General features: G+C 50.2%; 1 protein-coding gene across 2 annotated transcripts; it reads right to left on the reverse strand.

Annotated features, from left to right (window-relative positions):
- Positions 1–9,003: 9,003 nt before the first annotated feature.
- Gfra2 (GDNF family receptor alpha 2) lies at positions 9,004–106,212 on the reverse strand. Of its 2 annotated transcripts, XM_004669684.2 has the most exons (9): positions 105,407–106,212; positions 100,055–100,369; positions 96,164–96,247; positions 68,034–68,388; positions 19,441–19,550; positions 18,582–18,722; positions 16,483–16,655; positions 11,912–11,965; positions 9,004–10,316 (listed from the first exon to the last, which is right to left on the reverse strand). In XM_004669684.2, the coding sequence occupies exons 1-9, from the start codon at positions 105,444–105,446 to the stop codon at positions 10,194–10,196; spliced, it is 1,395 nt and encodes a 464-aa protein (XP_004669741.2). In that variant the 5' UTR covers positions 105,447–106,212; the 3' UTR covers positions 9,004–10,193. The 2 variants fall into 2 exon arrangements, with proteins under 2 accessions (XP_004669741.2, XP_004669743.2); XM_004669686.3 differs by lacking the exons at positions 96,164–96,247; positions 100,055–100,369 and having other exon boundaries at positions 105,407–106,209.
- Between the last annotated feature and the right edge of the window lie 37,558 nt (positions 106,213–143,770).

A 143,770-nucleotide genomic window follows, 5' to 3' on the forward strand; every position in this document is an offset into this window, starting at 1 on the left:
TTAGAGCGCAGGCCTCATGTAAGCAAGCTGCCTATAGCCCTTGTGATTGTGTTATGCCAGCAGCAGCCTCGTAGAGCTCAGATTTCTCACATCTCTTCATGGTATCAAGAGGCCTGGATGAGTAATTTGGAGCATGTAGGGTTGGTGTATGCACTTTGTGAATCCATGTGTGTGTATATATATATATATATACATACACACACACACACACACACACACACACACACACACAAAATATATCACCTCAGGCTGGAGAGACGGCTTGGAGGTTAAGGCACTTGCCTGCAAAACCAAAGAACCCAGGTTCGATTCCCTAGTACCCTTATAAGCCAGATGCCCAAGGTGGCACATACCTCTGGAGTTTGTTTGCAGCAGCTGAAGGCCCTGGTGCACACAATCTCTCTCTCTCTCTCTCTCTCTCTCTCTCTCTCTCTCTCTCTCTCTTTCTCTCTCTCTCTCTCTTTCTCCCTCCCTCTTTATTTCTCTCCCTCTCTCTTTCTCTGTCTCTCAAATAAATACAAAAAGAAATTTTTTAATCACCTCGCGATACCTGTCCCAGAACACCCCTGTCATTTAAGTAGCACGGGACTGCCCACGTGCTTGCGTGGTCTGTCAGAAAGTGGTTAATGCTTTGGAAAGTGTTGGGACGAGTACGTCCTAGAACACGAAGCAAGAGGAGTGTCCTAGACAGGGCAGGTCTCCTACGTTACCAGGCACTGGAGTAGGAGCCTTCAAGAAGTGAGGGGGACTCGCTGTAATGAAGAAAAGAGCAGCTGAGATAGATGGCGCAGCCACTGCCAAGGCCAGGAGGTGAGCGTCCCGGGGGCGGGGGTGCAAGAACGGGCAAGAAGGCAGCTGATGTTGGAGCAGAGTGAACAGGGGAGGCAGTTGAAGAAGAGGTCAGGAAGATCATCAGGGCCAGACCTCAGAGGGCCTCACGGGCCATTGTGAGGCTGGGTCTCACTTAGAGATTATGCTCCTTGTCTTTGTTCAGGAGAAATTGCACAATTCAGATATTTTTATTCATTTAAACATGCCTTCCTTACAACTTCCCAATTAATTCAAGTTAAAATCTGGGGAGTTTTGCCCCAGATTGATGCACAGGTGCAAGAAAGAATGCTTAGTGAGATTTGAAGTGGCTAAAAACACTGGGGGGGGGGGGCGGGAATGCAGCAATCCTTGGGCAAATCACATGTATGGAGTGAGCTGCCTCCCCTGCCGATGTGTGCCTGGTGCAATTTGGCTCGACTTCATTCGTCATGAGGGGCTGAGCAGAAAAATAGGCAGAAGGCAAGACTGGGATACTGGGCTGGAGCCAGAGGGAGGCTCACCTGGGTGAACGATCCCACCGCTGTACCCCCAAGCAGCCAAGAGGCAGAGCAATTCTGTCCTGAAGCAGAACCTTGGAGAACAAGAGCCCTCTCCAGGGCCTAAGAATGCTGAGCACACCTTCGGCAGAAGGTGGAAGGCAGAAAGCCAGCCAGGCAGAGAAGGTTTTGAAGAAGAAAAATGGGAAGAGGGAATTTCGGGAAGAGGAGGACTGATTTCCAAGTCTGTGCTTAGCTGAATTTCTAACAAGACCCAGCCAAAGAGGTAACCCCCCACCCCGCCCCCGAGCGCACAGCACACCCGCAGTCCACGTCCATGGTCTAAGCCTCACACGAGCCGGGCCTCCTGGGCAACAGTGCATAAAGACAGGAGCAAGGAGAGTGGTACCTGGAACCGCAGCTTCCAAGGATGGAAGTCAGGCATCTTGCAAAAGACAAAAAATGACCCTGAGGGCCCTCTGAGAAATAGTCCTGTTCGGTGGGTACCCTGGGACCACCCACCTTGCTGCCAAAAAATGAATCAATTGTGCCAGTTGCGAAAGAAATTGAATCCCCTTAAGTCCTGCCACTGTCAGATTCTGAAGTCACGAAAGCCTGAGAACACGCACAGCCCAGGACCTGAGCCTAAGGTGATCTGTCTCCGGGAGGCTTCGGGAAGAGACGTGGCCTGCTACCTGGGTGGAGCCAGAGACGGAGGCTTCTCCATCTCGCCATCTGAAGCCAAAAGAGACAGGGAGCTCGGGGTTAGCTCATTTCCTACCTCCCACCTGAAGCACTGCCTCCCAGCCAGCCAGCAACGGTGGCTGCATGCGCAAACCCTCCTCAGAGGGCCAGGGCTCTCCGGCCCAAGTCTGCGCCGTGGTAAGATGCGGGGAGGTAAGGCTGAGGCGCTAAGCGAAGGGGCATCACTGTTAAGGAACAACAGTATCCCTAGTCCACTTCCAGTTGTCAGCAAGGTCAAATCTCCTCCAATGGGAAGAGAAGCACCTAAAATACCGTAAACACACTTCCCAGCAAGCAGCATTGTATACTGACCCTTAGTCACAGTGGGCTCACATCTTGCCAGCTTTCTAACAAAATGAGAATTAAGAGTAATTTCAGTTTGCTGGGGCTCCTCAAAAAGCCCTTTCATCTTCCGCTGAGAATAAAAGTGAAGGATGCGACGAGCCAGCAGGTGTCATCCCACAAGATTTGTTTGGCCAAGCATGCTGGGTGCGGGTTTTCAGACGGAACGGGGTGAAAGCGGACACTTCATCTCCAATTGTCAACCTCCTGTGTGTCACAGGGAGGGAGGGAGAGGAAGGACTCTCACCACGCAGGCTTAGGACAAACCAAAGAAGTGGGCTTTTATGTTGTTGTTTGTTTTGTTGTTGTTTTCTGGAAGGTTCCTTGTGCCTGCAGGAGCTTCAGCCTCAAGTCAAGTTCACCGAGGTGGCCAGGGTGGTCGTGCGAAGCTCCTGCCTGGAGAGATATTTCCACCTAGGTGGGCCACATGCAGAAGACTCAGTGCCTGCTTAGTGCTGGACCGTTGTTTCCAGATCAAGAGAAGATTCTAAGATGCGCCCTCCTATGAGGAGAGGGACCAAGCTGGGATCAGTCACAACTCCGCATGAGCCCAGGGCTGGCTTCCCTCAGCAAGCCGTCTTGAAAGAAGAGAGACAGGCCAGAGAGTGAGGTGCATACTTGCTAGCCATGCCCAGAATGAGTGCCAGGGAAGCTGTGCAGAGCTCTATACAAGACCCACGGGGGGAGGGGGAACCGAAGCAACCAAGCAAGGTGGCAGTACTTGCTTTAAAAAAAAAAAAAAAGATGGGGCTGGTGAGATGGCTTAGCGGTTAAGCACTTGCCTGTGAAGCCTAAGGACCCCGGTTCGAGGCTCGGCTCCCCAGGACCCACGTTAGCCAGATGCACAAGGGGGCGCACGCGTCTGGAGTTCGTTTGCAGAGGCTGGAAGCCCTAGCGCACCCATTCTCTCTCTCCCCCTCTATCTGTCTTTCTCTCTGTGTCTGTCGCTCTCAAATAAATAAATTTTTTAAAAAATTATTTAAAAAAAAGATGAATGCTGTATCCTCACAAGCTGTTTTACACTAGATGGATGAGTTCAGACGCAGTCGGTGGCCCAGACTCACCAAGTCCTGTTGCATGAGAGCCTGGTGAGCACGCCGGCCTCCTGCCTTCTTCCCTTCGAAAACCAACGGGGCGGAGTGCAAGGAGCACAAGTGACTGACTGACGTCTGGGGTCCTGATGACGCACCCGGTCGGCTCTGCGCACTCAGTCCTTCTTCTCCCCTCCAGCCCCGGACCGGCGGCTGTGCTTGCTCTGGGCTTGCTACAGCCAGATCCCCTGCCAACACACGTGGGAACATCTGTGCAAGGCCAGCCTGGCAATTCAGTGAGAACCAATACGATCTCAAAGTTAAAAAAGAAAATCCAGCAATTTTTTTTTTTAATTTAAAAGATGGCTGGGAATGTATCTCAGTGGTTCTAGGCTTGTCTAGCATGCATGAGCCCCTAGGTTCAAGTCTCAGGACCAGAATATATATATAATCTGACTTACCCCTGATCTAAAGCAACCTTGTCAACAACATTTTTGGGCTGGAGAGATGGCTTAGCATATAAGGCACTTGCCTGCAAAGGCAAAGAACCCAGGTTCAATTCCTCAGGACCCACATAAGCCAGATGCACGCATCTGGAGTTCGTTTGCAGTGGCTGGAGGCCCTGGTGTGCCCATTCTCTGTGTGTGTGTGTGTCTCTCTCTCCCTACCTAGTTCCCTCTCTCTCATATAAATAAATGAAAATAAAATATTTTTTAAAATTCATTTACTTATTTGTTGCCCACGGTAGCAATGCCAGCTCTGCTCTTGCCTCGTACCCAACAAGGGACCATATGCCAGTATCCCTCCCATCGGCACTGACATTCCTCACCACTCAGCTCTGCCTAATGGCTGTTTTTGGTTCTCAGCTCGGAGCTGGTACACGTGCTAGGGCACTACATGCTCTGTCGTCACGTATGGAGAGGGGCCACCGACCAAAGGGACTGCAGAGTATGTGACATTTGAATGTTCTGTAGCCCCAGACCCCGGGGACTCGCAGATCAAATCAACTCTGATTTACAAATAACAAGGACGGTTGCTTTTCCTCTCCCCACTCTGCTCCCCAGCTCCGCTCCGCAATACTTCCAAGAGCACCGCCCAGGGGCCTCATGACAGTCATACTCTGGCTGCCCCAGGGGGTCTGGCTTCCCAGGGTGCAGACAGGAGGAGAGCGGAGAAAGTCCGGGGATGAACCCAAAAGGAGGCGCTCGGGCAGCAGAGTGGGTGCTAAGGAGCCAAGGAGACCGGAGGGTAGTGGCTCCTGGGTGAGGAAGCAAGCAGATAATCCTAACTCCCTTCCTACAAAGCAAGACTGACATCATGGTTTCGCACATGAGACCATTGAAGCTAAGACTGGACAAGATCTCCCAAGTGGTCAGTGGCAGATCTAGAATTCAGATCAGATCTTCCTGATTCTCCAAGTCACCATAGATCCCCTAAGGCAAGAACAGTCCAAGCTCAAGCAAGCAGGATCTCAGCCTGGTCATTTTCTTTCCTGGATGGGCCATCCTTCAGCCAACGCCATTTCCCAACAGCTATTCATCCATCCCAGCAAAATCAGGATGGCAGTACTGGGGTGCCTACCTCCATCCTCCCGTGCCCACCACGAGGCCTCATTGAACAGCATCCTCCTCCCTCCTTCCTCCCTCCAAGACCATCCTTGATCTCTCGAAGTCACAGAATTCCCTCTTTAGCATCCTGCAGGCTGCCAGCGCTGCACTCCGCCCTGCATCTCCTGATGGTCTGTTGCTCTCGGCTTTCAAAGTGCTGAAGGTTCTGGAGAGGGAGGACATGGTGTAGCAATAAACTCGGGGGAGGGTCTGCCTCCACCTGGGCAGCCACAGACCAGCAGACAGGGCACCCATGTGGCAGTTCAGTTCGGGGCAGCTGCCTGAGAGGACAGTTGGAGCCCAGAGCCTGCAGGCAGCCGCCGCCTCGGAATCTGACCTCTGGAACTGCCATTCTGCAATGAGTGAGATATAGGAACGAACCTCTCAGTGCGTCAGTTCGCCGGTGGGAAGAGCCGGATCATAGCACAGTGCTGTGTGAGTCCCAGAGGGAATTCAGTGAGTTAATACAATTCCAAAGCAGCCCCCTCCCCTCCAGCACATGGTAAAGGCCACATAAGCTTTTGTTAGATCTTAGATATGCAAATTTTAAAACAACTACATTGGTTTGGCTCTTGTATTCAGTAATCCTATTACGATCCTTCCAAAATGTTTGGTTGCATTTTTCTGTCAAGGCAGGTAAAACAAAACCTCAGCCTTGCACTAAACATGGGACGGGGTAAATGACATTTTGGTGAGTTGATTCTCTCATAGCCTGGATGTGGTTTCCATCTTTGAGAAGATTTACGAGCCCTGTTTACTACTCACTTGTTATAATGTAAGCAATATGTAATATGGTGGGGTTTTCAGAAAACATATGAGCATTTAAAAATTCCAAATGGAGGGCTGGAGAAATGGCTTAATGGTTAAGGTGCTTGCCTGCAAAGCCTAAGGACCCATGTTCGACTCTCCAGATCCCACACAAGCCATACGCACAAAGGTGAGGCAAGTCTGGAGTTCAATTTCAGCGGCTGAGGTCCTGGTGCACCAATTCTCTCTCTCTCTCTCTTTCTCTCTCTCTCTCTCTCTCTCTCTCTCTCTCTCTCTCTCTCTCCCTCCCTCATAAAAAAAAATCCAAATTAAGGGGCTGGAGAGGTGGCTCAGTGGGTAACAGCACTTACCACACAACGAATGAGGAACCGAGTTCAAGTCCTAGCACCCATGTAAAAAGCCAGGTATGGCCGTGCATGGCTGTACACCCAGCACTGAGAGGGGCTGCAGTGCAGAGCTGGAGGATTGCTGGAGCTCACTGGTCAGCTCTGGGATCACTGAAAGTCCATCTTAAGGAAACAAAGCTGGAGAACTATAGGGGAGGACGCCCATTGTTCAACTCTGCCCTCAACCGAGATTGAGCAGTTTCCCATAAATGCTCAGAAGCCGGCCTTCCTACCACTTAGACCCACCACAAAAAATTTCACCCACCTTGTTTATCCAAATAACTTTGACATTTTCTTAAAAGTGTAAGCCATTTTTAGATGTCTATCAACCCCTACCGAGACTTTTAAGGATAAGCAACAGGCTACGAAGGCATCACTTACGTGGCCATGGAGTGTGCGCCTGGCTTCATCCCTCTGGCATCCTAGCCCACTGGGCGGGGGTTGCCTGACTTGAGCTCACGTCACAGATTAGAAAATACTGGCTGAGGACTTCTGCAACCTATAGGCAACTCCGCAGCTCTGCTCTTCTCGGAGTCCAGGAAAATCTGTACCTCCCGCAGGCACTTGGCAGTCTGTGGAGAGACTGCGATACGTCTGTGCGCACACACCCAGTGGACCCTTTGGCTCGATGTCAAGCTGGCCCCTGGAGGCCAGGGATCAGCAGGCCTTGCGCTTAGCAGCTGAAGCAGGGATCCCATGGCTCGCTGGCATCAGGAGAGTCGGCGGGAGACAGCAGGGCCCGAGGATCACAGGAATGGCTCTTTGACGCGAAGGGCCAAGCACAGCCTCAAATTCAGTCCTGGGAAGCCTTTGCACGGGCACCAGGATCTAAGATGGATGACGCCTCGGTGGCCAGTTTCAAGCAAAGACAGGGCCCTGGCTGCGAGGACCACTGCTAGGTGTAGCGGGAAACGAGCAGCCTCTCTCCTGTGAGGTCCAGAATCCTGAGCTCATGAGCGGGTCTCCTCAAACCTCCACCGCAGGCCTAGCTAGACCTGTGTCCCAGTACAGACGTCCCCACTGCCCCTCAGAGCCAGGGCCAGCAGACAGGCCTGGGGTCTTGCGTGAGCCTCACAGCCCAGGCCTATTATGTCCTCAGCAAGGCAGTGCAGTGAGCTTTCAGACTTGCCAATGTCTGGGGCTGCGGCAGCCTCGCAGACAGATGCATGCAAGGGATCACGAGCGCCCGAGAGCCGGTGGCAAGGAAGCCAACGTCACGGGCTTTGCTGGCTGAGGTAAGCACACAGGGACCTGCACTGTGTGCAGCTGCGCGTTCCCCAAATAACTCCACAGCCACTTAAAATTCTCTCCCTCCCTCCCCCCCACCCCCACCCTGCCAGCCTGCCCCTGATCTCTCTCTTCTCTCTGCCCATCTGTCTCCCAGCCTCCATCTCAATGTCTAGGCCCCAGTGTCCTTCACATGCCCCGTACTTCCTGCTCTGGCCCCTCCAGACCCCCTACTGATTCTGTAAGTCACTTCTTTCCAGAGCCTTCCAGGAAATCCCTTTGCGATCTACTCAGTCTTGGCTATTTGCATGAAACGCAGACTTCCAAGTGGACACCGTGCAGTACGTGAGAGGTAGCTGGGAAGAGCTGGCCAGCTCGCTGCCCTCTGTCCAAGCTGAAGCCACACGGCACACCACAGTTAGCACAGTGAACAGATGTCGCTAACATGTGCGCAGTCAAAAACAAGAGCCGGGCTGGAGAGGTGGAGAGATGGCTTAGTGGATAAGTGCTTGTCTGTGAAGCCTAAGGACCCCAGTTCGAGGCTCGATTCCCCAGGACCCACGTTAGCCAGATGCACATGGGGGCGCACGCATCTGGAGTTCGTTTCCAGTGGCTGGAGGCCCTGGCACACCCATTCTCTCTCTCCATCTGCCTCTTTCTGTGTCTGTCACTTTCAAATAACTAAATATAAATAAATAAATAAAAAGAAAAGAAAAAAACAAGAGCTGTCTGAGCAGACCCAGGACCGACAGGTTGAAAGATGGGTGATAAGACGGGAAGACTGGCAGGTCTGAAGGCCTGGGTCAGTCTCCCCATCTCCGCCCCATCCCTGCACACTCGTGCATGCATGAGCAAACCTGTATACACATACGCACATGTTCACATGCATGATGCATCGACATGTACACACACATGCACGCACACACACATGCCTGCACACACACTACCGGCAGGCATTCTGTAGTCTTCTCAGGGAGAGCGGTTCTTAGACAATGTGGCCAGCCCGGTAACCAGTAAGGCTTGTAAGACAAATGAAGAAAGACGCAAAAAAAGTGGGGGATGGGGAAAGAAAAAGATGCTTTCTTCTTTGGGCCCTAACCTCCAAATGCTCAGTCACTTTCCCTCTACAGTGAAACCCTTCAAAGGGTACACCTTCAAACAAACCACGACCCCATGGATACATCACAGCATCATACGTTAGGTGGTCAGGACCACCCAGGCTTCCTGAAAACACAAGCACATCCCAGGCCTGGTGTTGATCCCCGTCCAACCCCACCTCCACCTCCACGGTCTCCAGTTCAACAGCATCAGGCATCAGTGCTGACTGCGGAGGTGAGGCCAGCCAGGACAAGGGGACCCCACAGATTCAGCACAGCCATGGCGGTACCTGCAGGAGCTCCATCCATCACCCACGCTGGGGCATGTGGATCAAACATACCAGTGCACGCACACACACGTCCCTGTGCACACACATGCACGTGAACTTCCTCAGGCCTAGCGGGGGTGGGGGGGTTCCCAGCCAAGCACCCAGCACACGGCACTAGGCAAAGAACAGAGTGTGAGCAAAGGCACACGCGAAGGAGGCAGAAGATGACTCGCTTCCTAGTACGTTTATTGGAGCTTGGTTAAGCGTGAATGGGATCGGGAGTCCCTGGCCACAGCCCCATCAGCTCAAATGGACCAGAGCTCAGGGGGCCCTAGGCCTTTCTTCCCATTATAGACAACATTATTAAAAAAAATAAACTTTACAATAATACATTTTTCGCTCATCTGTAGGGTATTATTTCCATAGTTTCGTTTCTTAAAAAAAGGAAAGAAAGAGGAAACCACAGGATATATGTATATGGAGGTGTATATACACATACGTTGAGAAAGGAGGCGCCTTATGTACAGACAGTGGACATATGTCTCAGAAATGAGGAAAAGAGGAAGTAGAAATGAGAGGGAAAAGAGAGAAGGGGCAAACCAGGAGACCACCAGCATGTTGTGGACACACGTCCAGCTGAGGTCTCCTCTGCCCCACTCAGTGGCCCCTCTTCCCAAGGGAGACCCGCCAAATGGACCCACAAGGAAAAAAAAGCACATCATTTCTCTTTGACTTCAAAATTCCTGGCAGCAGGGAGGAAAGCCCGTCTTGGAGCTGGTGACTAACCTAGGCCTCCTCCTGCCTCTCTAGGAGCTTCCCACTAGGAACCGCAAGCCCTTCGGTGCTTCAGTCACAGGGGCCCAGCGCAGCCACGGGGATTCCCAAGCCAGGCGCAGGCCCATCTGCCACCTACGGGCAAAGAGAAAAGCCAAACTACCTCCATCTTTGAGGTTAGGAGGAGGAGCTAACGGGGTCCTGCTGGACCACCAGGGCAACCCTGCTTTCTCCCTTAACTGATGCCCTCTGCTAGCCCCCAGGCAGGCTCCCAAAGAGGGCAGCTCCGGAGGCTGCTGCAATCGTCCTGGCCCCAGTCCGTGTCTCTTCTTGGTCTCTTGCTTCAAAAGGGCGCAGAGCGGGAAACACGTGGAGAAAGTGAAGAGCGTTTCTGGAGCATTACGTCCTTCTTAGCACTAGGTGTCCCTTACGAGGGGACCTCTGGGGCTTCAGGCTGCCCATCTGCTTGTCTGTTTGGTTTAGAAAAACTTCTCCAGAGAAGAAACCTGGGAGGAGACAGGTTCAGAGACAAGGTGGGAACAACATTTTTTTTTGGAAGGGGTGTTGGGGGGGATGTGGGCGTTTCCATTTTGTCAGGCGGAGTTCTCATCTGTAGATTTCTGGTGTTGGGTTCCCAGGGCCTACAAGGCCAAAGCCAGCATCAGGAGGAGGAGCGCGGTCAAGGCAGCCGATGGTCTGGCTCTGCTGGGGCCTGAGTTAGGTTTGAATACCTTTTTGCTCCCTGGGCTGATGTTTGTCGTGAGCTGAGTCCATAGCAGAAGGAGAGAAGACACAAAGAGAACAAGAACAAACCATCAACAGGGCTGAGGTCAGGCCAAGAAAAAGATGCAGAAGTGCCCTGCTCCAACCCTGCCTCTCTCGGCCAGCCACCGGCAGACCCCACCTTGCCCTCCAGGCAGAGTTGGACCTCCAGGGCTCTGGACAGGGCAGGAGTGGAGAAGGTACACTGTCCCTTCTAAGACCCAAGCCCAGGAGCAGCGGCCCCCAGCAAGGCCCCTACATCAGGACCAAGAGCATGCATCCAAGTGGAGCATGCAAAAACAAGCACAAGTCTGCAATACCAGCATTTGGAAGGTGGAGGACGGAGGATTCTAAGTTCAAGCACAGCCTCTCCTATAAAGTGTGTTCAAAGCCAGTACAGACTACTTAGTAACACAGTGTCTCAAAAATAAGTAAATGAATAAATTATATAGAATTTTGTACCCCAAAGAGGAGTTTCCAGGGTTCCCAACAGCCTGATTCTATTTTTAACATATTTTTTTAAATATTTTATTTATTTTTTTTTTTTAGAGAGAGAGAAAATGGGCATGCCAGGACCTCCAGCCAATGGAAATGAACTCCAGACGCATGTCCCACCTTGTACATCTGGCTTACGTGGGTACTGAGGAATCGAACCTGGGACCTTAGGCTTCACAGATGCCTTAACTGCTAAACCATGTCTCCAGCCCCAAAGACTTTTGGTGTTGCTGTTCTTTGTAGTTGTTTTTTTTTTTTATTTGTTTGTTTGTTTTGGTTTTCCGAGGTAGAGTCTCACTCTAGCCCAAGCTGACCTGGAATTTACTATGTAGTCTCAGGGTAGCCTCTCATAGTGATCTTCCTACCTCTACCTCCCGAGCGCTGGGATTAAAGGCATGTGCCACCATTCCCGGCTTGTTGGTTTTTTGTTTGTTTGTTTGTTTTCTGTTTTGTTGAAGTAGGGTCTCACTCTAGCCCAGGCTGACCTGGAAGTCACTCTGCAGCCTCAGGGTAGCCTTGAACTCACAGTGATCCTCCTACCTTGGCTTCCCAAGTGCTGGGAATAAAGGCGTGCACTACCACACCTGACCCAACAGCCTGATTCTTGACAGGGAAGAAGAGGAGGCCACAGTCTCCCCACTCCTAATTTTCCCCCTCCCCCTCCTCCCCCTCCTCCTCCTCCATACAGCCCTCCTTTTGCAGACACCTGCACCACCTTTGCTTCTCACATAGATCATCATCTTCGGTCTCTGTGTCTCTCATATACCCCCAGACAGGGGACTCCTTCAAGGGACTCTGTCTTTTTCCACCTCAGTACCTTGGCAACTTCACAGACCTAGAGCCTAGATAGTGCCCAATAGATGTGTCTTAGAACAAAGTCTGGGAGGGCTTCTGGTCCGATCAGTTACCCATGAGGCCTCAGCTTTGCACTTAGCCCTGCCCGCCCCACCACTACAAGGGCCCACTCAGGTCCAGGTGAAGTCGGAAGTTCAGCTAACCAAGCCATGCAAATACATTCAGGGGCTCAGAGTCCAAGGCTCACCTAGAAAACAGCCCTGTCTGGACAAGCTCCAGACCCACTTCCCACTCAGCCCCTACTCACCTCTGTGAAGCACAAGCTTAACTCTTTAGAGTTGTTGACCTTCAACCCTTGCTCCTACAGAAGGAAGGCACAAGGAAAACCAGATTAGAGAGCTATTTTGGTGCAGACTTGAGCTGACGATGCCATCTACCATTGGCACCATTAAGCACTGGCTGCGAGTCACATAGCGCAGAATCCCAGTGCTTCCCAGCCTGGCCACCCAGGACTCCTAGAATACACAGTTCTCGAGCCTGATCTCCAGAGGGCAGCATTCTGTAGTCACCAGCCATCTAGGTGTCTGTCTACTCCTCAAATTCCCCCAAGGGCAAAGAGCATGCCTCCTTTTTCCTGTACCGAACAGTGTTGGGCTCACAACAGTAGCCCAGCTCAAGTTCACCTGGACACACGCAATCGCAAATGAATTAACAAACGAATGCCTCAGATCAGAAATGACCGCTGGGCGCCAGCTGGCTTGCCATCGCTGCTGGAAAGCTGAGGAGGGGAAGATGATGAGCCGTCATCTGAGTTCGGGGGGGGGGGGGGGGAGAGGAGAGCAGCGATCGATTAGTGATGTCTGCCACGGGTGCATTTAGATGGGCATCTGGCAGCCATAGTTGGTCATTTTCACCCCCGCACAGATGTGTAGCACCTAGGAACTCTGTGGACAAGTTAAGGAATGAAGAAGGGAGGCTGGCGTGGTGATGGTTCTAGAATGCTCTACCCTGGCATGACTAGTCGGTGGCAAGACCAGTGAAAACTCACAGAGCACAGTCCTCTGTTCTGCGACAGACACCCTTGGGAGCTAGCTGGAGACGCGGTGCTTCTATTCTGGCTGCAAACAGCTTAGTCCTCAAGCACTTGTGGGGATGCGCTAACCACCAGAGGCAACTTGGAAGCTCAAGGACAAGTGTTCTTGGCCATAAATATCAAAAAATGCCGTGGACACCAACAGGCAATCGACCACCCTGGGCATGTGGTTAGCTGAGCAAGGCCCCAGCTGTCACACAGAGACCCGAGCCAAGCGGTCTGTCAATGGTGGAGACAGAAGTATGACGTCAATCAAGACAATAGGAATGGAACCAGCCAGACCCAGGAAGATCCTGCCCAAGGCCATAATTAGTGTCTCCAGCTGCCAAGATCTGACCCAGCCAAGCCACCAACCGCTTCCCTACGCAGAGGGTCACACACCCTAGGTCCCTCCAGCACTAGGGATGGACTGCTCCTCCTCAAGGCATGGTGTCTCTCCAGCCATGGTTGTGGAAGACGGCTGCAGGGAATGGAACCGGCCTTCTCTACCTCAGACGCTACGCTGCCATCTCAGTCTCCCGCCTGCCCTTCCCAACCTCTGCTCTCAAGATCGGAGAGCCCCTGGCCGGTCTTTCTGCATCCTCAGCAGAGAGCTCTGCCCCTGGCCCCTCCCTGCTCTGCACACCCACAGGACACCCTCCAGGGGCAGGAGATGGGGACACAGAGCAGCCAAGGTGTGAGAAACAATGAAACATGCAGACCCCAGCTGAGAAGACAGCAAGTTCCCACAGACCAAACTGAGGGCTCTGGGTCCTGTCACCTGAGTAGAGCCCCTGCCCTGCGCTCTGCAGTGACAGGGGAGGCGCCAGCCACACCTCCAAGGGACCCTGGCCCAAGAGGGAGGAGGTGAGTGCATCACGGAGGGAGTTCAGATGAGGCTCAGTGAGAGCCCAAACGGGGGAAATGGCAGCCTGGGTGGACAGACTCACGGAAGACCACCCTGAGAGTGGACATGTGAGGCTCGAGCTTCACCAATCCAAGGGAGGTAGGGGGGAAAAAAGCAATTCATTCCTTCCATAGCCATGAACTCCTGTAATTCTCATGGCCCCCACCAGGGCCATCCCAGAACCATTCAGACACACTGCAAATTACCAGAGCTGATGGACAGAAAGGGGTATGGAGCAGGGGGAGGCAGAGACTCCACTCCAGCCCCCTGCTGAGCTAGGGGAGAGCAGGGGCCCTGGGCAGGAGTTCACTAAAATGACTCTAACAAACAAGCCAAGTCCAGCCTTCCATCTTCTGAGAATGTGCCCAGGGAGTGATGGTAAGGGGGACTTCTGAGCATCCAAAATTCTTCCTTTCCTCCTGGGATGGCTATTGCCAAGTATCCTGACCACTGACTTAGCCAGCAAGCCTGGGTGAAAGGTTCCTGAGGTGAGGCCTGCAGGAGCCACCTCCTAGTCAGCCTCCAAGTCTTCTAACAAGTCTAAAATTTGAGCGGCATTTTCTAGCTTTCAAAACACACAATAACAACATGATCCCCAGTAAAGATCGTCCATCAATGCTCCTAGAATCAAACAAAGACTAAGAGAAGCTCCCAGACCAGAACCTGTGAAAAAAAAAAAATAGGCTGTGGGGAAAAGAAACTGAGCAATGATGCTTTAGCAAACTGTTGAGGGAAGACAGCTGAAAAGAAAGAATGGGGCACAGAGACATCAGGCGCCCAAGGGGCACCTGCCGGCCGGTCTTAACTTCTCCACGCCAGCAGAGAATCACGTGCAGGTCTGGCAGCCCTTCTGCTGAGGCGGCATATGCAGGTGCGATGGCTAAATTCCATCGTGGCTGTGATGAGATTAGGATTCAAGTAAGAAACGCACATCCCAGGCAGGTCTGTGAAGGTGTTTCCGGGAAGAAGAAGAAATGGTGGACAGAGACAGACTTCCCCCAGAGCAGGCAGCCCTTCTGGTTGTAAACTACATACAAAGGAACTCCGAGAAAACACAGGGCCCTTCGCCTGGCTGCTGGTGCTCCTCGCTGGGGCGTGCGTGCACCCTGTTGCTGTTCTTTGTGACAGAAGGCTTCATCAGCCTTCCTACGTGAACTGAATGTTCTCTCCAAGGAATCCTGCAGGCCCTCAGAGCCAGACTGGGACTGCCCAGACACCCAGCCCCGTGGACCGACTCTTCACTTCAGCCTGGACACAGCACTGTTGGACTGCCAGCTTACACCCTGTAAGCTACTCCACTAAGGCCCCTCTTCAATGCATAGCCATTCTATCGGTTCTGTTACTCCAGAGAACTGCAGGTGAGCTGGTCCCAGGAGGCTCGCGAGCAAAGGTGCCCGTGTATGTCCAGCAGGGTGCAGAGGGATAGGTGCATCATGTGAGAGCCCGGTTCGCCGGAGTGGCACAGCCCTGACCGACCTGCTCAGCACTGTCGCATGAAATTGAGCTGGCAGTTTTCTGTGGGGTAGGAGCCTGAGCCTCCCACAACAGTCACTTGGCCGTGCCCAGGGTAATGAGAAGGTAAGCAAAGGTGGCATGGGCATCTCTGCCCAAATCAGGAAGAATGGCCTAATGGAAGAGACGGGCCATGGGAAGGTGCCGTGTGAGAAGGCGATCCCACCAGGAAGCAGAAGGGGCCGCGGGTCCCCCTGCCCTCAAGGAGCAGCAGCGCGCAGCTGTGACTCCACGGGAGCCCAGGAGGCGCTCAAGTCCTCAGGCTGGCACTGTGAATGTCAGGTTCCGATGATCCCAGGAGTCTCCCCGTCCCATTCAGCCTGGCCACCCTGTTGCCTTACACCAAGGAAGTTTTGTTGGCCTCAAACCCTCACGTAGGTCATGACCTGGCGGTGTTCTTCTGACGTGCTCGGCAAGCCACTGACAACGCCTGACGGAAACGTCTCCCACTCACCGCCCGCCAGCGCGGGCGTCCAGCCCCTCTGCCCACCCTGATACTCTACACTACGTTTTCTTTCCAGTTCTCGTTCTAGATACCTGTGTGCGCGTGTGTGTGAGTATGAAAGTGGCCCTCGTAGAACAGACCTCCTTAGAATAGAAACTACCACAGTGAACACTGCAATCGTATGAGGGTCACTCAGCAGAGCGAGAGGCCCAGTGTGGGTTCCGCAGTGCCACTGTCCCTGGAGAGGCACTGCTTACAGTCCACACCCGAGGCTTATTCACTGCTCAACCATCAAGAACTCAAGGACTGCAAAAGCCCAGGACAGTGCTGACCTCACTCACCAATGTATTTCTGGCACATGACCTAGTACATAATCAGGTTTGCAACCCACAACAGATGGATGGATGGATGGATGGATGGATGGATGGATGGATGGATGGATGGATGGATGATCGGTGGACATAGGATAGATGGATGGACAGACAGACATACCAATGAACATCATGTGTTTTGGAGTTAGATGTAGGTTTAAAATCACCACTAGTCAACTGCGCGATCTTAGGTATGTCAGCTAAAGCCACCATCTCAGTTTCATAAATGTTAAACAAGAACACCAGTACCTAATTATGTGAGAATTCAACAAGTTAAGAGAATTAGCACACGGTTGATACATAATGACCATTACATATCTCTTGGGGCCTGGTGTACCTGGTCCAACACTGTGAGGTAACAGGTGTCTCACAGCTGCAAGATGAACACCTAACTAGACGAACAGGTGAGCAGCGACCCTCCCCAGCTCCCTGCCTCCTTGGTTCCTAAGCTCACGGAGGCACCCTTCGCGCTCCGTGCACGGCCCCAGCTGAGTGGTTTCCCAGCACAGCTGATACAACGGCGCTTTCCCAGTCCTTCACCTCACCCAGCAGAAAGACCCACATCCCTCACCTGGACAGATGTGCAGGTGGTGATGACACTGGTCCCCAGGCTGGTGCTATCGCTGAGATCATCTGGCAAAGAAGGAGTCTTCTCCACCCGAGGGACTTGGGTGGCCTGGAATATGGGGCCTTTGGGAGACACGTTCACATCTGTTCCATTGCCAAAGGCCTGAATGGCATTCCCTGGGGACGACAGGGAAGGCGGGTGCAGAGAAATCAGGACTCACTTCCGTCTCTCCTACCCAACCCCTACCCCGACCACTACCTTCCCGGTGAGAATGCAGAGCAGGGGCCAAAAGTGCAACACATCTGAATTTGTCTTGACTAAGGCTCCTTTCCAGACCTACAAAGCACCTCGCCTAATTAGAAAGCAAGATATATGGAGAGAGGCTGGAAAAGGTAGAAAAAAATATATATATATATAAAGAGAGGTGCAGGGCGAGGATCACCGCAGAGGAAGAAAGGAAACGGAAATGGGAGCCCAGAGTCTCAAGGGAGTTGGCCGTGCCACGGTGGGTGGCAGGAAGGAACATCTTCTAGCTGGCGTCACTGCAGAGCTCCCGAGCAGAGGCCCCACCATCTCCCTGGACACAAGTTCCCCTCGCTCTTTTGCCACCTCAGCAGCTTCCAGGTCCCCACTCCAGATTCGGCCCTCCTTCCCCTCCTCTCCCAGGGTGCCCTCCGTACCCCGTGTTGTCAATTGGAACTAACCTACTGGGACTAACTAATCAAGCCTCTGAGGTGAAGCTACGCCCCTAAGGCTCAACCAGTGACAAGGACGGAAATCTCTACTCCCTGTCCCAAATGCATTTCAAAGTCATCCTGGGCTGGGATCTCTTCCCACCATGGCCAGTGCTCCTCTCCCCTTTATTTCCAGTCTTGACACACGGTCTTTTCTGTATGCCCTATCTCCTATTACCCCAGCAACCATGACCCAAACAGAATTCTGCAGTGGGGGCTGGAGGGATGGCTCAGCGGTTAAGGCGTTTGCCTGCAGAGCCAAAGGATCCTGGTTTGATTCTCCACGACCCACGTCAGCCAGATGCGCAAGGGGGCGCACGAGTCTGGAGTTGGTTTGCAGGGGCTGGAGGCCCTGGTGCACCCGTTCTCTCCTCCCCCCCCTTTTCTCTCTGCCAAATAAACAAATAAAAATATTTTTAAAAATAAAATAAATATTTAAAATGCCCCCCCATAGGCTCATAGGTTTTGAATACTTTGTCCCCAGAGGGTGGCAATTTGGGAAGCTTGTGGAACCTTCTGGAGAGGGAGCTTTGCTGGGGAGCATACGCTGCTGAGGGCGGCTGTGGAGGTTTATTAGTCGAGCCCAGTGGGAGCTCACAGCCAGCTCACTCTGATGACTCCCAGCTGCTGCTGCTGGGTGATGTTGTGAGCTCATACCACGCTCTTCCCCCCATGAAGAAACTCTCCCTTGAAACCACAAGCTGACCAAACTCTTTCCTCCTAAGAGCTGCTTCTGCTTGTTTGCTCTTAGCAACGATAAGATAACAGCAACAGCTCCGTCCTGCCACACATTCTTCAGTGACAAACACTGGAATCTGCATCCATGAATCCCCAGTGCCACACCAAAAGAATAGGGAAAAAAAATGGATGGACAGAGGGAAGGGACGGAGAGAGAGAAAAGATATGCAGGTAGCATGGTCAGCAAGCGGTGTCAAACTGCAAAGATCTAAGGCAGGCTGAACTTGACTGTGGCCTCTTCTCTCTGAAGACTTTGAACTAGGCCTTGGAGGACTTGAAAAGAAAGCCAAGGCAAAGGACTCATTACAGGAGAAGTGACAGGTGCCTGAGATCCTCATGAAAGGCACGTTCTTGAAAGGAACCTGGCTCGTGCTGTCAGAACAGCAGGCTAAACTCTTCTGTCTTGACTTGCCAGGGGCAGCAAACGGAGGCTGGTTCTGTTGTGAGTCCGTCAGGATGGAAAACTTGGGATGCCTGGCGCAGAGCCCCCACATGTATCCCTGGCCATCCCAACAGCTGGAGAAGTGAACGGCCCGGTCAGGCTTCATGCCCCCTTCCAGGCGGAAGAGGGGAGTGTTGGGTGAGGAACATAAGGGGTACCCGGGGATGGGAGAGGGTTCCAGGACTTACGGAGGCACGGGTTCTCGGTGAAGTCCCTGAGGAACTTCTCACACTCCTCCTCCATGTTCCCACTACCACGACAACTGCACCAGGGAGACACCACAATGCCGGTGGGGCTGGAGTCCACGTAGTTGGGCGTCATGTCAAACCCTGAGCAGGGAGAAAGGGGAGGAATGGAGAAAAGCCATGGAGCCTTCCCTTTAGGCCCCAGGCACAGAGACTCAGGCTAGCCCCCCCACCTACCCTCAGACACACCCACATCCCAACTGGGAATCTTAACTCTGAGCATTATTATCACCAGTGACCATGGGGTCTGCAGGGCGCAAAGGGCTAGAGCGTTAGGAGACGCCGGGCTCCTTACCACGAGTATGGCAGGAAGCGCCCAGTAGCCCTGGCCTAACCTACGGGTCCTTGTTTTATCCCTCACCAACATACAGAGCAACTTTTCTAAAAATCAAAGGGATGAAAGTTTGGGAGTTGCATTCCAAGTGCCAGGATTTACCAGCTAGGTGAGCCTGGTCAAGTTACTCGAGTGCTCTAAACTGGTTCCCTTGTCTGTGAAATGGAAATAGCAACACCTCCTGAGTGAGAGCTGCTGGGAAAATGCACATCAACTGTTTAGCACAGTGTCTTGAAAGCTAATGCTTTAATGTCCGAAAGCCTTATAAGACCCATGGGGCCACCTCAATCCCACAACAAAGAGCCGGGGCCCCTCTTCCGTAAGCAGCCGGCCTCCCCTCCTCGTTTCCCCCAGAAGCTGTGTCTGAATCTTCCACAAGGCAGGTGGTGCTCTATCTGTCTCCTGCACCACTCTTGCCTTGGCTGCAGCAGCCCCGCCCAGCGAGGCTGGAAGCCACCGAGAGCTTACCAATCATGCCTGCGTAGGAGCCCAGACACGCCTGGTAATTGTCGGCAGGGCAGCTGGTGAGTGTCCGGTAGGAGGCTCGACAGTTGGCATGGAAGTCTGCCAGCCGGGATCTGGTGTCAGGAGAAGACCCAAAAAGGAAAGAATTTAGTCTCGTGGCCTGGGTAGCTTCCCTGCCTCCCTAGGCCAGAAGGGATGTGCCCCGAAGCCCCCCAGTGTTCCTGGAAGCCGGGAAAAGGGAGGAGAAGGCAAGTCCTGGGTGGCTCAGGCTGTGGGCAGCGCGAAGAGGAATGCCTTCTTACAAAGCTAGCATGCAGTGAGTGCAACTGAGACCATCCAAACTGGGCGTGGGGGGCCATGTTTGTCACCCCAACACTTGGCAGACTAAAAGAGGAAGATCATCATGAGTTTGAGGCCGTCCTGGGCTGTGTAGTAGGTTTCAGGCTAGCCTGGCCTATAATGAGAGACCCAAAAACACAAAACAGAAGCCGGGTGGGATGGCTCACGCCTTTAATCCCAGCACTCGGGAGGTAGAGGTAGGAGGATCGCCGTGATTTCAAGGCCACCTTGAGGCTACCTAGTGAATTCCAGGTCAGCCTGAGCTAGAGTGAGACCCTACCTCGAAAAACCAAAGCAAACAAACAAAAAATACAAAACAGAATGTTCAGAGACAGACTACAAAAAGAGCTAAGTAAGACACTACCGCAACACTCTCTAAATGGCTCTTGGCATCAGAAAAGCAAAGAGGGGGTCGAGAGGAAATCATGGGCAGTGCCACTTCATGCCTGGTTTCACTCCCATATAATCCTGCCAACTTCCTCATTCCCGTCTGCATTCTTCTGCGTCACATCAGAACATCCGAACAAAGGTCACCATCCCCCCCCACCGCCACCACCACCCCAGAGCTAGTCTTTCCTAAACCCAGTAAGCGCAGGCAGTCTTTTCTCACCCTGGTGACCGTAGTGTGGGGTCGAGTATAAACCAACGTCTCCCATAGACTCACACATTTGAATACCTGACGCCCAGCTGGCGGTGCTGTTTGGAACCTTCAGGAGGGGTGTGTTACAGGGCAGCCTTTGGGATTTTACAGTCCAGCCCCACTTGGTACTTTAGGACTCCTGCTGCTCCAACGGCCTCCCTGTTCAAGTACACCTCCTATCAACCACCTTCAGAAAGGACCAGAACCCAGGTCACGTGGCCCCCTCACCTACCCTCTTGATAAATAACACAAGGCCTCGTGATTTCATCCCCACATTCATCCCAAATTCTCCCCCTTGGTACTCCAGTGGAACCATGTCCCACTGGAGAAAGGAGAAGGGAGAGGAAAACAAGAGCTGAAAGAGAGGGAGCCAGCCTGTGTGAGAAGAGAGACACAGGTTTTTCACAAAAGGAGTCTTCTTCCTACTAAAGACCTACCACACCCCAAGGCCAAAGGTAGGCACAATGGAGGCCCTTCAGGATCTGCAGAATTCTACATTATAATCAGTCTTTTGCTTCCATTTTTTTTAAGCTCAAGTCCAAGTACCACTTATCTCTTAGCTGAAACACAAGAGCCTATTCCAACATCGTGTGGTCATATGTAGGGTATGTCTCGACTCCTGCATTCCCAAAGCCACCTGCATGAGCCCCATGGAGGACTTTCTGCCTGGCCACAGCAGTCTGTCCCATTTCTATATGCTATCCACACATATACCCGGGACCAGGCAAATTAACTACACAAAGATTTACTTTGCATGGCCTTATTTGGGCTCTCCAACTGAAACGTGCATTCCGAGCATGACACATTCCATTGATTTCCATTTTGTTTCCTGTGCATGCATGTGGTATACACTTGTATCTATGTGTGCTCATATGCATGTGGGCATGTGTGTATGTGTATGGATGCAGAGATGTGGGATCATGCACGTGGAGGGCAGAGATCAATGTCAAGTGTCTTCCTCAATTGCTCTCTATTTTATTTTCGAGGCAGGTCTCTCACAGAGCCTAGAGCTCACCAATTCCACTGGACTAGATTCAGCTAACCAGCATGCCCCAGAGATCCGCCTGTGTCTGCATCAACACACCTAGCATTAATGTAGGTGTGGGGATCTCAACATAGCTCCTCATGCCTGCACTGCAAGCACTTTACTGACTGAGCCATCTCCCCAAACCTCCACTGTTTTCTTTATCAACTTTATGGCCCAACTGGCCAGGGAAGGGGAGATAGATATCCATCCCCCTTGGTCCAGCTATGTACAAAGGGCCTGCCAAATGACCACCAGACTAAAGATAGGAATGGAAAGTACGTAGACACAACCTCAGAAAGGGGACTCCGGTGACAGGGACAGGGCAGTATCTGTGCTCCCCATCAGGCTAGGGTGCAGTCACTGTTACATCATTTCCTGGGATACAACATTCTCTTCCACAGCAAGCTTAAGAGTCTCAAGTAGACCTGAAGATTTTGGGAACCCTCCTGGATGGCTCCAGTCCAGAGTGCCTTGCTGCCATCTAAAAAGGTTAATCCCAAGGTCAATTGACATTTAGGACCCTGAAGATCTTGCCTCACCATCCATTCAATTCTCAAAATATCACAACTTCACCAGCCAGAGGAATGGAAGCAAGAATGGGGGGATATGGCAACAGCCCGTTAGGGCATCCAGAGTAGTTCCCCATTGGGCCACAAAGAGGCCACGCATCGGTAGGAGAGGTGGGAGAGAGGCAGCCCTTCAAGCCAGAAAACGGAAGAGGAAAGTGTGGACCCTTGAGAGGGCAGTCAGCTACAGGGGTGGAGGCCACACCGGCTGCTGGGAGAGCTGTCTGTCTGTCCATGATGGTGCTCAGTCCTTCACTCCTGGTGCTTGCTGGTAAACTCTGGGGCTCAGTGTCCCCAGTTACCAAACAGGAAGAGTTATACCTGCCTCCCTCCCTTCCAGGGCATCAGAAAAGAGCCTATAGGGCACTGTGGGAAGAGAAATTGGGCAGAGCAACCACCAAGGCAGACAGGAATCACGGTCCTTGTTGCGTTCTCTATGTGGATGCCTGATCCCAAGCAAGTGCCCACGGGGAACAAATTCTCCTGGTGGACCACTGCGAAGGAAGACATACCTTCTAACCGTGTGCTAAGGCAGATGTGGATCCCGCGGAGCAATGTGAGCATGTCAAGGACAGGGTGCTCAGGAGGCAGCCTGTCAGTCTCCAGGAAAATCCTGGCCTCGTGACCTCACCATCCCCCCCTTCCATGCCACACTGAGGACACAGGAAAGACATGGGCCAAAAGGCAGGCAGCGTGCCCAGGCCCCAGGGTGAGCTGTAGGGAGAGCAGAGTCTCGCTGCCCCGCGGGTAACGTACTTCCTTTACAGCAGGCTGATGGTCACTGCCTGAGCCTCGGTCATGAAACTCCCAGCTCTCGGGAGGCAGAGGTAGGAGGATTACCATGAGTTCTAGACCAACCTGAGACTCCATAGTGAATTCCAGGTCAGCCTGGGCTAGAGTAAGACCCTACCTCAAAAAACCAAAACACGAAAAAAAAAGAAAATGAAGCGGGTGGAGTGGAAGGACACGGGCCTGGACCAGCAGTCAGCGAAGGGAAGGCGGATGAAGGAAAGCAGCTAGACCTTCTGCTGCCCACTTCACCAGTCTGAGTGTCAAGGCAGCCTTGGCAAGAAAAAAATGTGACAAATGGAGTAATTTAGGAGGTTGCCACGTCCAAGTCTCCAGGAGGCCTTTGATTGCTCAAGTTTCTCTCTGCCTCTCAGTCCACAATGAATCTGCAGTAGCAGGCTCCCTCTGTCATCATAAGAGGAACAAGTGGTGTCGATTTCCTTCGAGCCATTGACATACTCCAAATGCAACTATTAAGAGGTCCAGCCGCCTGAGCGCTCCAGCCCAGCCCTGGTAGGCAAGGCTCTCCAAGGCAAATGTTACCCGTTCATAATAAATGGCGCACCAGCCAGACCAAATGTCACTCCCCCTCCCCCTGCGCTGGGAGATCACCTGACTCTTTGTTCCTAGGGTCAAGAGCAGATCTTTCCTGGATCATACTCAGCAGGCCACAGATTTCTGCTTTTAATACCTCCCCACCCCCAGAAAAGGAATGGCACAAAGAAATCCTGAGACAAACAAAAAGACAGAGAAAGAAAAGTAGAGAGCCAGCAAGAGAACTGAAGTGCACATAAGCCAAGTCCTTCTTAGCTGGGCTGGAGAGAAGATGGCCAACTGAAAAATGAGCTCAGGGGAGCGGGAGAATTGCCCAAAATCACAAACCCTCTCTGTGCCTGCTTCAACGACTGCAGCCTATTCAATCACAGCAAAGTGGCAGGAGAGAGATGCTTGACCCTGTTTGATGAAAAGACTGCCATATTAAATACAGACTATCCAGCTAATTTTAATTACTGATAAATTATGTTGTTTTTCAGTATATAGCCAAGACATGCTTATGCTAAAAAAAAAAAAAAAAAAAAAAAAAACAGTTCTCTGAATCTGGAATTCAAGTTTTGCTGGGAATTCTATGTTATTCTATATCTGTTAGCACAGATGCCCCAGCAAATACAGAAAAAAATAGAGCCAGGTGTGCAGAAAGCAGCTCCTACAGCTGTCACCCACATTTAGGATAGAGGGACTCTTCAAAGTGGTTTTCTTTCCTTTTTGTTGGTTTTTTTTTTAATAGATATGCAAAGTTTATTTAACCTTCAGAAGGATCACTGTATTTCACCACATAAATCAATATATATTTGATTTGAGCAATTGAGCATCTAGGGAATAACTTAGGACTGCCTTATTGCTAACCAGGAGTGTTGTCATCCGCTTCCTAAATATTTATCTTCCTGCTCACAGATCAGATCAGCGCTTCTGTTCTCAGCCCCCATCAGCAAAGCCTTTTTCTTTTTCTTTTTTTTGTGGCAGTGGCAGAGAATCATAACTGAAAATACGTCCCTGATGAGTGTTTGGCCCTGCATGGACATATAACCCTCCAGGGCTCAGGAAACATCATGAAAGATGGGTCAAAAAGAATACAAGACTAAAAAAAGTAAAAATTAAAAATAAAGAATATAAGACTGGGGAGATCGCTTGGTGGTTAAAGGTGCCAGCTAACGAAAGGAAGATAAGAGCTACAGGATGGGGGGGGGGGAGTGCTGTGGTACCCTGTCACCTAGACAGACAAGACACAGCCATTGCACCCGTACATTTGCAGCAGCTCTGGGTACTTTCACAAGACCTGCACAGGAGGGAGCCAGCTGACATTCTGTTATGGACAGGGGTGGGATTTGGAAGGCCAACCCCCTTCCTGATGAGCCAATGAAGGTCAAGATGGCCTGTGAAGTGTGGTCCAAAGACTAGCTCCATCATATGTTAGAAACGCAAATTCTCTAGGCCCCACCCCAAACACAATTTCTGGAACTCCAGCAGCAGAGGGCACAGCAGTCTACTCTACTAGGCCTACAGATGATGGTGAGACATTCTCTTGTCTGACATGTTTCAAAGCTGGGCTTGTGGAGCCATGGAAGAAAAGAACTCTTCAAATTATAGCCCTACATACAGAGTGCACATTTGTACACACACACACACACACACACACACGCACGCACACATGTACACACTTCTATCCCCACAGAGACACACTCCTAGACACACCTCTTCTAAGCTTGTTCTCAGCCAAAAGAAAGTGTACATGGCCGCCAGTCACATCTCGGGGACCAGACTGGCAAACAGACACCTTTTATCAGTGTAACCATCCCTCAGCCCAAACTGTAAATAACTTTCCAAATCTGTCTGGTCTAGTATAAAATGGAGCTGTTAGACTTTGAAAGGGCCCCGCTGTTATAGGAAACTGAGTCACTTAGAGAGGGCATCGCAGACAGAGTGGAGAATCAAAAAATTTGTTCGTGTTGACATGGACTCAGGGGAGTAACTTCCAAAGCCTAAAGTGCTCAGCTCTAAGAGCTCGCAGGTTTTATAGACAGTATGGCAGGCAGCTTGACATCATCTGGAATTCTTTACACTATTGATGGATTACAAGATCCTACAGTTACATGATTTTTGAGGCACAAACAGAAAATTGCTTTGCAGTAAGTCAGCAATAAGAAAGTACAAACGTAGAACAAAAAGCTGTTTGTTCAGGGGTGTTTTTTTACTCATGGTCTAGTTTTACAAGATATCTGACTGAGTCAGGACAGGACACAGTGCCACAAGGCACGTCTGCATCAAGGCCCGACAAGAGTAAGGCTTTACCCTTTTAGTTTAGACGATGGGGGTTGTAAAAGCCGCCCAGCACGGAATGGGGGCAGGGGCTTTAGTTTGATTTGCACCTCCATCACACCACAGCCCCTGCATAGAGCACCATGAGCTGTGGAATAAGAACCCAGAACATGAGCTTGTGAGGACATCTCAGAGTGAAGCAAGACTATCTAGCATTAGTAGGCCATTAGAGGCTCTCTCCACTTCCTGGTCTGCCATGATACCAGAAGCCTCTCTTATATTAACCATTAGTTCTGCCATGATGGACCGAGACCCTCTGAAACCATGAAGCAAAATAAATCTTTCCTCCCATAAGCTGTTTCTGTCAGGTGTTCTGTCACAGCATCACAAAAGATACTAATGCATGGGATGAATGACTCCTCCAGAACTCCAGACCTGCCCAATGCTGGTCCATGCATGATTTGAAGTTCTTTCAACTTCTCAATGTTCCCACTCACCAAGATGTACCTGCCGGGCAGCTGTCATGGAAACCATGGGTGGCGACGAGCCGAAGAGGTGAAGGCAAGGAGGAGAATAGGGAGCTCACTGAAGACCAACCGCGTGCCTGATGCTTCTATGACTGAACAATCCCATAAAGCAGACGTACTTAGCAATGAAGACCCGGCAGCTTAGTAAGGCTACACGGCCTCGCTCCCCTACAGCAAGCACGCCGCAGCCAGGCTTGTGCCAATGAAGTGGAGCAGCCACCAGCACTGCCCGGTGCAGATGAGTGGGGAGCACTCGAACACTTTGAGGAGGGGGAAAGAACCCCCAGGAAGGATAAATAGCTCACAATAGGCTGGGTGAACGGTTCCTGAGAATGTAGAGGAAATAAATGCCTGTAATGGACCCACGTGCCTCCAAATTGTCTTTCTGCTGCCCTTCTGGGTGGTATAAGGCATGATCAAGTACATTCATTGACACCAAGAAAGGGGAACAGAGATTTTACCCACATGATTGCTTTCCAGCATCCTCGGGATTCACAGTGGGCCACCAGAGCCCCCTCCCTTCCTTGCCTCCTTCTGGTCCCGTGTACTCCTGGACCACTGGTTTCATAAAGTCAGGGAACAACCTGGCTCCCATCCCTCCAGTTCATTCTGTAACTATGCAGTGAAGACTTGCTTTTTTCTTTCTGTCCAGAAAGGAGACTTCTTCTCCAGGCCACATAATCTTAATAAAGCCTGTATACCAGTCTAGTCCCGAGTAGACACTGGTCCCAGACTAGGCTAAGTACAGAACCTCTTTCTACTGGTCACTGTGGCCTAGGGATAAGAAAGTAACACACGGTGGTCCAAACAAGCTCCCTGCCCAATGGAACGGTAAAGAAAGTACATTCTTTTCTTCCCAATTATGACACCCAAGTGTGGGTACACTCAGTCCACAAAGCCGGTCTTGTGGTCACATATGAACACACACAGCGCAACCTGTAAAGGGAAAGAAATCAAGGAGAGAGGAGGGCAGCAGGTTAGGAGAAGTGGGGGGCCAAGAGTGACGAGGGGAAAGGGAAGGGAAGAGAGAGAGAGAAGATGGAAAAAGAGAGAAGGGGGAGAAAAAAAAAAGGACAGAGATAGGACAAAAAGGAGACATTCCACAAGCTGAGACAGACCTCACGTTCAAAACTCACGTCCCTCAGATACGGCTCTACTATTTTTATATTTTGTTTTGTAAGCCAACCGATTCCTTTTTTTTCTTAACCCATTTGGATCCCTGTCATTTAAAGTAAATGACTGACTTCTCCTTAGCTTCCCTTCCTGATATTGTAAGGTTTTCTCTGGCCAAGTTTGAAGCCAGCAGGAAAAAACAAAAGGAACACTACGAAATGGTCACACGGGCTGAGGACGTAGCTCAGCGGTAGAGCACTTGCTACAAGCATGGCCAAGGCCCTGGGTTCCATCCCTGCAAGGGGAAGAAAAAAGGTCACAGGCTGAAAATCAAATCATCAAATGTCTGTAACCCAGTCAAAAGAGAAGGCCGCCAGGAGCACATCAACAAGCATAGCTTTCAGGGCTGGAGAGATGGCTTAGCGGTTAAGCGCTTGCCTGTGAAGCCTAAGGACCCCGGTTCGAGGCTCGCTTCCCCAGGTCCCACGTTAGCCAGATGCACAAGGGGGCGCACGCGTCTGGAGTTCGTTTGCAAAGGCTAGAAGCCCTGGCGCGCCCATTCTCTCTCTCTCCCTCTATCTGTCTTTCTCTCTGTGTCTGTCGCTATCAAATAAAAAAAAAAAAAATTTAAAAAAAAAAAAAAACAAGCATAGCTTTCAAAGCAGATGCTGCTTGGTTCCTGCAGAGAAAGAGAGCGCTGGCCTGGGACTCTCTCCCCAGCGTAACCAGGGAGGAATGGCTCTGAAGGCTGGCAACATTCAGGGAAGCTGTATTGCTATCAAAAACGACAAGGATGTGGATTTTGTCAGTTTATGAAACCTTAAACATGAAATCATGTTAAGGGATTAAAAAGCAAGAGTCAGTACAGTTTATGCCCTCTGGTTACAAACAGAGGGGGAAAAAATGTGATGCTAAAAACCAAGGAGACTCACAAGAAAATTTCAAAACATTAAACAGAAGACACTGTTCATTATGTTCTCTTAATAAAGTAGCTTGAAGGTTGTAATTATTTCTTGAAGTTTAATTGAATGCAGCCTCAGGAATCCTGAGTTATTATAAACAATGATTTTTTTCTAGGTTTCCTGTTAGAGAAAAATGTCCTGAGTTTTGGAAGCATCAGCAAATTTAGCTGACTGTGATCTGAGACACACACAGAGAGAGGTGGGGGGAGAAGCCCATTCTCGTGGAGGGCTGGCTCCTCACTCTTGGACAGCCCCAGTTCCTAGGAGCAGGCAGGGTGGGGAAGAGCCTAGTGTTGCCCCAAACAGCATCCACCTCCTTCTCAGACTCCCCAAGGAAGGAAGGAGCCGGTTTCCGATGTGGCCACCCACTGGGTTTGCACCTTGGCTCAGTTATTTACTAGCTGAACAGTCTTAAGCAGGTCATTTAATGAGGCCTCAGTTTTCTCATCTGCAAAAATTGAGGTAATAATGGCATTCACCTCATATGGTCCTTACAGGAACTGAGTGAGCTAACCCACAGGGGGAGATAGATGATACATAGATAGATAGATAGATAGATAGATAGATAGATAGATAGATAGATAGAGATATAGATATACAGAGATATAGATATAGATATAGATATAGATATAGATATAGATATAGATATAGATATAGATATAGATATAGATATAGATATAGATATAGTTATAGTTATAGTTATAGATATAGATATAGATATAGATATAGATATAGATATAGATATAGATATAGATATAGATAATATAGAGATAGAGATAGAGATAGAGATAGAGATAGAGATAGAGATAGAGATAGAGATAGAGATGTAATATGTATGTATGTATGTATGTATGTATGCACGCATGCATGCGTACATCTAGGCAATGCCTGGCACTGTAGGTGCTCTGCCAGGGCCTGCTATTGTTGGAATCAAGAAGAAAGGTACCACTAACCACTCAGCACAAGGAACACTGTACAAAGAAGCAGCTCTGTCCCACCAAGCCAAAGGATCAAAGTACCTCAACCGGGCTGGAGAGATGGCTTAGAGGTTAAGGCACTTGCCTGTGAAACCTAAAAACCCATGTTCGACTCTCCAGATCCCGCGTGAGCCAGACACACAAAGGTGAGGCAGGCACAAGGTCGCACATGCCCAGTAGGTGCCACAAGTGTCTGGAGAGTTACTGCAATGGCTGAGGCCCTGGCGTGCCAATTTTCTCTCTCTCTCTCTTTCTCTCTGTCTCTCTCTCTCTCTCTCTCTCTCAAACTAAAATTAAAAATTAAAAAAAGAAAAACAGGGCTGGAGAGATGGCTTAGCGGTTAAGCGCTTGCCTGTGAAGCCTAAGGACCCTGGTTCGAGGCTCGGTTCCCCAGGTCCCACGTTAGCCAGATGCACAAGGGGGTGCACGCGTCTGGAGTTCGTTTGCAGAGGCTGGAAGCCCTGGTGCGCCCATTCTCTCTCTCTCCCTCTATCTGTCTTTCTCTCTGTGTCTGTCGCTCTCAAATAAATAAATTTAAAAAAAGAAAAACACCTCAACCTACTACCAACATCCTAACATTCTGTCCTAGGACAGTGCGATGCAAGGTGCCAACCGTGACATATCGGACTCTGAGAACCATGTTCTGATGTCAGCACTTTCCCTCTGCTTCACAGACAAGGAAACGGGGACCTAGAGAGGTAACATATAGATACTCACTCAGTATCCCAGCAGCGGGGCCAGAGACTTATGTTCAAAACCAGCTCCAAAACCAGTGTTTCCCTTCCACCACGCCGTCCCCCGGGTCTCCGTTTTTCCCAGACCACCACTGCCCTCTTCAACATTCTGAGGCTACAGATGGATGTTTCTCTTCTAGAGAACTCTCTGGAAAGCACCCTCCTCCTGTCCGTCATCGAGTCTGGAGCTCAGCTCACCTTCTCTCCTCCAGGCACACCGTGAAGGTGCCCATGAGCAACAGTGACTGGAAGGCCTTGTAGCACGGGCCTCACACCCTGGCTGACCGGAAGCAGTCAATCAGATCCAGCGCACCTCCAGGAGAGCTATACGCTGATCTTCGTAGTGGACCTGCACCTGCTCTGAGAGTGAGTCAGAGGGGGGCTGGGTAGAGCAAAAATCAATCCAAGCCCACCTAGACCCGCCCACGTGTACGCCAGATGTCACTGGGTACACTCCTTCATGTCTTCCGGAAGCAGATTCCCTTCTCTCCGCCTCTCCCCCACCCCTTCACCTATGTTCCAAGCCTGTCATTCCTGGGTAAGAAGAGAAAGGAATTAAACGTGCGCATCATTTGATTTTAATTGAAGGACTGTTCTATTTCATTGAACTGCTAAGTAAGCTGAACAAGAGATTGTGTTTACATAAGCAAACCCCAAGTCACTATAGACCTGCTGTCACATTAAGTCAATACTTATGAAGGCTCTCTATTTAATTATTCAGTGAGGATTGACTTATTATTGTGTTAAGAGTGTGGTTAGCCTTGAGCTAGGTAGCCAGCCAGCTGAAAGATTTCTTTCAGCTTCCCCTGAATGCTGGTACTGTTCTTGCTGGTACTGTAGGTTAGGTTTCCTCCTCACTCCCTCCTCACCCCTGCCCTCCCTCCAGCTATGGGGCACACCAGTTCAGGTTCACTTGCCTTCAGTTGGAGACAGCAGGTGGATCCTGTGTGGCTGACCTCTCCTATGATCTTCCTAAGATGGGCAATTTGTCCTGTGACACTGATACATGAAGTGCCACCAGGTGAATCCCTCTGTTCTTACTTAGCACGGTAGTCCCAGCCTTTGTTCTTCCCATTCCCAACTCTGAGGAGGCCCTGCTCAAAGCCCCAGGGCTTTCCTCACCCTTGTTAGTCCTAGCATGTTTTATTTATTTATTTATTTATTTATTTATTTATTTATTTGAGAGCGACAGACACAGAGAGAAAGACAGATAGAGGGAGAGAGAGAGAATGGGTGCACCAGGGCCTCCAGCCACTGCAAACGAACTCCAGACGCGTGCGCCCCCTTGTGCATCTGGCTAACGTGGGACCTGGGGAACCGAGCCTCGAACCGGGGTCCTTAGGCTTCACAGGCAAGCGCTTAACCGCTAAGCCATCTCTCCAGCCCAGTCCTAGCATGTTTTACCAACCTTCAGCCTTCGCAGAATGGGTTCCTCAGTCTTCCCTGTCCATCCAACCCCCCCATTAGTCCACAGCATACTGTTAGAAAAGCACAAAGACTCGGTTCTTTCATCACTACGTTCCCTGAACCCTAACAGAAGGAAAATCCAGAGGCAGAGGAATCACGTAACCCGCAGAAAGGGAGAATGGCACGGTGACTAAGAGCAACTTGGAACCAAGTTACTGGGTTCAGACCCTAGCTCTGCTCTTCACAAGGGTACTGCCTTGGACAACGTATTCAGACCCCTTCAACTGAGCATCCTCATGCATTAAATGGTGCTGGTAGATTCTAGGAGGAGAAATGGAAATTTCCAGAGTGCCTGGAACTATGCCTGGCATGCTGATCCTAGCTTTCATGAGAGAGTCTCGGGACATCTAGACTAACCCCCTGAAGAAGAAATCCCTGGGTGTCTACAGCCTATCATGTACCACCCTGAACCCCACCTGTGATTCCATAGTCCCTAACACCTCATGTCTCCTCAATTCCTCCTCCCTGGCCACAGACTCGGGTAACATTGGTGGTACCTGTTCTCCAACAATGATGTTTCATGAATCTCCTACATTGCTCATATAGAGCCAAAAATGCCTTCTCCCAACCATGCCCTCCTTAAGAACTCTTCTAGCTCCAAACTTTGCAAACCTAGGTCTCTTTAAAAAAAAAAAAAAAATCCCATCTCTATCCCAATTCACATTTTTCATATCTAGTTCTTCCACTTAACTATATGAGTTCTTTCAAAAAAGAAATCAGCCGGGTGTGGTGGCGCATGGCTTTAATCCCAGCACTCGAGAGGAGGCAGAGGTAGGAGGATTACTGTGAGTTCAAGGCCATCCTGAGACTACATAGTGAATTCCAGGTCACCCTGGGCTAGAGGGAGACCCTACCTTGAAAGACCCCAAAAAGAAAAAGAAAAAAGAAATTGCCTCATTCATGTTTGAATCGTCAGTGCCCACAGGGAGTGTCTGACACAGAGCATGCTCAGTAATCACGGGGTAGAGAGAAGAATGGATGACTGAGTGAGTGAATTGACAAGCAGATGGATGGATAGATAGGTGGATTTGTAAGCAGGTGAGTGGATGAAGGAATGGACGGACAGAAGATGGGAGTTGACTGTATCTAAAAAGTAAGGCTTTCCCCCCCCCCAAAAAGCAAAGAATCTAAGAAGTCCCCTAACACCTCCCCTTGAGAAACACAATTGCAGGCAGAACTCTGGCTGTCAGCCTGGCAAAGTACATCAGCAGTACATGCCCCCCACCCCCAGTGAGCCTGACTTTCCACCTTCCTCTGATCCTGCCTGATGGTTGTTAGGCCTTGGGAACACCTCTCTGCCCTCTCTGGTAGTAGCCATCCTCTAAAGGAGGCCCTAGCGGCCTGTAAGAATTAGCACCATCCTTAAGCACTGCTCTTAACATGAAGAAGGGCCTTGGGGGCCCACAGAGGAGAAGCCAATGTGCCCCTGTGAGTGAACCAAGGCCGACAAGCGGAAGGGCAAAGGGGTCAGTGACAGGGAAGAATACGGGGTTCGAACACCCGCTGCTTACAAGACATAAGCCCTGCAAAACATTACTCCACCTGCCAGTACCTGCGTGACTCGAACACAAGCCCAAGGAAAGTGTTTGAGGGACTAAATGTAATCACATTCGCTAGCGTAGCTCCGAGAAGTAGAACGCGCTACGTACATGTGTGTTACTTTTCTTCCTAAGAATAATAAAAAAAAAAAATAGAATAATAAAAAAAAAAAATAGAACATGCAGTTCAATTTCATCCTAAGTGCCTTTTTCGCCTAGTTAAGACTTAAAGACAAGCTCCCAGTGCACACTCCAGAGCAGGGGCAGGGGGACAAGTGAAGGCACAGCAAAGCAGCTATAGCATGACCCCCGGTACCCCCACCCCCACCCCCACCCCCCAGCTCCCAGGAAGCCATTAGCAGCAGGTGTAGCTGGGCTTTGCTCTTTGAAGGCCCAGGGGCTCCTGAGCCTCCAGCCCTGGCTCCCTCCCTGCCTTCCATTCCAGGCCTTCTAGAATGAACTACGTAGACAAATATTTTTCCTATCAGGCAAATATCTGGGCAGCTATGCCACCACTTGGAGTCTTTCTCATTATATAGACTAATGAGAATGCTGTGCTTCTCAGGAGCAATTTATCAAGGCAACATCCATTATAAATGACATTTTTCCTGAACTAACAAAGGACCATGAGGCTGGGAAAACTGGTTAAAAGGAAATGTTTAGCTGATTCCAGAAACCATTTAGGAATTAATTACCCACCCTCTTGCTGGCCAGTGCTTTCTCCCCTCTGTGCTCCTCCTCCACCTTGGACCGCCCCCTCCCCAACGTGTCCACCCACCTCCAAACTCCCGAGCCAGGCGCCTGGGAAGGGGACCTGGCCGGGCTCTTGGGAGCACCTTGCCTGTGGGGAGAGCAAAGCCTGGAGCAGCAGCGGCGCTGGAGTGTATAAGACCACATTATTTGTGGTCCCAGCTTGCTGATGCAAGATGAAAAGCACAGCAAACGGCGGCTGCTGAGCTCAGCTCTTTTTTTTCTTTTTCTTCCTTCTTTCCCCTTCGCTGAGGTTAGTGTTTTACAAAACGGGATTAAAAAAAAAATAAAACCTATAAACTGGGGGCTTCCCACCTGGCAGCGTAAGGTCAGGCAGACAGAGCGCGGCATCCAGAAAGGACAGAGAAACACACACACACACACCCAGACACACACACTCCTTAGTAGATGCGCCCAAGGCCACCTACTCTTAGGAATAAAAGTTTTCATCTCTCCCCGCCCCCAACCAGGGGCCCTTTCCCAACCCCCACCTCTTAGGTCTTCTCTCGCTTTGCACCCTTCAGCTCCACGATAGGTGCCGTCACAAGTTGGCGGCTCAGAAAGCAGCGCTCTCTGTTGCTGGGCACTGCATGACCAGGGCCGAGGACATGAAGCCACACACAGTGTGACCCTGGAACGCAGTAAACAGACGTAATCCAGAGGGGACACGGCAGACCGCTCGGACAAGGCCAAGTGGTCACTGGGCCCTAGTGGGCTAGTCACTTGCTATGTTACCGACTTTCCTCATCACTAAGAGAGGACCTGACGGAAGCAACCTAAGGATTTACTGTGGCTCCAGGTTTAGCGGGTGTCGTCCGTCATCAAGGGGAAGGCGTGGTGGCTGGAGCAGGGAGCTTGTTACACGGGCTTGCTCGGGCCGCACCGAACAGGAAGCAGAGAGCTACACAGGAAGCAGGGCAGGTCAACCATCTCCAAAGCCCATCTCTTCCTCCCTTAATCCACCAGCTAGGCACCACGTTCAAAGGGTTCTACAGCCTCCCAAAACAGCTCCACTAGCTAGAGACCAACTGTCCAAATCCACGAGTTTGTGGAGGGAAAGGACATTTCACAACCTGACTGTAACATTTTCTCTCTCCAGAAACTTCTACTATACGGAAGTAACCTTCAGAACTGTGGTGCTTCTGAGAATTTGAACCGTAGTTTCTGGGTTCAACCAAAGTCAGCTTTCCACAATAGGGCAGAAAAAAGATGGGGACAGCTATGTGGTGATATAACACCATGCAAAAAGAGGCAAGAAGGCTCTTCCTTAGTCCACTTGGTGTTTGAGTATATTATCTTAAGGCCTTCAGATTTCGGCACCAGGCAAATTTCCTCACTTCTACTGGGGCCTCTTGTACATGGCCCATAAGACTCTGCCATGGTAGAGGTGCAAGGAATGGAAGCAGGACATAGGGATTCAAGATACAAAAAAAAAAAAAAAAAAGAAACATCTGAGTGGAAACAAAGACACGGGAGAGGGCAGGTCCAGGGAGAGAAGGCAGACAGACCGGCAATACCGATGATACTGGAGAAAGTGAGAAATGGATCAGGTAACGGGTAGGTACAGATGAGCAAGTCCCGGAAGAGCTTCCCTAGAGGGTCAAGACGCATGAACAGAGGCCTTTTCAGGGCACTCAGGCTCTGGCCCAGGGTGGGAGGAGACACCTGAGGGACTACAGCCAGCCCCGCTTACTCTCCTCAACAGGTATAACATGCAGTGTTTTCCAGGCCTACTTGTGAGAGGGAGTTGGGTAGCTCTGTTAGGCAGTTAGGGTAACTAGGCCCCTAAATGTACCCTTGCAGTCACTTTGCTACAGACCAAAGCTTGATCTGACTTCTTATCTCTTCCCTCCATCTGTTTTGTCACAAACAACCCAGGGTCCCTCCTGGGAGGGAGGTCTTCATTCCTAGGACTTAATCCTAACACTGTGGTTGATCAAGTTCAGCCCCATGAACTTGGCATCATGGCTAGCCTCTTCCAGAGTCAGCCCCTAGCCCAGACCAATTGGCTGGCTGGCCGGCTCACCTAAGCCAAAAGGTAAGGCCTACCACACCATGAGGTTATGAATACATTTACATCTCTGGGCTGCCTGACCACTCCTGAACCTCCAGGCTCTGCTGAGTTTCCTCTTGTCTAGGCCAGGCTGTGCTGAGACAAGAACGGACCCCCATAACATCTACTCCCTCATGGGCTCTTTACCCCCCTCCAAATGGCAGAAGGTCTTTTCTTACGTCTCCCTTTTTTACATTTCTTCCAGGCTCACCACAAGGGCTCTCAGACAACATGGGTGTATTCATTTCCCTTCCGCTGGCTCTGTACTTCTCTCAATAAATATAATAATTTAGCCAGATGTGGTGTGGTGGCACATGCCTTTAATCCCAGCACTTGGGAGGCAGAGGTAGGAGGATTGCTGCAAGTGCAAGGCCACCCTGAGATTACATAGTGAATTTCAGGTCAGCCTGAGCTAGAGTGAGGCCCTACCTCAGGGGAAAAAAAAAAATTTTGATATATATATAATTTAATAGTTATCCTTCTCAGTTTGATTTGCCCAATTCTTTGGTTAAATGCAAATGTGAACCCAGAGTTTAGGGTTCAAGAACTTTCCTGAACCCCTAATAGCCCGTTACACTAGGCCCCAGTGAAAACTTTGAAGCAAAAGGTGTATCTCGGGCTGGAGGGATGGGTTAGCAGTTAAGGCATTTGCCTGCAAAGTCAAAGGACCCAGGTTCAATTTTCCAGGACCCACGTTAGCCAGATGCACAGGAGGGACACACACATCTGGAGTTCATTTGCAGTGGCTGGAGGCCCTGCTACACCCATTCTCTCTCTCTCCCCCCCCCCCCACGTTCTCTGTCAAATAGATAAATTTTTTAAAATTTTTTTAAAAAAGGTGTATCTCCAAGACTGGTTATTCTGTCCTCTTCCCACTAGTCCAGAAAAGGAGTTAGCCTTCATGTCACTGAACACCGGCACTTCCTGTGGAATAATCCAGTTCCTTCATCCCACTTCCAGGTAGGTAACAGTGACACAATGGGAGGCAGGAGATAGACACTGACTCAACAAACAAAACCCCACGGAGGAAGCAAGACCCAGGAATCAAGAGGGTCACCTGCACAAGCGAACTTAGTATCACGGAGCCCACGCCCACCCCCGCGGGGGGGGGGAACAAATCTGAACCTCTGACCCAGGTCTCGGGGAATAATCCTCCTGCATCCTGCACAAAGAGGGAACCTGTCCCTGACGGTGGCTCACCGAAGATGCCAGACCTCTACGGGAGCTGATTGTTTCTTGGTGTCACTTTTGCTGTCCCTGGTCCTTCTGGAAATACACTGGATATCCTTATAGATAGCCTACCTTTCATGCAGGTATGGATAGAGGTACTGGGGGGTTAAAACAGGAGTGAATTCCACTGCTCATCATTCTGACATGGACAGCAGTAAGTTCTGATAGGCAAAAATGCACAGCATTGGGGAAAGTCGATCAGCTGTCCAGCTAATAGGAGCACTATTCTCCAGATGCCCAGTGGACACACTCTGCTGTAGTAGGAGTCTGCAAATAACCGGCTGGTCAGCACAGTGAGGGAAGCTGTAGACAGAGTGCGTCTAAATCAGGAGATGAGACAGGAATGGCGTTCGAGATCACGTGGCTGTAGATCTGCAAGTAAAGGAGCCTGCAGGGCATGGAGTCTGTTGTTGGTTTTGTTTGGTTGGTTTTTTAAGGTAGGATCTCACTCTGGCCCAGGCTGCTGACCTGGAACTCACTATGTAGTCATGTAGTCTCAGGGTAGCCTCGAACTCACGGCAATCCTCCTACTTCTGCCTCCTGAGTGCTAGGATTAAAGGCGTGCTTTTGGGTCTGAAGTTTTAGTGGAAGACCCAGATGATGACAGATCCATATGCAAAGAATGGATTATAAAGGAAATAAAGGCGACTCATGCCCCAGGGGTATTTAGGAGTTGGTAAGCCTCTAGCTTCTGGGTCATCACTGACAGTGATATAAGGTGAGAAACAGAGGAAGAAGATCAAGCAACCTGTTGTGGTCTGAGTGTGAAATGTCCCCCATAAGGGCGTGGGGTTTGAGCACCTGGCCCCAGCTGGCAGCTCTGCTTGCAAAGTTTCTGGAATGATCTGGAGGTGGAGCCTTGCTAGAGGAAGCAGGTCACGACGGGGGTGGACCTTGACGTTTTGTAGTCCAGCCTACGTCCTGTTTGTCTTCCTGCGTCCTGATCACGTGTGCGGTCCTGCCCCCAATGCCTTCCCCACCATGAGCAACTGTTCTCCCTGGAGGCGTAAGCTGAAATAAACCTTTCCTTTATGAAGCTAATTCTTGACAGATGTTTGGTCATAAGCAATGAGTAAAGCAATACACTCCCACAGACTCAAATACTGGTGGCCACATCCTGCCATCACAGAGCGCCACGGCAGGACATGCTGTGTCCTGCCTAGGTGGCAGTACCACTGTGGGGCCCACTCACCAACCAGGGACACTGGCCTTCCGAGTGTCTGAGGTTGGCTACCACTCACTGTCACGCCACAGACCTTCTTGAATCCATCCTTCTTGTCTGATCCTGCTCTAAAGGGGAGCAGAAGGGATGGCCGCGAAGCGAAGGAAAGGCTGTCATCTGGACGTCCATCCACAAAGCACAGCCAGACATTCTGAAGAGGTGACAGAGCCAAAGACCAATACTGGTGGGTCCCAAAGAAGATTTCAGTTATTCCCAAAATGATGCCCTAAGACAGAATGAGACCTTTAGAGCAGCTCTGAGTATAAGCCCATGGGCTACTGTGGTCAGTGACAGGAGACCAAAAAAGCTGAGGTGACTTCCAGAGGGTAAGAACACCAAGGCAGACGCTGTACATGGAAACCCAGTGGCCAGTGCCAGGCTGGGAAAAGCCTCCCAGATGCTGAGCCAGCCCAGACACTTGGGCTGAAACCTGTACTTTGCAAACTAGCATTTTTGTGCTGTTTATGTTTTCTGTGATTATTTCCTTTTAGTCCTGCCTTTGTATTTACTGAAAGAACTACCAAACTAATAATAAGTCATCACAGCTAACAATTTTGAGTGTTTACTATGTGTCTGCTAAGCACTTCTAAAAGCATTAACGTATTTAAATCCTTGTAAGCACCCTGAGACAGACAGGTAGTGCAAAATTCCCCACTTGACAGAGAAGGAGGCCGATGCTTAGAAATGCCCAATGGAGCGGGGCGTGGTGGCGCACGCCTTTAATCCCAGCACTGGGGAGGCACAGGTAGAAGGACTGCCATGAGTTCGAGGCCACCCTGAGACTACATAGTGAATTCCAGGTCAGCTCACACTAGAACAAGACTCTACATCAAAAAAAAAAAAAAAAAAAAAAAAAAAAAAAAAACCAGAAATGCCCAATGGCTTGTGGCATCACTGGGAAGTGCTGGAGCTGCACTTGAACCTGGGTCTACATGTGCAGCCAAGGCCCTGCAGAAGCGTGGGTGGGTTTGGTTAACTCAATGCATCGCCCTTATGGGTGGCAGGCAGGATACTGGCAGCAGAATCTCTGGGTGAAGCATGAAGAGGAGGCTGATGGTCACAGGGCAGACAGCGCAATGCGAAACCTCAGATGCCATGGCTTTCTTCTTGAATGTTAGGTCTGGACTCACCCAAGGGGTGCTAAGCTTTCTTGCCATGAGGAAAGTTGACCCCATTTAGGGTGACAACATATCTGCAGTAGGTCTTATTCCCTTAAACTGTGCTTTTACCAACCTCTTCCTTGGCCTAGAGCACCCCACTGACCCTGACCTTCTCCTCTCCAACACACCTTCCTCAAAAGGCCCTCCTGAGCCTTTCTCAGCTCTCTCCAGTAGCAACTGCCCCTAAGTCCCTCCTTTCAGCCTCTCTGAGCCAGAGTCTCTGTCATAAAGTCTGCCAGGCCCCCAGCTTTAGGGGGAGCGCAATGAAAAGACAGCTGATGACCCCCTAATAAGTGCATGAGTCCCTGTTTCACTGTATTATTTTCCTGTGGTGGCCCTAAGAAATTACCACAAACTATGTGGCTTAAAATGCCAGCTCCTTGGTTTGGGGAAAGAGTTCAGTGGGTAAAGTGCTACACAAACATGACAATCTGAGTTTGGATCCCCAGCACATGCCTGGTAAAAAAAAAAAAAAAAAAAACACTGGGTGTCGAGGCCTGGAGAAATGCCCCAGTGGTTAAAGGCACTTACTTGCAAAGCTTGACCACCCAGGTTCAATTCCCCAGTAACCACGTGAAGTCAGATGCTCAAAGTGGCATGTGCCTCTGGACTCCATTTGCAGAGGCAGAAGGCACTGGCATGCCCATTCCCTATCTATCATCTATGCTTATAAATACATCATATTTTGAAAAAGTCAGATGTACTGGCAGAGTATAATCCCAACACTAGTGAGGCAAAGACAAGAGGAGCCACGAGGCTTGCTGACCAGCCTGTCTACTCAAAACAGTGACTCCACGTTGACTGAGAGACCCTATCACAAAAATCAAGATGGAGAGTGATGAAGGAAGACATCTAACATGGACCTCTGACCTCCACATGCGCATGCACATACACACATTCATAGGCACTCATCTACATGAAAATATACATACACAACACATGAGAGATAGATAGACAGACAGACAGATAAAGAAGCCTATGACCTCCCCTAGTCTCCTAATCCTTGAGGCTGGAAGCCCAAGACACTGGTGCCTACAAGGGCCAGGCTCCCTTTGAGGGCTCCACAATGGGACCTGCCTGCCTCTCCCCACTTCTAGTAGCACTGGGTTCCTTGGCTCGTGGTGGCGTCACTCCAGTCTCTGTGAGCACTGGCATGCTTCCCTCTCCCATGCCTAACCCCTGCATCCTTCTGTCTTCTCACAAGGACACCAGCCATTGGGTTTAAGGTCCCTGCTAGTGCAGAATGCTCCCATCCTAACTGATCCCATCTGCAAAAGGCCCTATTTCCAAGTAAGACCACACTCTGAAGTTCTGGGCAGACATGACTTTGAGAAGCTATTATCCAACTTGCTGCTCGGATCCCAGAAGGCCTTTGACACACCTCTGCAGTCCTAGCTTGAATCAGATACAAGCTCACACTCTTATGGCAGCATGGCGCTCGCTCATCCAAGGACAGGGTTCTGATTCTCCAGGGTTCCAGCCTCAGCTGCCCACTTGGGGCTGGGCCCTGCTCCCCACAGGAGGCAGAAAGGACCTCCTTTGCTATCTCCTTCTCTGGAAGGTGCTAAAGGGCTGCCCTGGGGAGTACCCCACTGTGCCAGCATCGAAGATGATGCCCTAGGGGAGTGAGTTCCGCTCTGCTTCCCCTCGTCTCTGAGCTCTGCCAGGGTAGAGCATGGGAGCCCTGAGGTCAGCCCGGCCACCTGCAGGCGGCCGACCGGAGAAGAATCACGTATACTTCTCGGGCTCCCACACCCCCGTCTTCCCTCCCCAGGGCCAGGCACGCTCAGCCCCTCGCAGGACAGGAGCGTGTGGCAGCCAGCTTGTGGTTTAGCGCTTCGCCAGGACAGCGGAGCAGGTGCAGACAGCAGCCTCCATGCTGGGCCTTGCTAAGTCTTTAAGCTCAGGCCAACCCATCTGTTCCGATCATGCCACAGTCGTCTCTTCCAAAGTCTGTCCGGGCTCATGGAAAATGCTTTGGTTATTTTCCCAGGGATGAGCAAATGGGGTTAGTTTAATGGCAAAAAGAAAAAAAAAAATGTCAGTTGGACGATAAACCATTTAGAAGACAATGCAAGATAGGATGAAAATACAGCCTTAGAAAAACACACTAAATCAGGTTTCTGCTCCACCTTGGGGACAATCTGTAACCGGCTGGAAAATTCCCCGTGGTGCCCACCATTTTGGGGCAGATCAATACCAAAGTACAGATTTGCCAACCCCAGAGAGCAACCCAGGCCTGTGACAGGGTCAGCCCAGATGTGGCAGGCCATTCTGTTTATCTCCTCATCCCCGAGTGAGCTTAGTAAATCATGAACTCTCAGCCTACCTCAGCTGAGCCCTGGGCCAGACACCCTGGCCCCACATACACAAACACAGAGGCCTAAGAGGCTAAAGGGAAGGAGGACTGCACCTCTCTTTCAGATCCACAAAGAGTAACGCAGTCATCTGTGAACAATCCCAACGGGAAAGAGGTCCCAGAAGAGAAGACTGAGGCCTGGGAAGTCACTGCCCCCTTCCTCCTTGCAGAGCTCCCTCTTTCTACAGCCGCGGAGAGCCTGCTCTTCATTATACAGATGCATTGTGTAGTGGTGTTTCAGTCAACACACACGTGGGTCATAAGTCTATCACCTAGTGACATCATGGCCATCTTAATTTGTGTAAATTCACCCTACGACGTTCACACAAAATTACCTAGTGATGCCCTTTTCAAAGTGCATTCCCACCATTAAAGTGACGCATGACTATATTGTTAAAGACATGGCAATTTCCTTAGTACCTACAATTTAGAAATGCCTCCGGGTGACATGGTGACAAATGCATAGACATGCTCACATAGAGAATCCCTCTCATGGCCTTACACACACTGGTTCACTAAGGAATTCAGGTGGGAAGTTACACACAGCCTTCTTTTCCCAACCACCTCATCTCACAAACAGCTTCATGAGCCTGGGCAGAATCACAAAAAAAGAAGGGAAGGGGAGAGGAGGGGAGAGAAAGGGAAAGGAGGAGAGGAGAGGGAAAAGAAGATAAAAGAAAAGAGGGCTGGAGAAATGGCTTAGTGATTAAAGCACTTGCCTTCAAAGCCAAAGGACCTTGGTTTGATTCCCCAAGACCCACATAAGCCAGATGCACAAGATGGTGCATGCATCTGTAATTTGTTTGCAGTGGCTGGAAGCCCTTGGGCACCATTCTCATTCTTTCATTCTCTCCCTCCCTCACTCCCTCCCTCCCTCTCTCTCTCTTTCCCTCTCTCAAATAAATAATAAGATGTTTTAAAAAGAAAAGAAAAAACACTTCTTCTGCTGAGTTTTAAGAAGGCACATATCCCTCCCTGAACTGCCAGGGCCCATGTTTCTAGACTTTCACAGAAGGAGGCTCTCGGACCTGATGTCAGACCTGTTAAATGGAGAATCAGAGATACAGAGCCCGTGGTGCCCTGGACAGGTGACCTTCCACAACTAAGCCACCCCAGAGGCACGGCTGCAGGTGCCTCTCTCCCAGCGAGACGGAGGTAGTGTTGTAAAGCTGCTTACTCGGTTCATAGCTATAGCACAAGAAAGGACTTACAAGATCAGGGAGCCCAGCTTCTCACCCCAGAAATAATGAAGAAGCTACTGGCCTGAGATGAGAGATAAAAAATGGCCACCCTGCCGGGCGTGGTGGCGCACGCCTTTAATCCCAGCACTCGGGAGGCAGAGGTAGGAGGATCACCGTGAGTTCGAGGCCACCCTGAGATGACAGAGTTGATTCCAGGTCAGCCTGGACCAGAGTGAGACCCTACCTCGTAAAACCAAAAAAAAAATGGCCACCCAAAGTCTCTTTTTCATCTCTCCCCTGTACTCCACATTGAACAAGAGCTTTGAGTTACAGAGCTGAGTGAGAGGCCATCTCCTCATAGCTTGACTCCTCCAGCAGTGACCCCCATGCCACGTCCCCATCAGTATTTATCACATTCACTCACACACTCTCAGAAACAACTGTCCCCAAAGTCTCATGCAAGCTTCCAGAATCACATGATATTCAGAATGGCAACAGAATACAAAGTCTTTGCTTTTCTACCTTGTCGGCTCAGGGAAAAAAAAAAAAAACTTTATTATTTAAGCCCTAAACCCATGATTCTCCTCTGATCCTGTGATGGTAAATCTTCCCTGTCAACTGGATGGAATGACCTGGGAGACACACTTCCGGATGTATCTTCTGTGAGGGTATTTCCAGACAGCAGTTTAAAGGAGGAGGGAAGACCCACCCTGAATGTACATGGAACCACCCCATGGACTGGGGACCTGGACTGAGTTAAAAGAGAAAAAGGAGAAAGATAGGCTAGTGCCAACACCCTCTTTACTCTGCTTCCTGGTCTGCAGAGCTGTGAAGACCACCAGCCACATGCTCCCACCACCACAAACTCCACCATGCCTCTCCTCGCCAGCCATGGTGGCACCCACCTTTAATCCCAACACTCAGGAGGCTGAGGTAGGAGAATTACCTTGAGTTTGAGGTCAGCCTGGGCTACTGAGTGAATTCTAGGTCAGCATGGGCTAGAGTGAGACCCTGCCTCAAAAGAAAATCTTTTCAGGCTGGACAGATGGCTTGGCAGTTAAGGCACTTGCCGGCAAAGCCTAAGGACCCAGGTTCGATTTTCCAGGCCCCACATAAGCCAAATGCACAAGGTGGTGCATGCATCTGGAATTCATTTGCAGTGGCTAGGGGCCTTGGAACGCCCATTCTCTCTTTCTCTCTCTCTCCTCACTCTTCCTATTGCTAATAAATAAAAACTTTAAAAAAGGAAAAAGAAATGTTGTAAGCCATGAACTAAAATTTCTTCCTACCATACGTTGATTTTTGTCAGGTATTCAGTCCCAGCAATGAGAAAAGTAACTGACCCAGCACCCTTCTGCCCCATGCCCCCAACTGCAGAAATTAGCCAAATCATTCTCCAGGAAGCACAGGATTTGGGATAAGTATCATTTAATTCTGTCGTTTTTTTTGTTTTGTTTTGTTTTTACATTAAAGGTGCAAGTGTGAGAGGCTGCACCCATTCATTCCCTGGGGCATTCTAGCCTAGGCTCTTCCCTCCTGACACTGCTCACCCTGGCTCAGCCTTCACCTCCCTCTGCAGTGGGAAGCCTCGAGGCACCGGACCTCATCTCTACCCGACTCCTGAAGAGAACGGTTGTTACTGTCACCATCCTCAACACACTCGACTACAGTGGTGGTAAGGCTGTCAGAGCTCCACCACAACAGCTTCATCCTTGGAGTCCTGGGCCCACGGTGGAACCACCTCCCCATCGTGGACCCACAACGAGTGACAGGTGAAAGTATTCTAGGACTGGTGATCAGAGACACTGAAGACTATAGGGAGAGATGGAGTCATTCTGCTTACACACAGAGAGGAATCTTGGGGTTCCACTAACCCAACCCATTTTAATAGCCAAGTCTGCTTCCCACAAGCCTCCATATGCTCTTGTCCCTTTTCCAAAGTCATCTTAAAATATATTTTTTTTTTAACCTAAAAGGGCTCTGCCGTAACAGCACATTTGTAGGTCACTCATCTGGCAGCCTTCCAAAAACAAAGAAGTCGCCTAGATAGGCAAGATGAAGTCTGTTCACTAAAACAATATTTTGCTCCTCACAAAATCCATTTTTCCCTCCACTTCAGGCCTCAGGGCTCCCAATGTATACATAATTCTAACACACTTGGTTATCTGGTTTTCTGTTCTTTAAAAAAAAAAGTGAAAAAGTGTCAGAAGTAAGCACACGAGCAGACAGAACCGTCAGCAAGAAATGACTGCAAACATAGTGGAGACAGCAATCACCGGAAAAGTGAACATCGGTGCCTTCGAAGTTCCAGGGCTGATGAGAGTGGGAGTGAACCATTCCACAGAAGGAAGGAAGGAAGGAAGGAAGGAAGGAAGGAAGGAAGGAAGGAAGGAAGGAAGGAAGGAAGGAAGGAAGGAAGGAAGGAAGGAGGGAAGGGAGGGAGGGAAGGAAGGGGGAGGGAGGGAGGGAGAAAGGGGAAAGGTGGCTACTCCAATCTCCACTTAGGATACACATCCTTCAAGAAGTCCAAGGGTGTTCACTGCGCTAATGTCACAGCAGGCCCTGGGCCAGATGCAGGGGTGAATGTTACCAAGTCAGCAGCTCACAGCATCACCATGAAAAGTGTTACATATGGGCAGGCATGATGGACAAGGCAGTTGGCTCTTCCCTTCCCAAGAGAGCAGCAGACAAAGAAAGAGGTTAAACAATGAAAACTGTTTCCCCTTTTCTTCCACTCCAAACGTACCACTTCTAGGGCTCAGGCAGGATTTTAAGGCTGGGAAGCCTGGATATCCCCAATGCTAAGATAAGGCATCTCCTCAGAAGTCTCAAGAAAAATCCACATGAATGGCAACATTCTCTTCACTCTGCTTCCTCATCTACCGAGAGGTGAGGAGCCTCAGCCACATGCTCACGTCACCATGAGCTTCGCCATTCCTTCCTCACCATGAGAAGCACAACTTTCTTAACCCAGGAGCCAAAATAAATCTTCAAAAGTCTCAAGAAGCTGAAGAGGGCTGGACAGATAGCTTAGCAGCTAAGGCACTTGCCTGTGAAGCCTAAGGACCCAGGTTCTATTTTCCAGGTCCCACATAAGCAAGATGCACAAGGTGGTGCATGCTTCCAGAGTTTGTTTGCAGTGGCTAGAGGCCCCAGTGTGCTCTCCCCTCCCTCTCTCTCTCAACCTCTCTCTCTCTCTCTCTCTCTCTCTCTCTCTCTCTCTCTCTCTTTCTCCCTCTCTCAATTAAAAATAAGAATTTAAAAACTTTAAAAGAAAAAAAAGCTGAAGATACCCAGGGCTTGCTGAATGGAGCAGCCACAGGGGTGGGAGAGAAAATTCAAGGCCCTGAGACCCTCAGTCCCACTGTCCTGGGACACAGTGGCCTTGAGGAAGTTGCCTGGGGGTGGGAGACAGGAAAAGGACCCTCTGTAAACATGTCTGGAGCCAGTATATGGGACATATGGAGACAGTGAGGGCTGAATACTCAGAGAATGCTGGGGGGGGGGCACCTGAGGAGCCCTCAGCCCTGTGAGGCTGGCTGGAGGAAGAGACACACAGACTGAAAACCGGCTTTCATCCGTGAGAGATGCACAGTCCCCAGAGCTACATCTCCAGTGCATGGGATTGCATTCTGGCCACCCAGTCTAGGGACAGCAAGCTAACCATGTGAGAATCACCAGGAAACATGAGCTCACCTGGAGCATCGTGGAGCGAAGTCCACACAGTCAACAACTAAGACCCCGTTAAGCATGGCTCTGATGGGGTTGGAGCACATGGGGCGGAACACCGCAGTACCCAAGCACGGGAAACAGAGAAGTCAGCTTCCTGGTAAAGACAGGTTCCACAAAGAGGTGATGACCACAAAGACCTTCTAAAACGACCAGGCACTTCCTGTTGATCCAGGAGGTCCTCTAGGCAAAGGGGCCTTGCCCCTGAGAGAACTCGGGAGGCAGAAGCAGCAAGGCAAGTTAACTCTTTTCAGAGAGACAACAACAGCTGCAGACGTGAGGGCTGGGGTCTCAGGAGCCACATTCTTCTGGAACCCAAGTCCAGGGGACCCTGGGGTTGGAGGTTTATGAAAAGCTCATTCCGCAGACTTATGTGACGGCTGCTCACTGCAGCGCCGTTTGACTGCAAAATCCATTTCCAGATGGCCTGCTCCTGTGTGAGATGCTGCTGCACCATATATATGAAGCAGCCAGGCTCCCAGTGTTCTGCACCCCAGGTGCCAGCCCCCTTGGGCCCACTGCAGGGCCACACAGGCCCACCCTACGAGCCCTGATTTTCTCACACACATCCCCCCCCCCAAGTTCCCCACATAAGTAGACAATACCAAGTGCCTCACTGCTGGCCTTTTAGAAATCCAGACCCAGCAGGGGAAGGCTATTTTCCATCGGATTGAACAGATCATAACTTCCTGCACCTGCCCATGCCTGTATCTGGTTAGTATAATGGGTCAAAGTCCATAGTGCCAGGGCTGGAGAGATGGCTTAGTGGTTAAGTGCTTGCCTGTGAAATCTAAGGACCTCAGTTTGAGACTCAATTCCCCAGGACCCATGTAAGCCAGATGCATGAGGCGGCACATGCATCCGGAGTTCGTTTGCAGTGGCTGGAGGCCCTGGTGCGCCCATTCTCTCTCCCCCTCTCCCTCCCCCCCCCCCGTCTATCACTCTCAAATAAATAAACAAAAATTATTTTAAAGTCCACAGTGCCACCCCTAACATCCCCACCCAGCACCCCAAGCCTGAAGATCTACCTGCCTAATTTCTCCAAAGAAGAAAGAGATCCAACTAGAAAAGACCCAGCCACACCTGCACTTTAACCACCTGGCAGGTTATTCCAGGTCCGCCAAGGCCCGCAACTGAGCTGGGGCCACTAGAAACCCTGCTCTAGTTAAAATACATCTATCTGCAGCATTCAGAAAATAGCCATCCACAGTATTGCTTTCAGCTATAATGGAAAACTGATGGCTTTTATCTCCCCAACTTTATGACTATTGATGGGATAGAGGCTGAGGTTTGATGACCATTTAATAGCCGACCCTGCGCAGTCGGAGGAGCATCAGAAAGCAATGAAAGTGCCGCGATGATTGTCTGGCAGAGAATTTGCCGCTGAGGTCCAGGAAGCAAAACAACCACCCTCCCCAGGCTCCGACAGAAGAAGGGGGAGAAAATGAAAGCCATCATCGTTCTGGTTTCACTCCCTCTTCTCTGCCATTGACCTCTGGAGCTTGATCCACAGGAGAGGGGACTGAGGGGACAAGTGTAAGGCAAGCCTGAACCTTCCAGGAGAAAGGGAGGGGACCGAGGGCTGGGGACCCCAGTGGATGGGTTCCTCCAAACCTCCACCCTCTCTGCCCAATCTTCAGCGCCCCGCGGTCTGACAGGCTTCTGGCTGGACCACAGGGGCTCAGGGCAATCTGTCAAGCTCACTGGGCCAGAGCTGAAAGGCAAAGAAACAAAAATGCTTTCTCTTTTGCCAGTCCTCGGCTGACTTGGGAGTCCAATGGTCTTAGACCTTCTGCCCATGGCTAGGAGCCAAACATCATCTACAGAGCTCTGCACGTAAGCAAATGCCAACCCTTCCCAGCCATCCTGCCCTGCCCCTTCCTCCCAACCGCCTTACCACTGCCGTCCTTACTCCCACGGGGATACAGCTAGGTCCAGAGGCCATCAGGGGGTGTGGACACATCACTATTTTAAACTCTGCAACATTCCACATACAGGTGAGCAGCCCTAATACAAAAACATGAAATCTGCCAGGCATGGTGGCACACGCCTTTAATCCCAGCACTCAGGAGGCAGAGGTAGGAGGATTGCGATGAGTTCGAGGCCACCCTGAGACTACATAGTGAATTCCAGGTCAGCCTGAGCTAGAGTGAGATCCTATCTCAAAAAAAAAGGAAAAAGAAAACATGAAATCTGATATACTCCAAAACCTGTTAACTTTCAAACATCGACATGAAAACATTAATAAGAAATAGCACACTATGAAAGTTTGTCTCATGCACAAAATTATTTAACATAAACAAGATATAAAACTACTTTCACGCTGTGCATATAAGGTACATATGAAATGTAAATGTAAAAGAGCTGGGCATGGCCACACACACACCCTGAAATCCTAGGCTGAAGGGAGGCAGAAGCAGGGTTGCTCAGGCTCACCAGTCAGCCAATCTGACTAAAAAAGAAAGTTCCAGGTTCTATGTCAGACACTACCTCAAGGGAATGAGGCAGAAGCACAGCAGAGGAGCACACTTAACAGCCTCCATAGGGAGCACGTGCATCTGCAAACACCCATGCATACACCACCCCACAACAAGGGCAAAAGACCGAGGCACGCTGAAGATACAAGGCCCCACCAATACCAGTCCCCCTTGCTGGAGATCGTGGCACCAGGGACTCTCCTCCAAGCCAGCTTTCCTTCAACCATGCACAGGTGACTAAGGGACGGGGCTTTCCAGGCACAGACCAGGGACAGGAAGCCATCAGTACCCACCCCACCCACTGCAGGTGCTCCAACTGATCCTCTCTCTCTCTAAGGCCCCCTACAGGCCAAACCTTAGCAGCACAAGCTCAAATGAAAGTGGAATACAAAAGCAGAGTGCAAAACGGCAGGGTAAGGGCCAAAAGGCCTTGTCCTCCCAGGGTTCCTGTAGATGGGAGCCAGCCAGGGGACGGAAGGTGGGAGGGGTGGACACGCCAAGCCTGTTGCCTTGCACAAGCTCACTTCTCTCATGGGCTAGGAGATAACAGGCCGTCCTTTCCCCAGGTACAGCTCTGAGCCGCTCTTCTAGGCGGGGACGTCACAGCTTAGTCACCGCGTGCTGCTACCCTGCACTCTCCTGAGCTCAGAGGTTGTCACTTGACAACAACAACTGGTGTCATTGACATTTCTAATTGTTGCTGCAGTCCCCAGCACTTGGAAAGCTGAAGTAGGAGGACTGGCATGAGCGCAAGACCTGCACGGGCCGCACAGTGACTGCCAGCCCGACCTGGGCTACAAGAATGAGACCCTCAAAAGGCAAACAGTAAAAATAAAATCTAAGGGCTGGAGGGAGGGTTTAGTGGTTAGGGCATTTGCCTGCAAAGCCAAAGGACCCGGGTTTGATTCCCCAGAACCCATGTTAGGTAGATGCACATGGAGGCACCTGCATCTGGAGTTCGTCTGCAGTGGCTGGAGACCCTGGCTCACCCATTCTCTCTCTCTCTCTCTCTCTCTCTCTCTCTCTCTCTCTCTCTCTCCCCCTCTTTCTCTCTTTCTTCCTCTTTCTCTGTCAAATAAATAAAAATAAAATATTTTAAAAAATAAAACTGGGCTGAGAGATAGCTTAGTGGATAAGGCATTTGCCTACAAAACCACAGGGCCCAAGTTTAATTCCCCAGGACCCACGTAAGCCAGATGCACAAAGTGGCACATGCATCTGGAGTTTGTTTGTAGTGGCTGGAGGTCCTAGTGCACCCATTCTCTCTACCTGCCTCTTCCTTTTTCTCTCTCAAATAAATAAATAGTAAAACAAATTTTTTTAAAAAGAAATAAAAACTAAAAATGAACTAATGACAGCTAGGGAGGCCTCCACATCTCCCCAAAACCATGGTTCAGACAGGTCCAAAGCACAGGCTGCAGTACAGGGGAGCAGACCCCACCCTCTGTAATGACCACAGGTCAGGCAGCAGTCCCAGCTACAAGTGGGGGTCGCCAGGAATTCCACCTGCTATGAAGACTGCAATGGTGGTGTCATTCCAGCTCCCTGGCCTCCCCTTCACCAGAGAAAGTCCCATGTAGGTCTCTGAGGGTCTTACTGCCTGGACCTCCCCTCTCCCAGAATGTGGCTATTCCCCTCTGTCTGGCCCAGATGCACATTTCTTAAATGAGGAGAACAAATGGACATGTGGACAGACAGCTGTGAAAGTCATCCACGGGAACATAGTCCATGGGAAAACAGGCTCACAGAAACCAGTATATTATACTGACATGGGAAAATGGGCATCACATGTTTAGAGAGAAAATTGTTTACAAAATAGCACATATTGTATGATTTTTTAAAATATATGTGTGTGTATATGTGTGTGTGTACATTAAAAACAAATTCTGAAAGTGTTCAATCCCCCAAAGTGTTAGCCAAAGTTTATTTCAGAGTGTTCTTATTGGGAACAATTTATACCTGTATGCCTTGCCTGGTTTTTATTTATTTTCTTTTAGAGTCAGGATCACTATGTAACCCATACTGACCTGGAATTCACAATTCTCCTACCTCTACCTCCCAAGTGCTGGAATTACAGAAGTTGTCCACCACACTTAGTTCTGAATCAGTTCATTAATAAACACATTGTACTTTTAGGTGAATTTCCCTTAAAAAGAAAGAGCGGAAGAGACGGGAGGACAAGAGGTCAGGAAACCTCCCAGTGCACAATTAGCTCCCACGCGTTCCCAGTGAGATAAGAGACTGGTGCATCACAGGATGACTTGGAAAGGTCTAGAACAAGCCTTTTTTTTTTTAATTTTTATTTTTATTTATTTATTTATTTATTTGAGAGCGACAGACACAGAGAGAAAGACAGATAGAGGGAGAGAGAGAGAGAATGGGCGTGCCAGGGCTTCCAGCCTCTGCAAACGAACTCCAGACGCGTGCGCCCCCTTGTGCTTCTGGCTAACGTGGGACCTGGGGAACCGAGCCTCGAACCGGGGTCCTTAGGCTTCACAGGCAAGCGTTTAACCGCTAAGCCATCTCTCCAGCCCTAGAACAAGCCTTTTGACTCTACACTCATCTGAAGCTGAGAGGGTCCCTGCCTGTCTCTGTACCTCTAAGTACAGGAGCTTCCCACCAAAGAGGCCGCTTGTTCTAATCTCCCATATGATCACTGGAATGTGAAATGTCCCCCCCCCCATCCCCCGGCCAATAGCATCATGTGTTTGTGATTAATACTCAATCCTCAGCTGGTAGAGACTCTGGGAAGTGGAGCCTTTCTGGAAGAGACATGTCAGTGGGGGTGGACCTTCAGGTTTATTAGCCCAGTCCTACTGTGTGCTCACTAGCTAGCTCTCTCTTTATTAACCCAGTCCTACTGTGTGCACATTAGCTAGCTCACTATTTATTAGCCTAGTCCTGCTGTGTGCACACTAGCTAGCTCGTTGTTTATTTATTAGCATAGTCCTACTGTGTGTGCACTAGCTAGCTCACTCTTTATTTATTACCCCAGTCCTACTGTGTGCTCACTTTTTATTTATTAGTCCAGTCCTACTGTGTGCACACTAGCTAGCTCACTTTTTATTTATTATCTTAGTCCTACTGTGTGATCACTAGCTAGTTCACTTTTATTTATTACCTTAGTCCTACTGTGTGCATGCTAGCTAGCTCACTTTTTATTTATTAGCCCAGTCCTACTGTGTGCACACTAGCTAGCTCACTTTTTATTTATTATCTTAGTCCTACTGTGTGATCACTAGCTAGCTCACTTTTATTTATTAGTCCTACTGTGTGCTCACTAGCTAGCTCACTATTTATAAGCCCAGTCCTACTGTGCCCTCACTAGCTAGCTCACTCTTCAGGCTCCCACCGTGCTGCTGCTTTCTGAAGATGTGAGCCAGTTTCCCGCTCTGCCATGCTTTCTCCACCATAATGAGAACTGGTTAAATAAATCCTTCCCTCTCATAGGCTGCTTCTGGCAGGGCGTTTTGACCCAGCAATGAGAAGGTAATGACAACAGCTGCTGTTTCAGGTGTAGGGTAGAGAAGCTGTCCCCTGGGTATCCTCAAGGGACTAGCTCTAAGACTGGACTTTCATACCGAAATCTGAGGAGACTCAAGTCCTTTATACAAAATGACATAGATCTTCCATATATCCTGCAGAATCTGACTGTTTATAATAAATCATTTCTGGGTTGCTTAGGATCTCTAATTACACAGCATGCAAATGGTTGTTATACTGTCATTCTTTGTATTACATCATTCTTTATTTTTCACGTTAACTTGACTGGATCGCACATGAGGAAGAAGGGGAGACCCTATCTACATAGGCTTTCCCATGCCACCTCAATGCTCCAGGCTTGCACTCGTTAAGCCCCCATTCCCACCACACAAGCTCTCGTCCCTCAGCTGGCCTCTGCTCTGAGCTGAACAGCCTCTGTCCGACAAATGGCTTCCTTCTCTGCCTCCTTCGCCCCGCAGCCTTTGTCCTATAGCATCCTCTGTCCTTCCCGACCAAGCCGCAGGCCCAGTCTCCACTCTGCCTTCCTAGGCTCTCCCTGGCCGGCCCATAGAAAATGACTTAAGCCTCACAACACTTAATTAAACAGGACCTCCTCTTTATAGTTACTGGTTCGCAGGGTTCAAGCTCTGCTTCCCCAAATGGGCTTAGAGCCTTCCTCACGAGAGCTGACATGCACCACGTTTGCCCAGGCACCAGGCTAGCGCTTGCAGCTTTTCATGCATTATTTCCCTTAATCCCATCATCTCCATCCAAGCCCCTGCTCCTCTCCTGAACTCCCAGATAACAAATACCTTTTGTATTTGAAATGGCCACCTGCATGTTCAAAGGCTTTCAAATAAGAGGTTTAAAACCCAAACATCTGGGCTGCAGAGATGGCTTAGTGGTTAAGGCACTTGCCTGCAAAGCCAAAGGACCAAGGTTCGATTCCCCAGGACCCACGTAAGCCAGATGCACAAGGGGGTGCATGCACCTAGAGTTTGCTTGCAGTGGCTAGAGGCCCTGGCATGCCCATTTTCTCTCTCTCTCTCTCTCTTTCTCTCTCAAATAAATAAATATAAATATTTTTAAGGGTTGGAGGGATGGCTTAGCGGTTAAGGCGTTTGCCTGCAAAGCCAAAGGAATCACGTTTTATTCCCCAGGACTCACGTGACCCACATGGGCAAGGGAGCGCACGCATCTGGAGAGTTCGTTTGCAGTGGCTGGAGGCCCTAGAGTGTCCATTCTCTCCTCCCCCACCCTCTCTCGGTCAAATAAATAAATAAATAAAAATAAAATATAAAAAATATTTTTTTAATGTTTCATTAAAACCCAAACACCCTCCCCGATCCTGTGACCTCTTCCTTTTCCTCCTCCTCCTCCTATTCCCTTTTCCTCAAGGTGATAGTGTTATCAGCTAGCCATCACACCTCAGATTTTTTTTTTTTTGAGGTAGGGTCTCACTCTAGTCCAGGCTGACCTGAATTCACTATGTAGTCTCAGGGTGGCCTCCAAATCACGATGATTTTACTACCTCTGCCTCCCCAGGGCTGGGATTAAAAGCATGCACCACCACGCCTGGCTGGCACACCTCAGATTTTGACAGCATCCTGGACTGCCCCCTTTACTGTCTACCTCCAATCTGTCCCAAGAACTGACCCCTGAAGGGACCTAACCCCATCCCCTCGACCAGTTCTTCACTCACGCTCCAGCACTCTGATGGTGAGCTAAGAGGCAGAAACAGGAGAACTTCCTGGAGGCTCTGAGCAAGCAGAAAGAAAGAAGAAGAGAAAGAAAGAAAAAAAGAAAGAAAGAAAGAAAGAAAGAAAGAAAGAAAGAAAGAAAGAGGAAAGGAAAGGAAAGGAAAGGAAAGGAAAGGAAAGGAAAGGAAAAGAAAAGAAAAGAAAAGAAAAGAAAAGAAAAGAAAAGAAAAGAAAAGAAAAGAAAAGAAAAGAAAAGAAAAGAAAAGAGGAAGGAGGGAGGGAGGGAGGGAGGGAGGGAGGGAGGGAGGGAGGAAGGAAGGAAGGAAGGAAGGAAGGAAGGAAGGAAGGAAGGAAGGAAGGAAAGAAGGAAGGGAAAGAAAGGAAGTGAGAGAGGGAGAAAGAGAGAAGGAAGGAAGAGAAAAAAAGTGAGGGAGGAAGAAAGAAAGAAAGAAAGAAAGAAAGAAAATGAAAGGAAAGGAAAGGAAAGGAAAAGAAAAGAAAAGAAAAGAAAAGAAAAGAAAAGAAAAGAAAAGAAAAGAAAAGAAAGGGGAAGGAGGGAGGGAGGGAGGAAGGAAGGAAGGAAGGAAGGAAGGAAGGAAGGAAGGAAGGAAGGAAGGAAGGAAGGAAAGAAGGAAAGAAGGAAAGAAGGAAGGGAAAGAAAGGAAGTGAGAGAGGGAGAAAGAGAGAAGGAAGGAAGAGAAAAAAAGTGAGGGAGGAAGAAAGAAAGAAAGAAAGAAAGAAAGAAAGAAAGAAAGAAAGAAAGAAAGAAAGAAAGAAAGAAAGGAGGGAGGGAGGGAGGGAGGAAAAAAGGGTAGGAGGGAGAAAATGAAAGAAAACAACAGTGAGGTGAGATCCAGAGAAACCTTACATCAAATAAGGTGGAACAGTGAGAATGGACCTGAGCAAAGTTGTCCTCTGACTTCCACAGGCATTCGGTAGCATGCGTGCACCCACACAAACACATACCTGTGTACCCACAGACACACAAAAGTAATTAAACATGCACCCAAGCTCATGCAACCAAACCTCTGAACACAGAGCTGCCTGCCCCACTCACAGCATTGCTCTCTGACAGCAGGGAACCTTTGTCCCCCCACCCCTTCTCATGCGACACCTCCCAGAGCCGAGCCAGTGTCGGGAATCCCCAGCCCTCCCTCTACTGAAGGACAAACCTTCCCGCCTCCCTCTGGCATCTCTCCCAGCAAACTGGAAGCAGCTGGCCAGCCTTTCCTTAGCGCTGAGCAGGGTTCTGGAGTCACTGCTTCATCAGATCTGCTTCGCAAGAGTCTCCACAGGCCCCAGTGTCCACACACCCAGCAGCTCCCTGTGCGCCCCCATCCTGGGCTTCTCGACAGCCGGTGTCATAACTCGCTACACGTCCTCTGTCCGCATCTCCGGAGCCCTGAATCCCACGAAAGCACTAGCATGCACTCGCTGGGCATTTCTGGCAGACCAGGACGTAAGCATCACCTCCTCTTCCCTCTGGACTTTCCTCAGTATACCACCATCATAGACATTACAGGTGAATGTCATCAAGAACCAAAATAATTAACATTCTCGAAACAGAAGTTCTGATGCTCCTTCTGCCCCAAGTCCCCCCCCATGTCAAAACGTGGCCCCATCCCCCACCAAGTCACTGCAGCACAAACCCTCAGTTCCTCTATCACCCTCCAGAATCTCCCCACTTTATCTGCTTATTTCTTGTCCCACAGTCACTTCCCTGGTCTGAGCTGTCGTCGTTGCTGATCTAGTGATGCAGAAAGAACTTCCTCCGAGCGTGTGGCCACTTGTGCCCGCCCCTGTTCTTGCTCACCACGCATCCAGAACCATCTTCTCCTTCACAATGACGTCGCTCCTCGGCCTTGGAGCGTCTTTTCTTTCATCTGATCCAAACTCTTCTCCTTCGCCCTTAAGGACCCGTGCAATCTGGCCTCTGCCTGCCTCCCAACTGGACCCCATGCCGTCCCAGTGCTCCACCTCTCTTCTTGGCAACGACCAGCCTTCCCTCCTGCAGCCTGAGCTCCTGACGTACCCTCCACATGAACGTCCTTTCTCCGTCTGTTTCACGCTGACCCCACGGTCTTCAGGTCTCAGATCCAATGCCATCTCCTCAAACTCTTCCTGACCCCTATCCCAATAGGTTCCCTCCTCCCTATGTCTGTTACTGTCTATTTCTATATCCTGTTCATTTCAGCCATTATAATTAAGGTTGAGTACCCCTTACCTGAAATGCTTGGAACCAGAAGTGATTAGCTTTTTTTTGGGGGGGGGTGATATTTGCAAAATATAATAAGACATCTGAAGTATGGGACCCAAATCTAAGCAGGAAATTCATGATGTCTCATACATACCTTAAATATAAAGTCTTAAAATTCTTTTTGTAATATATTTAATTTATTTATTTATTTGAGAGAAAGAAAGAGAATGGGTGCACCAGGGCCTCAAACCACTGCAAATGAGCTCCAGACACACGCACCCCCTTGTGCACCTGGCTTACGTTGGTCCTAGGGAATTGATCCTGTGTCCTTTAGCTTTGCAGGCAAATGTGTTAACCTCTAAGCCATCTCTCCAGCCCCTTAAGATTCTTTGGTAAATAGTGATTCCTTCATGTGCATGCACACGCACGTGTGCACGTGCACTAGGCTCTCTTGCCACCGCAAATGAACACGAGGTGCACGTGCCACTTTGGTGTAGCTTTACATGGATGCTGGGGGATTAAAGCAGGGATGGAAGGCTTTGCCAGTGAGCACGCTTAACCACTAAACCATCTTCCCAGCCCATGAAGATTCGTGGCGAAATATGTGTAGTGTTCCTGTATTTGGACTGTGACCTGTCACCTGAGGTCAAGTGTGGAACATTCCACTTGCGGGGTCATGTTGGGAGCTGGGCAAGGTCCTGGGTCCAGAGCACGAGGCATTCTGACTTTTCGCATTCGGTGTGCTCAGTCTGCAAAGAGCTACTAGCCTGCTTACTGCTCCACTGCCGTCAGACTCCCCCATCAGAGTGCGCACGCCAGGACACAGCCAGTGTCTACCACGGTGCCTGGCATCTAGTGGAAGCACAATATATGAAGCCTCTGAGAGACTATGGAAAAGCAGAGATCCAACAAAGAGCCAAGTGAAGGACACAGACAAGCTCCAGGGCATCCACACGAGGAGCCACCAGGAGAGGGGATAGGGAGCTGGGGACCAGACAGGCTTCGTGAAAAACACATTGAGGCACTCAGACTGCATGTTTATGCCCTCCAAATTCACACACTGAGACCCTAATCCCTAATGGGGAGGCAATGAGGGTTCGATGAGGTCTTGAAGGTAGGACTCTAATATGGAGGACTTAGTGACTACAGTAGTTTGAATAGATGGCCCCAATATATTCAGTGTTTTGTTAGTTTGTAGTTTGCATCTACAGCCACCTGGCTGGAGGCGATGATGTCACTGGGCGGATCTTAAGGTGTGGTGGAGAGTTTGAGATTTCAATCTAAAGATATGCAAAGTGGGCCTATCTGGAGTTCTGTAAGTGTGTTATGCTGTGCTGTGCTGTGTGGCTTTTGGTTTTTAGGCTTGTGTTTCTCTCTAGGTATTTGGACCTGTGAAGGCAGGCCAACTTCTCCTGCCATTATGGAACTTCCCCTGGATCTGTAAGCTTCAATAAATCCCTTCCTCCATAACTGTGCCTGGTCTGGACATTCATCTCAGCAAATCTGAAGCTGTCTGCCACAGTGACCTTCTAAGAAGAGAGATGCCTTTTTCTCCTCTCCTCCTCCTCTTCCTTCTCCTCCTTTTCTCTCAGCCCCTGCCCTCCCACCCTCTCCCTCTCTCTCTCTCTGTCTCTCTCTCTCTCTCTCTCCCCCCCCCCCACCTACACACAAATGCACATACCAAAGAAGACCACAGGAGGCCATCACCAGGAAGATCATCTCCCTAAGAATATGGCAGGCTAGCATTCTGGTCTCAGACTTCCAACCTTCCAAACCAGTACAAGTTGATGGTGCTGAAACCACCCAGCATACAGTGCTCCATTATAGCAAACCAAAGCGACTAACACAGCAGACAGGGAGGGAGCTCATGCCCACCCATGGGAGCAGAAACAATCATGAATACAGTACGAAGAACACGAATCCGGGGTAGCTGCAGGCCGTCTGACCCCTGTGCGGGCAGGCACACGTACGGCGGCCTGCAGAGGAGGGCTGTGGGCGCAGATCGGGTGGCCTTGCATCCTGGTGCTATGCTGCAGTGGTCTCACCCCTTTCAGAAAAGAGTCGCTAATCACAGTGGGGGGGTCTTGTCATGGGTGCCAGGTGTGAGCTTCCTGGGCCCCCAGTGCCTAGAAAGCAGACTGGATGGGGAAAGCCAAAGGCCCCGTATGGAACCGTATGCTCCTAGGCCCGCAACAGCCACAGCAGGAAGACAGATGTGCAAGATGTTACCTTGTCATCTAGGTGCCTAGGCTAGAGCTTCTCTCTGAGTTCGTTTCCCCAGAGCCTTTGCTAAAGTAATACTCAACACCCCAGCCTTGTGTTGGCATACTGCAAAAGTTCCAGAAAAAAACCTTCCCGCCACCCAGACTGAAGGGTAGCAGGGCCCCCTGAGCAGTGCTGGGAGCCAGCAGGTGACACACGGGGACGGGACAAGGAAAACGCCACCACGGCACCTCCCATAGACACAGCCTCTCTCCTCAGGCAGCCACACGGGGAAGACATCACCTAGACACCCAGGGCGTGTGCAGCTTGGCTTACAGGTTGGACTTTGAGCTATCTGAGGGCAGGTAGGTCCCTGAGTGGGTCTTCCTATCCTAAAGCCCACCTCCCCTAAGAAGGGTGTGCATCGATACCACCAGTAGGCCTGGGAGGCAGCAGAGAAAAGCTTAGACTGCCAGGGAAACCACATGAAAATGCCATCATGTGGCTGTGGTGGCCCCACTTCCACTGCAAAGGAACGCCAGCTCAGCAGCTGCCGTGATACTACAAGTGCAAAGGAGGAAAAACGTCGACTCCTTCTTCATGAACTCTCTGTGGCTAATCCAATGCCAGGCCCAACATGGATGACCAATGAACCCTGGTGAAATACAGGACTGTCACAAGACCCCATCCTCCCTGCACAAGGTAACAGACAGCCTTAAGGATGGGCTGGAGAGATGGATTAGCAGTTAAGTGCTTGCCTGTGAAGCCTAAGGACCCCAATTCAAGGCTCAATTCCCCAGAACCCACGTTAGCCAGATGCACAAGGGGGCGCACGTGTCTGGAGTTCATTTGCAGTCACTGGAAGCCCTGGCAGGCCCATTCTCTCTCTCTCGCTCTCTCTGTCTCTCTCTTCCTCTTTCTCTGTCTGTTGCTCTCAAATAAATAAAAATAAACAAAACAATAAAAAAAAGAAGAAGAATGGCTGGGAACAAGTGCAACAGTGGCATGTCTGCTATGGGGGAAACCAAGCGCTCTATAATTGGACTGGAGGCCCACTCTATGGGAGGGAATACATGCCTGGTACTGAAAACCTAATCAAAAGCCTATGGCAGGAGAGGTCATGAGCCTTAGGGGTATAAAACCTGCTCTTGTCTGGATAAATGCATATATTATTCTCACCAAACTTCCCTGAAAGCACTACACACTCAATGTTCATATTCATATATTAATGCTATTGTCACTTCTGGTTAGAGAAGCTTCTCCTTTCAGATGGCGATGACCACTGGGATGACCCAAAGGGCAACATAGTGCTGAGAAGAAGGGACGGAGGAGTGTCCAGCACTAAAACATCTCACACCCTCCAAAGCTCAGGGTCCATTGTGGAAGAGGTGGCGGAAAGAATGTAAGAGCCAAAGGAAGGGTACCTCTCCTTACATGCAACTGTCCAGACAGAAATTGGCCTCGATATCCACAACCTCACAGTGCCTAGCAATACTTACACAATACCCTCACAATAGGAGAAAAAGATGATGACATCAAATTAAAAAGGAGACTAATGGAGAGAGGGAGGGGATAGGATGGAGAGCAGAGTTATGAAGGGAAAAGTGAGGGAAGGGAGGGAAATAACATAGTTTGTTGTCTGTAAGCATAGAAGCAATATATATATATATGCATATATATATTTAAAGAATGACTGGCTGGATTCCAGCTGAGATCTATCCTAACCTTCCCAGGCCAGTGGCATACAAAACTAATTAATCATCACTGTCTTTTCTACTGAGCCAAAAGGGAGATTCTAGATCCTTCTCCACAGAGCTAATGAAGTTGGTCTTCCAGAGAAGCAACAGTTCCTGAGTTCAAAAAGGTCAAAGGAACCCTTGGAGGATCTAATAGACACAGTAAGCTTCTGAAATATACACCATAATTTATTTGGTACACTGTGTCAGGATATCCCAGGGTTTCTCCCTTAAAGAAAGTGAAGACTTGGAAGCCCTTCTACCTCCATGCAAATAATCTTTTGCTACCATTTCAAGATGATCTTCTGAAAACACCAGCCAAAAGATCCTACAGAGTCAAAGAGAGGCTGAGCCACAGTTTCAGGAGCCAAAAATCAAATCCCAGATCCACTGTTCCTCACGGTCTGAAGACAGAAGGAACTCTTCCAGCTAGGAAAGGGAAGTTGACTTACTGAAGGGATGCCTCTCCCCCTCCTAGGAGAGCTCCTGGGGCAGGGGCCGCCTCCCTCCACAGCCCAGTGATCCTCTCAGACAAGGACAGTGTCCAGTGCTCAAAGCAGTCAGGATCGTCAGGAGAGCCCCAGGCAAGAGTCTATTTATACACATCCTCAGCCCCCAGAGGCTGAGTGACATCCCCACAGATGGCACAGGGCCAGTGAGGAGTTATTTATAGTCTCTTGGCAGACTAAGAGGAACAGGGCATTTCAGGGGGCCATTTCCAAAGGCAGCTTGTGAGGGACAATTTATAGGAGAGCAGTCATCCTCCCCACAACCAAACAAACGCTACACACACACACAATCTGAGCACATCCTTACACTGAATACAGGCTGAGAAGATAAAAAATAAGGAGTTGTTATTTTAAAAAGATAGCACTTGGGGGCTGGAGTGATGGCTCAGTGGATAAAAGCCCTTGCTGTATAACTTTAAGTAGCAGAGTTCAGATCCCCAGGCCCTACGTTTAAAACAAAAAAGGCAGAAGCTGGCTTGTGAATCCCAGAACCAGAACTGGGTTACCCCCCTTCCAGTGAGTAGTTGGCCAGGGAGATCCCATGAGGTCCCCAAAACAATGTTGGCCATTGCCAAGCACTTGGACACCCAACACAGAGCTAAAAGGTAAGACCCTATTGCCGAAGACAGAGCAGGCTGCCATCTCAGGACAGCAAGAGGCCATGTAGGAACAGAGAGGAAAGCCAGTCCTCTCCTGGCAAGCCCTCATGTCCCTGGAAAGTGCTAGGGGAGCTACTGGGTGACAATGGTCTCCAACGGCATGATTAAGAGGGAGACCCTGCAAGCCATGCAACCCACCAGCCAGACCAGAAGTACACACTGCGCAATAGTGACAAACAGCCTCCGTGGGTAACAACTGCCCCCCACCCCAATTTGACACAAGGCCCACTCGGTGGGAGAGAACTCACAACTGATACTGAGATCATGAATTCAGTGTCCCGTTGGCAGGAAGCTCACAGCTGCCAGAGGAAAGCCTCCATTGTTGTCTGGACAACTTGAGTAGGTACCCTCATCAACATGTCTCACAAAATTGTGTGCATATCCCCCGTAACTAGAGTTGCTCTCACCCTTGCTTGGAGGATCTGCTTTACCTTACAGATGGTAGAGAACACTGGGTAGATCAGAGATCCATTAATGCAACCAGAAGAGGCAGCCAACTGCCTACGACAAGATGTGCCACCTCTAGCACTGGGTGCAGAACAATCCAGGGAGGAGACAGTGATGAGTGTTGTTCCCACTGCTGGCCTGACAACCACCTCCAGGAAATGGCGACAGACACAATGGAGAACCAAAGCACATCTTAACAGAAATGCAGAGTCTATAGGGAACTCAATACTAAACCCAATCGGCTAACACTCCTGTCAAGGCTAAAGGACTATTGTAGAAGAGAGGTGCACGGGTGGCTATAACCTCTGTAAAATGTATACATTTATATAAACTGAGAAGCAAGCATAGCAGATATTTTTAAAGATTGCATTTATTTGTAAATTAGTATTAGCAGATCAGCTTGCTGCTTTTAGACCTAGTTAGTTTCTGCCTAGTTATTTCTTTAAAATCATTGAAAATGGGTTTTAATTCCTAATTACGCAATTCTAAATGACCAAGACACCAACATAAACTTATTAAAATAAATTTTGAACAACAAAAATAGCCAGAAGCTGGGGTGGGTTTCTGAAATCCAAATGCGCCAATGGCGAGAAAGGAGGCAGACAGAGAACTTTCCAGAAACTAGTAAACAGAGCAGTGAATAACTGGAGACCCTGCCTCAAAGGAAGTAGGAGCTAACCCGGAAGTTAGCCTCTGACCTCTACCCACACCCACACTCTCACACTGGGAGACACGCACAAACACACACGTAAGGAAACAAAAAAAAAAAAAATTTAAGTAGCACATGACCTACTGGCAGGCTAGAGAAAAAGCCCGTCAAACCCCATCCTTTCATTCCAAAGTTCCCAGCTTTCCAAGCTCCCTATCAGGTTCTCCTGAAGGAAGTGCTTCTCCCTGGCTCCTCTAGATCTTCAGTTAGCCTATGTCCACAGCACAGAGCCTCGAGATGTGAACTGTATGAAGGCAAAGGGCAGAGCCTGGGCTCCTGCCATGCAACTTGCCAGCCAGCTGAACTGTGGACAACAGGAAGTTCGACTCCCAGAGGCTTCATCTGACCCTGGTCCAAGGAGCAGTGGGAAGATCTGCAACGGCTTCCAATAAACACCAAGGCTCAGCAAGCAGTTGTTATTTATTCAAGGCCTCTTCAAACCTAAGATCAGGGGAAAGTTTCAGTGCTTCGTCCATGATGACATGTATCTGCAATACATCACGCAGGTGATGTACGGGGCCTGCCACCAGGCAAGTCTCCCAACAAATCAATAGACCAGCTTCCATGTCATGCCAGCTGGGCTCTGGAAGAGCTGTTTCCAAGATTCCTGGGCCAAGACTCCCTCAATGAGAAGCCTGGGCTTACCTGGGCTCCTTCCCTAAGCAGAAGAAGAACCAGAGGCCAGGCAAGACTAGATGCTGTAGGAAAGAAAGGAGCAGGGGATGCTCCAGGAGATGTCCAACCACATTGCCAGTGAGTCAGGTTTTTCTGTGACCCCATCATACCAGCTTCATTCAATAATGTGCCCAAGACAGGGTCTCCAGTTTCTGCTTCAAATTTCATGGAATTGTGTTCCCAAAGATCTCCACCCATGTGCCCATACCAGAGGCCAAATTGAGCAGAGAAGGGAGAAAAAGAACACTTTCCTGGACACAGCACAGAGTTCAGCCCAGCTTCCTGCCCTCCAGATGACCACTCAGCCACCTAGAACCTCCCGGCGCTGAGAGCGGCACACACAGGACCACCCAAAGCCTGCTTGGTAGGCAACGTGTAGGGCAGAGTTCATACCTGCAAGAGCTGGACAGAGGGCAACGCCTCTCCTTCCAGGTGCATAATTGGGCAGAGAAGGGCAGTAAGTGTCCCCAGAGATGCTTGACCAAGCATTCACTGAAGAAACCCAGGGCATGGGCAGGGGTATGACTTAATAAGGCCATCCAGGAGACCACAGACAAGTGGAACATCTCAGCCACACTCCCACAACCTGCCTGTCATTCCCTGCACCTTAGTCACCAGCTCTCCCTGGCATATCTCTCAGGTTGCCCCAAGCTTCATCTCTGAGTCACGTGACAACCCCCTCCCCCACTGCTCCAGCAGGACACTTCACTGTGCTCTAACATCCCCCGAGATCCCTGCCAGACTCGCCCTGGACACAGGATCCGCCTCCATTGCTGCTCTCCCTCCTCCGGGACCACATGCTATATTTTCAGGAAGAGGGTGTGATTAAGTGAAGTGGGAGCTTGGCAGAAATTGGTCACAGGTAAGAGCTTACCACATCCTGGGGCAACACAAATGTCCTACTCAGGACCCCAAGCCTGTCAAAGTGAGTTGTGTCCCTAATTCAATAATTCAGAGTGTTGCCTAGAGCCCCAGGGCTGTTGAAGTTTACATCCCAATGTGAGGAGTTCAGCTACCTGGTCAGCTTTTCTGGCTGCTATCAGCCTTCAATTTCTGAGGCCCCTCCATCTGGATCCGCCCAGGACCCAGTGGTGTTTAAATGCTCGTCCTGGCTCCACACTATGACATTTACCACCCGATTCTCCTGATTCTGTCTCCCCTGTTCCCCAGAAAAGCAAACAAAAGCCTTTCTCCTTCCTTAGACTGAGCGACCAAACTGCCCTGCTCCAAAGCCTCCCGTCTCATGTACCAGCCATGACCACGGAAGCTATGAGCCCCGTTAACCATCTTCTCTCAAAATGGCACAGACGAGCAGGTTCTGGGCCCTGCCAGAACCTGTCAGAACCTGTCAGAACCCCCTAGTTCAAACAGCTGAGTAGCTCCACCCCAGGCTCCCACCAGAAGCACCCTGCCGCCTGCTGGTCTTTTGAATGTGTCTGACCCACCTGTGGGCATGGGGTCCTGACCTTCGCCTCTTGCTCTTGTAAGCCAGCTCCTTCAAGACCCTGTTTCTTGTCCGTCCTGCTGGCATCGGTTGCTCTGTCTGGTGTTGATGTGGCCCGGCAAACCCAGGACAGCATGTGGCCCACGGAGACAATGTGTGTCAATCTCAGAATGAGCACACGCCCTCCTATGCTCCTTTGGGAATGCTGGGGTCCACTCGGCTTCCCCAGAACCCCCTCACCAGGCAGCCTGGGGCTAATGTGCAGAACTGCCAGACAAAGCGTTTGCTTACTCCTCCTGCCCTTTAGGAGTCTCCGTTTCTACTGACACCCCTCCTATTGTTGAAATCATAGATCTATTTCAAATTCCTCCATCTGTGTATGCCTACGGTGCACTTTTTCTAAGAAAAAAAAAAAAAAAAAAACAGCCTATGTCTTCACGGGGCTTTCCCCAAATCCCGCAGCTAGCTCTACGTTCAGTCCCTTGCCTGGATGCATGACCAGAGGCAGGCAGGACCAGCAGGGAGAGCCAGTTTTCCAAATCAAATAAAGCAGCATCTTCCTGGGTACTCACAGGCCCAGCTTCCCCAGGTTAAAACAAAGCCAGCTTACATCTCTCTCTCTCACACACACACCCCGCGGCAGTCCCTGCCCCCAGTTCTTCTGGCCTTCTATAAAAAACTTCTCTTTTCTGGACTCTGGGCATTCCCTCCTGGTTGTCTTCCAACCTCGCCACCCTCTCTGTCCCCTAGTCTACCTCATTAGTCCCTTTCTAAAGTGTGCATGGATATATCGAATAGAATCAGCCTTCACTGCAGCCTACAGCGCTGCTTCACAGATCAGCTGACGTCTGAGAACGCCCAAACCCACGGGCACCTCCAACTTAAACGGCCTCATGGGCTCTATCAACCCTCCCGTGACCCACTGCTGGGCTTGAATCACCAACTAGGTGCCCAAGAGTTCCTTTTCCCAAGCCTCAATACTGAGGCCAGGTGCACCAGGGCAAAAGCCCCAACTGCTACCATGGTCCCTTGGGCACTTCAAACATCCAACACCATCCCACTGACTGGCTCCATCTCCCTCGCGGTTATTCAACTAAGAAACACGGTGGGAGTCATCCATGCATCCATCCCAGCAGTACCTGCGGCACGTTCCCCATCTTCAGGCTCCACGTGCAGGAAGAGGTGTGGCGTGAACAAAACAGAAACTGGCTCTTGCATTCAGGAGACTTTCAGCCAGCCCCCCAGCCACATCAAGTCTACTCACTACTCCTCATTGAAACCATCTACTTTTCTCCATCCCCAGAGCCACTACTTCAATCCAGAAGACCCACCACTGTGGTGAAGAAGCAATATCCCACCCCAAAATATGTGCACTGAATAACCTTGGGCAAGTGACTTGCCTGGTCTGTTTTTCTCCCAATGGTGCTACTGCTGACCTTGGGTCTCTTTGTCAGGGTGATTAGCATAAAACCTTACATAGTGTCCAGAGCACAGCAGGCAATCCACAAACACCCGAGGCCATAGTAATCCCTTTTCTCCAGCAGCCTCCTGCCACTCACCCCATGAAGGGCCCCCATAAGCCTGAATTCTGCCCCTGGCTGACCCTTGCAGGGGCTATATCCTCATTTCTCAAAGCTCATCTCAAAGACCCTCTTCATGGTGCCGAAGCGATGGATAGCATGCTTGCCTACAGAGCTTAACAACCCAGGTTTGATTCCCCAGTACCCACATAAAGCCATATGCACAAAGTGGCACATGCATCTAAAGCTTGTTGACAGGGCCCAGAAGCCCTGGTGCACCCATATACATTCATTCATTCCTGTCTCTGCCTCTCTCTCCTTGCAAATAAATAAGTACATTTTTTAAAAGTCTCTCAAGGACCCCCCCAGGCTGCAGCAGACGTCCCCCTCTTTTGCTCCCCACTCAGGGGACCCCATGCATGTCCCACTGAACTGGGACTGTGTGCTCTGTGGAAAACAGAATGTTTGCCTACGCATGGCCAGAACTTAGCACCAAGTGCTAAACACAACAGCAGCTCAGTAAAGACTTAACAGGAAGAGCATGAGAACTGCAAAGAGACAAATTTCAACTCACTCTACCAAAACAATAAAAACCACTTCCTCGTGATCAGACTATACTTATTAAGCATTTACTATCTGCCAGGCTCTTTGCGAAGCTTTAGACACATGTAATCATGTTTGCAGTAACCCTGTGATGTTATTGTATTCCTGTTTCTTTAAAATTGGCTCAAAGTCAAACAGCTACAAAGTGGTAAAGTCAAAATTCAAACCCAGCACCATAAGACTCCAGAACCCATTTTGCACCCAACACTAGGCAGGTCCAGTTCTCAGTCTGCAATGAGCTGGCTCTTGGATCTACAAGGGCACATTCCTCTGCTGAGAAGTAGGTGCGGGGGGGGGGGGGAGGGAGTTCTTCCATTAAGAGTAGAAAAAAAAAATCTACAGATCCATTCTTCTTCCAAGATGCTAGGAAATTTCAATTATAGACTCCTTGAATAGTTCATCTTAGCTTCCCTTGAGGCACCTGGCCCAAGATTGTACACAGAGCAGACACACAATAAACTCGTGTTGAACAAATGAATAAATGAACAGATGATGGATGGCTGTGGTGGTCTGAAATGGCATCCATAGCCCTACGTGTTTGTGATTAAGCCATATTACTCAATCCCCAGCCAGCGAAGCCTTCAGGAGGCAGGTCCTTGTTGTGGCACTGGGGGCAGACAGTGAAGTGTATTAGTCCAGCTCCTGTCTCACTGTGACCGTCTTCTGCTTGGTAATATGGAGATGCGACACCAAGTTGCCTGTGACACTTTCCCTGCCATGATGAAGCTTCCCTGCAAAACCCTACGCCACAATAAATCTTTTCCTCCCATCAGCTGCTCCTTGTTGGGTGTTTTTATGCCATCAATGAGAAGGCAACACTGGATGAATTAATGAATTATAGATGGATAGGTGAATGGATGAAGGCAAGGATGGATGGATGGATGGATTGCAACTTGTTTTGTACATGACCAAATCAGTTTTATCCTTCGCAATACCTTCTACTGGCCTGAGTCCTAATCTAATGGACCTGACTCTAGTCACGCAGAGAAGGGAACAGACCGGCCCACCACACCAGTGCCCTCCGCACAGCGGACGCCCACGGCCACGGGGGCTCTTACCGGCACAGGTGGTCGGTCCGGCACAGGGTGCGCAGGTCCAGGCAGTTGGGCTTCTCCTTGTCCTCGTAGGAGCAGCTGGGCAGGATGGTCTGCCGGCGGCGCTCCGCGCATGCCTGGTCCTGGCAGGAGCAGAAGAGCATGCGGTAGGTGTACTCGCTGGGCACGCGGTCGAAGAACTGGCGAAGGGCCTTGTGGCACTTTCGGCGGTTGCAGCGCTCGGTGGGGGAGATCTCGCGGTTGCAGATGGAGATGTAGGAGGAGCGAAGCTTCTTGCAGTTGTCGTTCAGGTTGCAGGCCTTGGCAGCGTCCAGGCAGTGGTTGCTCTTGGCACTGACCATCGGGTCTGCCCCCATCCCTGGAGGAGGACAACAGAGCACCGCTCAGAGGCCTGGACGTGCATACGTGGCTGCCCGAGAATCGGCAGGCCTCCCCACTCTTTGACTCGGTTTCCTCGTCAGTGAAACAAGCACCAATTCGAAACCATAAAATAAAATCAATGAAAACTGAAATAATTTTTTTTAAAAAAACCGCTCCCCCTGCCAGGCGTGGTGGCTCACGCCTTTAATCCCAGCACTTGGGAGGCAGAGGTAGGAGGATCGCTGTGAGTTCAAGGCCAGCCTGAGACTCCATAGTGAATTCCAGGTCAGCCTGAGCTAGAGCGAGACCCTACCTCGAAGAAAGAAAAAGAAAGAAAAGAAAACAGCTACCCCCCTATGGCTACGATGAGTAATAATTTGTTAATAATATGCAGGTTCATAAAATACACAAGACAGTGTCAAGGATGTGATATAATGCAAGTGTGGGGAGCAATTCTGATGGGGACTGTCAAGCCAAAAGTCTTATGACAAACTCCACTGGCTCAAAGTCACCTAAGCCGGACCTTGTGGCAGTTACCTGCTCATCTCTGGGACGGAACACGTGGCCAGAAGCAGCTTACAGGAGGAGAAGGCTTACTCAGGCGCACAGTTTCCAGAGGAAGTCCCCTCGTGGCGGGGAAAGCGTGGTGGGAGCAGGAAGCTGGCTCACATATGACGCACCATCAGCAGGGGGGAGGCAGCAAGAGTGAGCTGATTCTGAACACCCAGGGAGGGGGGGACTGAACTAACACCTCCAGGTCTGTCCCTAGTGACACACCTCCTCCGCAACTAAACATGAAGTATGAGGTTTCACCCCAAACGCATGAGGATATGGGGGACACTCTATTCTCAAACCATCACAAGCCCCCAACACCTTCCTCGGAGCTTCAGAGAAGAGGCGCCACTGCCTGTGAGAGTGGGCGGCACTTACCGCTGAGTGTTCAACAGCCAGGGGTCAAGCCCCCTCCCGGCCCCCTCGTCTCGCCCTGGTGACCACCAAGACCTCCCCTGGGCATTTCAAATGCCTCCCAGTGTGGGGTGGATGGCACTGCCAGCTCAAAGGGAAGAGTAAGCAGGGAGTCCTGCAAGTGTAAGAGTTAAGGCTGCCCTCAGCTTGGACCCTGACACGGCTAAGTGTGCAAGCAACCACACAGCAGCGTGCTGGGACTCAGGCCTTGGTGCTGTGGCCCTTGATTTTGTACTTCTGTCCCATGAGGGGAATATCGTGAACACAGAGTGGGATTCTCAGGAATCGCAAGGCTTCTAGAGTGATGGCTGCCCCACCCTACAGTTCTCAATGTGCTGAGGGGACGCTTGGCACAGAGGCCACCTGGCCCTCTATCACCAACCAGTTCCCTCCTACGGAGTGCCATTGCCAGAGAAAGGCAGAGGGTGAGTGGAGTACCCCAGTCTTCACACGACCTCCAGAGATGTTCAGTGAGGTGAGGGCAATCATCCAATCCAGTCTCTATTTCACAGATAACTGAGCACTAGGTGGGCACAGGGGGCTGCCCACCATCCAAAGAACCAAAAACAAGCCCAAGTAGGAAGCCAGTTACCCAGCATCTCGGCTTGCCGAAGAGAACCACTGGTCTACAGCAAGTGTGTCCAACATGCAGCCTAACAAACATGCAGGCAACATTGTCATGTCTCGATGTCAAAAGGTTAAGACCTCTGGTCCAAAACACAAGGTGAGCCACAGCCTTCATACCCAGTCTTCATCAGTTCCACTACAGGCGGCCTTTCTTGAGAACCTCTTCACGTAAGGCCCCGCCACAGGGTAGGGAGGACTCAGGACTAGGCTGTGACCCCTCAGGCAGGCGCCCTGGTAACAAAGCGTTTGCATACAGTTCCTGGTTTTCTGGTCGCCTTCCTCATCTGCCTTCACTCGTGGCTGGACTCTCACACCCTTCCCTGCTGTGCTTGCTTTGCTGGTTTCTGTCTTTGCGCCCCAGGACTCAGCCCTCCTCTCTATGAACCTTCCCCCCGTAGCTCTCCTTTCATCTCGTGCCTTAAACACCACCAATGGTCTTTCACCTGACCAGACCAGACCTCTCCCCTCGACCCGACTCGTCTATTCAACTCTACTCCAGATTCCCCAGCGAGGAGGGTCCTTGCAGAGGGAGGAGACTAACAATGGTACCAACATGGCTGTATACACACTGTGTACATAACTACACACACACACACACACACACACACACACAAGCGCATCACCACCTACAAACCCCAGCAGCATTAAAGCAAGGCCCTCAGAGGCGACACTTCCCTCCACCAGAAGTCACCCTCCTCCTGCAACATGTCTAGCAGCGAAGCTCTGCGTGTCTTCGACTCCTCTCTCCTCCACACATCACATCAGAAGTTCCTGCAGCTCTACCTCCGAAGCACACCCCATGGCACTAGGCGGGAGTGTGAGCTGAGTGAGTGCAAAGGACGCATCACACTGACGAGGAGGTCCAAGGTGGAAGGGTTGGTATCAGAACCCTTGGACTCCAGGTTCAAAACGAGAGTGAGGGGAAACAGACGCTGCCTGACTTTAGTTTTTACTGTGATTGGTATTTGGGAAAGGTAAGAATGACTTCATGAACCATGAATAAAGAAATGAATTGTGGAATATGATGGAGAGCAGAGCTGTGAAGGGGAAAGTGGGGGAGGGGAGGGGAGGGAAATATCATAGTCTATTGTCTGTAAGTAGAGAAGTTGTCAATAAAAAAAATTAAAAAGAAAAACAAGAAATTATTTGTAAAAAAAAAAACTACCCAGAATGCACCACTTCCTCTAAGCTGCCCATCACTGACCCCAGTAAAAGCCCCCTTCCCAAAAACCCTGCCCTTGCACCACCCCACAATAATCTCTCATTGCAGCAGATCACGTGACCATCAAGAACCTGGGGTACAGCATCATTCCTGGGCTACAGTGCATACGCTGGTTTCACCCAGCAGCTTTAGCATGACCTATAATGTCTTTATTTGTACCTTCCAGTATGGTAGCCACTAACCACATCAGGCCAGCGGACCTAAAAAGCAGCAAGTGCATTTCAATAGTGCACTTAAGACTTTGAAGAATATGCCAGACTCTGAAAAGTTCATAAGAAAAAACGTGTATCATTAAGAATTTCTTTGCGGGCTGGAGAGATGGCTTAGCAGTTAAGCGCTTGCCTGTGAAGCCTAAGGACCCCGGTTCGAGGCTCGGTTCCCCAGGTCCCACGTTAGCCAGATGCACAAGGGGGCGCACGCGTCTGGAGTTCGTTTGCAGAGGCTGGAAGCCCTGGCGCGCCCATTCTCTATCTCCCTCTATCTGTCTTTCTCTCTGTGTCTGTCGCTCTCAAATAAATAAATAAAAAATTTAAAAAAAAAAAAAAAAGGTGTGCGCCATCACGCCCGGCTTACATCTTAAAAAAAAAAAAAAAAAAAAGAATTTCTTTGCTTTGAATACATGCTGAAGATATAACACTTCAGATACATATACGGTTTCTGACACAGTATTCAAATTAATTTTACATATTTCCTTTTGCTTTTTATTTTTATTGTTTTATTTATTTATTTGAGACACAGGGATGGATGGAGAGGGAGACAGAGAGAGAATGGGCACACCAGGGCCTCTAGCTACTGCAAACGAACTCCAGACACATGTGCCACAATGTGCATTTGGCTAACATGGGACCTGGAGAATCAAACCTGGGTCCTTAGTCTTTGCAGGCAAGTGCCTTAACTGCTAAGCCATCTCTCGAGCCCATTTTTAAAATATATTTTATTTTTATTTACTTATTTGAGAGAGAGAATTACAGCAATAGGCAGGTAGAGAAAGAATGGGCATGCCAGAGCCTCCACCACTGCAAAGGCCTTGTGCATCTGGCTGACATGGGTCCTGGGGAGTCAAACCTGGGTCCTTTGGCTTTGAAGGCAAGCGCCTTAACTGCTAAGCCATTTCTCCAGCCCTCCTTTTACATTTTTAATTTGGCTACTAAGCCCTTTGGAATCCCATGTCTGCTGTATATATTATGTTTCCCTCAGCCAGCGCTGCTCTATCTGACTCTGCTCCTCCTCCTCCTTTCCCTTGGTCACTCTGCTCTAATACTGGTCACCTTGCCTGAAAAGGGCCAATGTGGCCTGGTTTCAGGGTCTCTGTACTGCTGTCCCTATAGTCTAGAAGGTTCTTCTCTTCCCCTAGTGACCACAGGGCAACTTCCGTTAGTTGGATCAGGTCCCTGCTCAGATGTTTACTTATCTATGAATGCTTCCTGACCACCATGCACAGAACACCCCTATATTTACCTCCCACTCTGGTCTGTTTTGACCACAGGTCTCCTCACCAGCCACCACAGCCTGTGTGCTCGCTTCATTGTGTCTGGTTGAAGGTAGGAGTCATGCTAGACAGTATGTGCAAAGCATCAAGAGTTTGATACATAAGTATTCAATAGTAATTCATGAATGAAAGAAGAAATTTACTGAGAGCAATGCCTGGTTTATAATGGGCATTCAAAAAGTTGCTAATATTATTAAGGAAGCAAAATCGACATAGAGCAAGCAGCAGTAGCCATTATAAAACCACATTTGATCAAGTGCTAATGTGGGGTACAGGCTAGAAGGACTCAGAAGTGAGAGGCAGGGGATAACGTATGGTGAGTGAGCTACTCACTAGAACGGCTGACTAAGCCATTCGCAGCCATATAGAGGTGGGAAGAGAAGTCCCTTGACTTTGTGATAAAGAAGGAAGAAGCAGTCCATAAAGACAACAGAATATTATTTAGTGATAAAAGGAAATGAGTTTTCACAACTTGGAAAGACGTGGAGGGACCTCATATAAAAGAAGCGTACATATGATTCCACCTACAGAACATTCTGGAAAAGAAGACTAAAAAGAACTGTGGCTATCAAGAGTTGGGTAGGAGGAACCCTGAGCATTTTAGGGCTGATGTGTGTCATCATTTATGTGATCAAGCCCATGGAACATACAATACCAAGAGTGAAACTCAATGTCAGCTCTGGGCTCTGAATGGGAAAGGCGCGAGCATCACCGTGGAATTGTTAGCTATAAGAAGAATATGCCACTCTAGTAGGGATGTTAGTGGGGAAGGACACTGGGGAAACAGGGAAAATGTAAACTCTCTATACTTTGTCTCAACTGTGAACCAGATATGATGGCACACGCCTATGATTCCAGTATTCAGAAGGCTGAGGCAGACTGATTTCAATGAATTCAAAGCAATCCTGGACTACATAGTGGATTCTAAATTGCCTAGGCTAGAGTAAAAAGCTGTTCCAGGGGAAAAAAAAAAAAAAGGAGGAGGAGGAGGAGGAGAAGGCTGGAGAGATGGCTTAGTGGCTAAGGTGCTTCTAATGACCGGAGTCTCATTCCCCAGCACCCACATAAAGCCGGATGTAGGCACACCACTTGACTTCATCTGCAGTGACTAAAGGTCCTGTCATGCCCATTCTCTCTATCTCTCTCTCTCTCTTCTATCTCTTTTCTGCTTGCAAATAAATATGTGAAAAAAAAAATTTAATGAAGAATTGGATAGAAAAAGGGAACAGGATTGGGTAAATTAATACAAAAAGGGAATAAAGATTTGTTTTCCTACTCAATAAACGTAGCCCTATAGAGGACCTATGTGTCAGGCGTTTTCCTCACCATTGGGGTTGCTACCATACCCGGGAGATCTGGGGACAGAGGAGCAGCCCGTCTGAGCCAACACGAACACCAAATTCTACTGTAGGAAGAGTGCAAACAGGTCCTGCCTGGAGCCAAGGGGTCACGAATGGAGTTCATTATTTACGAAACCTGACAAGACGTTAGAGGAAGTGAAGAGAGTTGAAAAGGGGTCCCAGGCAGAAGGGAATGGAGGGGCAAAGCCTGGGAGGAGCAGGAAGCAACTGATTCATCCTAGACATGAAAACCAGGGAAAAGGGACAACAAGAGAGAGGGCTGAATAGCCAGAGAAGGGACTCGGCCACGCAGGAGCCTCTGGCCTCTGGAGCAGTACTCAGAGCCGCTGTTCAACCAATCTGTCAGCCAAGAGAGGACCCCAGGATGCCTGTCAGGACCAAAGCTACTGTGGGGCCTGCCTCTGCGGGGGGCATTCTCCCTGGGCAACCTGGCCCTGCACCTGTCAAATGCTAGCTAACTAGCAAGAGAGAAGAGTGAGTGGCTGAGAGTGGGAAAGGGGGACCGCGAGGTAGAAGAGAGGGAGGCACCAGCAACGGGGACCCCACCGAGGAGCAGTTGACAATTGCAAGCCGAGCAGCAGCAAATTCGGGCCTGTGGCTGCGTCTAGTTCCCCCCAGGTGCTCTGTTCCCCTCCTCCCAGCGTGTTCCGGAGCTAATGCCGGTCTAATTATAGCCCTGGTGGCTTCCATTTGGAGCTTGAGTATAGAGAAAGCATTTGCTAGGGGTGGGGCGGTGGGTGGGACACGTAAACCCCTGGGTCCAAACTTGGTAAATTTCCTAGAAAAAAAAAAAATCAAGAAATATGGCAATATGGATTGGTGACAGAGGAGATGCTCCCTAGGATCTTGCTGGGTGGAAACGTGGTGGTGGAGGGCTCCAGTGCGGAGAAAGCCTCTCATGACCTGGCCCAGCCGCCCACTTGAGCGCTCGTCACTCACAAAGCAGCTAGGCTGGGGCTTAGCCCATAGGCAGGTGCATACCAGCCTGGGTGACATGCTTGCTGCACAATGTGTACCCAATCCAGCCCAAGGCCTCTCTCACAACGCCTGGAAGGTGGATCCTGGTTTCTCCCACCAAGACGTCTCCTCACCCTCCTTAGCCCATTGTCCATGAGCCAAAGTGAACACAGGGCAGGGCTGAGGTTCCAAAGCCTAGACCTTCTAGTTCCCCGCCCGCTCCTTGAGCAAACAGCCGAGACCACGCGGGGACTCGACAGGGACTCGGGAATTGGAAACATATGCCAACCCTGCTGACCCAGGAAAACCTGTCCCCGGCACACGTTGCCATTCACATCCCCTGTGAGCTCCCCCAGGCCTGCAAAGACAGGAGTCCAGATAAGCCCAGGAGTAAATGGTAAACAGCTGCCCAGGGGAGAGGAAGGCAGGGTGTAATAATGCTTGGTACTTTCAGAAATCTCAGTAAATTCCTCCCTGCCCAGCCCAGCCCCCAGGGACGCATCTTGGCTTCTTTATCTGTGAGGGCCAGACAAGAAGGGGCGCAGCTGCAGAAGGGCAGGGTCCTCACCAAAAGAGGCTCCTCACGGGTCTCCCACAGCCCTGCCTGAATCCCGCCTCCCTGGCTCTTCTTTTCTTCCCTGTAGGGTGCTGCCCTGAGCCAACAGGGCTCTGCAGCGCCAGGCTACCCCAGACTATGGGCACCTAGGGCTGCAGGCATCTGAGCACGCTTCAAACTGACACTCTTTAATAGTTATTTTACACTTATAAAGAGCTGAGTTTGCCAAACCAGACACTCAAGTACCATACATACAGTTTAGGCCTTGGTGAAAGTATTAACTATACAAATATTGAACTTTAAGTCTCTTAATTTGTTTTTGATTAGGGGAATTAAATAAAAGCTCTACCATTGAGCTTTATCTCTAGCCCTCTTTTTATTTTTTAAATATACATTTATTTTATTTTATTTTATTTATTACAGAGAGAGAGGCAGATAGAGAGAATAGATACACCAGGGCTTTCAGCCACTGCAAATGAACTCCAGACGCTTGTGCCACCTTGCGTATCTGGCTTAAGTGGGCAATAAGGTATCAAACCCGGGTCTTTAGGCTTTGTAGGCAAATGTCTTAACCACCAAGCCATCTCTCCAGCCTTTTTATTATTTTGTATTTTAGAGAGAACTCATTAAGTTACCCAAGCACTATAGCCCAGACATCCCTAGAATTTGTGATGCTTCCAAGTATTTGGGATTATAGGCCTGCAATTTTGGCTAGATTTCTTAATCCTTATAGGTTCCATTGTTTTTACTAATTGAATCAATTTTTAAATTTTTGCATATCGATATAGATATAGCCTATTACATGATATCTCTCTTAGTCCTGAATTTAATACATTTTAGGCCACATACACACATATACATTCATACATACATACACATGCCTACATATATACAAATTCACATATATACATACACACACATATATATACATTCATATAGACAAACACATGCACACGTAGTTATACATTCACACCTGTACACACACACACACACACACACACACACCCCACAGCACAGGACTGACCAGCCCAACCCCATGAGAAGGTGACTTTGTGACCCTATACTACTACCTAAACATGATTTGGGGGGCTCATTCCTCCTATTTTCTCTTCACCCCTAATTCAGCAATGTTAACTTCCAACCACAAACTGGTGGTTCCCTATGGGAACAAAAGAAGTAAGAAATAAGGGCTAGAGCAATGGCTTAGTGGTTAAGGTGTTTGCCTGTGAAGCCTAAGGACCCTGGTTCGATTCCCCAGGACCCACATAAGCCAGGTGCACAGGGGGCACTTGCGTCTGGAGTTCGTTTGCAGTGGCTGGAGGCCTTGGTGTGCCCATTCTCTCTTTCTCTGTATCTGCCTCTTCCTCTCTCTCTCAAATAAATAAAGTAATCAATAAACTAATTAATATATATAGAGAGAGAAAGAGAAGGGCCAAAAAACTTACAAAAAAAAAGAAGAAAAAAGAGAAATAACAGAAATAAGAGGCTCAGCTTCCTGTGATAAGCCCAAGCCATGGGGATCCACACATTTTAGTTTTCCTTCGCACTCTTCCAGAAGCCTCCTCTTCTTATCTGCTGGTCACTTGCCCCAGTTTCAATTACAGCTGCACATCCGCCCCTTGCTCACCTTGAGTCACTCCCGTGGGGTCAGAGGACCTTAGCTCTAATCCCGTAGCCCCCTGTCCCAGCAGCGCAAGACCCTGAGGGCGCCGAGTCTCGTTTCTTCTCCGAGGTAAACGAGCAGTTCCGAACTATCCGGCCTCTTGTGTTCTGTTACACTCTTGTCTATCACCACAGCACAGGGCAAGATCCTGAGCGCGGCCGTGTCTGGGCAGGTGTGCCCGTCTGACCCCGATCCCGTGATCAGACACTGTGGCCATTACGGCAGGCTCAAGGGAGTCTGCCCCTGTGAACTGTGCAAAAACACAGCAGCGTGTGCACACACAGTGACACACTCGTACACAAAAAGGCTCTCGACACACTGGGCCCCTACCACAGCACCCAGCTATCACCCAGAGACCATTTTCACGCCCTGACTCCAAGCCAAGCTCTAAAGCTGCATCTGCGAATGGGAAAGATGGAGGCCCTGCGCTCAAGGGGCTTTCATTCTAGTAACAGGAAGATGGGAAATGACATAAATGCTTAAAGTAATTTAAAGCACTGATACGCATGATGAAGAAATTCAGAGAAGTGAGTGGTGTGGGTATGCAGGATGGCATTTCCCAGGAAGTAACATCAAGTTGAGAAGGATGGGCAGCAGTGAGACACAAAAATCCCAAGCGAAAAGAAGATCATATGCAAAGTTCCTAAAACAGAAATGAGGCTGTTATGTTCCTAGTCAAAAGAAAGAATAGGTTGACTTAAGTTGTGTGTGTGTGTATGTGCATGCAGATGTATGTGGGCATGTTCACTGGTGTGTGAAAATACATGTATGCAGGTGCATGTGTGTAATGTGTAATGTGTGTGTGGAACCAAAAGGACAACCTCAGGTTTCATTCCTAAGGCACTGTCCACCTTTTTTGAGATAGGTTCTCTCACTAGGCTGAATCTCACCAGGTAGGTTAGACTGGCTGACCAGTGAGCCCTGGTCTCTGCCTCCCCTACACTAGGATTAAAAATGTATTCCACACCCAGGTGTGGTGGCACATACCTTTAACCCCAGCACTCCCAGAGGCAGGAGGCAGAGGTAGGTGGATCACTGTGAGTTGGAGGCCACCCTGAGACAAAACAGTGAATTCCAGGTCAGCCTGGGCTAGAGAGAGACCCTACCTGCAGAAAATAAGAACAAAAAAAAAAAAAAAATGCATACCACCACACCCAACTCTTATATGGGTTCTGGGAATCAATCCTGAGTCTTTATGGTTGAGCAGCAAGCACTCTACCAACCCCAGCCCTGGGTGTAGCTTCTTGAATGAGGGAAACACTAGGGAGAACGGAATTACACCAGGCACTCAGTCAGGGGAAACCCACGAAGTCTTGCAGGACAAAGTAAGAACTCATTTTACTCTAAAATGCTGAGTGCAGCCAGGCAAGGTGGCACATGCCTTGAATCCCAGCACTCAGGAGGCAGAGGTAGGAGGACTGTGAGTTCAAGGCCAACCTGAGACTACATGGTGACTTCCAAGTCAGCCTGGGCTACAGTGAAGCCCTACCTCGAAAAACAAAAATAGATAAATAAATAAATAAATAAATAAATAAATAAATAAAATGGTGAGGGCTTGGAGGAGAGCCACAATAGTTCATTTTCCAATCTCTAGCAGGACGGTGAACCAGGGAAGGAGAAGGGAGAGCAAAGGGAAGAACGGGTGGCAGGTGAGAGTGGTATTGGAGCCCCTTCTCACCTCTGGACCTGCACCCCTGGTCCCCTATACCAACCAGGGGAAAGCAGCACCCCAGCTTCCCTAAGGAGTAACAGGGCTGCCGGTTGTGGTAGCGACATTGCTAAAGAGGCAGAGGCAGAAGGATAAGAAATAACAAAGCTAATCCCAGTGTCCCCCTTCCTGGACTTTCAGTTGTAAATCAACATCCAAAGACCTGAGGATGCCCACGCCCTTGTTGTATTGAGGACATTGCACTCAAGCTGCCTTTGCAATCCCAGTCCAGGCTCCCACACAGTCCTCAGCTCCCAGCCCTGTCACATCACTAAAGCCACATTCTCTCTAGGTGAAGGTGAACTTTTAAAAGCTGGCCAACCTGCCAGAAATTACTTTGATGAATGGCAAATTCACTGAAAATCAACAACAAAAAATATCAATCTGGGGCTGGAGAGATGGCTTAGCGGTTAAGCGCTTGCCTGTGAAGCCTAAGGACTACAGTTTGAGGCTCAATTCCCCAGAACCCATATTAGCCAGATGCACAAAGGGGAGCACACATCTGGAGTTCGTTTGCAGTGGCTAGAGGCCCTGGCATGCCCATTCTCTCTGTCTCTGTCTCTCTCTCCCTCTCTCCCTCTCTCTCTCTCTCTCTCTCTCTCTCTCTCTGCCTCTTTATCTCTCTGCCTGTTGCTCTCAAATAAATAAATAAAAATGAACAACAAAAAAATTATAACAAATCAAGTAAAATAAATAAATCTGGATGCTTTTAAATATCATTTTATATTTTGTTAATTTTAACCACATTTAAGATTCCCTAATTCATCTAAAGGCAGATCAGTCCTGATTTTGTGGCTCTAGCAACTAAATTTTAAGTTTCATTCTTTCTCATGTGAAGGGATTTTTTTTAACAATATCTGAGATCGCCATACCTTTTTAAATAGTTTTGAGACATGAGATTTTATTATGCAGAATTTTTACCATTCTCACACCAATTCCCATGGCGACACATCAGTTTTAGTTTTATATTTATAGCAACCAAACATTAAAACTGAGGCATTTCATAATGTCATGATTGGCCTTCCTTGACATCTTTTATTTGTGGCGAATGGATGTAGATGAGGCACCAATCATAAACTAAAACTTTTCCTACTGATTAGGAAATGCACTTTTCTCATCACAGGAAATCTACATCAACTCATGACCCTTAGGTTTTTAAAAAATTGAATACACATTAAAATACAGTTACAAAGTCCATTTGCACAAAAATTTCAAAAGCCATGGAAACCATTCAACATGAGTCTCAAAAAACCTTTCAGATAATTTAAAGAAATAAGCTTGGGCTGGAGAAATGGCTTAGCAGTTAAGCGCTCTGCCTGTGAAGCCTAAGGACTTCAGTTTGAGGCTCAATTCCCCAGGACCCACGTAAGCCAGATGTACAAGGTGGCGCACGCGTCTGGAGTTCGTTTGCAGTGGCTGGAGGCCCTAGTGTGCCCATTCTTTCTCTCTCTCTCTGCCTCTTTGTCTGTTGCTCTCAAATAAATAAAAATAAACAAAAAAATTGAAAACAAAAAAAAAAAGCTTGGGGAAATCAATGCATTTGGTCAAAAAGTAGTGACTTAGTCATTTAACACATGAGTTTTGACAGAGGCCACTGGGCAGCTGACGGAGGACGAGTCTGCAAGCCCACAAGGTGTCAGAGGTCCTCGTCCTGACAAATATTGTTCCATTTGTCCTCCATGAAGGTCATGCTTCCGATCTACTGTCCCCACTCCTCTGTGGGACCGTCACCTAGCAACCCCATCATTCTCTCCAGGAGTGATGTCACATGTGGTTCACAGCCTTTCCCCTTCCCAGGCACCATGCTCATGGCCACATCGCACCCAGTCATCTTCCACCTCCCACCACTCCTTCCTTCCCTAAGTGCCCCGCAGCCACGGGTATGCCCCGTCCTTGCCTGCACTGCCACCGAATCAAAGATCCCCATCTCGGACGGCCAGTCCGCACCTCCCAGCTCCCTCCCTGGGATTCCTAGTCTAGCAATTTCTCAGTGTCCCCCAGACCTGGATACCTTGCCCCTCCACTGCCCCCACCCCGTACCCCGTTCTCATTACCTTCCTCTCCCAGCCGTGACTTCCGGATAAACATCCCATCTCTTCATCTCCTCTTCCTCTGACAAAACACGCACTGACCACCCAGCCAACCTCCCTCACGCCCCATACTGATACTATGTAGCTGAGTGTCACAAAAGTAAAATAAAATAAAATAAAATAAAATAAAATAAAATAAAATAAAATAAAATAAAATAAAATAAAATAACTATCCTCAAGTCTCGAATGTCTTATACAGGCCATTTCATATCTTCTCCCAAATTTCTCCCTTCAACTGTTCCCCGCCCCCCGCCCCGGTTCTTTGTTCTACCCTGACCACGCAGTGTCTTAGCATGTTCGTGCTGTTACAACAAAATACCACAGACTTTGGGCTTTCACCCCTCACAGCCTGGAGGCTGGAAAATCCAAGACCAAGATGCCAGCAGATGTGTTATCTGGGGAAGGTTCACTTGCTAGCTCAGGGACAGTCATCTTTTTTTTTTCTAATTTTTAGTTTTTACTTATTTGAGAGAGTCAGAGAGTGAGAGAGAGAGAGAGAATGGGTGCACCAGGGCCTCCAGCCACAACAGAAGAATTCCAGATGCGTGTGCCACCTTGTGCATCTGGCTCACGTGGGTCCTGGGGAATCGAACCTGGGTCCTTTGGCTTTGCAGGCAAATGCCTTAACCGCTAAGCCATCCCTCCAGCCCAGGGACAGTCATCTTTTCGCTATGTCCATATTACTTGTCCAAAGGGGCAAGAGAGATCTGTAGACAATCGTTTACAAGGTACTAATAGTATTTATGGTGAATCCACCTTCATGACCTAGTCCACTCTTGAAGTCCTTCGAATACTATTACCTTCAGGGTTAGAATCTCGCCATAGGGATGAGAGGAGGAGCACACACAAGCAATTAGACTACAGCATCTTGCCTCATACTTGATAAGGAAACAGCTCCACACAGAAATCCCTTCACCCTCCTTCCCCAGCAACAACCATCCTATCTCACTTGCAACCCAGCTTTGCCTCCTGTTACTAGGGAGTGAGGGGGGCCAGTGCCTGCCAAAGGCTGCCTGCCTCTTGTGCTTGTGTGGGCCATGTGGCCCCTACCCCTCGTCACTGCTCAAGGACAGTCCTTCTGACCACCTCCCGTGCTCCCGTGCCCTGCCAACGTTCCTCTCACGGACCATCTCCAGCAGTGAACTAACATGCTGCTATTACCCACCATTACCCACTATGAACCACAGCAAAACCTCCCCCTGCCCCGCGCCCGGATTTGGCATTTCCCTTCACAGCAAAGCTAGAGGGTGACCTTCGCAAATCCATCTCACTCTCCATAAGAACCTACTAGGAGGGCTGGAGAGACGGCTTAGCACTTAAGGAACTGGCCTACAAAGCCTAACGGCCCAGGTTCAACTCCCCAGTCCCCACGTTCATTTGCAGTGACTAGAGGCACTGGCATGCCCATTCTCTTTATCTGCTCCCCCCCCCCTTTTTTTTCCTGCCTCTCTCTCTCTCTCCCTTTCTCTCTCTCAAAATGAAAAACAGAACCTGGGCTGCAGGGATGGCTTAGCGATTAAGGTGTTTGCCTGCAAAGCGAAAGGAACCTGGTTTGATTCCACAGGACCCACATAAGACAGATGTTTGTTTGCAGTGGCTAGAGGCCTTGGGGTGCCCATTCCCTCCCTCCCTTTCTCTCTCCCTCTCTCTTAAATAAAACTTAAAAGAAAAACACAGAACCTACTAGGAGATGGGAGGCAGTGGTCTGTGTGGCCAAGAAAGGCAGTCACTCCTCGATGCTTCTCTTGCTTGACCTTCAGTTATGCCTCACCCAGCTTATCACTTCCTCTTTCTGGAAACCAGAACCTGCCTCATCTCTCAGACACTCTCAGCTGGTTCCTCCTCCTCTCTGGCCTTCCTTTCAGCCCTCTGCTTGGAAAGCTCCAATCTCCCTCTCTTTCTCAGGCTACAGACTCATACTTCCAGGGCTTAAAACGCCATCTATATGCTAATGACTGTATCGACCCTGACCTTGGCATTTCCAGGTGGAGGTCTATTTGGCATCTCAACTTTAACATGAATAAAACTGAACAGCTTTTTTTTTTTTTTTTTTTGAGGCACAGTCTCATATATCCCAAGCTGGCCTCCTTCAACTTGCCATGTAGCCAACTATGACCTTGAACTTGTGATCCTCCTGTCTCAACCTCCCAAGTGTCAGGATTACAGGCATTCACCTCCATGCTAGGTTTTCGCTGTGCTGGGGATCAAACCCAGGGCTACAGACATGCTAGGCAAGCACTCTACCCAATGAGCTACATCCTGAGTCCCTGGACTTTTGATTTCCACCCACTTAAACCCCAATCTATCCCTTCCATCATCTTGTTTTCCTAGAAAATGGCCACATCATTTATATGCAAGCCAAAAATATGAGTTATTCGTAATTCTGGCTTCACATCCTTTTGACTGCACCTGCAGAATCTATCTGAAGCCTTTGCATTCTTTCTCTCTCTTCTGACCTCCCTTCACCTGGACCCCTGCAATAACCTCTTAACTCATGCCCCTCCATCCACTCTTGTCCACGCCCCTGCCTCCTCCTCACCATCTAGTCTCCCATAGCCCAAGAGTATCTTTCAAACACTTAGATCGTACTGCACTGATCAATGGTCCAAAATCCCCCCAATAGTTTCCTACCACTCTTTTTTAATATTTATTTATTTATGAGACAGATTCAGAGAGACAGAGAGAGAATGGGTGTGACAGGGTTTGTAACCACTGCAAACAAATTCCAGATGCATCCACCTTGCACACCTGGCTTCACGTGGGTACTGGGGAACTGAACCTGGGTCCTTTGGCTTCTCAGACAAGCATCTTAACTGCTCAGCCACCTCTCCAGTCCTCCCATCATTCTTACAATCAAACATTAACTTGTGGGCTGGGGAGGTGGCTCAGTGGTTAAAAGCTCTTACTTGCAAAGCTTGCCAGCCTGATTTGATTCCCCAGAACCCACATAAAGCCAGACACACAAAGCGGTGCATGCACCCGCAGTTCTTTCCAGCTGCAGTGGTAAGAGGTCCTGGTATAGCTGTAATGTGTTATCTATCTCAGGCTCTCTCTCAAATTGTGTGTGTGTGTGTATGTAAGCTTTTTGTTATAAACAAAAATACCAGCTTCTAACTTGACCCGTATCAGCTCAGTGATATGGCCCACCTACCTCTGCACTCCCCTCCCCCCCACCTCACTCAGAGAGGCAGCCACGCCTTGGCCTTCCCATGTCCCACATCCACACACAGGCCCCCACCAGGGTCTTCCACTACCTGTTCCAACCCCACCCCTCCCCTGCTCTTCCCAGGCTGGGTCCTTCCTGTGAGTCAGAGTTGGGTATTTCAAGTCACCTCACCCCATCAAGCTATTTTAATCTCTGTTTGGCATTAATCACAATCTTATATTTTTCTTGTTAATTTGTTCCTTGATCTATTTTCTGTTTTCCTGTGTCTCCGGCACATGCACACCATGAGAACAGAGCCCGGGGTTTGAGTCATCAATGCGCCCTCAGCTCCTATATGCCCAGATGCTCTGGGACACCTGGGGACAAATCTGTCCTGTGGGAGGACACCCAAGCATCTAGACTGCATGGAAACGGCCTCCAGACAATGATGTCCCAAATTACACACACAATTATGTCTACTCGTTACTTTTTAAATATTATTTTTCCTTTTTTTCAAAAATATTTTGTATATGTTTATTTATTTATTTGAGAGTGACAGAGAGAGAGAGAAAGAGGCAGTTAGAGAGAGAGAATGGGCGCACCAGGGCATCCAGCCACTGCAAACCAACTCCAGATGCGTGCACCCCCTTGTGCATCTGTCTAACATAGGTCCTGGAAAATTGAGCCTCGAACCAGGGTCCTTAGACTTCACAGGCAAGCGCTTAACCACTAACCCATCTCTCCAGCCCACTTTTTAATATTTTTTAACATTTTATTTATTTACTTTCAAAAGAGAGAGAGAATGGGCGCACCAGGGTCTCCAGCCACCGCAAACAAATTCCAGACACATGCGCCACCTTGGGCATCTGGCTTACGTGGGTCCTGGAGAATCAAACCCGGGCCTTTAGGTTTTGCAGGCGGACGACTTAACCACTAAGCCCTCTCTCCAGCCCTCCTCTCGCTCTTTTCATGGACCAGTCTACAACGCCCTGCCTGTGTTCGTTCGAGCACCATCCCATCTTCAGCCTGGGACCATTCACCCACAGCTTTCCAGAGACAGAAAGGGGGCTGAGGGAAGTGGCTGCTTCCTGAGGGGCAACAACCCAATTCTGCTCTGACCAGGACAGCCCCACGGCGTCACGTTTGCACTCCTATCTGGACCTCCTCCCGCCCGGTCCCTCCCTTGCTTTCCCTCCCGCACCCGCAGTAAACACACATAGCCCTCCGCACACACGCACTTACACACAAATTAAACATACACACGATACCCCACAAATACTGGCGCACCCACACCTTAAATGTACAATCAAACCTACCCCACACACATGCCGCCACCACCTATGCAACCTGGGTTCATCCCACACACACTGACCACACACCACCCAGCACATGTTATTACACACATTTACCCAGGCCGCATACACCACACACTCAAGCACACACACATGACCACACAAACCAGGCCAGGCACACACACCATTCCCCACACCACCCCACACATACATCCTAAAATATGCCTACACACAGACCTCCCCACCCCCACACACTCACACACCCACATATCATCACATACACACTACCCCGCACGCATACTGACTCACACGCATCTACCGACATACATTGCTCCCTGTCCAGACACAGCACCTCATCTTCACCCTTGCATATACAAGCGATGTGCGTCGCACAGCACCCCACAAGCACACTGACACCCACACACCTACATACAGCCCTGCTTCGTGCCACTCACACAACCACGCACACGTGCCACACACTTGAGCTCCCTCTGCTCCGGGTACACTCGGCGCACGCGCACTCTCCGTCTCCCCGCCGGCCCCTCTCCTGCGGTGGCTTTCTCTAGACATCATGGGGTACCGGAGCACATGGACAGACGGAAACCACCACAAGGATACGGGGAACTCAAATCACTCCTACCCTGCCTCCTATGAGGATGAACTGAAGTGGGGGCAGGCAAAGCAGAAGCCTAGAAGCAGCTCCAGAAGCGCGGGATCCTTTGAGAGCCTTCCCAAGAGTGGAGAGCAAGAAGCGTCCAGCCAAAATCTGCTGGCCGAGCCCATCATGCACGACAGCAAGCAGGTGGCTGACCACACGATGCTACCTGGAGGACATCAGAAAACTTCTCGGGAGGCAGAGGTAGGAGGACTGCCGTGAGTTCGAGGCCACCCTGAGACTCCATCGTGAATTCCAGGTGAGCCTGGGTTAGAGTGAGACCCTACCTCGAAAAACCAAAAAGGAAGGAAGGAAAGAAGGAAGGAAGGAAGGGAGGGAGGGAGGGAGGGAGGGAGGGAGGGAGGGAGGGAGGGAAGGAAGGAAGGAAAAAAGAAAGGGCGAACAAAAAGAAAACATCTTCATGGCTCTAAAAGCCTCACCAGGACCAGGACTGTATCACCTGAAATTCTACCTGGAGAAAGCTTCTCTTTAAGGCCAAATTTGGTCTTTTCTCGTTGTTTCTCCATCCCCCCCGCACCCCCCCAGAGATTTCCTGATTTCCTCCTTAGACACCAAGGCAACTAGAAATGAAGTCACTAACACCCCACACAGTGCCAGCAAATCCTTCCACCCGCTGACAGGAACCTCAAGGTCCTCGGCTCTTACAGGAAAGAGAAAATGGAAAGCAAACACAAGAAGTGGAAGTGTCGATCGCCCTCCCCCCGCCCCCTCCCAGCTCCTGGGGGAGGACAAGGACTCACTCCCTGATGGCCCCGGCCACCCATCAGTACAGCCACAGGTCACCTGCTCCTGAGCCAGCCCTGGTCCCTTCAACTACCCCTCCTCCCCTCAACCAGCAGAGTTCTCTCTGTGGGGAGGGGGTGGGGGACAGACCAGCAGCTAAAGCACAAATTTCGTGACACTTAGTCTGTGACAGCTGTTAGGGAGAGAATGTGATTTTGAAATTTAAATAACGCACTTCTGCATTCGGCTCAGGGAGACAACCTGAGGATAAGCAGTTTACCACCTGAGCCACCATGAAAGGGGAAGGGGCAAGGAGAGACTGTGGGCTACCCCCAGCTCCACCCACACGCATTCCACACCCCTCACACAGGTCACCGGCAGGCACAGCCCCCTGCTGGAGGCTAAAGGCCATGTCCCCACACCTGTGTACAGCCCAGGGGAAAGGATTCACAGCCCAAGCTCCACGTGGGGGGTGGGGAACGTGGGTCAGGGAGCAGGAATGGGCCAGCATGACAAAGACCTCCCTAGGTGTCCAATCTTCCTACAAACCCTCGGGGACCACTGGGGTACTCTTCTTAGGGGACTGTCTCTGGAATCAAAGGATAAATTCCTCCTCCCAAGGGAAGCTCAGCCCCTCTCCCTAGGGACCCAGCCTCTCTAACCCAGCAGCCATCTCACCCTCTGTTACAGAGAAATCTCAAGCAGAAGCCTCAAAAAAAGGAGAGCCCAGCAGGGCTATGGCCCTGCCTGTCACACGGGTGACTATTCCTGTCCCCCGAGCTCACCAGGCTCATCTTGTCTTCTTGTGGTGATGCCGTTAGACATGTCATTCCCAGGCTGGAGTGATGGCTCCAAGGTTAAAGGTCCTTGCTTGCAAAGCCTGCCTGCTCAGGTTCGATTTCCCCCGGGTACCCATGTAAAGCAAGATATGCAATGTGACACATGCATCTGGGACTCATTTTCAGTGTCAGTGGGCCCTAGCATGCCAATTCCTATGCTCCTTCTCTCTCCCACAAATAAATAATGGTTTTATAATATATATATATATATAATTCCCAGGTCCTGTTTTCTCCCCTTCCAAGATATTCCTGATTTCCCCAGGCATGGCTGGTTTTTGCCTCCCCTGAAATCTTGCAGCAGCCCTTGGTCTGCACCACATAGATACAAACCATCTATGGAGTGCCCCACTGGGTGTCTGTGTGCCCCGTTGACCAGGAGGACACAGGTCTGCCCTACAGCAAGCAGTAGCCTGTGAGTGTCTTCAGCACACACTCGATGTGGACTGAACAAAATGGCGATCAGACCAGGCCCCAACCCAACGCCATCGTCCCGGTGAACACCCTGGGTGCTTCAGCAAGGTCTACCACGTCTCTGCACTTCAGCACTCCTGAGGCCCAGCACACACGGCACACCCCGCAACTGTTGGGACTTCTCAGTTTCCTTTTCCCGGGCAGGTCGAACACTCCCAGTAACCCATTTGCTCCCTCCAGTCCTGTGCTGTGAGATCCCAGAGAAGAGATGACGCCACTGAACTGTTCTACTTGTGGATGAGAAAGATGAGGTTTGGGGAGCCAAGTGGACTAGAGGTCATGCATCTGGGAGAAGAAAGGGAGGATTCAAGGCTAGGACCACCTGGCCTCAACGCCCACACCCCAGCCTCTACTCCGGGTCCCTCTACACATGTGTATCACACACAAAGCGCAGCATCAGGCGCTCAGGGGAGGCAGACAGGAATGGACTCATAGGACGCAGAAGGACAAGCTGCCCAGCTGCACAGGTACCCCAACCTGTGGGAGTGAGCCGTGATGAAACCCCATGCCCCAAGGCCCGGGAAAGCACAGTGCTCCCCTCTCACCTGAGGCCATCTGCAGGGCTTATTCAGCATAAGCTCTCGTGACCTCCAAAAAAGAGTCCACTGGAGCCTCCAGCAAGAACGACCTTGGCCTTCCCTGGACTCTGCCCAAACTGGATGGCTCATCCCAGCAGATTTTTTGGCCAACTAATCTTCTCTCCCTAAGCCACAGAAGACCACTGTGCCCAGGCCTTTCGTCAGCTTCCATCTGTCCCCTCGCCATCACTGGAAGGCTAGCCTTACCGGAGATTCCTGATGAGCCCCGGGGTCCCAATGCCCTCTAAAACTCACCTACTCATCTCCAATGTAGTCCCCACCAAGCACCACGCTGCAGTAGGGTGTAACATCAAAGTTATCAAAAGGCGCACAGCCATTTCCCAAATGCCACCTAGGCCGACCCTGCCACCATCTGCCGTCTGACCTTGGAGAAATTACTCTGTGATCATTTCTAAATAGCTAACATATTTTCATGCAACATGCCAGGCACCAGGCCAAGGACTTTACCTGCACAGTCTCACTGGTCCTTGTAAAAATCCTAGAAGACAGGTTTTCTGCTGGCCCCAGGTTGGGCAGGAGAAAAATGGGATTTAGCTTTGGGGCACTTGTCTAATGTCGATGCTGGATGAGGCTAGAAGTGAAACTTGAATGCCCATCTATTCCTTTGTATTTTAATCTTTGTGTGTATGGGGGAGCATGGTTCACACACCATGGCACACATGTGAAGATCAGAAGACAACCTCAAGCATTAATCCTTGCCGTCTACCTTGTGGTGGTGAAGAACTCTTTTCACTACTATATATGCCAGGTTGGCTGACCCAAAAGCTTCCGGAGTTTCTTGTCTCCACTTCCCATCTACAGCACCACCGTGATTAGATGGTGTGACCACACCCAGCTTTCTGCGGGATCTAGGCATCCAATCCCACCCAGGCTGTCACATCAGCACAGCAAACATTTTACCCACTGAGCATCCCAGCCCAGCCCAGCCCATGAACCCTGATCTTTTTTTCTGCCTCTTCTCTCCAGATGTCAGTTTCCTTTACTGTTAGATAGTTAAGCTCCCTTCCAAATACAGAAAGAAAGAAAAAGGCATTTCTTAAATATGCTTCATGACTGTACGTCAGACAATTCTTACACTGGATAAGAAGGGCCTATAGACACCCCAGTGGTTCTCAGCCAGAACGCAGAGTCAGTGTCTAACAGTATCCAATGCCATCACCCGTCACTTCTCCATGTCACTGAGGCGTGACCCAACTAGCTTCTTGTCCGTCTAGTCCGTTTTGTTCTCACACTGATATCCAGCCAAGTCCCTCACTCTCCACTGAGACCCATATTCCCACTACCTCCAGGTCACCTATCTAGAACATTCTTCCCAGGACAACCCTTGCCTCAAGCCCTCGCTTCCTTCTTTATCTTCGTCCACCCTCTGCTGCCTCCTCAGCTGCACTCACAAGGTCACAGAGGCCTGAGACAAGAAGGTCATTAAGTTCAGCATCTCGACCCCTGTGTGCCTGCTGGACACCTTTGGGCCTCCACTGCACATGCTCAGCAGAGAGATGACCAAATGTCAAGCTTCACGATGCCCATTCTCACTGAAGCCTCAACCGACCCTGGCAGTGTGGAACACATGCCCAGCTTACAAAAAGGCCTATGTTATAGTTTGGCTATTAAATGTTTCCCAAAGGCCCACGTGTTAAAGGTTTAGTGCCCAGCTAATGATAGTCCTATTGGGAGTTGGTAGAACCTTCAGGAGACAGGGCCTAGTGAGAGGAAGTTAGGTTCTTGGGAGCATGCTCATGAAGGAGATTAGGACCATAGCCCCTTCCTCTCTCTCTTTTTGCTTCTGAGCTGCCATGCAGTGGATGTACTGCCTTACCATTAGCCCCAAAGCAATGGTGCCAAGCAACCATAGACAAAACCATAAGCTAGAATAAACTTGTCCTCCTTAGAAGTTGTTTACCTCAGGCCTTTTGTCGCAGTGAAAGAAAGTTGATTCACACACATTCTTAAGAGGCCAAGCCAGGATTCAGACCCAGATCTGTTTAGCTCGAGGCCCCTGCCCTTCCCCTATACTGGAGGCCTCTTTATTTATTTTTTTTTATTTATTTATTAGAGAGAGAAGGAAAGAGAGAGAGAGAGAGAATGGGCATGCCAGGACCACCAGCCACTGCAAACAAACTCCAGACACATGCGCCACCATGTGCATCTAGCTTACATGAGATCTGGAGAATAGAACCTGGTCCTTAGGCTTTGCAGGCATGAGCCTTAACCACTAAGCCATCTCTCCAGCCCTGGAGGCCTCTTTAAATATTCTGTTTCAGGCTGGAGAGATGACTTAGCAGTTAAGGCTCTTGCCGGTGAAGTCTGAGGACTCATGTTCAACTCTCCAAGTCCCACGTAAGCCAGACCCACAATGGGACACAAGTGCTCAAGGTTTCACATGAGCACAAGGTGGTGCACACATCTGGAGTATGTGTACACTCGCTGAAGGCCCTGGTGTGCCAATTCTGTCTCTCTCTCCTCTCTCATAAAAAATAAAATAAATATTCTGTTTCATGTTTTCAAAGGTAGTTTGCATTCAAGAAACAAGGCAAGCTCCGTGAGGGCAGTACCTTTGATATTACCAACATCCCTGTTGCTACGGACCAGGCCACAGCCAGGCTGCCTCTTCCTAGCCTTAAACTAGGGCTGGCTGACCCCTCTCTGACAGGAAGGCAGGGAATCCTGATACCTTTCTTTGTCAATGAAATCCCACAGAACTTTCCAAGAACCCCAGCAGAGATGAAGAGTACAGGCCCCGTGGGCCCCTGTAACCTCCCAGCTCCAAATCTCAGATAGGAGAGGGGAAGAGACACACACAAGCTTCCTTCTTGAATGTCCCAGCTAGGGGCAGTGAGCCCAGAGGAGCCTCCAGGACTCTGTGTTCCTCAACACGGGCTTGCCACACAGAGTTTGGTAGAGGGGACCACACCCCATCCAAGCTGGGGTGTGTGGAAGTGGGGAGCAGCTTCCAGCTGACTGCATGCAATCCTAGGGAGCAGCAGACTCATAAGGCCTTGCACAGGATCGCAGACAACCCAGGCCAAGACTTGACAGCCCATGGAGAGCCAGACAAGGGACCTGTGATGGCCTTGGCTACAAGCCGGACTGCAGGACCTCCTGGTATGGCCACAATCTGTGCTGCATGCTTTCCTGGGACAAAAGGCAGGAAGCTCTAAACACACATCTTCATCTTTTAGTAAAGAAGTGTGAGGTTTAGAACTAGGAAAAATGTGGCCCCCGGGCCCTGTAAGTGATTCGTGGCACAGATCGCCCTGGAATCTACCTCCCAGCTCCTGTTCTCACCCTTCTCCCTACAATGGCCTACTTGGTTTCTTGGTGGCCGGGCCAGAGGCCTCCCCTCTCTGCTGCGTCCCCAAACATGGTGCCTTATATTTGGGCTGCACTGAACGAAGCAGAGTTGGCAGGGGCAATGAAAAGGGAGCATGGGTTGGCTATTTTTCTTGTCACTGTGACAGAAGCAATTGAAGGGAAAAGGGATTTACTTTGGCTAGCAGTTTGAGAGATCACAGCTCGTCATGGTAGGAAAGGCATGGTGGCTGGAGTGTTTGTAGGGATGGGAGCGACAGGTCTCACACGGCAAGGACCAGGAGGCAGAGGGGGTGTGTGCGTCTACAAGCAGGGTCAGGCTATCACCCTCAAGGCCATCCCTAGTGACCCATCAGCCAGCCATGCCTCCTGCCCCAGAGGCTCCACACAGTCCCCAAAAGAGCAGTGCCAGCTGAAAATCAAGTGCACGGACACAATGAGCCTGCCAGGGACCATAGGGGCCAGCCAAGCCCCCGACACCCAGTCCTCGTGGTAGACAGTGGGCCGCAGCCCAGAGTTCCAGGGCCGAACAAGGCGGGTATCGCTGGGCAGCAGGTAACAAGAAGTTGATTAAGTAAAGCTGCACATCCAGTAATTTCCTCATTTGTCTTGTCAACATCCTTGTCCCACGGAGTGTCAAGTTCATTACGTAAAGATTTCCTGCTAGGAAGATACTTAAAGGTTGAATCCAGGAAGCAGCAGGGGCTTGGGTTAAGGTGAGGACGCCAGATCTCTGGCATTCACTGAGCAAACCCACCAGTACCTGCCCACGCTATGTTCAACAGCTGGTAGCAGAGTTAACAGGTAACAGGCACATGGGTACATTTAGACCTTCCCCCCCAGAGCCTCCTTACCATAGCACACAGATGCCAATCCACGTCCTTCTCCTATATCTGAGTCATGTAGCACAGCCTCCTAAGGACCAATCCAAGGAGGACTTCTACTTCCAACTAACTAGAAAATGTGACACCCTCAGAAGTCAGCAGCAAGGACTTCAGTCGGTTTGCCATCTAACCCAACCTTGCAGGATAAGCAAGAGTGATCACAGAGCTGTCACTGTACCCATAGGCAAAGCCAGCAGGGAGCCTACTCTGAGCCTAAGGACCCGATCCCCTTGGGAATGCTATTATGGTAGGAGTCAAGGACCGGGTGCTCAATGTAACTGGCCATCTCTGAAACCTCCATCTTCTTCCACCACCACCAGGAGGGCCCATGGCCACATCTACACAGACATTCTCTGGCTACTGTAGTTTGAATCTGACCTTGAACTAGCAATTCTTCCGCCTCAGCCCCTAAGTGAAGGGATTACAGGCATATGTGACCATGCCTAGCTATAGTTTGAACCTTAACTGTTCCCTCAAAGTCTCGTGTATTAACGCCCTGATCCCCGGGTTGGCATTATTGGGAGATGGCAGAAACATGAAGAAGTGAGCCAAGTGGGAGGTCTTTAGGCCTTTAAAAGGCATGCCTGTCAGTCCTGACCTCTTCCGCTATTTCATCCCCAGGCATGAGACAAGCAGCTTGGCTCCATCCCACGCCCCACTACAACGGACCACCGCAAGCTCTCAGCATCGGGACCAGTCCCAGACCAAAGCCTCAGAAACTGTGAGCCAGAGCAAACCTTTCCTCTGTGACTTAATGACATGAAGTATTTGTTACGGAAGCAGAATATGACTCACACCCTGGCCAGTGTCTCCCTTCTCGGGAAGATCCAGGATCTCTTCCACCAGGGACACACACCATGCCCACCCCAGTGATCTACAGCAAGCATCTTCAATGAGAGAAGGAATGTCACCTTAAGGTAACAAATATTGGTCCTCAGGTGGGCAAAATGAAAATAAAAATAAAAAGTAGATATAGTGTCTGATAGCCATCCAAATTCAACCCTTTAGCTCGGCATGGTGGCCATGACTTTAATCCCAGCACTCAGGACACAGAGGTAGGAGGATTGCCATGAGTTTGAGGAGAGCCTGGGACTACACAGTGAATTCTAGGTCAACCTAAGTTAAAATGAGACCCTGCTTTGGTGGGGGGGGGGGAATTTGACACAAAAATTTATTTCTTTTTTTAAAAAAATAAAACTGGCTTTTTTTCTAGTTTTATTCATTTCAGAGAGAGAGAGGCAGATAGAGAGAATGGGCACTCCAGGACCTCCAGCCACTGCCAACAGACTCCAGATGCATGTGCCGCCTTGTATATCTGGTTTACATGGGAACTGGGGATTCGAACCTGGGTCCTTAGGCTTCATAGACAAGCACCTTAACTGCTAAGCCATCTCTCCAACCCTGTTTCTTAATATTTAATTTCTCTAGTTGGGGGGGATTAAGTTTTCTACTTAGGGAGCCAATAATGAAAACATAAATTGAGACCTTGTGCCAAAGACAGACGTCACTACAAAGCCTTTTGGTTCAGCTTGGAGCCTCTGCCCCCACCTCCCGCCCACACGAGGAAACATTCATAATTACACCTTGGCGGTGCGTTAGTGTGTCTAGGGACAATGCTTGGGATGGCGCTAAGAATTCTACAATACACAGGATGGTTTTATCCACAAGAAGACACTGTCCAGGCCAAAAGTCCCCATTGCTTCTCCCAAGAAAGCCTGGTTCAGAGCCATGTGAACGTCAGAAGATTGCAGAGGCCACTGTTCAGCCCTGACCGTGGGTCACAGATCCCGGCCAGGGAACCTTGTCTTCCCTGAGCTACACTGATGCACTGTCTTGAGCCATACATTAAATACAGTGGTAGGTACCTATGACTCATGGGTTGCCAAAGCATACATACATTTTCTGTGTGGCATTGTGACATGATGTTGTTGTCTACAAAGGTCACACTTAAGTACCATACAATCAAGTTACACAAAAATTTCAAAAAAAGAATACTTGTGATGTTCTAAGTACATTTATGATTCTGTGTTGGTCTACATTCACAGCTATCATGGGCTGTGCTGTAGAGAGAACACAGGTCAGACATTCTTGATAGGACACTTCCCTCCCCCGCCCCCAAACAAGCCCCACCTGAGTCTAGAAGAGCTGACCAGCACCCCCGGAGAAGTTCCAAGATGGGGGTAGCCCTAGCCCAGGACTTCCTAAATGTCAGAGAAAACAACACCAGACGAAAAGGCTCACTTGATTTCTAAGCATGAACCGAGGAGGCAAAGTGAGAGATCACCACTGGTCCCCAGTGCAGGCAGGGATGGGGAACAGCCCAGGGGAAGGAATCTCTGATGCTTCACTTGTGGTTCAAGTAACGGAGGGAAACCCTAGAGCAGAATGGAGGACGGTGACACTCGCACAACAGTTGAATGCTCCTTATCTGAACGGCTCAGGACCAGAAGCACTGGGGATTTCAGGTTTGTTTCAGACTTAGAACCAACCATAAAAGTTATGCTCCCTACACACGTGATCTATACACAGTCTGCAGGTAGTTTTATATACTTTCAGTGCACCGGCATTTTGACTGTGCCAAATCACATAAGGCCAAGTGTAGAATGTTCCACTCCAGTGTCACCTTAGTTCTAGACACATTTTGGGTGTCAGAGCAATTCAGATTTTGGGGATTTGGGTTAAAGGTCCTCACTCTGTACCAACAACCATGGCCAACAGCTGTGGAATATTCATGACAACCCTGCAGCACGTCATGGACTTTACAATCCCTTGATTGACTCATTCAGACCTCACAACCACCCACCCAAGGGTAGTTCTTCACAAGTGGGGAACATAAGCCATGAAGAGGTTAAGCAACCTGACCAAGGAGAACAGCTCCAAGAAGGAGGAGCCAGGGAACTGAAAAAAAAAAAAAGAAAGAAAGAAAGAAACAGAGACAAGATGAGAAACACAACAACAGGATGGCATCAGGAATCAGACTCAAGACCTACCCATGACAACCACTGTGCCAAGCAAAGCCCTTGAAGCATCACTCCAGACAACCATCAAGACAGGAAGGCCATTTGGTCTCCTACAAGCCAGGAACCGAGGCTCAGCGATGGTAAGGAACATGCCAATGGAGAACAGAGCCAAGACATCCGAATCCCGAGCCCAGACCTGCAGGAACCATGCCACGGGGAAGCTAAGAGCCACTTACCTGAGAAGATTGAAGCGAGCCTGAAGATGTCGGAGAGGCGCGAGGTCACTGGCTCGTAGGGTGAGGCTTCGTAGAACTCCTCACCTGGAAGAGAGATGGAAATGAGACGTTCTCAGCAAATAGCGGTTCTGCCTCCCCCACCCCAGAAAGTTCCACTTCTATGCCCTGTTCCATCAAGGAGGTAAGAGATAGGGGGCCCTCCCCAAAGTGGAAAGGCAAGTTAAGGACTGACTGCTGCTCTCACAACACTAGCCCACGACTTCATAGTGAATACCAGTAATCCCACTGAGGAGGGCCGTTGGTGAAATGGGGGCAGAGAGGAGGGAAATGATGGTACCAGCACATGATTTGTCCATGCAAAGTTAAAAAAATAAGTCTGGGCTGGAGAGACGGCTTAGTGGTTAAGCGCTTGCCCGTGAAGCTGAAGGACCCCGGTTCAAGTCTCGATTCCCCAGGACCCACGTTAGCCAGATGTACAAGGGGGAGTTTGCAGTGGCTGGAGGCCCTGGTGCACCCATTCTTTCTCTTTCTCTCTCTATCTGCCTCTTTCTCTCTGTGTCTGTCGCTCTCAAATAAATAAGTAAAAATTTTAAAAGTTTGATGTTTCCTATAAACAAGCCACTTCTCTACCACTAGCGCAGGTAGAAGGGTCTCTCATGCGAACTTCCTGCAGGTCCAACCCGCTTCAAAGAAGTCTGGAAAGAAGGGCAGGGAGGCAGATCAACAGCCCAGGAGGAGCCGGGGGCAAATGCCGGGATGCGAAAGCAGAGGGCTCGGCACCATCCTCAGTAGGACCCCCATCTTCCTAAGGTCACGAAGCTTCCCCTGGCAGGCCTGGGCTAGACTCTGGCATCCTGGACACCCGCGCTAGCTCTGTGAAGGCCACTCAAGAGGATCCTCTCCTTCGCCTCCCATCAAAATCTGGCTTGGGGGCTTGAAAGTCACTGGGCGGAGGGAGGCCTGACCCCTGCTTCTGTTTGCTCCCCATAAGTCCCTTCCCATCCTCCCCACTAATTGGCACCTCAGACTTCTCAGGGATTCGTACGGGTGGGGAAATCAGAGGTTTGCGAAAGAAAAGTAAGTGAATGGCAGGAGATAAATGGCTCCAGGCTGCCCCGAAGACCCCCACCACCTCATCAAGAATCCCACACCCTCCGCCGACACCAAGCAGGAAAGGAGATCTCCTCAGGAGACCTGACCGGGGAGGAGAAATCAATGCAAACGCACTCTGACTGCATGTGTGGTGACCGGGCGGGGGGGGGGGGGGGCGGGAGTGACCCACAACCTTGCACATTGATTTCCCATCCAGCAGAGCCCAGCTCCATGGGCAAACACCCCTGCCCTCAGGGAGCCAAGTGGGCAGGATCTATGGAGCCAACAAGGTGCACATGCCTTAGGACAACATTTCCCTCTTTGCTTCTAGCTCCAGGAACGGAGTTGCTGGAAAGATGTGGTCACCTTACTTATGAGGAATTACTCTGCTATAAATGGCAGTAATCGTATTAATAATTGTACACATTTCCTACTCCTATGTTCAGAGTGTGTTTGAGCCATCCTGGTGACTTCTGGGAATCCCTTCTCTCCCAGGTTGAACATGGGTGGCTGGATTCCCCCTCCTTTCTGACACCCTGCAGGGATCTTCTCCACGTATGGAACAGGCCAGTACACTGACACCTACTTGCCTTTTTCCTCCAGCTTTCCCATCATTCCCATCCTCCCCCAGAATTTCAACTACTCCACACTCTCTCATCTTTACGTTTTTTTAGATATTATTACTGATTTTCAGGGGAGGTTCAGGGTGTGCGTGCATGTGTGTGTGTGTGTGTGCAGGGTACACCAAGGCCTCTACCAACTCCAGATACATTCACCACTTTTTGTGTCTGGCTTTATGTGCGTGCTAGAGAATCAAACCTGGGCCTGAAGGATTTGCAAGGATTTAACCTCGGTACTATCTCCTCAGCTCTCTCCCATCTTAAAAAAAAAAAAAAAAAAAAAAATGTCATCCTTCATTCTTTCCTCTCAACAATAAACTTCACGATAGTACGTTTTTATATCATCATGCCCAAACCCCGCCACCCATACACCCTCTAAGAGGCCCACCTTAGGAGCAGTCAGGCTATCTCTGTCCTTCTGACCAGAAGTATGTGAGCCCTTGAGAGTCCTCCCATGTCTCCCCTGGCACCTTCTCAACCACCCATACACATTCCTTCTCCCTCCCATCCTTCAGTGCTGACGGCCCACAGGGTCTTTCTCAGCCTCGCGCTGTGATCCACCTACTCTCTCTGTCCACCCTGAAATATCCCAGACCCATGTCCTCCTCTGAACTCCAACAACAGGCCCATGGCCCCAGAGAAGCTCACCAGTCTCCTGCCTTCTGCCTTCTTTCACACAAGTCACTTGCTACCCCTTCTGAATAGCCCCGCCACTTGCCCAAGGTCTGAGACAAAGCAGGAGGCCCTCTTTGGCCACTTTCCTCCAACCCCGTGGGCACAAGTCACTAGCAGCTGTGGAGTCTACGTTCAAAGAAGTTTTCAGATCCATCTTCCCCTTTCTTGACACCGTCCTGTTCCTGCCACCATTACTCCTGGCCTGGGTCACAAAGATGGCTTCTGCACAGTCCTTATAAGTGACTGTCTTCGTCACAACATTCTTCAGGAGCATAGATCTGATCAGCATTGCCATTACCACCACTGAGGCTTCCTGCTGCCCACCAAGTCTCTGTCCTTCTTGACCCTTTGCTCCTCCACCCCACCTCTCCCACCTCACCCTTCTGCAAACAGGCTCCACTCCCAACCCAAGTCCTGCCCATACTGTTCCTTCCGTCTCTCCACTCTTCCTACACACTTCACCTGGCTGACTCCAACTCCCTCTTCCATCTACCCTCTTCTGGGGAGGCTGTTTAGATGTTTGCCACAAGGGCTTAGATGCACCGGCTTGCTCTAGACTATTCCTGAAGCATCTAGAGGAATACTCTCTCAATAAACACTTGCAAATGAACATCAGTCAATGTGGCAATGCCCCTCAAATATATGGAAATCCCCCAAATCCCTGAGGGGAGAAGGAAGAATGAGGAGGTGTCATTGGGGGAGGGGCTCTCTGGTTATGCCTTGGACAAGTCTGAGGCAAGCTTACAGGGCACATGGGACCTGCTGCCAAGGTCCTGCTTCAAGCCTTAGAGAAGATGGGTAGGCCAACCATGAGGTCTAGAGACCATGAGAAGGGAGAAAGGCCTTGGGGACTGGCAGCAGAGTGACCAAGGTTGGCTCCTCTGGGCAGCAGGGTTCTGCACAGGTGCCACACCTCTCTGCTGTGTTCCCTTCGCCTTCTGCCCAGTGCCACTTGCCTCTCTTCAGAACCACTTCGCCGGGCTGGAAAGATGGCTTAGTGGTTAAGGCATTTGTCTGAAAAGCCAAAGGATCCCGGTTCGGTTCTCCAGGACCCACATAAGCTAGATGCACAAGGGGGCGCACGCATCTGGAGTTTGTTTGCAGTGGCTGGAGGCCCTGGCGTGCCCATTCTCTCCCTCTCCCCACCCCACTTCTCTCTCTGCCTCTTTCAAATAAATAAATAAAATATTTTTTAAAAAACGAAGAACCACTTCGCCGTCTCTCATCATCCAACTTCCTCGGCCACACCCACCCCCACCCCTACGATCTCTTTCCAACCTTACTCCTCACACCTCTGCCCTCTCTGGTCCTCCAGCTGTCACCGCGGTTCTCCTAGAGGAAGTAGCTACTTCCCCTTTGTTCCAGGCTCACCCGGCTGATTGAGAGCAGGACGAGTCACCCACCTCTTTACAGAGTCCTCCTTCCTAAGCCCTTGACCCAGCACACAGCTCTTACCACCCCACTCACCCAGCACCACCTCTCCTTGGGACCCACCCAGGCTTACCCTCCGTCAGGCCCAGGTGGATGCTCCAGTAGATCTGCAGGCACTGCAGCTCCTTCTTCATGCCCCGCTTGCAGCGGCAGTCATACAGCGGGCTCTCCTGCAGGACCTCCAGGGCCGCCTGGCACTCCTTGTTGGCCAGCATGGTGTTGCGGTCGCGGCCCGCCAGGCACTGCCGGAGCGTGCGGTAGCGAGAGCTGCAGTTGGATTCGGCCGCGCACAGCTCATTGGCCCGGACACAGTCCACTGGGGGGCGCCAGCCGTGGAGCTCGGGGCCCTGCGGGGAGGAAGGGCTGGCCAAAGAGCGGAGGGTCTCGTCTGGGTGGTGGGGAGGGAAGACAAGCATAAATAAGGGCGGCCATGGTCTCCAATCCCAATGCAGGCCTGGGACATGGGCCCTGCTGGGAATTTAGCACCCACTTGCTACCGGTGCGGTGCGCACCAAGACCAAGGCCAACGCATACCCAACCGAGTTGACGTCACTTGGGCCTTAGCACAACCCTGGGCGGTGGAGCACCGGCTGATAAATCCAAGCAGGCCCTCCTCAGTGAAAGCCACACACAGGCTAAGAGGCCATTCGTCCAAAGATGGATGCCACAGCTTGAGAAGAGCTGGGAACTGCAGGGCTAACTGGCTAACTGAGGCTGGTATCTCGTCTCAGCTCCCTTCTGGCCTCCTATAAACCTCTGCTCCATCCAGGCACAAAAAAAAAAAAAAAGTCAATTAACCCTCAGAGCCTGTCTGGACCCACTTCATGGAAACTGAGGTCCAAAGAAAGGACGTGACGGCCCAAGGTCAAATGTGGAGACAGAAACGCCCTCTCCAGCCCTTAGTCCCCTCACCGAGAGCTGTGAGGTTGTCAGAGGCAACCCTGCCACCCAGGTAGCGTGGGGGAAAGACAGGCCCATTTCAGGCCCATCCCCTCAACACCTACCATTCCAGCCTCACACCTGACACCTGCCCTGCCACCTCAACCCTCTCCCAAACCACGTGTGTTAGGCCAGCCACACAAGCACCTCCACCCTCACTCAGCGCCTGCCTCTCACATCTCCATCTCTCAGCTCCTCCTATCACCTTTTCTCAATGAGTAGCCCCCTCTCTCTCTCTCAATCTCTCTCTCCACTACACTATCCTGAAACCTTCTTCCCCTCTTCCCCTCTGTTTTTTTCTTCCTTCCAAAATCAAAATAACAAATTACCAAAAAAAAAAAAGGAAAGAAAGAACTTCCCCTTCATCAGGCCCTGCCTCACCGAGGTCTGGCTTCTGCAAAAAAATGAACAAACACCCTCATCAGCCCACCTTTCTCTTCTGTCCTCAGAGGGGAGGAGCAAGAGGACTGGAAGGAAAGGACAGGGAGAAACTGGCCTGGCCCTTTCAAAACCAACATTCCAAAATGGTTTCCTCCACACGTGGACATCTTCTTCCTTGCTCCTTCTTCCTAAGTCCCGAAGTCCAGACCCTGCCCCAGTGTAACCTGTACCAAGACCAGAGTCATGACTGCATTTTTTCCAAGACTGGAGAATAATTTGGAAGGTTTCCTCCACTCCCTCCGATCTCAGAACAGAGTAAAACCTTAGGTCATTAGTCCCCTTTTCAGAATACCACAGAATCCCATACCCACCCCCTTGCCCAGAGCCGCGGCTCTCACACCTTCTCCCGAGGATGCCCTGCTGGGGGGGGGAGGGTGCTACTGCAGGGGGACAGCGACACCTACAGGTAGGTAAGCGCACAGCAAGCCTGTAACTCCCCGATCCCCTGGGGAAAAGAAATCACTCCCAGAGGGCTAGGGAGAGAAGACCCACCCTACCTGGAAACAGTAAAGAGAAACTGGGGATAGGCTGTAGCCGGTGGAGGTTGCCAGGGTTTGGGCAAGACACTTGACCACACCTCTGCCCCCCAAACAGGAAGAGCTACAGGGTGTGGCCGTGCTAAGACAAGACCAGACCAGACCAGAAACCAGCTCAGAGTGGAAGACACTGGCAGCGGGGTCTGCCAGGCACCAGCTGCGATAGACATGTCCTCCACACAAGCTGAGGAGGCATCTTTCTAAGCCTCAGCAGTTCCTACATCCCTACACAGAAACCAGGTATCTCCAGGCCACCCAGGAGCAGCTGGGCCACACCCCCAACTTGCACCTGCTAGCCCTCCCAGCCAGTGGGCCCTGAGCTCTCCACTGAATTTGTCCGAGGGTCCCAGTAAGAGGTTCATCTTCAACATGACTGAGTCAAAAAGGCTGAACTGTCCAACGACGTCTCCGAATGGGCCACCCTGGCATCCTCGGCCTTCTGCAGGCTAAAAACTCACAACAAGCTGAAAGTCAGGATAGCAGCCCCAGGGGTTGGAGCGACAAGGAGACCCATCCCACCTGGCCTGCAGGTTAGACCCAGAGCCCCCCTCCCACCCACCCATGGACAGCCTTCCACAGTCCTACATCGGCTCCCACGCCAGTGTCAAAAGATTGTCCCGCCAGGCTTTCAATCCCAGCACTCAAGAGGCAGAGGTAGGAGGATCACTGTCAAATCGAGGCCACCCTGACACTGCATAGTGAATTCCAGGTCAGCCTGGGCTAGAGTGAGACCCTACTCAAGCCAAAAAAAAAAAAAAAAAAAAGAGTATCTCATCCTGCCAACTAATACCTGGAATGGAACGAGAGAGAGACACTCAGCAAAAGATGGTGGTCATCCTTTACACCAACTCTCCCTGACTCTCAGGTGCCATTTCAAACCCTCCAAAAGCAACCAAGCCGAGAAAGGGAATCACAGGAGCTTGGAGGCCCTGATCAAGACTCATGGGAAAGAAAAGAGCATCCTGAAGATTTCCCAGCCTCAAACTTGGGCCCATCAAGAGTATACATGTAGAGTACCCTCTAGAGATATGGTTGGGAAGAGGGGAACCAAAAGATAACAGGGAGCTCTAACTGCCCTCTTGTATCCAGTGTTCCCCCAAACAGACAGAGCACATGCTCTGGGAAGTAGGTCCTCTTCCCAGTCCCACTCCCCATCATGCCCCTCACTGCATTCTTTCTCTGTACACCTACATTGGCTGTCTGCATGGCTGGGCAAAATAAAAGGCTTCTCTTCCCCCAGTGTTCTTTCTGCCCCCAGACCTCACTCAGAACCTTGGGAAAGGCATTCAAAGGCCCTTGTTCCCAGGCCCCCAGCCAAAAATTGCCTAACCAGGTCTGGAGCTCCTGAGAAACCTCTGCCCTGGGAGGAATTTCCAACCAATTCAACTACAGGGTCTTGGCCAAGAAAAGGGCCCAGGGTTTAAGTTTCCTTTGCACTGCCCCATCCTATCCTTCCAAGAGCCTTTCCATAGACTGCCGCCAGATCACTCAGCTAAGCCCAGCTTCAGATAGGGACTTCTTAAAACATTAGTAGCGGAAGAGCTGTGACCCAAGGGGATGCAGGCCAATTTCTCCTCTCTTGCTCTTCCTCTCACATCACTCTCAGCCCCCAAGCAGCAAACAAGGAGTGGGTATTTCTGCTCCCTCCGCTCCAATGCCACTTCTGAGAAGGAGAGCTGACTCCTCAGCTGGGGCCAGCCCAGGTACAAACAAGGGGGTCTGAGCTTAGAAGAGACTGTTCTATCCAGCCCAGGGCCCTCATAAGGTACCCACACCTGGGAGCTCACAGCCTTGGGAAGGGCTGTGTGCAACTCAACACCAGGCAATCTGGCTGCTTTTGCCTGAAATACAATTTTCTTTTTGTCTTGGCTCTGATCATTCCAAGCCCCAGAAAGCTGTGTTTTCAGACTGGGAATGGAAGAAAAAAGTCAGGTTTTATTCAGAATGAGAGTCCACTTCCCCAAGGCTGCCAGAAAGGGTCTCAGGATGGAGGTGGAAACAGAGGCCCTTCCAGTCTCCTGGCTCTGCCCCCTCTTACCCCAGAAGGTACCACCCCAGGATTAGGGAGGCAGCATAGTGAAGGCCACACCCAGGGCAGGGTCATGCCCTCCTGCAAAGGCATAGCTGGGAATGGGGGGGGGGTTACAAACAGACCCAACCTACACTGAATCCACCTGACTATAAATCTCTTGACCCAGTCTACAGGGCACCTCTTAAAGCACTCAGAGGTGCCTCTGCTTCCCCATCAGGATCATCCCAGAGCCCTTCCTTTAGAGGACCCCACCTGAAAACCTGGCTTACTCCATGGAGGCCACCAGCAAACCTGGGTGACTGGAACAACCCCTGCGATGGAGCAGCTGTGTGCTCCTTACACACACACACACACACACACACACACACACACACAGTTCCCCTGCTCTCTCCCTGAAATCAGCCTTGCCTGGGACCCCTAACCAGCAGCACACTGTCTTCCAAGCATCTTCTTTGCTTCACCTATGCCAGGAAACCGCTCTCTCTAGACCCCTGCTTCCCCAGCAGCTGAGATTTCACATAGCATAAAAGGGGTGAGGAGAGAAACTGCTGGGGCTGGGGGACACCCTAGCAAGCCTGTTCCTCCCTGTCCTAAGGCAGGAGGCTTACAAAATGAGCGGTGGCCTTTTGTCCCTGATGTCCCACATCCCCCTCCACCTTCTTCATCCACAAAGCAAACTTTGGCCTCCTCTTCTTCTAGCTACTGGCCCCAGGCCCCTGAGGCGCAGCTCGCGGAGGCCTTGAACGTCCATTCTCAACCCTGCGCTCCGCCCATCCAGCTGGCTCAGGTGCAGGTGGAAGGGAAGGTGAAGGGTAGGAAGAAACTTGAAGTGTTCGGCTGATCGGGGAGATGGGGTGCTTTCCCAACACTGATTGACAGGTGAGACGTGACTATAAGGACTCCCGCGTCCCACCCCCCCCCCCCAAAAAAAAGACAACGTGCCAAATCAGTGGCTCCTGCAGAAACCCTGGCCCTCCGAGGCGACTGACTCCGAAGACCCCCGGGGAAAGACGGGACTGGCACGACAGCTCCCGCCACACCAGCCTCCCTTTGCCCTCTTCTCTTCCAGATTAATAGGAGCTCTCTTCCAGATTAGGAGTTGCATTTTCCCCCTTAAATTCCTGCAATCTGAACCCATTATTTTGAGGGAAATGAGTGCTGTCGCGGCGTGCGAGGAAGCGATTGCTGTGCGGGTGTGTGCGCGCGCGTGTGTGCGGTCTGAGTGTTCTAAGTCTCCTTCCCGATCCCAAGCGCAACCAGCCAGCCAGGCTCGGCTCGGCTCCCTCCGCCCGAGTCCACGCCGCCCGGCCAGCCGATCGCTTCGCCCGCGGCCAGGTCCCCGCTCGCTGCCCGGCGCGCTCTCCTCCCCGCGCCTACCCACCACCCCACCCCCCCCCCGGCGTGCCCGGCTGCTCGCCGGTGCCCGAACGCGCGGCCCCGCGCCGGCCCCCAATCTCGGCGACCCGCGGGTACTCACCTAAAAAGAAGAAGAGGCAGAAGGCGTTTGCCAAGATCATGTTAAATAAATCCCACAGTTATTTTGTATGTTTGTTTGTTTGCTTGCTTGCTTGTTTCTCCCTTGGGTTAAAAAGAAGGAAATAAAACAAGAATAGCAGCCAAGCAATGGTAAGGAACCCCAAATCCAATGCGGGAGATCACGCTCGTCCTCCCGGTGAAGCTCCCGAGTCCTCGGATCGTCGCTGCTGGCTGGAGGGGGTGGGGTGGGGTGGGAGGCGGGCGGTGGGCTGCCTCTAGACGACACCCCCAACCACCACCTCGGCCCACTGAAATCAGACCCACGTAGCTTTAAGTCTGGCTGCCTTATAAGCCAACAGCCCGGTGCCGAGGTCAGCCCTGCCCTCGGCTCTTCCGGGAAGGCGCGAGTCCCCGCGGGTCCAATTCCCCAGCGCTTCCCAGGAGGGGATTGGGGAGGAGGGGGCGCGGCGACGGGCGAGTGAAGGGCTGGAAGGAAGCGGCCAGGAAAGGAGGAGTAGAGTGGGGGGGGGGTCGGAATAAATGCGAAATAGGAATGCAATCCACCGACGGGCGTGAGCGCCCAGGAGCAATCCAGTCGGAGCTTCGAGGACAGGAAACCAGAGTCGCTTCTTTGGCACCAAAACGAAGAGAAAATTCAAAAATATATATAAATATATATTCTCCCGCTCACCCTGGCTCGGTTCACTTTTTCTTTTTCTTTTTCTCTTTTTTTTTTTTTTTTTTTTTCGTTTTCCCCTAGTGGAATTCCAGCGCCCGTGTGTCTCAGCCTGCGAGTGCCTTTCGTCTCCTCTCCTCTCCTTCTCCCCTCCTCTCCTCTCCCTCGCTCTCGCTCGTGGCTCTGGCTCTCCTTGGCTCTCTCGCTCTCTCCCCCCCTCCCTTCTCCCCGCTCCTCCCTCTGCCCGCCCCCTCCCCCTGCGCGGCTCCCTCTCTCCCGCGCGCGCCCGCGCGCCCCTCTCCTCCGCCCCGGGGCTCGGCTCGGCTCGGCTCGGCTCTGCGCTCGGGCTCCCGGGCGGCCTGCGAGGCGCGCGCGAGCGTGGCGGAGCAGCGACGCTCTGCAGCGGCGACGGCGGCGGCGGCGGCGCCGGGGAACGCTGGCCGAGGGGTGAGCCCCTCCGCTGCCTCCCTCAGCTCAGACACCCGCCCTTTCTCGGACTGACCTGCTGCCTGGGCCGGAAACAGACCTACTCCCCCCCCACACACACACTCTCCGCACACACCCCGGACTCCCTCCCCAGGCTGGTGCTCGAGTCCCAATCCCACGAAGTGTCCGCATCCTTCTCTTCCTCCTCCTCCTGCGTCGCCCGCTCCTCGCTGCGGGTCGGCTGCGCCCTCCTATGACCACTGCCCCTGACTTCAGCCCCTGGACCGGCTCGAGAAAACCTGGGCGAGCGGAGCGAGGCTGCAGGGCTCCGGAACCATCTCCGAGGCGTGGGAGCCGGGGATCGGGTGCTAGGCAAACCCTGGCTAGGGGGCCCTGTTTTGAGAGGGGACATCACCCTCTGCAGGTGGATGTGTCCCCAGTTGGGGAGCTCAGCCGAGCATTCTCCTTCCCTACGCCCGCGGTGCACTAGAGCCCGGGAGGTGGGGTGGGAAGGCCCGCAGCCGCCCGCTCGCCCCAGACTAGCCCCGCGCACTGACACGCGTGCCTTCTGTGCAGAGCTCCAGAACTTTCCACGCGTCTCGCTGGTCCTCCGCTCGCCCCAGCTTTGGCAGCCCTTACTGTTGTCCCTTCCCGGGTAGGTCTTTCCTCCCCCCCCCCCCCATCCTAGAGGAAGCTGTTGGGTCTGGGCGGGTGGCCTCACTGCTTCCTCTGAGGCCAGGAAACCTGTGGGAACCCGCGCGGGAAGGATCGTGCGGGTGGAGGGGGTCTCAGCCCACCCCGCCCTAGCGCCCCGAGTCCGGCCCCCGGGACAAAGCTCCGCTCCCAGGCAATCCACCCTCGCCCCCGCACCCGGCTGGGCTCGGCGGAGCTGCTCCCCAATAACTGGCAGTTGCCGAGGTTCTGGGTGAGGACCCCTCCCCTAGCCGGGAAGGGGGCGAATGACCCATCTGTCCGTGGGTGGGCCTGGCTCACCGGCGTGTTTTAGTCACGGAATTGACAATAAACGCCCAGAAAGCACCGAAAAGGAAGCGTCTGGCTGGGAAAGGGTTGAAAACGGCGAAGTGAGGTTGCTGGCACGTTCCTGCTAGACCTGCTGGGCGCGCGGTGGCGGGGCGGCAGACGCGCGGTGCGCACGCCGCCACGCGCACGGGAGCGCACGCCCACGCACAGCGGGCACCCTAGTTTCACGCCCCCTCCTGACACACGCTCGGCCGCCTTGAATCCCCGGGCTTCCGAGCACGATTCCTCTCCTGCAGCCCCGCGCGCTCACGACGCTGTCCTCGGGCTGGGTACACGCAGTGCCTCGTAAACTTTCCGGCGCCGCCCAGAGAAAGGAGTGGCCGCGTGGGGGTGTGCTGGGGCGTGCTTTTTAAGATACCGTGTTAAATAACAAGACTCTGGAAGAGAGGAAATGCTAAGGGCGGATTTGGCGCGAAGGGAGGGGTCGCTCAAGACACCAGCAGCAGCCTGAGCTGGCGGGAAAGCCAGAGAGAGCCACTTCCATCTCGTGTGGGGTTCCCCGCGGGAACGCGGCTTCTCCCAGCCCTTGGCGGTGCGGGAGGCGCGGCACCTTCTTCGCCTCTCCCATCTGTCGCGTCGTGGGACAACTGACCTCTATCCCCGCATGCTCTCCACTAGCTCGGGCTTTGTCTTTCCCGCCCCACCTCCAGCCTTCTCCCGTTCTGGGAAGGGACTCTCTACATCTCACAGGGTCTCCTAAATTCTTTCCAAAAGACGGGCAACTTTAGGAAGAACGGCTAAGAGTGCAGGGTAAGAGATGAAAAACAAGATGACTGAAGGAGTCTTGGACCACAGGCGGGGGAATTGGCCATTAAAGAGTTGTAAAAACATACAAAGAAAAACGTCACCCTCCCTCTCGTACTCCTGGGACCTACAGATAGATACCCCAAGCGCTACTCACCTTCACCTATTTGTATATACCTCGAAAGCCTTTCCTCTTCCACGGCTATCCTTCAGGCTTCAAAATTACTACTCAGCACAACACTCCCCAACCCAAATCCATGTATTTCGCTTCCTTTTAGCACCAGCTGACTCTAAGGAGGAGAATCACCTGAAACAGGAATTTCGTCCCACACACAGTTAGGAGGGGTAAGAAAGCAGTAGTGACCGCCCAGGGATGGTTCCCAAGGGAACAGGGATAGGGGTTCTGGGAGCAGGTGAGTGGCTGGGATGCTCCAGACGCTGCACTTCCTCCACCACTGCGCCATTCAGCTTGCTGTGGCTCTGGGACCCTCTTCCTTCCTGTCTGCACAAAGGTCTGCCACTCTCTGCCAACCCCCCCCACACACACACACACAGGCACACCTGAGATTCTCTTAGATAGGGCACAGCGTGCGTGTCACCATATTTCCTGAGTCCCTGCTGTGTGTGAGGACCCCTTGTGTCAGGATCTGCTGAGCAGCGTGTACTAGCAAGAGACAGTTTAATCTCTCGAGCCTCAGCTACCTTGTTACAAAAATGGGGATTGCAAAACAACTTTGTGGGGATTAAATGGGACGCCATACACAAAACCCCCAGTAGAATGCCCAGATCACCTCTTTCCTCCAGGATCCAGGAAGTGAATGAGACCATAAAATCTCAATGGAGAAACAGAGATTAAAAAGCAGTACTGGGCCTGGAGAGATGGCGTAGTGGTTAAGCGCTTGCCTGTGAAGCCTAAGGACCTGGGTTCGAGGTTCGATTCCCCAGGACCCACGTTAGCCAGATGCACAAGGGGGCGCACGTGTCTGGAGTTCGTTTGCAGTGGCTGGAAGCCCTGGCATACCCATTCTCTCTCTCTCTCTCTCCCTCTCTCTCTCTCTCTCTCTCTCTCTCTCTCCCTCCCTCCCTCCTTCTCTCTGTCACTCTCAAATAAATAAATGAAAATAAACAAACAAAAATATTTTTAAAATAAAAAAAGCAGTACTGGAGCCAGGCGGGGTGGCACATGCCATTAATCCTAGCACTTGGGAGGCAGAGGTAGGAGGACTGCCACCCTGAGACTACACAGTGAATTCCAGGTCAGCCTGAGCTAGAGCATGATCCTACCTCAGAACCCCCCCCCAAAAAAAAAAGCAGGGCTAGAGAGATAGTTCAGCAGTTAAGGTGCTTGCCTGCGAAGCCTAAGGATCCATGTTCAACTCCCCAGATCCCACATAAACCAGACGCACAAGGTGACGTATGCACAATGTCACACATGCGCACAAGGTGGCACATGCTTCTGGAGTTCAATTACAGTGGCTGGAGGCCCAGACACACCAATTCTCTCCCTCTCTCTCTCCCTCTCTCTCGTTCTTACTCTCTGTCATTAAAAAAAAAAAAAAAAAAAAAAAAAAAGCCAATCTGTTGGGCTTGCCAAAAAAAAAAAAAAAAAAGGCAAGGGGTCTACAGAAGCTAGCAACCCCTTTCTTGAGGATAAGCGCAGACCTTGCAAGAACAAGGGAGGAGGGAGACTGTCCTTTGGGAGATGAGAGCAGAAGCCACTCGGGCCCTGTGTGAAAGTGTACCTAATGTAGTCTACGCTACACTGTCGCACGCCCTGGTACCTGTACCTTCTGCTCAGCCTTCACGAGCCCCTACCAACTGTGCCTTCACTCGCTTCAGGGTCACACACACACACCCCCCCAGCACAGACCCACCAGTTATAAGGCACTTGGGAAGGAAAGAGAAAGTCTGGTCCTAATTGTTCCCCTTCCTCTCCTGTCTCGGTCTTGTGGAATGGATTCTCTGGGGAGCAGAGGCACAAAGGAAGCGTAGGGCAGCCGCCTTGTCACAGACACGAATCTCATCTGCCCCTTTCCTTTGGTAGAGGAAAGCAGACTGAGGATTCCTCTGCTCCAGATAGAAAAATCAACCAGGACCAAAAAGAAGACAGAGCTCCCACTATCCATTCAGACACACCAGGAACCACAGAGCTGCCAAGACCTCCACCAGACAGCAGGCTGGCCTGGGGCATCCACCCTCAGCCAACCGTAACAAACTTATTGAACGCCTTATCTGTCCCCAAAACAGCGACAAAGGCTGTGGGGAAATAAGGCCAGGGTGTCCCTGCCAGGGCAGCGTTTATAGATGGAGCCGGTCAGTCATGACCCTGTGAAAAGGCCAAACAACTCAAGGGCACACTGAGCCCAGAGTGGGAAGGGAAAAGAGCCGTTTCCTCCAGGACCTGCTGCTCATGTGAGATGGGTTTCACTCTAGACCTGAACACATGAGTACGTTTGACTGAGCACAAAGGTATTCCCGTGAAGGCCACAGAGGTAAGGAAGACCCTAAGAGCATCCAGGAGTTGAGAGGAATCAGGGCATCAGGCGGAAGAGGTTCAATCGGAAGAGCTCTGGAAGGTCCCACTGGGAGGCAGTGTGAAGGACCATGCACCCCAGACTTGTGCCTCTAGGAGCCACTAAAGGAGTTTGAGCAGGCAAGTAACATGAGAAGAATAATTTTTAGCAAGACTGACCTGACAGACGGGAAGCCAGTTGGGAGGCAATTGTGACAGCCCTGCCCCAATGTCAAGAGGGTCCCGAGCAGGAGGTGACAGCAGCTGTGGGCGAGATGAGATGGTTGGCAGTTGGCAGAGGCAGTGCATGCTTAGATGAATCAGCAGCACGTTGGTGACGGCTCGAACACAGCACAGCCAGGGAAGCAGGGAAGTTGACATCCACTCAAGTAATGGCCAGGGCAGGAGAGACCCCAACTCTCACTTCTCAGGCTTTCCCATAGATAAATACACAAATGGCCATCTTTATGGCAGAATGCACATGAATACTTCTTTAATTCTTATGACGACGTCATAGGTAGGTATGATTAATAGCCATTTTACAAGTGAGAAAAAGGCCAGAGTAGTGGGGTAATGGTGCGTGTATGTGTGATCATATGTGAGTGGACGCTACACACATTATGCATATGCATGCAGAGGTCAGGGGCTCTTCTCTTCACCTTTTTTTTAAATGTTTTATTTCTTTATTTATTTGAGAGAGAGAGAGAGAGAGAGAGAGACTGGGCGGGCACCAGGGTTTCCAGCCGCTGCAAAAAACTCCAGATGCATGCGCCCCCCTTGTGCATCTGGTTTACATAGGTCCTGAGGAATCGAACGGGGGTCCTTAGGCTTCGCAGGCAAGTGCCTAAACCACTAAGCCGCATTTCCCCAGCCGCCCCCCCCCCCTTTTATTAAGACAAGGTCTCACGTGAACCTAGAGTTCACAGAGTCACTTGGACGAACTAGCCAAGCGCCTTCTGGGGTTATAAGCATGCCCCTGTGCCTGGCTTTTTTTTTTTTAAAAACTTTTTATTTATTTATTTGAGAGCGACAGACACAGAGAGAAAGACAGATAGAGGGAGAGAGAGAGAATGGGCGCGCCAGGGCTTCCAGCCCCTGCAAACGAACTCCAGACGCGTGCGCCCCCTTGTGCATCTGGCTAACGTGGGACCTGGGGAACCGAGCCTCGAACCGGGGTCCTTAGGCTTCACAGGCAAGTGCTTAACCGCTAAGCCATCTCTCCAGCCCCTGTGCCTGGCTTTTATGTGGCTGCTGGGGACTCTATTTCAGGTCCTTGTGCTGGCACTGCCCCCATGGGTAATAGTTTAACTTAAGCCCTATCCTAAGAGGCAGAAATGAGCAGCCGGAATACAGGGGCCTGCTTCAGTCAGTCTGGACCCCACATAACTAAGCAAAGTGGCAGCAGTAATCCAAGCGTGCTTTAAGGACATCGGACACAGTCTCTTTCTCCCTGCCCTGTCTAGGAACAGTATAAAAGAATCATGAGAATCAAAATCCCTTCTTTAATCCATACACTGAGCCTGCCTGGCCCCATCCTTGGACTTTCAACCTAGAGGCTAGAAAGGATCCTGTCTACGTGACGCAGCTCCTCGGAACACAACTGTGCACCCCAGGGTTCACCCAGCCTTCTTCCAAGCTCCCTATCTTCCTCTAATATAGCAGGCTGAGCTCCAGCCAGTTTTGGCTCTGCCCAAGTCACTGTAGGTCCAGGGGCACGTCCCAGAAGGAGCAGGCTAGTCTGGGAATAGAGACCAGCACAGATTTAACGACACCTTCCAAATACCTAAGAGTGAACGGGGCTGTGCAGCGGGGGTGAAAGAGACCAGGCTAGGAGGAGAGGAGTGGATACTGCACTCAGGGGCATTGATTTCTCTTAATTGATTTCAGTCCATGTTCACAGTGCTTTGCCCCCTTTAGAAGTAGGCACCAGCAGAGGGTGGAATATAGCTCTACTAGTCTCTCTCCGAAGCCCCTAAGGACTTGAGGTCCTGCCCAGCATGAGGAGCTCCCTGCCCACAAGCTCCAGGGTAGCCCATTAGAAGGGGGAGCGAAAGTGGCATGCCATGGTTGTTTGGGAGGGGGGAAGAAAACGGATGGGCAGTGGTTCTTGCCTCAAGCCATGGAAATAACACCTGACCAGACAGGCATCTCACACAGCACTAGGCTCCTTCCTCACCCACTCCAGCTTGTCTTGAAATCTTTATGACTCCCTGGGAGGCCAGCCTGACCCAACTAACTTCCCCTCTAAGTGCACAAACTCATCTGTGACGGCCAGCAAGTGTCAGGGGCAGGACCAGAAAGCAAGTTCTCCACACCCTGAACTAGTGAGCTCTCCATTCGGGGAAGGGCCAAGCAAGGAAAGGAAGTATCTAGACTTGTGCAGAACCAGACCACTCTTTGTTTTCTCTCACAATGGGGGACCACAGAGAGCAGGCACAGCGGAGGCATCATCTTTGTCTCCCAAGAGAAGCTTGGGGAGAGTTGGGTGACCTGAATGCTTCATCTAGGCTTCCCCTGCCAACTGCATCACTTCCCCATGACAGCTCGCCTATGCTGTGGTAAACTACTACCCCAGCTAGTTGCCTTACCTCCCCCGCTGCCTTGTGGTGGACACAGTAGCCACACCCAGCCTGTGCTGGGGCCAGCTGCCTGGACCAACCCACAGCCTCTTTCTTCCCCTTAGGTACTGGCCATCTGCTGGGTTACTAGGGGCTAAGGCAGAATCCTAGGAGAGAGGAGCCCGTGACTGTTTCTGCAAAACCTCAGAACGACTCCTGCTGCCTGGTGCCCCCCAGGAGAGCTCTTAGCCCCAGTGGCTCCCTACTGAGACCATGTCTTTATTTAGCCATGGCTGGGAAGGTGGATGGAGTCTCAGCCCCAGGTCTGAGACACACTGTCAGTCAAAGGGTACAGCTCCGAAGAAGACAGCTGCCACAGGGCTTCGGACACAGAATGGGGATCAGTGTCTCTTTCTAAGTGGAGGTGCCGTCCCTCAGCCCAAAGCAGAATTTGGTCAGAGCACATTTGCCTGAATTCCCCCACACACATACCCTGACCTCTCTTTCTAGCTTCTTTTCCCATTTACCAGAAATTTCTTTACCCCACTGTCTTAATGCTTTCGTATTTTCCTACTATCTTATTGTTGTCAGAGTAGGAAAATCCAGGGGAGGAGCAACCCAAAAGGATTCTTTTAAATCCCAAAGAATGAATTCCTCATGGTCGATTTTTTTAATTTTAATTTATTATTTTGTGTGTGTGTGTGTGTGTGTGTGTGTGTGTGTGTGTGTGTGTGTGTTGTGCGCACATGTGGAGGTCAGAGGACACTCAGGGTGTCTGTGCTCCACCCTCTTTGACACAGGGGCCTTTGCTGCTATCTGAAGATTTCAGGATCTTCCAGTTCTGTCTCCTTTTGTCACAGGTGCCTTGCGTCTGGCTTTATGTGTAGACTCTGGGGAATCAAGCCCAGGCCAGCAGGCTTTGCAAGCAAACACCATTAACTGAGCCACCTCCCCAGCCCCTAATGGTAGAATTTTGACTCATCTGCCCTCAGGTCGTAGGCTCTTTAGGGTTGGAATGAATCCTCCATCGTAATAATACTGAACGTCTTTAATGACCAAAGGTAGAGAAAGAGTGTATCCTAGAAGGGCCTGGAGGCAGGCAGCTGCCTGGAGGCCGGTCTGATGTGTACATCATTTGCTTACAGCAGGGCAGACAGAGCCGGCCCCCGTCACCTCTCCCTCCCCAGTCCAAGTCACCACCGGGAAAATCACCACAGCCACCAAACAGGCCTCGTGATGGCAATCCCAGGAATATAGACCCCTGTCGTTGCCCTCTTTCAAATGGGCTGATGCCCCCTTGAAGGGATGGAGGCTGGCCTGGGTGGTCGTCACTCCTAACAGCAATGGGAGTTCACGCTGTCCAGTCTTCCCAGCCGCCCCGTGGCAGAGAGCCGTTGTGCTAGGATGGCTCCATCCCTTCGTGTCCTTGCTGCCCGGCTCGTGGGACAACATTCAACCAAGCAGTGTAGCGCTGTGGAAAGGAGGCAGGGACTTGATGGCAGACCAGAGAACAGATAGGGACTCTCTCGAGAGCAACACAGTGCCCACAGCACAGTGGAATAATGGTCCCTCAGCAAGGATTTTCCCACTGAATGCAAGAGCAGAGGGAGGGGATCCTGAGGCATTTCTGCACATGCTCACGTGTGCTTGAACACCTAGTCCTTGGCTGGTGACACTGTTTGGTCAGGTTGTTGAAATTTGGTGCTATGGCCTTGCTAGCCACAGTGGGTCTCTGGGGTGGGGCTTTGAAGGTAACGTTCATTTCTGGTTCCGATCCAGAGCACTCAGCTTCCTCATCCACCAGGATGTGAACAAGCCTTGCCACAGTCCCGCTTTCACTGTCGGACTTGCCCCAGCCACTGTACCTGCCCCCCCTACCATAATGAACTGTCATCCCCGAGACTGTGAGCCAAAACGAATGCTTCCAGCCTCAAGTTGCTGCTGCCAGGCATTCTGTTCCGGCGACAGGAAAAGTGACGGGAAAAGCGCGAGCTGCCAGGACTGACTCTCGAGAGCGAGCGGAGCGCAGTCAGCTTTGAGATTGATTACAGGTCCTGGGCTGCATAGAGCTCTTCAGTTGGGGGAAGGCGAGGAAGGGACATAGCGGGGTGTGAGACCAGAACAGTGACCAGGTGACCTGAGAGATAAGGGGGCCTGGAAACCTAGACCCCGGGCATTGTTAGGCAAGGAAGGGATAATGGCTGGGTTGCTCCTTGAGGAATGTGGATGACCCGCTTCCTTATGTCTCTGTGAGTCCATTCTTGTCCTGAGCTAATCTGTGGGAGGGAAGGAGGGCTTCTGTACAGCTGAGGCACTGTCCTCCTGTCTTTGCCTCTCAGGGTTCCATCCCACGTCCTGCAACCTGCAATTCACGCTCCATTCAATTCACCCCTTGAGATAAGCCAGCCAAGAAAACTTGCTGCCACCTCTGCTCCCAGCTGGCCACCTGACCCTAGGTCCTCTGGGATAGCAATTCCCCAACCTGCTGGTCTCAGAACGGAGTGATCAGGAGGGACGCTGAGGCTGAGAGCACGCTGAGGTGTATGAGACACCCAGCAGAGGCAAGCCACAGTGGTGGGTTCTGTGGGCAGCCCACGTCCCACACTGAGTGCTGGGGTCCACTCTTAGCCACGTGTTTCAGAAATTGGCATACCACTGTACTACCTGACTCAGCTGTTGCTACTCTAATGACAGGGAGCTCTGTCACTAGAGTCTGCCACAGGCAGTGACCAAGGCCTCCAGGTCTTTCGAGAGCACTCTTGTCTGTTCCTCATTCAACCCAAAGCTCAATACAGACAGAACCTGCATCTTCATCAGCATTATACCTAGAGGCTGGTGTTCAGGAGGGGATACATGCATGGATGGATGGATGGATGGATGGATGGATGGATGGATGGATGGATGGATGGATGGATAAATGATGCCTTTCATCCAATATAACCTCAGCATAGGGATTCCGGCTCAGGGTCTCTGGCCTGGTGCCACCAACTCATCCCTTGTTTCAGGAATCTCTGTGGTCTCTCATCTAATAGACACTTTTCTTTCTCCCATTCTGTTCTCTGTAGGAAAAAAATTGATAACTTTGACCAGAGGAATTTTTTTTGCCATTTAAATTCACACTAGATTGGCTTATATTCTTGACTTTAAAGTCTAATTCTATAAAGATTTAGCACATTAATGGAAGTCAGACTCATTAAAATTTCCAGATCGACACAATGAATCGCCTCGTTCTTACATCTTAGCGGTGTAATCCCACAACCCCTGCCCTCTGGCCTAGTGGCCCCAGTGATTATTCAGTTGAAAGAAGAAAAAAAAAAAAAAAAGGAGTAACAACTTCAGTTTCCATCCACTCCCCAAAGTCAGCCCCCCTGAAGAGGGCGAGGAACCATAGCCCACAGAGAACTGGCCGTCACAGTGTGAGGACAGGACCCCATTGCCCACAATAAGGAGCCTCCCTTCCCAGAGACAGAGCCCTACAGAACTCGGGGACGGGGAGCTGGTGGTTTGTAAACAAGAAGGAACAAGGCTGGGTTCGTGCAGGTCCTCAGGAGTCGCCACCTCCGCCTGTGGGGCGGTCCTCTGGCATCCCCGTTGTAGGACATACACTGACCACAGACACCAGCTCCAGCCTCCCCCTCACCGCCCTCCACAGCATCCATGGTTCTGCTTCCTCTCTGCCAGCTGCAGCTCTGGAAGGGAGTCTGGCAAACAGATCCTAAGCGAGGTGCTCATCTATTTAGTTACATGGCTGGTGTAATGTGAGTTCCAGAACCAGCAAAACTGATCACGGGGGGGGGGGGACGGGGAGGGGGGTGGTAAACATCAATCCCAATCAATTATTGAATTCTTCAATGCCTTCTTATTAGTCCTCTCTCAGACACACGTGCATTTTGAAGACATGTGAACGGAGAGACAGGCCTTAATGCAAGCTAATGGCTCTCTCACCCCAGAAATCAGACACCAGGAGAAAGGGGTTTGAAGGAGATGGAGAGCAAACGTAGCATTCCTGGTCACTCCCTTGCCTCGCCATGCGCATGTGGTTCGTTGAGCGCAGCTACGACCTCTCATGGAAGCTCTGCCAGCGGCCACCTCAGGGACTTGGAACAGTCTCCGAAGTTCGCCTAATCCGTTTGCAAGTGCCAGATCCATGAATCCTGAATCCCCTCCAACTATGGGAACGGTGGCTCTGTGAGATGTGGGGGCAGCAGCTCCCCACACTCTTCGAATGACATGTGAGCTGACTCATGTTACACCCATCCATGCCAGAGGCCCGGAGGGCATCTACAATGCTTTCGGGAAGAGAAGGCCTTTCTCCTGTCCCTAGGGGATGACAGGAAAGGGGTTTGTGGGCAAAGAACACCCCTGTCGGATTCTGAGTACTCATTAAAACTAGGAAGCCAGATAGCCCTGAGTGAGCAGCCATTTCTTCAGAAGCTGTCACTCATGGTTCTGGTCACATTGTCTAACCAGGTCTTCCATTCACCACCCCCTCATACCCAAGGGTCTTCCGTCAGATCCCGGGGAATAGTCAAGGGTGGCAAGCAGGAAGACATAACTGTCGGGTCACAGATGCTGATGTGCATTCTGGGGACACTTAAATAGGCCACACAGGTGTGACAGGAAACTGGCCATGCACAATATCATTTACTTGGCAGCCAGCCCATGCCTGCCATTTTCACAGAAACCTAAGACAAACGTCGTGTGGGCCCCAGAGGACTCGCACAGCCACGCAGAGAGCAGAAAGGGGACCCCGACTCATTCTCCACTCCCAGCCACCACCTCAAAAAGGCCTGTCCTTTCCGAGTTCAGGCCAAAGCCTCCCTCCCACCTTCCTCGTCCTCCTTCGCCCGCATCCTCGTGTGCTCAGAGGAACAGCGCGTCACCCACCTGCTCCTCCCCAGACGCTGAAATTGACTCTGAGGCACAATCCCTGCAACATATCGCATCTGTCTTCCCTACAACAGGGTGCGGGGCCTCCCGTTTAGAAGAGAAGGGCAGATGCACAAATAAACAACTAAGAGCAGTAGAGTCTATAAGCTACAGTGATTGAATCAGAGGGCACTGGGGAGAGAAGCTGACTGAATAACGGGTACATGTAGAAATGCAGTGATCCCGTAAGGAAAAAATAATAATAATAATAAACCTCGCTCAGCTCTGTAATCAGGAGGTATTTCCAGATAGATAATTACTCTAAGGATGGAAAGCTAGAATGGGTGTGAACTGACCCAATAATAAGCTGTGGAGAGCCATATAGTGCAAGGTGTTTTTTGCAGCTTTTTTTTTTTATTAGATATGGACATATTTAGTATATAAACAACACATGTTGGTACCATCCTTTCCCTCCTCCCTGTCTGTTTTCTGAAAAAGCCTTCCTTGTTGGGGATATAGGTCAGCCCCACAGGGATTGAAGGTCATGAATTATTGCGGGTGGGGGGGAGGCAATGTCTCTGTGAAAAATGTCCCAACTTGTGGCTCTAACAATCTTTCTGTCCCCGCCTTCTGCAAAATTCCCTGAGCCATGTTGGGAGCACTTTAAGTCTGCTTCAGTGATGGGCATTTAGGAGCCTCTGGATCTCTGGTTTGGTAGGAGTGGAGTCCTCAGTGTCTGTCTCCTTCATCCTTGTGCTGATGTCAGATTCACCGAGAAAGCAGCACTCTGGTGCAAGGTATTTGGGTAATGTCAGTTTTTGGACAAGCAAAATGGATTGTGTTAGTTCTGCCAAATCGCTTGTTTCATTACTACAGGGTCCCAAAGGGTTCGTGCCACGTGCTAAGTGTACTCTGGAAGAGGCCTCTGCTCCACGCAGTCACGCGAAGATCCAGGCTGACTCCTGCATCCTCCCCTTCTAGCTGCTGGGCTCTGAATGTGTGCCCGGCCTCCTGGGTCAACGAAGCAGGAGGAGAAGGAGCTGGAGGGCAGAGAGCTGGGGGGGAGTGACCCATGCATTTGATGTGTGGCAGCCCATTGGCCAGGACCACGTAGTGAGACACTCAGATGTGGATGAAGTATCTGGTGGGCATCAGTGTCCATCACAGAGGACTAAAGAGGAATGAATAATCAACGTCCTATAGAACTAGCATGTTTGGCTAATTGGAGGACCTCTGAGTCTGGGTCTTTCAGAACCAATTAAGCACTGGAACCTTGGGTTGGATATAAATTTTTTTTTTTAACTCCAGAGTAGCTAGTCATGGCAGAGAAGTGAGGGGTGACCACAGACTTCAGTTATTTCTGTGATTGCAGCGAGCATAGAATTGTTACAGTGACATTAATTGAGCACTTACTGTGTACTAAAGCCACATCACCTGTTACCTCATTTAGTACAGTAATATACCAATAGCCCGAGGTAATAAATGGTGGCATATCGCCAGCCATTTGGTTTGTAAATATAATGAAGGACAAGTCCAGGGTTCTTTATGGTCTCTATTTTTTTTTATCTTATTTTATTTTATTTATTTTATTTTATTTTATTTTATTTTATTTTGGTTTTTCCAAGGTAGGGTCTCACTCTAGCTCAGGCTGACCTGGAATTCCCTGTGTAGTCTCAGGGTGACCTCTAACTCACAGTGATCCTCCTGCCTCTGCCTCCCAAGTGCTGGGATTAAAGGTGTGCGCCACGACGCCCAGCTCTCTATTTTAAATTTTATTTTTGTGGGTATACCAGGGTCTCTTGCTGCTGCAAATGAAGGCCAGACTCATGCACCACTTTTTGCATCCAGCTTTATGTATGTATGTATGTATGTATGTATGTATGTATGTATGTACGTATGTATGTATGTTTATATGTATATATGTATGAAAGCACCTTTAACTGCTGAGTCATTTCCCCCTTCCTCAGACTGGGATATTGTTACAAGACAAAATATATATATATATTTGTATATCAGATGTCCACTAAAGATGAGTTAAGGCCTAAAGAGAGGTCAAACCTACCGGCTGGGAGAAAAGGACAGAGCCATTTTCTCCTGAGAAGTCTTGCCAATACATCTGAAATGGTCCCCTGCCCTCTCAAGCGCCTTCTCTCCTGCCAGGCTCTCTTTGGCCTCTATTTGTCCCACCGAGGCTTTTGCTGTGTTTCTCTGAGTGGGACGGGGACAGTAATAAGCTCCATCGCATCGGCGCTGTTGAAGAATGGAGATGGAGCGCCTGGCCTGCTGGCTGGGGCTCCAGGCTCACCCACTCTCCACTCTCCTCGGCCCCTGCACTCTGGGCCAGGACGTTAGCCCCTCTCCCAGCCTCCAATGCCGTCCTGCTTCAAGACCCCAATTCCAGCCTGCCCGTCCACCTATCCATCCCCTGAAGCACCCATCACCTGTCTTAGCCCCCCCACAACCCAGAGCCTTCCCTCAAGGCTCTTCTCCACCTAGAACAGCCTCCCCACTGTCTCTGCCTGTCAAACCCCTCCCCAGACACACATAAAAATGTCAACAGCAGTTATTCGAGGGTGATGAGATTACAGATTATCTTTATCTTCTTTCCAATTTCCTCTATTTGCAGATCTGGAGGAATGAACACATGTAATTTTTATAATCAGAAAAACACAATGAAGTCATGTTTTAAGTCCTTACCCTCCTGCGCGCCCCCTCCCCTTTATCTCAGCTGACAATCCTCTCCCGTGAAATTCTCAAGCTCTCAGCCCTATCAGAAATTGCTTTATAGGGCTGTAGAAATGGCTTAGCAGTTAAGTGCTTGCCTATAAAGCCTAAGGACCCCAGTTCAAGGCTCGATTCCCCAGGACCTATGTTAGCCAGATGCACAAGGGGGTGCACGCATCTAGAATTCATTTGCAGTGGCTGGAGGCCCTGGTACGCCCATTCTCTCTCTCTATCTATCTATCTCTATCTGCCTCTTTCTTGCTCTGTCTGTTGCTCTCATATAAATAAATAAAAATAAACAAAAAAAGAAATGGCTTTATAGTCTCGTTAGCTTGCTGCATGAATATCTGATATCCTCAATCAATTTGTGAGCTCTGTGAGAGCAAAAGACACATATCTGCAGCTTCCCTTCACTGCACAGCCCTCTGCAAGCATCTAGGTATACTGGAAGTGGAGAGCTGTCCCTTGATACCTGCGAGGCTTTGGCCCAGAACCCTTGCAGAGAGCGAACATCCGAGAATGCTCAAATTCTTCATACAAAGCACATAATATGCCAAGGTGTGGTTGCTCACACCTATCATCTCAGCACTTGAGAAGTGGAGGCAGGAGGACCACCGTGAATTTAAGGCCCATCTACTCCACACAATGAGTTTATAATAGTCTGAGCAACAAAGTGAAACCCTGTCTCAAAAAGAAAACAATGCGTAACCTTTAATCCCAGCACTTGGGAGGCAGAGGTAGGAGGATTGCTGTGAGTTTGAGGCCACCCTGAGACTATATAGTGAATTCCAGGTCAGACTAGAGTGAGACCTTACCTCAAATAACAAAAAAAAAAAACAAGCATAACATTTGCATAGAACCTACACCCTCATGTATGCTTTGAGTCACCTGTATGACTCATAATAATGAATGCAAAGTAAATGCTATCTAAATAGTTGCTGTACTGCTGGCTATGATGGCACAAGTCTTTAATCCCAACCCGCAAGAGGCTGAGGCAGGAGGATTGTGAGTTTGAAGCCAGCCTAGACTACACAGTGAGATCTTGTCAAAAAAAAAAAAAAAGAGTTGTTTCACTGTATTGTTTAGGGAATAATGACAAGGGAAAAAATGTTTACATTGTATATTTAAGCACAATGAATTCTTGAAAATGTTTCTGAGCTACAGTCTGTTCAGTCCTCAGATGGACCACCCAAGAATACAGAGGGCTGATCCTACTTACCAACTGGGGGTTATGGTGACGGTTCTGACATAGTACACAGAATCTTGAGGGCTTAGAGTTTACATATTCGAGTGCCTGGCACTCATAAAGACTGCTCCTGAGGCTTAATTTGCCCAGTAATTACATTTTATTAGACCCACTATAGAAATAGTCCGATAAGTCCTAGAGAGGGAAAGTGACTTGGCCCAAGAGTCCCGAGCCCAGATCGTCTGTCACCCCGCCCAATGCCTTCACCACTAAAGCCCCAGCTGCCACTCCAAGACCTTATTAATAGCCATTTCTCTCCCCAGTCAGAGGCTGGACATGGCTTGCCAGGTTAATAATTTGTTCATTAGGCACCTAATGAATTACTTGTTAATTGCTAACTTGATGAACAGCCAACAGTCCTCCTATGCCTGGGAAAAAAAAAAAAAAATGGCATCCACCGCAGAAGGGCCGGCCAAGCCCCAGGGACTGCAGAGTGGGAGGAAGAGGGTACCCACCCACTGGAAGGGAAGGCCTTCCAGGGTCTGGCCCAGGGAGCCCAGCCAGGTCCCCAGAGAGCGGGCACCTTCCTCAAAGCCATCTCTCGCTGGATTCCTAACCACCCTGCAACGCTGATCTTTTGTGGCCCTTGTCACCAAGCCGGCCCCTCCCACCTCCCTCCACGTTTATTTTCTCTAAGCTTCCACACTTGACGCCAACACGACCCGGGGTAAGACGAAGTCTGCGGTGTTACATTGCCCATGTAATTAGACGCCGTCTCGTTTTGTTATGGTTTCAGCTGCACATCTCAAGGGCAGTCATATCTTTCTTGTACATGCTTCAATTTCTTGTACCTAACAGAGTGCCTAACTCGTAAGCCATTACTAGAGGAGCAAGGGGAAAGCTCGACCCTCTCCATGTGTGTCGGTCGTGGTCTGCTCCAGCTGCCGCAACAAAATGCCACTCACTGGAGAGCTTCAGCAGCCGGTGCTTCTTTTCTCGCAGCTCTAGAGGCTGAGGCGAGGCTGAGGTCCAGGTATGGGCAGGCATAGTTTCCACTTCGGCCTCTATTCCTCGCCTGCAAATGCAACCGCTTCTGTTGCAGATGGTCTTGATTATTATTAGTAGTAGTAGTAGTAGTATTAGTATTATTAGTATTTTGCTTCTTTTTGTTTTGAGACAGGGTTTCACAGGCTGGTCTGCTATTCCCCATCCCCCTGCTTCAGCCTCCTGAGTGCTAAGATCCCAGGCGTGGGGCACCAGGCCCAGGCTCCCACGTGCTCCTTTCTCTGGACAGCTGCGTCCCTAATGTCTCTCCACGTGCCCAAATCTCCTGTTCTTATAAGAACACCTGTCACAGTGAGTCCGGGCCTCCTCTAGTGGGACCTCATTTTAATTTGATGGCACGTTTAAAGACCTGATCTCCGAACACAGACAGTCACATCCTGAGGCCTTGGGGTTAAAGTTCTACATGTAAGTGGGAGATGCCCAGTGCAGCCCAGAACACCTTCTACTCCACACACCAGCCTCAATGCTGGGCAACACATTCCTCCCTCGACCCCTGCTCTCCATGTTCTCTGTGGGACGGGCTCAGCTTCTGGTCTGGGTTCCTGGTCTTGCAAAGACACTGGAAAACCTCGAAAGGGTATTGAAGGCAAAACCTCTCAGTCATATCTACTCCCAAATTCTGATGGCCTTAGTTTTATTTATTTGTTTACCTATTTATTTATTTATTTTTAAAGAGAGAATTGGTGTGCCAGGTTCCCAGCCACTGAAGTTGAACTCCAGACATTTGCTCCACTTAGTGGTCATGTGGAACTTGGTGCTTGCCTCACCTTTGTGTCTCAGACTTACATGGAATCTGCAGAATCGAACATGGGTCCTTAGGCTTTGCAAGCAAGTGTGCCTTCTCTAAATCACTAAGCCACCCATCTCTCCAGCCTCTTGTTATTTTTCGAAATCACTTCTGGGCAGCACCAAAGAGTGGTGGTAGTTTCTTGAATTTGCATAGTAAGTTTTCTTATCAGAGCCTTCCAGCATCACTGTTTGGCAGGTGGCTAGAAAAGGGGTCTTGATGTCCATCCTTTGGACTGAGAATTGAAGACAGACAACTTCCGCAAGTCAAGCCAAGCCTGCTCTGACCTTCACCCCCAGGCCTCCTTAGAGCCCTTGTAAGAGGGACTACAGTATTTTCCTTCTGCATGCCCAAGCACCCCGCCCAAGGCCAGGCGGAGAAGGCACAGTCAAGGGGATGTGGGACATTACAAGTAACAGAGAAGAGAAATGAAGCATCAGGATTGACCCCCAACTCAGCCACCCAAACCCAAGGAAAGCAAAGCCAGACATCAGGGTCCCATTGGTGGCCAGCTTCAGGGTCGCACTTCCCATACCAAGCATACTTTGGAATAAGAGCCCCCAGAGGCTAAGGTTAAACTGGAAATGAGTCTGGGAATCTATCTATTATCACTTCCACACTGCTAAGAGTGACAATAAGAAAAATGTGCTTAGAGTACAATTGCAAGATGATTTCATATAGCATTTATTTTTATCTCTTTATATCACAGGTATTTTTAGAAGCTGCCTCAAATGCATTGTGGAATGGAGCTGAGTATGAATTTTAAAAATGCACTATCTTATTTCACCCTCAGGGGAGAACATGATACCCATTTGGCAGATGAGTGAAGGAAAATAGAGAGGGGTCAATACTCAACCAGCATCATGCAGAGACGCTCAATGCATCCCATGATTTTTGTGCCCAGATTTGGGGAGGGATGGACTCTGAGGACCTGGACCAGGAGGGATCCTTTTGTGGGCAGGAGAGAAAGAATACAGGCTCTGTCTGAAGATGAACTTCTTTCAGCAAACACCAAGTTTTTGAGCAATTTCAATCTGAGTGATTTCAGGTTGATTTCACTCATCCTCAGTTCCCTTGGGGCCCTGCCGTGACCCCGGGTCATGACTCAGATGGTCGCCCATATGTTGTCATGGTTTTGCAGACACTAATGGCTCTTGAGCCTGTGACCCATGGGTCCCATGAATAGTAACTTCCTCAGAAAGCTCAGGAGCATCAGGGGCAGGAGAGGGAGGGAACTGGAGACCCACAGATGTACCTTCCTTCGGCCTCCCGCCAGCAGGAGCATCCCGCGACAGGACATGGGTCTGCTTTCCTAAGCCTCCAGGTGCTGCTGTCCCTAACTCCACCACACAGCTGGGTCAGGTGTGCGTCCCTGCGTGGTCCTCCCCAACCCAAGGTCAGAAGCACACTACAGGAGAAAGTCACCGTCTCTCAGCTGCTCAGGCCAATAAGAACTTGGGATCCAGTGCTTTGCTCACATCCGTGCCACCTGCGTCTCACCTGGTTCTTCCCTGATGAACTCAGATGTCCCAAAACCAAACCCATCCCCGACACTCACTGGACCTCAGGTGTGAAAGTGACTTATGACACACCACACATGCCTCCCTGCCCAGTTGACCCAGCATGGTTAGCTTCCCTCCCTCCGCTCCTTCCCCTTAATTGAAGGCTAAAATCCACATGCGTGATCCCCCAATCTCCTCAAGCATTTCCTGCCCCAGCAGAATCCTTTCTAGACACTGGCTGCCAAGAAAGATCAGAGTCTGTAACTATGTGGTGCCAGGTCTTAGACATGCTGAGGACTGGGAAGAACTGGGCCCTGGGGCAGCAGGAACACAGCAGGTCCCAGTTAGGGCTGGGGAAATGAGATGTCAAACGAGCTGTCACTCACAGGCACAGTCTCAGCAGGAGAGAGGAAGTGTCTTGGGCCCAGGAGAATGCGGTTGCTGAATAAACAGTGGGCATGTGGCAGCTCAGTGACAAGGTAGGGATGTCAGCTGCAGTACTTGAATCTTCAGGGGCTCCATGGCAAAACACACACAGCCAAGTCCCCAGGAGTTGGGTGGGAGATGCGCCGAGGCCAGAGCTGGGACAGCCGAGAAAAGCCCCCAACCGCACTCAGTCAAGCCACCTTGAAAGAAGAGGACTTGAGAAGCTCCTGGCATCCAGTCAGGATCCCTGGGAAGGGGCTGTCTCTCTGGTGCTTTGAGAAAGAACTACCTTCTGTCCTCCAGAAAATCCATTTTCAACTCGCACTGGTTTGCAGAACAGGCCTACCCACGGCCCTTCTGGGCTTCAGGGCAGAAGGGGAGCCACTGTTTGCAGAGAGCAAGACACTTCCGCCTGGGTCAGACCATACACGGCAGGCAGGTGCAGACACTCAAGGCCCAGATGGCAATATGTCACTGCACTTTCTGCCTCATGACACCCCAAGACAGAAGCAAAGCCTGGCATCTCTGTGAGGTGTTCTCAGAGCTGTAGGAGGTTGTGACTGAGACTCAGAAGGGAAAGGTCTCACCAAGGTGCTGACCTCTTTTGATCTCCAACCCTGGAGACCTTGTGCTGACCTTAACAGTTCTTAGAGAATTCTGGAAGGCTTGCTCAAACTGGGTCAATCCCTCCCAGGGCAGAGGCCACTCATACCAGCTCATAGCAGAGTCCCAAGAATGCAAAATGTCTAAGCTGTCCCTCCACCTGGCACTTTCAGGGTCTACTTCGGAAGTAGCCCTTGTCCCCCACTTACTTTTGGGAGACTTCATGTCACCATATGGTCTGTACCTACCTGGAACTCACGCTGTCACGTTGCCTGGCATGGAGCATGTAATCCTCCTGGCTCAGTCTTTAGAACACTGGTATTACAGGCACAGCCACCATACACACTGTTCATTGGTAATCATAGTTCCAATGTCCTAGACTCTCTTGTCACAGCTTCTCATTCAGTGCTTAGGATCCTGGGGGCCCCCTACACATAAGCTTCCCTCCAGACTCAAGACTATTCTAACAGCTCTAAAAGTAGAGATCAACATCATCCCCCCGCCCCATGACACTCTCCCCTCACTCCCACTCTCATTGCATAGGAGGGTGGGGGTATAGTTCAGTTGGTAGGATGCCGGCCTAGCATGTACTAGAGACACTGGGTTCTGTCTCCCGCACGGCATAAAACCAGGTATCCGTGGAGTACACTCGTAATCCTGGCACAGGGGACGTAGAGGTAGGAAGATCAGAAGTTCAAGGTCACGCTCAGCTCCACGGTAACTTCAAAGGCAGACTGGGACACCTGGGATTCTATCCCAAAAATAAATAAATGAAATTCTACAGATGATCAGGGAACTGTAAATATTAGTACAGAGCAGTCTATAGACCCTCTGATGGAGTTCCTTAAGTGGTAACCATTTACGTAACTATACTGCTGTGTCACCGCCAGGAAATCTACATGGCACAGAGTGTTTGTGGAGCTCTGTGTCCCTGCATGTCACGTGTAGACTCAGGTTTCCACTCATCACCACAGAGAGCTCCCTCACTCTCCTCTCCCCTGCCTTCCCCAGTCTTTACCCACACCTGTCTTCCATCTCTAGCATCCTGTTATTTCCAGTCTCTGCCCTGTGATGCCCACGGCCATTGGAAGCCGCCTCACAGACTCGGTAGGGCCAGCTGAGAAGAGAAAAGATCATTGTAGATAAAATAACCCCAGGCACGGGGAGCCTGATCTCACTTGAATGCAGACACCCACGTATCTGGAGCCCCAGAGCCACAACTCAGTCCTCGTCTGGCCATCTTGGGCCTGCCTGACCACTTGTCCCATTCATACTCCGTTTCACTACTGGACTGGACTGTCCCTCACCTGCCTGAGGGACGATCTTCCTGTAGTCCGCAAAGGAGTCTGCTCTCTGCTGCCCCCGTCAGGCAATCTACACCTAAAGCCATCCAGTCGCAAGATTTTTAACTTGAAATTCTCCCAAGTCATGCTTCCCTTATACTGTACCTACATAATTCATTTTTATTACCTAAATATAGGGCTTAATATTGGTCCCTGTTAAATTTCATCTTGTTTGTTTCAGACATCATTTCAGCTTGTCAGGATGTTTTCAAAGCCTCGGCTATCTCTGTGGACCTCAATTATCCCTTCTAACTGTCATCTAAAAATTTAATCATCCTGCTCTCTGTGTCTTCATCCACGTCACAGATGAAATCTCGAAATTGAATGAGGGCAGGGCAGAGTGCTATGGCGCAAGGCAAGGGGCCTTTCTTGACGGAGGAGACTGAGCTTTGAGGGAGAATTTACTCGGCACTCTTCGTCCACCAAAGCATGCTGTCGCCTAGATTCATTTCTTCACTTATTCCCAAGGCTGCCACGGGTGAGTTTACACCGCCTGGTCATGAATGGGCTAACCCAAGCAGCTAGCCTTTGTTGGCCTGGCACTATCCAAGGAGGTTGCAAATCCGATCATACCCAAGTTACAATGGCTTTGTGTTCCGACCCACTTCACTGAGGACCTAATTCCCAGACACACTCGAGAGTCCGCAGCCTTGTACACACCTCCTCGAGGCGGCCTGGCTGCCGGCTTCAGACAAAGCAGAAGCCTGGAGGCAGGCTTTGCTGATTCGCTTGGCCACACTCAACTCGGGGACCATGAAAGCTCTCTACAGTAAAAAGAGGGACATCAAGTATGACCAGGACCCAAATATTGAACCTTTAATCAGACATGTGTAACTTATCCCCAAGACCCCCCTCAGAGGCTCACACAGCCCTGGGCCGCTGCGGGTTCCAGCAATAACCCTGTCTATGGTCTTGGAGGCCTAACTGACTCCCGTCCTTCCCTGAAAATGACCTCGTTCCCACTCTCATGCAGCCCCTCACGGTGAACATGGAGCCCATTCTGTAGTCTCCTGGAAACCCCTCTACTTACAGATAGGTTCAGAATAAAAACAATAGATTGTTATGACAAAGTTTTCAGTGCCAGAGATGGGGTACCTTCCAGTGAGTGGTTGGCCAGGGAGGCCCTTGATACCCCCAAAACACTGCAGGCTGTTGCTTAGGCTCTCAGTTGCCCTAGGTGGTGAGACCTGATTGGTGAAGGGTCCACATGCTTGGGCAGCAGGCCACTGAGAAATCAAGCTGGGGCTGAGCTGGAAGGCTCTTCCCAGTAGATTAGCTGTCAGGATGCTGGAAAGAGTTATGTAGCCTGTGGGGGGAGAAAAGACATCAACAGCCTTAACCAGCAGTGGACCCTGCACACTTTATGGCTGGCCAGCCAGGCTAACTGTACAAATTGGCACAATGGCAACGTGTCTGTTATGGGGTCTGACTGGACCTTAAGCCCGCTCCATGGGAGGGAATTCCTGCCTGGTTCTCAAAACTAATGAAAAGCCCATGGCTCCAGAGGTGATAAGCTCTAGTGGGGAAAATACTACTGTTGTCTGGCTAAATGGATATACTATGCCCACCAAACTACCCTCTAAAAACTTAATGTCCATGCCCATATATTAATGATACTTTCACTTTTGGTTACAAAAGCTTATCTTTTCAAATGGTGATGACCAGTGGGGTGATTCAAAACTCACCAAAGTGCTGTAAAGAAATGACAGTGGAGTGAATGTTCAGCACTGAGGCATCTCTGTCATACCCTCCAAGGTTCAGGGACTATTGTGAAACAGGTGGCAGAAAGAAAGTAAGAGCCAAAGGAAGGGTAAGGACATGAAATGGCCTTGATATTCACAGTACGTTACCTATACGAGACCTGCATTAAAAAAAAGAAAAACAATGGCATCAAAATAGAAGCGAGACTAATTGGAGAGAAGATGGGATTCAGTGGAGTTGGGTTGGGAATGAGAAAATGAGGATGGTAAGAAAGGATTATGATCATGGTATATTGTTTATGTGTATGGAAGTTGTTAATAAAAAGATAAAAGGAGGGCTGGAGAGATGGCTTGGCGGTTAAGCGCTTGCCTGTGAAGCCTAAGGACCCCGGTTCGAGGCTTGGTTCCCCAGGTCCCACGTTAGCCAGATGCACAAGGGGGCGCACGCGTCTGGAGTTCGTTTGCAGTGGCTGGAAGCCCTGGCGCGCCCATTCTCTCTCTCTCCCTCTACATGTCTTTCTCCCTGTGTCTGTCGCTCTCAAATAAATAAATAAAAATATTTTAAAAAAAAAAAGATAAAAGGAAAATAGAGAAACAAGGGCAGGAAGTCTTATAAGGCCCCTGTGAAATCCCATCATCCCACTAGTCCATGTTTAGCAGCAGCAGTCTAACTCCTCGGCTACCACCCTCAGCCACCCCTGCCAAGCTAACCTGATCGACCAATCGGACAGCTACCAGAAGGAGGAAAGGCGCCAGGGTGATAGGCTTTGCTCTAAGTAACGGTGCTGACTTCCAGCAGTCGCCCTTCTTTCCCCGACTTGCAAATCATCTGTTTTCTGTCTTGGAATCTCACCAAGAATCAACATGGAAATTACTTCCAGAGTCAGGGGTGGGACCAGGCTATCCGGGCCCCTGTGGGTGAGTAGGGGCTTCAAGTTCTAGTGGCCTGCCCCCTCACTATCACGTACACAGAGAGAGAGAGAGAGAGAGAGAAAGAGAGAGAGAGATATTATACTTAGAGGACCCCCAAAGCCCCTCTACCATGGACACAAAGATGCCCAGTGCCAACATTCCAACTCTTCCCCATCGTGACTTCTTTTCTGTCTCTTTCAGAATGGCTCTATCCCTTTCTCACACATCACCAACCTCCCCTCCACCCCAGAGGTAATAGACATCTTCATAGCTTTGGAATTGCAACTGTGGCTAAGCAGCCACAGGATCACAGAGAAAGGGGAGCCCTGGCGCTGGGGAGGATGCTCGGGCAGGCTGTGACCCATGCAGTGAACACACCTCCATCTGTCAGCACAGCCCTCCTTGCATGGCGAGTTGATGGAGCGTAGACTGCCGGTTTACTAACGCCCTTGTCTGCAGTAGCTGCAAAGACGCAGTCCTCCACAAAGGAAAGCCAAGGCTTAGACTTGAGTCCTCTCAGAATTATAGTAATTAAAGCTGAGCAGAGCTGAATACCAGCGTCCTTCCCTTACCCATCATTTCTGGACTGACAACAGGGCACCAACTTCAAGGTCACTCTGACCTCCTACCAAGGTGCCCTCCCTTTCTTCTTCCCCTTCTGTCCTCTCCCCCCAGGTAGCCAAGAGCACCCCCTTCCTTAGCCATAAATGCTGCAGCCCCTGGGCAGACAGGTACCTATGAAATTCAGATCTTGGCATTGCAAGCTGAGTCTTACAGGAGTGACTCCCCATAGGAATAGGTTTCCTCCAGGCCTGTGGGGATGTGGGCAACATTGGAAGGGACTCAAATTCCATCCAGACCTGACTGCTGATTTTATGCATTTGTAAACTGAGGCTCCAAAGAGAAAAGTGCCTTGCTCAAGTTTAGCCAGAATGGGAACCCAATGCTCCTGACCCCAGGCTGATCATGCTATCCCAGGGCCATTTATTAAAGTCAGGAGCTATGCTAAGCCTCTTGACATCAATCATGCCTAATTTTCCATGACAGTTCAATCGCATTGTCAATTTGATCATTTTAGAAATCTGGTAAGAGTCACCGTTGTTTGGTGGGTCTCTGAGGGTGTTTTCCGGAAGAGCTGAGGAATGCTCTCTCCCAGAGAGGGCAGCCCTTCTCGTGCCCAAAGGAGCTCCAGGCACACTCAGTACCCTTTGCCTGGCTGCCTGGGCTGCTTGCTGGTACGCGCGTCCATCTGCCCTGTTTCTGCTGTCCTTTCTGGACATTAGAACCCAGACCCATCATCCTTCCAACATGGACTGAAGACCAGCATCTCTCCACGGATCTCGGGGCCTTCCCTTCATCCACGTTTACAGCTACCAGGTTCTCTGACTCTCTAGCCTGCAGACGGCTATTGTGAGACTACCCAGCCTTGAGCTCATACACTAATCTAATAAATTCTCTTTTTAAACATTTTATTTTTGTTTATTTATTTCAGAGAGAGAGGAGCAAGAATATGTAGAGAGAATAGGCATTCCAGCGTCTCCAGCTGCTACAAACAAGTTCCAGATGCGTGCACCACCTTGTGCATCTGGCTTACCTGGGTCCTGGGGAACTGAATGTGGGTCCCTTGGCTTTGCAGGCAAGCACCTTAACTGCTAAGCCATCTCTCTCCAGACCTAAATTCTGTTTTATAATACATATTATTTTACAGGTTCTGTTCCTCTGGAGAAACTTGACGAATACCTTAGCATGGCAGCTTTCTGAGCTCTCAATATCAACACTTTAGGTTCAAGGTCACACAGATAAGAGGTGGTGATGAGGGACTCACATGGATTCATCTTTTCTGTCTCATCAGCAGTCTCCAAGGGCAATAGTTAGCGAGCCCAGTGGATTCGTGAACATAGAAGAGTCCCTAAAAGCTGCTTATTAGAAAGTCTTGGTGTTGGATCTCTATGGTAACATTCAAGTCAACAACACAGGCCATATGCCCAACTACCAACACCGAGTACTGTTCCTAGAGGCAGGCCTTCAAGGAGGTCACTCCATTCCCTTGTCTCCCACAACTACCCTGGACCACAGGGGGACACTGAGCAGACATCTCAGACAAAGTGCTAAGGTGTGAAGTTGGTTGGCTGCTCCAAAGACAAGTGGAAACTTATTTGTCCTTCTGGCTGGGTTCGGGTGGCCTCCTGGACCCTTCATGGCTCATGAACGGGAGTCCTGATGAACGGTTGCACGCTTTTCTTGCAGGAATGCATTAGCTATTGCAGGAATTTGGTCCCTTTTATCTTTTTCACAAGCCCCATTTACTCTTCCACTTCCTGTCAAGAACGGAAGCAACATGAGACCTTCATAAAACTGAGCAGATGCCAGTACTTTTGTTCTTGGACGTCCCTGATCCCAGAACCATGAGCCAAAATGTACTTCCTTTCTTTATAAATTCAACTAATGTCCAGTATGCTGTTGTAACAACAGAAAAGGGGCAAAGATAGAAAATAATAGGATTATTTTGCTCCTGTAAACTAACTCCATTCAACGTCCTCCTACCCAGGCTCTTGAAATAGTAAAAGGTGGAGCCTGCTGGGAAGAAGTTAGGTCACTGGGCCCTGCCCTGGAAAGGGCTTAAAGTAGTTCCCATGTGAACACTTGGTACTTAAGAAAGGGTTATAAGCCGGATGTGGTGGTGCACGCCTTTAATCCCAGCACTCAGGAGACAGAGGTAGGAGGATCACCGTGAGTTCAAGGCCATCCTGAGACTACATAGTGAATTCCAGGTCAGCCTGGGATAGAGTGAGAACCTACCTCAAAAAAACAAACAAACAGGGCTGGAGAGATGGCTTAGCGGTTAAGCGCTTGCCTGTGAAGCCTATGGACCCCGGTTCAAGGCTCGGTTCCCCAGGTCCCACGTTAGCCAGATGCACAAGGGGGCGCACGCGTCTGGAGTTCGTTGGCAGTGGCTGGAAGCCCTGGCGCGCCCATTCTATCTCTCTCCCTCTATCTGTCTTTCTCCCTGTGTCTGTCACTCTCAAATAAATAAATAAAAAATGAACAAAAAAAAAGAAAAAAACAAACAAACAAAAAAAGTGGCCCTTCCCCCACTCTCTGCTTCCTAGTTTGAGGTCTGACCGCTTGCTCCTCCCACGACATGACACCGTCCGTCACCTTCACAGTGGGCAGAGCCAGGTGGGCAGCACACCTAGAAACCTGAGCATCCAAAACTGAGTTAAGTAAGCCTCTTTTCTTCCTAAGGAGCTTTGCCTCGTGTATTTAATCACAGTAATGAAATGCCGACCAGTACAGGGGCCAGGACAGGGGCAGTCAGTCCCATAATGCCTTGCCATTATGGACTTAGGAATAAGGCTAGCCTGTTTCCAGGGAGGAGGGGCACCGCCACAATGGTTGGTCTGTCCATGTGGTTGAACAATTGGAGTGTCATTGCAAGCTGAGTTATACCAACTTTCTCACTGCTTTTCTTTGCAAAATGAGGATGCTAATGGGATGCACCACACAGGACGCTTGTGAGAATTAAATGAGATGCAAAGTGCCTAGTATAGTTTCTGGCATATAATCAGCACACAATAAATGTTAGATTTTTATTATTGTTTTTATTTCTATCTTGATGAAAAATGTATTATTTTTACACTGTTATAAAACTAAGGCAGCCACAAGTTAGGTTCCACAAATTTCACCGCTGAAATCATGCATTGTGGACAGTTCCATTACATTTGTATGAAACAACAACAAAAATCCCCTCAGGAAAGTTAAGAGGAATGTGTTTCCAACAGTATCCCAAGGTGGTGTCCATGCCCATACGTCGTGTTTTCCGGGCCAAGGGGTCCTCCCTGCATTCCAGGGAGAGTGGTTGAAGCTCCTGCGTTAGATCCTGAAACCCTAGGCAGGCAGTCTGTGGGCTGCAATGAAAAGCCAGCTCCTCCTCCTCCACCTCCTCCTCCTCAAGCCTTGGCCCAGCAGGACTGAGCATAGACTACTGTCTCCCCAGGTGCTTCCTGCCACACACAGTGGCCCCTCTTGGTGACACATCCTTGCCTTCCATTGGGTCTTGAGTATCTTCCAGAGCACATCCTGCTACAACCCTCACCTGGGATTGAGACGTTCAGAATCCTTAGGAGATGGAATTACAGTGATGGATCACTTGCCAAAAGCAACACATTCTGAAAAAGAGTGTCTTTCTGCAGTTTTATCACTGCGGGAATATCACAGAGTGCTCACAAAAGCCTGCATGGCATGGGCCATCCTTTCCAATGGGGTTTCTTTTTTATCTTTCTATTTTATTTTATTTTTACATTTTATTTATTTATTTGAGACACACACAGAGAGAAAGAGAGAGTGAGAATGGGTACGCCAAGGCCTCCAGCCACTGCACATGAACTCCAGACACATGCACCACCATGTGCATCTGGCTGATGTGGGACCTGGAGAATCAAACCTGGGTCCTTAGGCTTAGCAGGCATACATCTTAACCACTAAGCCACCTCTCCAGCCCTATTTTATTTTTTTTTTTTTTATGAGAGACAGAGAAAGAGAGAGAGAGAGATTTGGCACACTAGGGCCTCTAGCCACTGCAATTGAACTCTAGATGTGTACGCTACCTTGTACACATGCATGACCTTGTACACATGTGTTACCTTGTGAGTCTGGCTTACGTGGGATCTGGGGAGTCAAATGCAGGTCCTTAGACTTTGCAGGCAAGCACCTTAGCCACTAAGCCATCTCTGCAGCCCTCCAATGGGGGTTCTTAATGTAAGCAAGACACACAGTAAATACAGGATATTTGTGGCTGCTGCTGGCCTGACCTGGCATACTATTTAACAGTAAACTTTTATGTCTTGTATGTCTGGTATGGTGTGTGTGGTGTGTATACATATATGCGCAAATGTGTCACCCTGGGGCTCACCCACAGCACGTGCAGGAAAACATCAGGTGTGTCCTGATCCCCATCACTCATCCACTGTTTTTCCTTGTGATGGAGTCTCTTACTGATTCCAGAACTTGCTGTTTGTGAGCCCCAGATATTCTCTAATTCTTTGGTCTACACTTCCCACCAGACTGGGCTGACAGATGTGCCCGGCCATGCCCAGATGTTCCTGTGGGTTCTGGAGATTTGAATGCTCGCTGTCCCAGGCCCCCCAAGCCCTCATGATTGCACAGGAAGCACACCTAACTGCTGAGCCATCTGTCCAGCCCTACGCTGTTTATAAAAATAATCTTTATTGGACACGTTAATCTATGAACGTACTGTGAATTGGCCATATTTCCGTCACATTAGCCTCTTTTATCCCCTCTCCCCCACCCCACTCCACTGAGGGCCTCCCCAGTGCCAAATCAGTAATCACTGTGGAGTCATGGGTCACTGCTGCTAAACTTTTTATTATTTTTTAATTAGAGACAGACAGAGGGAGAGAAAGAGAGAGACAGAGAATGGGCATTCAAGGGCCCCCAGCCACTGCAAACGAATTCCAGACGCACGTACCGCCACGTGCATCTGGCTTACATGGGACCTGGAGAATTGAACCAGGGTCCTCAGGCTTCACAGGCAAGTGCCTTAACTGCTAAGCATCTCTCCAGCCCTAAACTTTTTAAAAAATTTTTCCTCAATTTTTATTAACATTTTCCATGATTATAAAAAATATCCCATGGTAATACCCTCCCTCCCTCCCCTCACTTTCCCCTTTGAAATTACATTCTCCATTATATCCCCTCCCCATCTCAATCAGTCTCTCTTTTATTTTGATGTCATGATCTTTTCCTCCTCTTATGATGGTCTTGTGTAGGTAGTGTCAGGCACTGTGAGGTCATGGATATCCAGGCCGTTTTGTGTCTGGAGGAGCACGTTGTAAGGGGTTCTACCCTTCCTTTGGCTCTTCCATTCTTTCTGCCCCCTCTTCCGCATTAGACCCTGAGCCTTGGAAGGTGTGACTGAGATGTTACTCAGTACTCCAGTCATTTCCTCCAGCACTATGATACCTTCTGAGTCGTCCCAAGGTCACTGCCATCTGAAAAGAGAAGATTCTGTACCCAAAGTGAGAGTAGCATTAATATAAGGGTATGAACATTAAGAGAAGTGCTTACTGGGCAGTTTGATTAGCATAGTATATACACTTATCCAGACATCAGCAGATGTTACACGCCTAGAGCTCATGACTACCACTGTTTTAAGTTTTCAGTATCAGGGATGTGTTCCTAAACTCTTTTCAATAGGAAGGAATGCACACTAAGCAGCCATACGAAAGCAGAGGGCGGTAACTGGAAAGCACGTAGTCGTTCAGTGCCATTCCCGAGCACTCTTCTGCACTGCGTGTGATTGCGAAGGCAATGCTTCGAGATGGCTGGCAGCACAGGTTTGTTGGCGCCCGCGTCACCACCAGGTGAGCAGTGTGCCGCACTATGCCAATGCAGCAGCTCTGATGTGATCAGGTGAACACAATTGCCCAGCCCCATTAGGATCTACGGGACCGACTTTTTGTTAGAGCCCTGTTGCTGGCCAAAGTCAGCTGTGTGCACATACATGTGCAAAAAGCTATGTCTGCACTTTTCAAAAAACTTTCGGGGGCTGGAGAGATGGCTTAGTGGTTAAGAGCTTGCCTATGAAGCCTAAGGACCCCGGTTCAAGGCTCGATTCCCCAAGACCCACGTTAGCCAGATGCACAAGGAGGTGCACGCGTCTGGAGTTCGTTTGCAGTGGCTGGAGGCCCTGGTGCACCCATTCTCTCTCTCTATCTGCCTCTTTCTCTCTCTGTCACTCTCAAATAAATAAATAAAAATGAACAAAACAATTTTAAATACTTTCGGCATTTTCATACAAATATATTGCATTTTGATCATCTGCATGCCATATTGCCCTCCCTTATTGCCCCCAGTGCTAATGTACCCCTTCTTCCCACTACTAGAACTGACTGCACTTTTCAAAATTCTTATTGTTTATTTGTGTGTGCGGGTTCACATTCAGGTATATGTGCTTGTGTGTGTGTGTGTGCACGCGCTTGCCTCACGCATATGTGAAGGTCAGAGGACAACCTGGTCAGTCGTCAGCCGTCCCACCTCATTTGAGGCAGGGTCTCTTGCTCTGGATTCTCACTGCCGTTGCTCTTGACTGCACTTGCCACAAGCTTCTGGGACATCCTCCTACCCCCGCCTCCCTTCTTGCAGCCAGCATACTGGGATTACAGAAGCCCACCACAGCTTCCAGCTTAGGCTTCTGACATGGGATCTGAGGATGGAACTCAGGAACTCCAGCTTGAGCGGAAAGCGTTTTATCCACTGAGCCAGCTTCCCAGTTCCTAAAGCTGCGTAGAGCAATGCTCTCTTCCCATTTCACTGTGATCCCTGATACCCAGTGCTGCCATTCCCACCAACATCCCTCCCCGGGACCGCCCCCACCCACATGATTCACATTCTAACCCCATCCCTTGCCCGTCCACTCATCAACGTGGTGGTTAGGCTGGCGTCGGTACCGCTGCTGTGGGGAAAGTCACGTAAGTCCCCGCTCTCGAGAGCAATTCCAGGTATTCGTTGTTTCAGGCATCACCCTCACCTGTCTCCAGATTTCCCAGGAGCCCACTCCCACCCAGATGTTCCTGTACAGAAAGGCTGACTACACCCACCACAGCACCTTGGGCCGAGCCTTCCCTTCTGGAATGACTTTCCTTGATGGATCCAGCTCCCACCCATCCCCCACAATACTGGTCAAGGGCCTTTCTCTCTTGGAAGCCCTTAACCATAAGCTCACAGTATTTACTTCCAATGTCTAACTCCTTAAAATCCCTAATGTCTACTTCAGTTCTTTTCAAACTGTGGGTTGTATATCACTGGAGGGTCATGGAAATCAATTCAATGGGTCATAATGAGCATTCTTTAACAAAAGAGAGTACAAGATATCGGAATATATTGCCAGTGATAAATATTGATTGCAGCATGCCCATATGCATACATATGTGTTGCATACTGATGTACTGGAAAATGTATTCATAACTGTGAGTTGAAATACAATGGGTACTGGTGCCTTCCATTCCTAAACAGTACCATGAACCTACAGTCTGCCTAACTTCTCCACCACAAAGAAGAGGGAGATAGAGGAGGCAGGACCGAGCCACTCTTGCTTAGGCAAGGAACCTGAAGCTGGGACACAGTGTTAGGACTGCCCACCACCTGTCAGGAGTGAAGAGAGAGTAAGTGGATAAGGGCAGGGACTGGACTTCTCCGCCTAGCTCTCTCCCTAGTCTCCAGAGCCAAATAGCAAGAGTTGAAAAATAGAGATTGTGGGCTTAGCGGTTAAGGCGTTTGCCTGCAAGGCCAAAGAACCCAGGTTTGATTCCCCAGGGCCCACATTAGCCAGATGCACAAGGGGCACATGCGTCTGGAGTTCATTTGCTGTGGCTGGAGGCCCTGATACGCCCATTCTCTCACTCTCTCTCCCTCTTTCTCTGTCAAAAATATAAAATATTTTTAAAAATAGAATTTGTGGGGCTGGAGAGATGGTTTAGCAATTAAGCGCTTGCCTGTGAAGCCTAAGTAACCCGGTTCAAGGCTCTATTCCCCAGGACCCGCATAAGCCAGATGCGCAAAGGGGCACACGCATCTGGAGTCCGTTTGCAGTGGTTGGGGGCCCTTGAGCACCCATGCTCTCTATCTGCCTCTTTCTTTCTCTCTGTCTGTCTGTCGCTCTCAAATAAATAAATAAAAATAAACAAAAAAATAGAGTTTGTGAATGGATGGCACATATTAGATTAGATCACCCTGTGAAATAGGGGAGAAACCCACATGTTCCCTGGTGTGTGTGTCTGCGCACGCTTGTATGTGCTTAGGTGTGCTTGGGTATGTGACCTGCATGTAGAGACAGAGGGCAATGTCAGGTGTCTTCTTCTACTGCTCCCACCTTTTTTTTTTTTTTTTGAGACAGACTCTCTTATTGAACCCAGAGCGCACTGATGCAGCTAGACCAGCTGAGCAACAAGCCCTAGAGATCCTCCTGCCTCTGCCTCTCCAGCACACACCACCACACCCAGTGTGATCCGTGGGTGCTGGGGATCCAAACTCGGGTCTTCATGTTTGCAAGGCAAGAACTTTACCTAATGTTCTCTCTCCCCAGCCCCTTAACACAATTTCTTTGACATTTATATGAGGTCCATTTGGGGGTCCATTTCCTTTCCAAACTGGCTGTCCACCATTCAGAAGCCAAGAAATACGGGCTGCTGGCATCCTGTCGTATTGACTATTGCAGAGAAGAGACCAGGAGGGTTGCCCCTGGTAACATACATCACTTCTGCTCTTGGCCCCTGGTTTTCTTACTCCTGCTTAAGTACAAGAGAGCGACAAATACAGAAGTTCACAGTGGAATTCAGTGACAGGAAGCCTGGCTCACAAGCTGACTCAACGCTGCCTGGTTTCACAGCTCTGCTGAACTCTACACAAATACCTCATTTCTTCAACTATTTGACAGGCCATATGAGACCTCTGGAATCTGCTCTACAGAAAGCACTTTGCTGATCTCCAAACACAGAGGTAATGAAAACCTTATCCCAGTTGGGGTTACTCTAGAAGCAGACCCTGAGCCAAGGACCATAGTACATGGGCTCAGTTAGGAAGCAGGGAATACCAGCCAGGAGTTACTGAGATGAGCTTTTCAAGACACCCACCTCAGTGGATTTCTGAAGGACATTTACATCCATAGAGAAGCTCTAGGGTACAGGATAAAGTACACTTCAAAATTATCCCTGCTGGGCTGGAGAGATGGCTTAGCGGTTAAGGCACTTGCCTGTGAAGCCTAAGGACCCATGTTCGACTCTCCAGATCCCACGTAAGCACAAAGGTCAGGTAAGCGCAAGCCCACTAGGTGGTGCAAGCATCTGGAGTTCATTTGCAGTGGCTGAGGCAATTCCCTCTCCCTCTCTCTCTCTCTTTCTCTCTCTCTCTCTCTCAAGAAATATAAAATAATGGGCTGGAGGGGTGGCTTAGCAGTTAAGGTATTTGCCCGCAAAGCCAAAGGATCCTGGTTCGATTCCCCAGGACCCATGTTAGCCAGATGCACAAGGGGGTGCATGCATCTGGGGGTTCATTTGCAGTGGCTGGAGGCCCTAGAGCGCCCATTCTCTGTGTCTCTCTCTCTCTCCCTTTTACTCTGTCAAATAAAAATAAAATATTTTTAAAAAGAAATAATAAATAAAATAGAATTTTAAAAAATAAAAATTATTCCTGCTACAAGGTTGAGGAAATTGAAATCCTTATCAACCCACTGTCATCAGTATTAGTTGAGTCTTCCAACACTGGCTCATGCAAACAGAGCAAGCTTCTAGAAAGTCCCTGACACAGAGATGAGAATAGTGGTAGATAAAGCTCCCAGGACAAACTTTTTGGTGAGGGAAGGTCTGAAGGAAATGGAAGGCAATGACCACCTGAGTTTGAGACACCAAGGAATATCCCAGAATTTTTACGCAGGACAAGGAAGAGGGCTCACACAATTAATGTCAGCCAAGATGAGAACACAAGAAAATGTCCTGAGACACAGAGCAAGTGGAGCCTGTTTCCCTGAAAGATTAAAAAAAAAAAAGAAAAAGAAAAAGATCTTCCTACGTGGGGTCAAATTTGGCTGGATCCTGAAGGCCAAATAGATGCTGCCTCTGAGAAGAACAGGAAGAGAGGAAATGCTGTGGAGACTTCCAGGTGCTTCCCAGGACCTGCCACAGCCCTTACTCCACTGCTGATCCAATGTTTGCCTCCAGTGCAATGGTGATCGTGAAATGTCCTCCACAGGCTCATGTGGTCAGCTGCTGCCGGTGGTATTTAAGGAAGCTATGGAACTGTTAGGTGTGGTCTACCTGGAGGCAGGGGTGGGGGGTCTTATGAAGTGTGGATCTGGCCTGAACTCTTTACTTCCTGCCTGTGGATGGGACCGGCTCCCTCAGTCTCCAGCCATTTCTACCACCACGATGGTCTGTGTCCCCTCAGACCATGAGCCCGAAGACCCCTTCCTCCCGTGGCAGTCATGGTAACAAACATCTAAAATCCCAGCGCTTGGAAAACAGAGGCAGCCTTGGCTACATAACGAATTCAAGGCCAGCCTAGACTAGGATGAGAACCTGCCTGAAACAAAAACAAGATAAATCCTTCCCATAAATTGTTTCTTTCAGATATTTCCTCTCGGCGATCAAGAAAGTAGCTAACGGGGTTGTTTTTAGGGCGCAAGCGGCTCTCCAGAGCTGGCCTGTGCCAGTCACGGCACTCGTGTGGGATTCCCAGAGGGCTGCTTTTCTATGCCCTCTTGTACCTAGCCGCTCAACGTGCCATCCAGACCAATGAGAAAGAAGAAGAGATCTGCAGCTAAGGTACCAGAAAAGCGTTTGCCTGCCTGAGCACAAGAACAGATGGATTTGCCGCGGCCTTTCCCTTGTCCCTGTGCTGAATGCAAATTAGATGCCTGAAGCCACGATAGCAATCTTGTGACCATCAGGTGACGGGCACAAGGACACAAAGCCAACACGCGAAGGATGGCAGAGGGGATTTAGAATTCTGACAGATTCACAAACAACCAAACGAGGCCTAGCAACGACCTGCCTCCCTGCCGCGTGGGGCGCCTGAGGTCCCAGGCCTTACGCTGTACTGACTATATAAGGCCCTGGTCTTGCAGCCCAAGGCACCAGGGAGATTCTAGGTAGGAAAGGGGTCTGTTCAATGCATCTTCCTGGGCTCCACAAGGGGCTCCACATGGCTGGAGTACATACCACAGTATGGAGGGAAGGGACTTTACAGGAAGCTAAAAGACAGAAAAACAAAGACCACATCGCTGTGCACAGTTCAAAGGAGAAGTCTGCAGAGCTTTTCAGCAAACATGTAAAATGATCCTGTTTGTGTTTTAGACAATAATTATATCAAGCTGGGTGTGGTGGCACACACCCTTAATCCTAGTACTTGGGAGGTAGAGGTAGGAGGATTGCCATGAGTTCAAGGCCACTCTGAGACTACATAGTGAGTTCCAGGTCAGCCTGGGCTACAGCGATACCTTACCTTAAAAAGTCCCCTCCCCCCCAAAAAAAAGAATTATATCCATAATACAAAGACAAGACTGTGAGACCCCATGAATGACTTTGATAATGTCCCATGCATAGGGTCTTGCAGTATTTTATAATATCTACAGCATCTAATCGAGTCACACCATTTAAGATTTGTTAAGTTTATCTGAAAGGAAGATGCCTAATGATCTTCATGTGAGCTAGACTTCTTCAAGCAAGTACCACGCAGAAAAAAAGGGACGGGCATTTTTGCAAATGACGAGCTTTAATAGATGAATCATCTCCCCACCCAACAGTGCTCTTTTAAAAAATATTTCTTATTTTTAGTTATTTATTTATTTATTCGACACAGAGACAGGGAGAAAGAATGGGCGTGCCAAGGCCTCCAGCCACTGCAAACGAACTCCAGACGCATGCGCCCCCTTGTGCATCTGGCTTACATGGGTCCTGGGGAACTGCACCTGGGTCCTTTGGCTTTGCAGGCAAATGCCTTAACAGCTAAGTCATCCCTCCAGCCCCCACCATGGCATTTTTGGTTCTGCCATTGGCCTGGGTCACTTTCCTCTCTGACCTCATCATCCTCCTTGACAGTGTAGAATTTAGCCTGTGGCTGGGCCCTTGGTGCCTGGGTAATTGTCCAACTCCCTCCTCCTTACTCCCACAAAGTGCACTGGAGGAGATGGCCAATGGAGCACTTGATCCCATGCCCTGAGCCTCTAAGCACTGAGCAGAGAATATGACCAATAGCCACCTTAAGCTTGATTTGGGAAGAAAAACTAAAGATCAAGTATGCTTAATTTTTTTTTTAGGTCTCAAATTACCCAGGTCCCAATCTGAATTTTTCTCTACATATAACATATATGCAAGTTATGGTTTTTACTTTTTAAAAAAGCACCTTCCAAGTATCATTTTAAAACCAAGGGGAGCAGGGGAAATCAAATGTGTTCTCATAGGGCATTTAAACAAAGAATGTTCAACTAACCTCCCCCCAAAAATGTAAGTCCAGGGGACACCCACGAAGATGGGGCAATGGGCTTGGCATTCATGCAACCATCAGCACTCCAACCCTAAATTCTATTTGACTTTTAATTAAAACCCCAAGGCGGTGAAGTCAAGAGCTGAGCTGCTTCAGTACCAGAAAAGGATACTGCTCTTTGGGATGGAGTCATTTATCTCCTGTCACCAAAGGCATCAACAGCCACCTCTGCCACCACCCCCTCCTCCCCCCCAGCGGCTCCACTCAGCACCGCCAGGGCAAACAGAACATGGAC

Source organism: Jaculus jaculus, chromosome 12, assembly GCF_020740685.1.
Source record: "Jaculus jaculus isolate mJacJac1 chromosome 12, mJacJac1.mat.Y.cur, whole genome shotgun sequence".
Lineage (NCBI taxonomy): Eukaryota > Metazoa > Chordata > Mammalia > Rodentia > Dipodidae > Jaculus > Jaculus jaculus.

Bases quoted from the DNA above. Each gene is read 5' to 3' on its own strand.
- Gfra2 (XM_004669684.2), bottom strand. From the start codon at position 105,446: ATGATCTTGGCAAACGCCTTCTGCCTCTTCTTCTTTTTAG. The intron at 68,389-96,163 runs GTAAGTGGCTCT...GTCCTCCTCCAG, and splicing joins GCTCGCTTCAATCTTCTCAG to GGATGGGGGCAGACCCGATG. The intron at 19,551-68,033 runs GTAAGAGCCCCC...TCCTGACACCAG, and splicing joins CGGACCGACCACCTGTGCCG to ATCCCGGCTGGCAGACTTCC.